We start from the raw sequence: 130161 nt of genomic DNA, 5'->3' as shown, positions 1-130161 counted from the left end.
TGAAAAAGCTCTTGTCAAAGTCACCAGTGATCTTCACATTGCTAAATCTAGTGGTCAGTTTTCAATCCCCATCTTACTTGACCTGTCGGCAGCATTTGACAGAACTCATCACTCCCTTGCTTCACTTGGTTCTAAGACACCATGCTCTCCTGGTTCTCATACCTCACTGTTCCTTCTTTTTGTGCATGTGGTATGGAAAGCACATTTACTAAACCTGGGGACAGTTAAACAAGGAAGGGCTTATAACAGAAGAAGCATCTCTTCTCTCCTGGGCAGGGCTGCTTTGGATCTCTAGAAATGTTATAGAAAACAAATTAGTCTAGGTGGGGCTGCTTTGGCTCACTGAGAAATCAGAGAAAAGGGGACCTTGGAGACAAGTTCAGAGGCTTAGCCTTTGCTCCCCTGGTTGCAAGTCTTGTGGGGTCCCTTAGAGTTTAGAAGATGCACACCAGAGAGGGAAGAAGGAGAAGGCAAAGGCAAAGGCTTACTCCTGGGAGGGGGCGTGCGCCTGACTGTTCCTTCTTTATCTTCACTGCTGGATCCATACCCTCTTTCAAGTCACTAAATGTTAGTGTGTTCAGGGCCCTGTCCTTGGATCTCTTCTTTTCTCTATCTGTATGTCCTAGTGCTTTCATTCAGTCTCATACCTTTAAATACCACCCATGTTCTTATGACTCCCAAATTTATATCTCTATCCTTGATCACTCTTCTGACGTTCAGACTCACATATCTCACTGCCTCACTAACCTCTGCACTGGAATGTCCAACTCAAATGTAACTAGACCGAAACTAACTGATTCTTCCCAACAAATCTGTTTGTTTTTTTTATTTTTTTTTTTTTTTTATCCTCACCCGAGGATATTTTTCCATTTCTTGTACAGATAGAGTGGGAGGGAGAGAGAGGAAGGGAGAGAGAGAAACATCGACGTGAAGGGACACATCGAGTGGCTGCCACCCGCATGACCAACCAGGGCCGGGGACAAACTGCAACCGAAGTACGTGCCCTTAGCGGGAACCGAACCCGGGTCTCTCCGGACCGCAGGCCGACGCTCTAACCGCTGAGCCAAACCGGCCAGGGCTGTTTGTTTTTTTTAATCCTCACCTGAGGATATTGTTCCATTGATTTTTAGATAGAGTGGGAGGAAGGAAGGGGGGGAGAGAGAGAGAGAGAGAGAGAGAGAACATCAATGTGAAAGAGACACATAGATTGGTTGCTTCCCGCACAACCCCTGACAGGGGCCAGGGATTGAACCCGCAACCAAGGTACATGCCCTTGACCGGTAATCGAACTCACAACTCTTCAGTCCATGGGCCAACACTGCCCTCTGAGCCAAACTGGCTAGGGAAAATCTGTTTTTAATTTTGTTAAATAGTAATTATTTTGTTCAGTTGCTCAACCAAAATCCTGATTCTCCATCCCACAGGCTCTCTTCAATGCCATCATCCCAGATCACCATGCAGAAGCCTTTTCTCCTCCTCACCTTGTCCCATTGGGCTCTATGGATCAACTTGTGGAAGGTCTCCTGGGTGGCCTGTCTCACTGGGATGCTGAGCACTTTCTGTTCATTGCTGAGCATGGCTACCTGTATGAGCACAACTTTGCCTTCTTCCCTGGTTTCCCCCTGGCCCTGTTGGTGGGGGCTGAATTGCTAAGACCCCTGCGGGGGTTGCTGAGCCTACGGAGTTGCCTGTTAATCTCAGTAGCATTGCTCAATTCCTTGTTCTCTATCCTAGCTGCAGTCGCACTTCACGACCTGGGCTGTCTGGTTTTGCACTGCCCGCGCCAGGCCTTTTACGGAGCACTGCTTTTCTGCCTCAGCCCTGCCAATGTCTTCCTGGCTGCTGGTTACTCAGAAGCTCTGTTTGCCCTCCTGACATTCACCGCCATGGGACAGCTGGAAAGGGGCCGAAGCTGGACTAGTGGACTCCTCTTTGCCCTTGCCACTGGTGTACGCTCCAATGGGCTGGTCAGCATTGGTTTTCTTATGTATTCTCAGTGCCAAGGCTTTTTCTCTTCTCTCATGGTGCTGAATCCTCTGAGCCAGATCTTGAAGCTGATGGGCTCTGTGTTCCTGTCTGTGCTCACACTTGGCCTTCCCTTTGCCCTCTTTCAGTATTATGCCTATACCCAGTTCTGTCTGCCAGGCTCAGCCCACTCCATCCCTAAGCCCTTGCTCCAGTTAGCTGTGGACAAGGGCTACCGGATTGCAGAGGGAAACAAGCCACCTTGGTGCTCCTGGGAACTTCCTCTAATATACAACTATGTCCAGGATATCTACTGGAATGTTGGCTTTTTGAGATACTATGAACTTAAGCAGGTACCCAATTTTCTTCTGGCTGCGCCAGTGGCTATACTGGTTGCCTGGGCAACTTGGACGTATGTGACCACCCACCCTTGGCTCTGCCTTACACTTGGGATGCGAAGGAACAAGAACAATGAGACCCTAGAGAAGCCTGATCCCGGATTCCTCAGTCCTCGGGTGTTTGTGTACCTGGTTCACGCTGCGGCGCTGCTGCTGTTTGGCACTTTGTGCATGCACGTTCAGGTGAGGTGGATTCCTGGCTGGGAAAGGATGTGAATACAGGCAAAACCCCTGGGCCAGGAATGGGAAGATGGCAACTTCTCCCATCTGGGTGACCTGTGCCTAATTGATTTATTCAACAACTGTGTGGGGGTTTTTTTTTGTGCTAGTCCCTGGGTCAAACCACTGAAGGTGGAACTTGAGTAAGATAAGATTGCTGCCTTAGTGGATCATGGTAGAAATAGGAGACAGACGTTGAACAGATAAAATTATAGCATAGTGTGACGGGAGAGGATTTGCTGTTTTGAGACAAAGTATTGTGGAAGCACAGAGGAAAACAGTAGCTGACTGAAGAAGGGCATCATATTTATATCAGATCATAAAGAATAAGAAGAAATTCTATTAAGAAGCAAAGTAAGGCCCTGGCCGGTTTGGCTCAGCGGTTAGAGCGTCGACCTGCGGTCCTAAGAGACCCGGGTTCGGTTCCCGCTAAGGGCGCGTACCTCGGTTGCAGTTTGTCCCTGGCCCTGGTCGGTCGTGTGGGTGGAAGCCACTCGATGTGTTGCTTTCACATCGATGTTTCTCTCTCTCTCTCTGTTCCTCTCTCTCCCTCCCACTCTACCTGAACAAAAAAATGGGAAAATGTCCTCGGGTGAGGATTAAAAAAAAAAAGAAGAAGCAAAGTAAGAATATTCTGGGCAAATGAAGGGTGTGTGCAAAGACGTGAGCGTTGTGAAAGAACCTGATTGGACTGAGATATAGAAATAGGCACAGAGAAGACCTCTGGGACCTTACCCTAATACACAGTTATACCCAGAATGTCAATTTGATAGTTGATTTTCTAACATACTCTGAGCGGGTGCTCAGTTTTCAGAGGAGACATCTTGTGCAATGTTTGGGGTGGTGGTGGGGATAGAAAGTGGGGAAAGGTTTGATTATTCGATTTTTTATTGTTGTTCCTGGCTGTGGCTCCAGTTTCAACTTAACCCCAAGGAAGACTTTTTCCTCCATGCTGGCCACTCCTTAGCCATTTCTGCCTCTTGGAGACACATTGGCTGTTTGTAAAGTTCTCTGGCTGTGTGAATAAGAGGCACATGAGAAACAGAAAGCAGCATTCTGTGTTTGTAGCTGAATTAACTAGTAGAGGGAATGCCAGCAAAGCTTAGTGTTTCCAGGTAGATGAGGGAGGCCATTTGGCTCTGAACTCTCCTAGAAGAAAGAATGTTGAACCATAGTATCCTCTGTCCCCTTTCCCTCTGCTTTGCCATCCCTATGGGATTAGAGAACCACCTTACGTTCCCAAAGACCCTCATCACAGCCTAGAGTTTAGAGTCTAGGCCCTGGGGTAAAATTGGATGCCACAGAGGTTTTTTTTATTGATTGACCCATTATTTTGGTAATTAGTCTGTAGCTATGTTTATTTGTAACATTGAGGTCATCTGAGTGGTATCACACACAGCTCTGTAAGGCAGATCCTAAGCTCTGCCAAAGTTTGTGTCCATTGCAATACATTTTTAGTCATGGGGTTATAGTTCACCCAGCAGTAGGGATGCCCCAGGCTGGTACAATTTGAGGCAGTGACATTATAACAAATGTGTGGGCTTCCTACTCTTATGATTTTCAGGTTCTCACCAGGTTTTTGGGCTCCTCCACTCCTATTGTGTACTGGTTTCCAGCTCACTTGCTTCAGGATCAGGAGCCACTGCTGAGATCCCTAGAGACTGTGCCTTGGAAGCCTCCTTCAGGAAACTCCCCACCAGGACAAAAGATCCCCAGAAATTCTATCATGGGACTGTTGTACAACTGGAAAACCTGTTCTCTAGTCACACGATGCGTTCTAGGCTACTTCCTGACATACTGGCTCCTGGGACTACTCCTACATTGCAACTTCCTGCCTTGGACATGACCTGCAGTCTCGAGACAGACTTGAAACCAACTTAACCAGGGATCTGAAAGTACAAATACATAAATACGCTACCTGCACTGCCTTGGAATCCTTACTAGACCCTCTCTCTCTGTTTGAAGGTTGGGTAGGAATGGGAGCAATATGAGCCATTAGAGAACCCCTAATGGTCCTGGCTATGAAAAACTTTAGAGTAGTTAACTATTTTCACAGTAAGTGAAAAAATCTTATTCCAAGTCTAAAGTATACCTGGATCTGTCTCTTCAACCAAGCACAGTAGAGATAGTCTTAAACTTACCTCTGACCTACATATAAATTTAAATATAAATTTTATCAGCCCTGGCCTGGTAGCTCAGTTGGTAGGAGTGTCATCTCGATCACCAAGGTTGCTGGTTTGATCCCTAGTCAGTGTACATGCAGGAATCAACCAATGAGTGCATAGATAGGTGGAACAACAAATCTCTCTCTCTCTTTCCCTCCTCTCCCTTCTCTCCCCCTCCCTTCCTCTCTCTAAAAATCAATAAATAAAAATCAATAATAAATGTAAATGTCATCAAAGGCTCTAGCTAACAGGCTGGTAATAGTCCACATGCGATGGCGGAGGCTTGAACAGTGCAATGGCAGTAGGAAGTAAAGTGGGACCTTCTTTTCTAAATGGGACATTGTTTCTGATGATTTGTTCATTTAGTTATATGAAGAGTCTTAAAGATATGCACATTAAACAACTTTGGGTTATATGAGCAATTGATTACCCTTTTAAAAGGAATACAAATTACAATCCTGGCTGGTGTGGCTCAGTTGATTGAATGTCATCCCATGCACCAAGAGGTTGCTGGTTGGATTCCTGGTCAGAGCACATGGCCCAGATTGCCATCTCAATCTCCAGTTGAGGTCGTGCAGGAGGCAGCTGATTGATGGTTCTCTCTCATCAGTGTTTCTCTACCTCTCCCTCTCTCTCTAAAATACATAAAAACATTTAAAAATAATATACAAATTATGTATGTGTGTGTGGGGGGGGGTCATAGTAAGAACAGCATTGGAAAGACTAAAAAGAAAAGGAGAAAACAAGAGCATTGCACAAGGAAGCAGGAGACCTGGATTCTAGTCCTCTCAGTAAAACCCACTTAACAGCCCTGGCCGGTTTGGCTCAGCGGTTGGAGCGTCGGCCTGTGGACCAGAGAGTCCCGGGTTTGGTTCCCACTAGGAGCACGTACGAAAACAACAACAACAAAAAACCCACTTAGCAGCTGTGTGACCTTGGGAGCGTTTTCAGAGCCTTAGTACCTGTCCTGAAACTAGGAGAAATGATATTATCCATAAGGTGAGTTGGGGGTGGTGAACCATATAATCTCTTGTAGGTTCCTTTCTCTAATATCTTAAGAGCTGCCTTAAAGAATGGAATCATCCCAGTCTAAACATTTATGTAGAGGCTCAAATGTGATTTTAGGAGAAAATATTCAGTTCTGCTTTCAGCACTTGAAAGAAACTTTCACGCCCTGGCCAGTTTGGCTCAGTGGTTAGAGCATTGGCCTGTGGTCCAGAGAGACTCGGGTTCGGTTCCCGCTAAGGGCACGTACCTCGGTTGCAGTTTGTCCCCAGCCCTGGTTGGTCATGCAGGAGGCAGCCACTCGATGTGCCCCTTTCACATCGATGTTTCTCTCTCTCTCTGTGTTCCTCTCTCTCTCCCACTCTACCTGAACCAAAACAAAATGGAAAAATGTCCTCCGGTGAGGATTAAAAAAAAAAAAAGAAAGAAACTTTCACCCTCCTTGGGTGCAACTCTGAGTAACTTAATTGACCTTTTCTCTGAATGAGGAGAAGCAGTGGCACCTGGCAAATAGGCTCCTTGTCCTGCATAGGTAAACCTGTGCCAGGCAACTAAGTGGTCAAAGTGGTGACTGGTTTGTCTGCCATGCCAAATGCCTGTGCTTACCTGACTGGTAGACCTGGGTCAGAGGAGCCAACATGGCAGCATGAATTGATAAATTGTATGTAAGTCCAAGGTTGAATGAAATGGTACCTGACTGGCCCCATTTGCTTATGAGCCTATCACTTTAATGGTTGTAAGATCATTGACCCCTGCAAAGCTATTTTTGCTCATTCTTTGAGCCAAGTAAGAAGCACTGCATCATCACCATTTGAGCAAAACATTACAAGCAGAAACTTCTAAATGAATGGTTAATCGTAAGTAGCTCTAGAGAGCCCTGAGAATTGGAATTTTGACACGCTCCCTCTGACCATGACAGAAAGCTAAACTTGCCAGCTGAAGGGAAGCTCCTGGCTGAGACCCAGCACCCTCTGTTGGAGCTTCTAGTCAGCCTGGCCAATAAACATTTCCCATCCATTACCCCAGCTTTAGCACAGCTGAGAGAATTTGGTCCAGAGTCAAATGCTTCTGAAAATGTACACACAGATTGGGGCAGCCCTCTGCCTTCTGCCAAGACACTCGAGTGCCCTTCTTGGCAAAAGATCGTCGCTACCCTAGTGTTCTTCCAGTTGGCAGAAATTGTTCCCTCCCTCCTCATCAACAGCTGCAAATCCAGGGACTTCCACCCTGTGTGCAGAAAGAGCCGAGGTCCTGTTTCAGCTCTTCATTACAGAGGTAGGAGCACTAGACTCTGCTCTCATGCATTCTCCACCTTGTCTCTTCTTGGGAGATAATCAGGACTGATTGGTACCCTACTGGAAGAGGTGACTCAAACTCCACAGGGTAGGGAGTGATTTATTTCACTGCTCTGGCAGTCTTAGCTTAGCCTTTAAACTAGATCTCATCACCCCCAGAAACAAGTGATTTCAAGGACCAGAGACCCTATAAATGGGAATCCTACCTTCTCAACTAAATCACTCTAGTATTCAGCAAAGACCATTATGGTTACAGTTGATCATACAGGAGATAACTGAGGACCCCAGGTAGGCGGACACACCTGGTGTGACCTGGAGACAACACAGTTTTCTCTTTGACCTTGGAGGGATGGAGTTGCTCTTCTCTAAGGATCTAAGGAATGGGCTGATTTTATGGCCAGCAGCTGTCCTTTTACCATCCTATTAACAGTCTTTAATAGTCTGGGAGAGGGACATGAAGGGCTCAAGGCAGGAAGCTTCCTGTTTACCCTGTGGTCTAACAATACTGCAGCTGGGTTGGGCGTCTACAATTTCAGAGAAAAGTAATTTCCTTCTGAGACCCAGCTAAAACTGAAACCAGAACTTCATGTACCTATAAGTCGATGCGTTTTTGTTCCTTAATGAAGGTGGGAGGAGAGGGAATGTTTGACATGTCTTCACCAGTCCTCCTGGGGGGGGAAAAATCACTCCCTTTCTGAAATAGATCTTCTCACCTTCATCTAAAAATGTAATGTGTGCAGGCTCAAGGGATTTGATAATCGATCAATTCTTTCAGCAATTGTTTATTTATTCCAATTTTAGGGGAATAAAGATGACTTGCTATGGCTCCTGTCCTCAAATAACTGTCTCATAGAATTGCTAGCAGATACACAGAAACATTAATCAAGATAGAAACTGATCAATTCTGGGGAATGGAGTGATACTTAAACATCTTGCTCTATATCTCTCTACTTTAACTTTTTCTGATGAGGTTGAATTAAAGCTTTACTCACATGCTTAGGAAAAGGTAACTGAGGTACAGAGTAAGTATTCTGTAAATTCACACAAGGTGGAGATGCCTTCCAGCTGGGAATACCTGAAGAAGCTTCATAGAGAAATGGCCTTTGAGCTGGACTTTGAAGGACAGGTAGGATTTTAAAGTTAAGGATAGAGAATGAGCCCTAGCCTGTTTGGCTCAGCAGTTAGAGTGTTGGCCTGTGGACCAAAGAGTCCCGGGTTCGATCCCAGCCAAGGGCATGTACCTCGGTTGCGGTTCATCCCTGGCCCTGGTTGGGGTCGTGAGGGTGGCAGCCACTCGATGTGTCTCTCACATTGATGTTTCTCTCTCTCTCTCTCTCTCTCTCTCTCTCTCTCTCTCATTGATGTTTCTCTCTCTCTCTCTCTCTCTCCTCTCTCTCTCTCTCTCTCTCTCTCTCTCTCTCTCTCTTTCTCCCCTTCCCACTCTGTCTGAAGATAAATGTAAAAATATCCTCGGGTGAGGATTTAAAAAAAAAGAAAAGTAGAGGATGAGTAAGAAAGTAGGAAGTAGAACAGGACAGGGAGAGCTTAGTTTGAGTGGAACCGAGGTATTGTCATTGTTGAGATCTAGGCCTTGAAATCAGCCCCAACCCCAACTCTACTGTGTACTAGTTGTATACACATAAGCCAGGTACTGAGTCTCTACGACTTAGTTTATTCATCTGTAAAATGTGGGTAACACTTTAGCTCATAGATGTGAATAATTACATCTGTCTCATAGGCTTGTAGTTGGAATTAAATTTAAAGTGTTTAGAACAGTACTAACAAGGGAGTAACTGCATTTGGACATGAGTTTACAATGCAATCAGCACATTCATAGGCCAGGAAATGTGGAACTGGAGACAAGGAGAGGGCTCAGGGAGCCATCCAACCAGACATGATAATTATAGTGGCCACGAGATTAGATTTGATTATCAAAAGGAAAACTGTAGAGAGAGAAAGAGGGTCTATAAGACCCTGGACAAGTGACTCAACTTCTCTAAACCTGTTTTCTCATCTCTGTAATAGGGGTGACAGCACCTATCACGCAGAATAGTTATAATGATTAAATGAGACACTGGATAAAGCACTAGCATGGTGCCAGACAAGTAGAACTTCATGAAAAAAATAAGAAAGAATATTATCATTATCATTATCATTATCATTATCTTCATCATTAAAGGACTAGAAACAAATAGTTTTGCAGGAATGGAGAGTTTCAAGAAAGAAATGGTTACCAGGATCATATGCTGTTAAGGCTAAGGAAAGGATGAGGAAAGTAGACTAACTGCTGTAACAAACAACTCCCAAAATTCAGTGTCTTAAAAATAAGTTTTTCTCTCTATGTTTTTTTAAAATCTTCACCAGAGGATATGTTTTTACTGATTTTAGACAGAGAAGAAGGGAGAGAGAGAATCATCGATGTGAGAAAAGTATTGATCAGCTGCCTCCCACATGTGCCCCAACTGGGGGTTAAACTTACAACCTAGGTATGTGCCCTGACGGGAAATCAAAACTGCAGTCTTTTGGTGTATGGGACGATGGTCCAACCAACTCAGCCACCTGGCCAGGGCAAAAGTTTCTTTCTTGTTTACACTGTAGTATAATGCAGGTTTGGGGAGGGAGGCCTGTTCTACCCAGTCACTTGGGACCCAGTCTTCTTCCATTCTGTGGCTTTGCCGAGAGAGAGAGAGAGAGAGAGAGAGAGAGAGAGAGAGAGAGATTTTAAGGAATTGGCTCATGATTGTGGAGGCTGGCAAGTCTAAAATCTGCAGGGTAGGCCAGGAGCTGGAGTCCCATAAAAGAGTTAATGTTGCATTTTGAGTCCCAAAGCAATCTGCTGGTAGAATTCCCTCTTTCTCAGGGGAAGTCTGTCTTTTTCCTATTAAGGCCTTCAATTGATTGAATGAGGCCCATCCATTTAATGGAAGATAATCTACTTCACTCAAAGTCTACTGATTTGACTGTCAATCTCACCTAAAAAAAATACCTTCACGCCCTTGCCAGTTTGTCTCAGTGGTTAGAGCGTTGGCCTACGGACCAAAGAGACACGGATTTGCTTCTGGCCAAGGGCGCGTACCTTGGTTGAGGTTTGTCCCTGGCCCTGGTCAGGGTTGTGCAGGAGGCAGTGACCAGTCCATGTGTCTCTCCCACATCGATGTTTTTTTCTCTCTCTCTCTCCCTCCATTCCTTCCACTCTATCTGAAGATAAATAAAAAGAATATCCTTGGGTGAGGATTAGAAAAAAAAAAACCTTCACAGGCCCTGGCTGGGTAGTTCAGTTGGTTGGAACATCGCATCTATATGCCGGGGTTTCAGGTTCGATCCCCTGTCAGGGCACAGACAAGAATCAACCAGTGAATATATAAGTAAGTGGAACAACAAATCGATGTTTCTCTCTAAAAATCAATAATTTTAAAAAATGCATTCATAGCCCTGGCCAATTTGGCTCAAGTTAGAGCATCAGACCATGGACCAGAGAGTCACGGGTTCAATTCTGGTCAAGGGCACACACCTCAGTTGTGGTTTGTCCTCAGCCCTGGTCAGGTCGTGCGGGAGGCAACCAATTGATGTGTCCCTCTCACATTGATCTTTCTCTCTCTCTCTCTCTCTCCTTTCCTCACACTCTGTCTGAAGATAAATGGAAAAATATTCTCGCTGTCTGGCCGGTGTGGCTTAGTGGTCGAGCGTTGACCCATGCACCAAGAAGTCGCCAGTTCAATTCCCAGTCAGGGCCCAGGCCCAGGTTGTGGACCTGATCGCCAGTGGGGGGCATGCTGGAGGCGGTCAATTGATGTTCTCTCTCTCTCTCTCTCTCTCTCTCTCTCTCTCTCTCTCTCTCTCTCTCTCCCTCTCTTCTAAAATCAATAAAGAAGCCCTGGTCAGTTCGGCTTAGCAGTTAGAGCGTCGGCCTGCAGTCCAGAGAGACCGGGTTTGGTTTCTGCTAAGGGTGCGTACCTAGGTTGCAGTTTGTCCCTGGCCCTGCTTTGGTCATGCGGGAGGCAGCCACTTGATGTGTCCCTTTCATGTCGATGTTTCTCTCTCTGTGTCTCTTCCTCTCTCTCCCTCCCACTCTATCTGAACAAAAAATGGAAAAATGTCCTCGGGTGAGGATCAAAACAAACAAACAAACAAACAAATAAATAAAAAATCAATAAAGAAAAAAATTTTTAAAAAAGAAAAAGAAAAATATTCTCAGGTGCGGATTTTAAAAATGCCTTCATAGACGCATCTAGAATAATATTTGACCAAATATCTGCATACTGTGGCCTAGCCAAGTTGACCCACAAAATTAACAAAACAGATTTCTGCTCTATTTGTTTCTAGTCAGATCCATGTGAGACTAACCACACTCAAGTTCTTTCCTATATAGAATTATCAACCTGATATACTTATTTGCTTCTTCACCCCTTGCTTCACTTTCAATGTAATGGTGGCTACTTTAAAGCTGTGTTAAAAAATAAGTGGGAAGGCCACACTCTTCACCTGATATTTGCCTTAGGTGATCATATCTTTCAATTCCTGTGGTTCAAGACATTTTTCTTTGTTTTAGATTTTTAGAGAGAAACAAAGAGAGAGTGGGAGAAACACTGATGTGAGATCAAGACATCAATCGGCTGCCTCCTGCGCACCCCCACAAAGGATTGAGCCTGCAACAAAGGCATGTGTCCTGACCAGGAATCAAACTAGCAACATTTCAGTGCATGGAATGATGCCCAGCCATCTGAGCCACACCAACTGCACCAGAACTTTTTTCAATCTTGTACTATTTGTACACATCCAGAGTCAGTCAGCTTTTCCCACCCTGAAAGGTCCATAACCTCTAGACTTTCTCTATATAGTTGTTCATATGGAAAACAATACAATTAATAAACTATATAATAAAACAAAAATAAACTCTGGTTTCTTGTATTTACAACTGTAAACCTACTTTTGCCACACCCTGTATTTCCCTTCCATGTCTGCTTGAAAACCAGTTAATTCTCACCTAAGTCCACTTTTTCCTTCGGAACCTGTGCCAGTTATTAAGTTATTGTCTTTCAGCTCCAAACCCACCCTCCTACTTTCTGCTATGAGATACTGGAGGTGGGATTCTGCAAATCACGTTTCTGCTTTGTCAACTGGCTCTATGTTTGGCTCTGCCAATAATGGCCACCAGAGGGAGATAATGAGGCCAGAGGAGGAAGAAAGAACTGTTTGCTTCCTGTTCCTGTGAAGTCACCCCAGCAATTCTCCTTCACCCTGGCAGCAGCAGTTCCTTCCTGTCGCAGGAGCTGAATCCACTTTGCGGTTTTTTTCCAACAACTGCAGAACCAACTTTATAGTGTCCCACTCAGCGACACCAGCACCAACTGGGTAGCACCCCTTTCCTCAGAAGTGTTGGTCCCTCTTCCAAGTTCAGAGATACCAGCACCACCCTTGGAGGTCCAAGTTTCAGCTCTGTAGCACCCCTCTTCTAAATGTCTAAGTTTTAGTAATTCCAGACTCTTCCCTTTGCTCTCCTAGCCCTAGGAATTATAGATGCTTCCTGCAATTGCTGCCTCTGTGATAATCTGTTTCCTTTTTACCCTTTCAGTTATCTAGTTAACAACTCTATACCTAGTTAACCATTCTAACCATTCTTTTTTTTTAATCCTCACCTGAAGATATGTTTCCATTTATCTTCAGACAGAGTGGGAGGAAGGGAGGGAGGGAGGGAGGAAGAGAGAGAGAAACATCGATGTGAGAGAGACACATCCACTGGCTGCCTCCCACACAAACCCAACCAGGACCGGGACAAACTGCAATGGAAGCACGTGCCCCTGGCCAGAACTGAACCGTGACTCTTGGTTCACGGGCTGATGCTGCAACCGCTGAGCCAAACAGGCCAGGGCACTAACCATTAAATTAAATTCTGTTTGTCCAATCAGTGGTGTGGTTGCTGTCTCATTAGCTGGACCCTGACTGCTATGGAAATTGGTACTAGTAGTGGTCCCAGGAAATAGACTTCAAAAGATAGGATTAGGGAACGGGTTTGGTTGTCTCATTGAGTTTGAATGTACTAAGCTCCTTGCCAATGAGAAATGTGATGCTACTAATCCATGGCATGCTGTGGCATCATGATTAATCAAATTATCACCTGAGGAGATGAAGTGCCAACTAAAACAAGTGCCTTGGGGGCCTAAATGGTTGTTGCACTTGACTGTTGTGGCAGTGATGATGACTACAGTGACTTGGTATGGGAGGAATCCTTCTGAATGCATGAGTCCTTGCAGAAAATGACACATTTGGGTCTTTAAACTCCCCTTTCGCCCTGGCCGGTTTGGCTCAGTGGTTGGAGCATTGGCCTATGGACCAGAGAGTCCCGGGTTCAGTTCCCGCTAGGAGCACGTACCTAAAATAAATAAATAAACAAACAAACAAACAAACAAACAAACAAACTCCCCCTTCAAAGTCATAGTAAGAGAATCAGCCCTGGCCAGTTTGGCTCAGTGGTTAGAGCTTCGGCCTGCGATCCCGAGAGACCCGGGTTCGGTTCCTGCTAGGGGCATGTACCTTGGTTGCAGTTTGTCCCCGTCCCTGGTTGGGTCGTGCGGGAGGCAGCCACTCGATGTGTCCCTTTCACATTGATGTTTCTCTCTCTCTCTCCCTCCCAGTCTGAACGAAAAATGGAAAAATGTCCTCGGGTGAGGATTTAAAAAAAGAGAGAGAGAGAATCATAGAGCTTCAGTGATAGCCATAAAACATCTCTTATTTGCTACAAATAAAACAAACAAAAAATGTATGCATGGTGCAGAGTTACATCAGTTTAATTTAGTCTTACTAAGTCTTCTGTGATTGAGAAGGAGTGGGGCCCTGAAACTTGGAATGGGGATAGCTGGTTTGAATTTCTTCTAGGTTCTCAAAGTCTCCTCCATTCTGCTAGCTGCTAGCAGATGGGAAGGAGAGCAAAGATCATCACCTGGGAGTTTTATGAGCCAGCCTGTCACTTCCACTCATATTCTATTAGCCAGAATTCAGTCACTTGGCCACACCTATCTACAAGAGAGGCTGGGAACTATGGGCATTTGTGAGAATGAGTAGTTTATGCCACACAAAACAGGTCACTAGGGACATATATGATAGAAGTTTTAGGAGAGTGATGTAGACAGGCCAAATTGTAAGAAGTTAAGAAATGAATAGGTGACCAGTAAGTGATAGCTACTCTTTAATGTGATTCTAATGAGAGAGAATAAAATAAGCCTGAAGCTAGAGTAAGGAGGTAGCCAAATACGGAAAGCTGTTTCTGTTGTTGGTTTTTTAGTTTAGTTTTGCTTTTTAATTGGTAGAGGAGAAGTGAGTATGTTTGCTGTCTCAATGAACGGGAGGAGAGATAAGACATAAGTGGAGGGTTGGCCACAGGCAGGGATATCCACATATTTAAGATAAAAAAAAAGGATAGATTAATTAGGAAATATGAGGTAGAGCCCAGCCATTGTGGCTCAGTGGATTGAGCGCTGTCCCATGGACAGAGAGGTCCTGGTCCGATTCCTGGTCAGGGCACGTGCCCGGGTTTCAGGCTTGATCCCCAGTAGGGAGTGTGCAGGAGGCAGCCAAATGATGTTTCACATTGATGTTTCTATCTCTCTCTCCCTTCCTCTCTCTCTACAAAATCAATAACAAACATATTTTTAAAATATTTTTTTAAAATAAGAAAATATGGCCCAGCCAGTGGGGCTCAGTAGTTGAGCATCAACCCATGCACCAGGAGATCACCAGTTCGATTCCTGGTCAGGGCACATGCCCAGGTTGTGAGCCAAATCCCCAGTGGGGAGCATGCAGGAGGCGTCCAATTGATGTTCTCTCTCATTCATGTTTCTATCTCTCTCTCCCTCTCCCTTCCTCTCTCTCCAAAATCAATAAAGAAAAAAAAATTAAAGAAAATATGAGGTAAGCCCTGGCCAGTTTGGTTCAGCAGTTAGCGCATCGGCCCGTGGACCAGAGAGGCCCAGGTTTGGTTCCCACTAAGGGCATGTACCTTGGTTGCAGTTTGTCTCCATTCCCGGTTGAGGTTGTGTGGGTTGCAACCACTCAATGTGTCTCTCTCACATTGATGTTTCTCTCTCTCTCTCTTCCCCGCTTCTCTCCTTCCTGCTCTATCTCAAGATAAATGCAAAAAAATAAAAAATAAAAATGTCCTCGGGTGAGGATAAAAAGAAAATATGAGGTAAAGAGGAGGGAAGCTGAAAATCAAATTGGTTTCTATGAAGTGACAAGGAGCAAGAAAAGTTTTAGGGTTTAAAGAGGACCCAGTTGAGGTGGGACAGCAGGAATGTGTACTGGAACTAGTATGTCCAGTTTTGTGACTTTGTTCCATAGCCAAGGAGTGAGAGGGGAGGAAGCCCACAACTTGATTCACTCCAAGGTGAGGCTCATCAAATCCAGAATTGTTGACACCAAGGGTATGGCTGGGTCACCTTGGATATGTGTACCAATTAGTGATCCTTGAGGCCACTATTGTTGCCTTTCTACCCTTTCCCATCTTGAATTTTTTAAAAAATGTTTTTCTTTATTGATTTTAGAGCGAGGGAGCGAGGGAGCGAGGGAGCGAGGGAAAGAAACATCAATGAAAGAGAACATCAATCAGCCACCTCCTTCATGCCCTCTACTGGGAATAGAGCCTACAACCTTCTGCATGTGCCCTGACTGGGAATCAAACCAGGGATCTCTTGGTGCATGGGTCCATACTCAACTACTGAGCCACAGGGGCTGGGCCCCATCATGTATTTTGACTTCCTTTCTTACTCTCTCCTAGCCTAATCTCTAGCTCTCTCTTTTCCTTACGTTTTCCAACAAGCCCAGTGTGGTGGGCAGACCATAAGGTGACCCCCAGTGATTCCTCCCTGCTGATATTCACATACCTTTGTGTAATCCTCTCCTCTTGAGTTAAAGTGGGACCTGTGACTTTCTTCTAACCTACAGAATATGGCAAAAGTGATGGGATGTTGTTCCCGTTACATATACAGTTGACCCCTGAACAATGTGGGGGTTGGAGGTGCCAACCCCTGTGCAGCTGAAAAATCCATGTTTAACTTTTGACTCCTCAAAAACTTAGTTGTCCCTCTGTATCCACAGGGGATCAGTTCCAGGACCCAGGCAGATACCAAAATTTGCAGATGCTCAAGTCCTCTATACAAAAAGGAGCCCAGCCAGTGTGACTCAGTGGAGTGAGCATCCCCCCAGTGCAGTGAGCATCCTCCCATGGATTGAGAGGTCTTGGTTCAATTCCCAGTCAGGGCACATGCCCGGGTTATGGGTGGGCTTGATCCCTGGCAGGGCACGTGCAGGAGGCAGCTAGCTGATAAATGTATCTCTCTCACATCGATGTTTCTATCTCTCTCTCCTTTCCTCTCTCTCTAAAAAAACAGTTAAAACATATATACATATATAAAGACACATACTCAAGAGGTGACACTTATTAAAAGTAATATTAAAAAAGAAAGAAAGAAAGAAAATGGCGTACATCAATGCATATAGTCAGTCTTCCCCATCGTGGACTCCCAACTGTGGATGAAAAAAAATGCAGGTACTTACTGAAAAAATTATGTGTATAAATTGACCCGTGCAGTTCAAACCCATGGTGTTCAAGGGTTAACTGTATAATAAATTACATCATCTAAAACTTTGTCTTATCAGTCTAGTGCTAGAGACTCTCCTTGTGGGCTTGATGAAGTAAGCAGCCATGTGGGAGAAGCCTACATGGCAAAGAACTGTGGTAACCTCCAGGAACTGCAGATGGCTGAGGGACACCTCCAACTGACAGCCAGCAAAAATCACAGGCCCTCAGTCATGCATTCGCAAGGAAATAAGTTCTGCCAACAACTTGAATGGGCTTGCAAGCCGATTCTTCCCCAGTTGTGTCTCCAGGGAAGAATGCAGCCTCGCTGACACTTTACCTTGATTGTAGCCTTCTGAGACTAAGCAAAGGACTCGTGTGTGTTGTTGTAAACCGCTAAATTTGTGGTAATTAGTTACACACCAATAGAAAATGAATGTGTCCAGAATTCTGAAAGACATTAGGGCCCTGTGGCATGAACCCTACATGAGGTGACTCCTAGAAAACCCTGGGTCTCGGTCCACATTACCGAGCTGGGTGAGGAAGGCCAGAGCATATGCCATATACAACTACTGGGCACTTTGAACTTCAAGACAGGAATTAACAGGCCCCTGGCTTTCAAAGAAGATTTTGTCCCCACTCTCGCCCCTGCTTGCCCCGCCAAAGGCCTTCCCAGTCAGTCCTCAGAGATAGGTGAAGCCTGGCCCTGGAATTCGATTGCAGAAGTAGATCACGAAGTCCACCACTCGAATCTTGGTGCTTGGCGCGGTGCCCGGATAGGGGACGTCCAACAAACAGTTTGCTTGAAATGGAACAGAAAGCCCTCGAGCGCGCGTCTGCTGCCCTCTCGTTGTGCAGAAGGGACCGGGGCGGCTGGGTTGCAGGGACTGGCGGCGCCTGCATCGGGGCAGGAACTGGCTGCGGGCCTTAGCGCCATCCCGGGCCCAGGCGGAGGGGGCGCTGCGGCGGGAGGCCGCGCCGGCGGGGGCGGGGCCGGGCGGGGCCGCCCCCAGCAAGTGAGCGAGCGCTGCGCGCCGCCGCCGCTGCCGCTGCCTCCTCCGCTGCTCGGCCCGGTCCCGGTGCGGCGCGGCCGGCCCGCGGGGCGCGGAGGCGAGGCCCGCGGCCGGCCGCATGAAGGACTGCGAATACCAGCAGATCAGCCCCGGGGCCGCCCCGCCGCCCGCCTCCCCAGGGGCGCGCCGCCCGGGCCCCGCCGCGCCCCCTGGTCCGGGCCCCGGGCCCCCGCTGCCCGCCGCTGCACCACGCTGGAGCGGCAGCGGCAGCGGCAGCGGCAGCGGGAGCATCGGCCACCGCCCACGGCGCAAGTGGGAGGTGTTCCCGGGTCGCAACCGCTTCTACTGCGGCGGCCGCCTCATGCTGGCCGGCCACGGCGGCGTCTTTGCGCTCACGCTGCTGCTCATCCTCACCACCACCGTTCTCTTCTTCGTCTTCGAGTGAGTCGGCGGCGCCTCCATCCCTACCCCCTCCGGCACCTCATCCCCGCTGGTCTCCTCCGTCCCCTGCCGCACACCCGACCTTCCGCAGCCCTTGATGGGCACTCCAGCTCCTCTGGTACCCGCTGGGCACCCGTCCTCTTCCACCTCCCCGGCACTCCCCCTCTTCCCAGCACCTGCCAGGCACCCTCCACTCCCTGCCTCTCTGGGCCCGCATCCTCCCTGTGCCTCTTAGAGTCTGCCTTCAGTCCTCTCCATCTCCTTGCATGCATTCTCTCTCATCCTTTCTCCCTCGTCCTCATCCTCCCTCCCAAGCCACCCCATCCTCTGTGGCCCCTCCCTAGCACCCCCATCCTTCCCTGGCACCCTGCCTTTGCCAGCCTCTGCCAGGAATACTGCCCTCCCATGTCTCTTGACCCCCATCCTCTCTGCCATATCAGAATTGCCCCCCAGCCTTCCCTGGCTGCTTGGACAGATCTGCTCTCTCCTCACCTATCCTCAGGACTGGCTCTGGCCCACCCCCATTTTTTTCTGATCCCTTGAGGCATCTTTTCTTTATACCTCTTCCAGATAACTTCTGAGTTTCTTCCATGGCCTTTGGCTATATACTTTCCATCACAGATTTTCTAGTCATCTTGTTCATTACCTTCAGGGTCCTTTGAGGGTCCCCTCGGTCATCACTACTCTCAGACCCTTCCTCTCCCCTTGCTTCTCTCCCATTGCTTGGGTCCTCAGGCAATCTTCCCTCAAACATCTTTGGGCCTCTCAGGCCTACCTTTCCCTCTCCAGCACTTTCCTTCACTTCTTCAGAGCTTCTTTTCCTTCCTCAGTCTCCTGTCCCCCATCAGATACCTCCCAAGCCCCTCCCCCCCACTTTTAACTTCCTGGCTTTCTTGCCCCTCTCAACATTTGGAGTATCCTTCTGACCTGTACATGGCAAGAACAGCTTATAATGCCTCTCTATTTTTCAGGAGAGTCCAGAGTACTTTTGTGTGTCAGGTCACTTTTGCCCCCATGAGTTTTAACCTCTTCTTATCCCCAGGATTGGCCCACATGGTACCTCCATTTTATGGGTGAGGAGTGGACATCTGTCAGTTAGTTAACTGGGGTCACATATTTGTATCAGAAGTTTTCCACCCTACCCTTGGTTTCTAGCTTCAGCCACCTGCTACATGATTCCTTGCACACACACATACACACACACACACACCCCCCATGCTATCTGAGCTCCACTTTCCCCTCCTAGATCTCCCCATCTTTTGTGGTCTTACTTACTTATACAGTGTGGTTAAGAACACATCTCTGGAGCCAAGAGACCTGGTTTAAATCCCAGGTCCACCACACATTAACTGTGAGACTTTGGTGCAGTCACTTCACCTCTCAGAGCCTCAGTTTCCTCATCTATAAAATGGGGCTTATAACAGTACCTGCCCCCGCCCTGGCCGGTTTGGCTCAGCGGTTAGAGCGTCGGTTCCCGCTAAGGGCGCGTACCTCAGTTGCAGTTTGACCCCGGCCCTGGTCGGTCGTGCGGGTGGCAGCCACTTGATGTGTTCCTTTCACGTCCATGTTTCTCTCTCTCTCTCTGTTCCTCTCTCTCCCTCCCACTCTACCTGAACAACAACAACAAAAAAAACAGTACCTGCCCCCTAAGGTTGTTGTGAGGATGGCATAAAGTCATGCATGTAGCTTTTATCCTATAATAAGAACTTAATGATGGCTGCTGCTGTTACTGTTGTCTTGGCTAAAAAACCCTTCCCCGAGGCCTGTGGCCATGACAAATGAGGCTACCACAAAGATACTGCCCCCCCAGGTAACCTTTCCAGCTGCCAGATCATGTATCTGCAATCTTGGGTTTCCCCTTGAAGCAAGATGAGGACTTCCTACCACTTAGCTTCCCCCTTTCACCCTTCCCTTCTGAGTCAGGGTGGATACAAAGTTCTGGGATAGTTTAGCAAGCAGAAGCTCTGGGAAGCTCCCATTGTCCCCCACTCCCATGCCCCTGGGCTAAGTTTCAGATCCATGTTGCCAGGCTTGTCCAAGGGGGTGTTTTGAACATTTCTTTTCCAGTATCCTGCCTGGATCTTCCCACTGGGCTGCAGCAAGGCAGGAGGGCAGGAGGGAGCAGTGCTTGCTGTGGGTTGGCCCTGTGACCTACAGTGTGGGATTTGGTCAGTTCAGAAGTTGGACCTTCTCTGGGCTGAGTATCTTCACTGGTGACAGACTTGTCACCAGAGAGGGAGGAAGTGAGGGCTTCTGGGTTCAGGGAAAGCTTGTGAAACATCTCATCTTTATCTGTACTCCTCCTCACTTGGGGTGGTGGAGTTGGCAGGGGAGTTTGGGTTTGGGCCAAGAGCTCACCTTGGTGTGCACTGGGGTGAAAACTCAGTAGGGAGCTGGTGTGATGAGAATGCTGTTGGTGAGGGTGTGGAGGAGAGGTGCTCATTCTCACCTTTGGCTCTGGAGAAAGGCAGAGGTGCTCTCTAGGTCCTTCCTACCGAAAATGGTTTTGCTTCGTTGTGCGGTTTGGTAGATTAATTGCACAGGCCTCCAAGCAGGGCTCCCAGCTTCTGCTCTGCAACCGCCCCCCCCCCCCCAATAGTGTACCTTTAATTGTAAGTCAGACCTGAGTCCTCCCTGGCTCTCTGGATTAGGTCCAGAGCCCTGATAACAGATTTCCTCCCTGTGTCCATCTCCTCCTGCTACCCTTGTGCATTTCTCTCCAGGCACATCAGCCTCCTTGCACACTCCTACACCAGGTCCCTGCACCTTTAGGTAGCCTCCTGGCTCACTCCCTTACTCTCTTTTGTCCTTCCCTGACCATCCCTATAATATAGTAAACCAGTCCCTGCCCCACAGTCCCTCTGCCCTGACTTACTGTTCTTGTCTGACATACCATATGTATACTTTTTAATTGTTTCGTGCCTTTCTCCATGAGAGCAGGACTTTATTCTCCTCACTATTGTATCCTTAGTGCCTAGAACAGGGCCTGGTGTGTAGTGGGAGCTCAATACAATAAATATTTGTTGAATGGCCCTGGCTGGTTTGGCTAAGTGGTTAGAGTGTCAGCCCGTGGATCAAAGAGTTGTGGGTTCAATTCTGGTCAAGGGCACACACCTCAGTTGCAGTTTGATCCCCGGCCCTGGTCGGGGTCATGCAGGAGGCAACCAGTCAATATATCTCTCTCATGTTGATGCTTCTCTCTCTCTCTCTTTCTCTCTCTACCTCCCTCCCGCCGTCCCTCCCACTCTATCTGAACATCAATGGAAAAATATCCTCTGGTGAGGATTAAAAAAATATATATATATGTGTGTGTGTGTATATATATTTTTTGTTGTTGTTTAGTTGTTGTTGAATGAATGGATGGACAGAGCATTTGCTGGGAGCCTGGAGACCTCAGTCCTGTTACTGGCTGGGTGACCTTGGATCTGGCTGTGGGTTTCAGAGTCCCCCTTTGTAAAATCAGGGGGCTGGGACTTGGTGTTTCTGAGGTCTCTACAAGTTTCCGACTTCAAGTCTTCTCTGTCTCCCAAGAAGTCTGGTTGGACATGGACTGATTGAGTTGTTATGTGAGTGACATGAAGGGTTCAGCTCTTTTTGAGGTTCGGACCTAGGGAGCACTGAGATGTTTGGAGCAGAATGGGTCCCACTTTGAGCCCTTGGCTTTGGCAGTTTTTGCTCCTCAAGGGATGGGCCACTCTGGAGGCCAGAGCCTCCGATAATGGAGGCTCCAGAAATAGCATGTAGGTGCCCACAGTTTTGCTTCCTACTAGTATGCCAGCTCCTGGAATCTTGGCTGATTCGGGCCTCCCAGAGGCCAGTCATCTCCCAAATAGCAGCTCCTCACCCCATGAAGTGCCGCCATGGCTCTGGGAGGGAAGGCAGCAGAGGACAGTGGTTAACAATATGGGGGGGCCTCCAAATCAAACTTGTACACAGGGTGTTCTCCAAGCCAGCTGGGGTCAGGGGTCTGACAGAACTGACTTGGGACATCACCCTTTGGGTAACAATGTCAGTGGCTAGACCATGCTCTTCTCCCAACCCCCTTCACCTAGCTAATCCTACTCATTCTTTTTTCTTTTTCTTTTTAATATGTTTTTATTGATTTGAGAGTGAGAGAGAGAAGAAGGGAGAGGGTGAGAAAAAGAGAAAGTAAAACATCCATTGGCTGCCTCCCATACCCCCCTACTGGGAATTGAGCCCAAGACCTGGGCATGTGCCTTGACCCATAATCGAACTGGTAACCTCTTGGTGCATGGGACAATGCTCAACCAACTGAGCCACACCAGCCAGGGCGAATCCTACTCATTCTCCAGGTTTTAGCTTAGGCATCTCCTTTAGCCAGCCTGTTTTCCTGATGTTCTGCTGCCTTCCTTTTCCCCATTATAGCAAGCAAGGCCCTGTGTGGCAATTCTCTGTTTACATGTCTGTTCCCCTCACTAGACCATAAGCCTCATTGAGGGAGCAGGAGACTCTTGTCTTATTCACTGCCAGTATTCCTGCTTCTTATTAAAGATGTTGCCTAGCACATAGAGGGCTTCAGTAAATGTTTGTGGAGTGCATGACTGACTGACTGAATGAGTGAGTGAACATTGTCATGGATGGTTCATCTCAAGTGTCATTCCAATGAATTGGTAGTAGCTGCATGAAGCTCTGCGTTTAGAAGGATTCTGAGGCTGCAGCTAAGTATAGGGGTTAAGAGTACTGGGATCTACTAATCACATCTGTCATGGCTCAGGGCAAAAGTGCAAGAATTAGTTGGTGGTGTCAGGCATGTATGGAGCAGTGGCTGCTGCCTCTGGGAGAGGCTCTATTCAAGAATGTGGTATTTGCTGGGATGGCAACACCTGCCTAGTGCTATAGCCCTGTGCCCCAGGGACTCCTTGGGGTAGCTGCTTATATTTCTGTCTCTCTCTCTAGCTGTCCCTTCCTGGCCCGCCAACTGACCCTTGCCATCCCCATCATCGCTGCCATCCTCTTCTTCTTCGTCATGAGCTGCCTGCTACAGACGAGTTTCACCGACCCTGGGATCCTGCCCCGGGCCACCATCTGTGAAGCAGCTGCCCTGGAGAAACAGATTGGTGAGGCTCCTACTTCAACTGAAGCTGTGTCCCCCAAGTCCACATTCCCTGATTTGAGAGGAGGCTTGGTTTTTCTTCCCACACTATGCTAGGAACTGGGGGTCCAGTAGTAAGCAAGGCGGGCAGGAGCTGACAATAGAATGGAGGAGACAGATGATAAATAAGTGAGCAGATAAACAAGAAATGCTAGCAAGTGAATGCTGCGATGGCAGCCAGCAGAATACTGAGTGCTTCCTGGGTGCCAGGCACTGCTTTCACCTCTTTATATGCATGGTCTTATTGAATCACCCAGTAAGTCTATGAGGTAAGTACTGTTGTTATTTTCTTTTTACTGATTAATTCGAGTCTCAGAGAGGCTACATACATGGTCCAAGATCACACAGTAAGTGGAAGAGCTGGGAGAGACCCCAGGCAATCTGACCAGAGCTCCTGCTCTTAAATATTTATACACACTTACTCATTTACTCATCAAACATTTATTGAGTCCCTACTATGTGCCAGGTACTTTTCTAGATGCTGGCAGTATAGCAGTGAACAAATCTGACAATAATCTCTGCCCTCTTTGAGGTGACATTCCAGTGGAAAGAATAAAACAGCAATGAAAGATCTAGAATGTGAGACAGAGAAGAGGAAACTAGGGAGGTGGGAGGGGTGCAGGGGGAGAGTGTTTGATTTTATTTATTTTAGAGAGGAAGGGAGAGAGAGATAGAAACATCGATGTGAGAGAGAAACATCCATCAGCTGCCTCCTGCACGCCCCTTACTAGGGATCGAGCCTACCACCCAGGCATGTGCCCTGACCGGGAATAGAATTGGAACCTCTCAGTCCATGGGATGACGCTCAATCCACTGAGCCACACTGGCCAGGCAAGAGTGTTTGATTTTTATTTATTTATTTATTTATTTTTAAATATTTTGTATTGATTTTTAGAGGAGGGGGGAGAGAGAAAGAGAAACATCGATGTGAGAGTGAAACATTGATCAGCTGCCTCCTGCACACCCCTGCCAGGGATCGAGCCTGCAACCAGGGCATGTGCTGGAATCGAACCAGCAACCTTTTTGTGCACAGGACAATGCCCAACCAACAGCAGTTCCAGCCAAGGCAGGACAGTCCTTTTCCTACCAGTCTCAACGTAGTTTCTACTCTAAATCCTTGGTTACAAGATTTTTCTTCAGCTAGTCTTCAGTTGGTTATTTAGGTTGATTGCTCTATATTCGGTTGTAATTCCAGTTTGGTCCTGGGAGGTGAATGAATGTAACATCCACCTAGTCCACCACCATCCTGACTGTCCCGAAGTTTAGCCGTTTTAAAATTAAGACTGTTGCCTTCCAGTGTTCACTAACCCTAAACTAATCACAACCTTTTCCCAATCCTTACCAGTTTCCCACTTTGAAAGACTCATCTTAAACTTAAACTGAGTCCTTACCCCAAATTCCTGAAAATAACTTACCCAAATATTTCTTTTCAATTATTACCAAGATTCTGTCAAGCTGATATTCTTCCTTACTATAGGTTTAAATACTCAGCTTTGTTTGATCGATGGTTGTTTGCAGCGATTCTTATGGGGAATCAAAAATTGATAGTCATATCTTTTTGAAATATAAATGGAAATATTTGTTTATTTATTTATTTATTATAGGTAAAATGATATAATTTCTGAGATATGTTCCAAAATTAATTTTTTAAAAACCAGAGAAACTAGATTGGGGTAGTAAAATTGGTCATAAAGTTTTGAAGATGGGAGTTCATTATAATACTCTGTCTGCTTTTGTATGTTTTAAATTCTCTATGATAATAAAAAAGTTATTTTTCTATTTCTAGTCCTTAAGAGGAATGTTCATTAATATCACATTAAAGTTACACTATTTGGCCATAACTACTAGACTCATATCCAGAGAGCATCTAGCCAAACTTTACCTAAGTTATACTGAATTTTACTCCTGATGGAAGGCAGGGAAAAGCAGACTGGTTGTAGATTTGAGAGAAATAATTATTTGTAATGCTCTCCTACAACACTCTAATGCATAACTAATAGATGTAATAAACTTAAAATTGACATTTAAATCTTGGTTAAAAGGGGATAGAGTACATTTTTTTGTGCTTTATTTATTCAGAGAGTGAAACTGTGCTATAGTCTGCTAAATTCTTAGTTGTGCTTAGAATGTGCTCCCTCCTATGTTCTATTCTGGAAAAATGAAGCTGCTTATTCTTTCTTAGAATCTTAGACCCTGAAATGGGCAGTTGTTACGATTACACATACACACAGAGTGATGTCCAATTTAAGGTTTTGAATAGCTACTTGTATAAGTTGACTTTTCTTTGCATTTGTATCAAGGAGGGTCTAGCTCAGGTGGATGTCCTGGGAACCAGTGAGGCTCTTGCTTAAGTCTATGGGTTGAAAGTGGCATTTTGTTGTTGTAGCTTATATCGTATGTTGTTTTAAAGTAGTGTCCAAACTGGGAAGGTAAGGGTTTGGGCTGCATGATATTCCTTAGGTCATATCTTTTCTGGTTCCAGTTGCCCATCAGGGTACAGTTTGAATAGGCATTCTCATTAGTGGTGCATCTCCATCCATGCTGGAAAAACTTGGACATAATCATTCCAAACTGTCCACACTTGAGCCATGACCACCTGCATTAATGAGGCTGCCATAGTATGGGTTTTTAAGAAAACAGGTGAGGAACTCTCTCTGGAGAAAATCCGAGCAGTAGAGACAACAGGCAGCAGCCATTTCGGATGAGATGAAGGCTTATAAAATCCTCTGTGACAGGAAAATGCACAACACAGCCGGTTTTAACCTCTCCTTGGCTTCCTTCACTCAGAACTCCAAGAGTGTTTGACTTTAAGTGGGGTGATCAGGCCCTGGCCAGTTTGTTTCAGCAGTTAGAGCGTGGGCCCGCAGACCAAAGAGTCGCAGGTTTGATTCCAGTCAAGGGCATGTACGTTGGTTGCGATTCGTCCCTGGCCCTGGTTGAGGTCATGCGGGAGGCATGCGGGAGGCAGCCACTCGATGTGTCCCTTTCATGTCGATGTTTCTCTCTCTCTCTTCCTCTCTCTCCCTCCCACTCTATCTGAACAAAAATGGAAAAAAATGTTCTCGGTGAGGATAAAAATAAATAAATAGGGTGATCAGAGAAGGCTTTTTGAATGAGGTGACAAAGAAGCAAAAACCTGCAGAGATGAAGGGTTGAGTTGTGGGGATCTGGGGGAAGAGCATAGTAGGTATGGGGAGTGGGCTAATTTAAAAATATGTTTTTAGCCCTGGCCGGTTTGGCTCAGCAATTGGAGTGTTGGCCTGTGGACCAGAGAGTCCTGGGTTTGGTTCCTGCTAGGGGCACAAAGCAAAAAAATAAAAATAAAATAAAATAAAAATATGTTTTTAGCCCTGGCTGATTTGGCTCAATGGTTAGAGCATTGGCCTGTGGACCAAAGAGTCCTAGGTTTGATTCCGGTCAAGGGCACATACCTCGGTTGTGGTTTGTCCACCAGCTGATGTGTCTCTCTCACATTGATGTTTCCCTCTCTTCCCCCATCTCCGTCTCCTTCCTACTCTATATGAAAAAAATCAATGGAAAAAATATCCTTGGGAGGATTTTAAAAAAAAAAGAAAGAAAATTAAATATATATGTGTGTGTGTGTTTATATTGCCCTGGCTGGTTTGGTTCAGTGGTTAGAGCGTCGGCCTGTGGACTGAAGGGTTGCAGGTTCAATCCCCAGCCCCAGTCGAGGTCGTGTGGGAGTCAGCCAATCGATGTGTCTCTCTCACATTGATGTTTCTTTCTCTCTCTTCCATTCTATCTAAAGAATAAATAGAAAAAATATCCTCGGGTGAGGATTAACAAAAAAAAGTTTTTGTTGATCTGAGAGAGAGAGAGAAAGGTAAAGGGGGAGAGAGAGAGAGAAAGAAAAACATTATATATTCTGACTGGGAATTGAACCGGGGCCTCTTGGTGCATGAGATGACACTCAATTAACTGAGCCACACCAGCCTGGCAGGGAGTGGGCTAATTTAGATTAGGTAGTCAGGGAAGGCCTCTAGGAGGAGGAGCCACTTGAGATGAGCCCTGAATGATGCAATAGAGTCAGTAATATGTGGTCTGGAAACAAAAACCAAAGCCTGGAGTTGCAAACAAACTGGCGTGTTTGAGGAATGGCAGGAAGGCCAGTATAGCAGAAAGGACCTGTGCTCACAGGCACTCCAGATGTCCCTTGATTCCTCACAGTGTGGGTCCCCCTGGATATGTGGACAGCAGGGGCCAGGGTCTTAATCTCAGCTTGCTCCACCCCTGCTCCTTCCTGCTGAGAGGTGACATCAGTATTTGTACACCTCCCAGGTTTCCGGTTCGTGGTTGGCTCCTTCCCCTTACAGGGTGGCTTTTAGACAAGCTTTTAAACACCCAGTTAGCCCTAAAGAGACCTCATGGGCTGTAAATGTCAGAGCCCTGCTGTACCCACCACAGGAAGTCATTCCACTAATCTCTGCAGCAGCTCAGGAGGGTGGTAGGAAGAGAGAGGATGTTCTCTTGCTTTTTATCTGTTCCTTGTCTCATCCTCTGCCCAGGCCCGTCTTCAGCCACGTCCTTGGCTGCTGTCTTCCTCTGCCTGTATCCAGCTTCCTTCCTTCTTGCACCCCTGGGCTACTTGGCCTGGTTCCTTCTCTGTCAGAACCCCAGGGTCTGACTGGGTCAGTCTGTCTGACTGCGGGTAGGCCCAGCTGAAGCCTCATTTCTCCTTCCTCCTGGTGGGAGCTAATCGGGAGGCAGGATTATTGTCCAGCGCAGCCTGGGCTCAGAGGCCTGGCTGCCTGGAATCCTCTGCCTCCTGTGAGCTGTCTGGGTAATACTGACAGCAGTAATCCCCCGTGTTTGGGGAGAGCTTGACTGTGTACTAAGGGCTTCCCATCCATTATGCCCATAAATCCTCACAACAGCCAGCTGTGCCGATGCAGAAACTGAGGCAGGTGATCAGACTGGAGGGTGGAGGTGTGGAGATGGAGTGTGTGCCTTGACTCCCAAACCCCTTACTTTCTCTTCTGAGATGGTCACAGCTCCTTATCCATATGTCTCAGCTCAAGTGTTTTACACTCTGGGAAGTCTTTGCAACCCCAGTTGGGCCACACTTTCCATGACACATTCCCAAAGCACCTTCTACTGCCATCTTGGCCCTGGGCTGCATGGTGGTCATTATGGAATTGTTGGGCAGGCCCAGTAGCCTTTCCTAGATAGTGAGTGTCTTGTTCACCCTGTCAGCCACATGGACAGCTGAGTGACTTGGGCTCAGTGTATGAGCCTCCTTGCTGTCCCCAAGTGACTAGTGGAGAAACAGTAGGAACTTCTCCCAATTAGGCATTACGGGTTTGATCATTTATGTGTTGATTCTATATGCTGACTCCTAAGTGTGTGTGTGTGTGTGGGGGGGGTGTCAAAGGTAGGCCTGACTGGCCACCACAGGTGAGATCAGGCTTTGGAAGAGTATCAGGGACATCAGGAGTATCTTCTGTCTGGAGGATGTGGAGAGGCCGAATGGAAAGGTGCATTGAGCCAAACCGTAAAGTTTGGGTGGAGTTCAAGCACAGGAAAATGGGTGAGGGGTGCCCTCCAGACTGGAACAGAAGGAGGAGAGGACAGAGTGGGAGGAAGGGGGACAGGTGTGGGACCCTGAGCAGGCCATGATGGCTGGAACACCGGGAGAACTTCAGAGAATTAGGGAAATTCTCCTTGGAGGATGGAGTGGAGGCCGTCTTGTGGGGCCCACATGTCATGGTTGGAGACTCTTTTGAGAATAGTTGCCAAGTCTAGAAAGTGGCATCTTTGAGGGTTCTGAATTCTCAAACTTAAACAAGAGGCTTCCAGTCAGGATGAAACATTTTCTTGAAAAGGACTAAGGTCACTGATCTTTTTTGAGAAGGTTGGGGACTGGCTCTGAGGTGGTGATACTGTTCATATAAACGTGAACTGATGACTACGCCACGGTCCATGAAGGCTGCGGGCTTCTCATGTTGGCCTCATAGGCCAGCAGCCCTAGCCCAACAGGATCTGGCCCAGGACTCCCAGGTTGGATGACCAGGGCTTCTCAGTTTTCCCAGGACTTTCCCTGTTTTAGCACTAAAAGTTTCCTGTCTTGGGAAACCACTCATCTGCAGGCAAACCGGCCCTCGGTCACCCTTGTCTGAGATCCTGAGTTGTCATCTGGCAGGTTGTGCAACTGGATCACCCTGCAGGGCCACACAGAGTCCAGATGCACTGGGCAGTTGGGAGAGAGGTAGGAGGTTGGGACATTGGCCCGTAACCTCCTGTTGTGATAGGAGACAATAGAAACATCTACATTTGATTGACAGACACTCATCTAGACAGTCACAACTCACAGGACAGACACAAAGACCTCCTTTTTCTCTGCCAGCACATAGCAGGTCACAAACCCCAGCCTGTCACCAGGACATCTCCCCTCAGGTCCTTCCACAGCCCAGGACCAACTCTGCCCTGATTGGTTCTGCTGACCAGGCCTGGACACCTGACCTCTCCCTTCAGTCATGGTTATCTCTCCAAGACTCAAATTTGTCCCTGGCCCTTCATGGCTCAGAATTTGAGTGACTCTAGCACCTTTCTTTTTTTTTATCCTCACTTGAGGACATTTTTCCATTTTTGTTCAGATAAAGTGGGAAGGAGAGAGAAGAAGAGAGAGAGAAAAAAAACATCGACATGAAAGGGACACATTGAGTGGCTGCCTCCTGCACAACTCCAACTAGGCCCGGGGACAAACTGCAACCGAGGTACGTGCCCTTAGCGGGAACCGAACCCGGGTCTCTCTGGACCGCAGGCTGACGCTCTAACCACTGAGCCAAACTGGCCAGGGTGACTCTAGCACCTTTAGCCTCATTTCCTGAAGATTGGTCACTGGAGCACAACCTTTGTGACTTTTGCCCTTCCTGCACCTCATCCTCATTTCTTTAGTATTTTCTTTCAAATGGCTTGTTTTTAAATGTAGTTTACAAGGAAATTTATATCTCCCCTATAAGCAGAAAGTCAATTGTTCTGCGTAGAAGATAATCATAAAAAGAAAAATAATAATATGGGATTCTTGCAGTTGCCCACTGAAAGTAGCCACTTTGAGGCCTGTGGGGATCACAGGTATTAAGGTATTGAAAGTAGAAATTTTCCTTTGTTGGAATAAAAGGCTTGAAAGAGATTTTTTTTTATTTTTATTTTTTATTTTTGGTGGTATATGCCCCTAGCGGGAACCGAACCCAGGACTCTCTGGTCCGCAGGCCGACGCTCAACCGCTGAGCCAAACTGGCCAGGGCTTGAAAGAGAATTGAAAAGGGAATAACTTTGCCTTCTTTCCACCATCTCGGAGCCTGTGGAGGCCTGCAGGGCACGGACTTCTATCACAAATATGTCTGGAAGGCTGTGGCACAAAGTCATTTTTGCTGGCCATAAGCAGGGTCTCCAGAACCAGAGGGAGCACACAGCTCTTCTTAAAATTGAAGTTGCTTGTGCTCAAGATGAAACTGAACTCTGACGAGGCAAGAGATGTGCTTGTGTGTACAAAGCAAAGAACACACAGTGACTCCTGGTGGCAAAACCAGAGTAATCTGGGAAAAGGTAACTTGGGCTCATGGAAACAGCAGCGTGACTTGTGCTAAATTCCAAATCAACCTTTCTGCTAAGGCCACTGGACACAGAATTCATGTAATGCTGTACCCCTCAAGGATTTAAACTAATTGAAAAGTAAATAAATAAAATGGGTATTTATTTATTTATTTATTTATTTATTTATTTATTTATTTATTTTTAAATCCTCACCTGAGGATATGAGGTTATTTTTCCATCTATTTTCAGACAGAGTGGGAGGGAGGGATGGAGAGGGTGGGGGAGAGAGAGAGAAGGGGAGAGAAAGAGAGGGAGAGAGAAACATTGATTTGACCCCAATCAGGGCTGGGGACCGAACCACAACCCTGGTACATGCCCTTGACTGGAATTAAACCTGTGATTCTTCAGTCCTTGGGCTGATGCTCTAACTGCTGAGCTAAACCAGTCAGGGAAGATTTTTTTTAAAAGGGGGAATTCGCCCTGGCCAGTTTGGCTCAGCAGGTAGCGAGTCGGCCCACAGACCAACGAGTCGCGGGTTCGATTCTGGTCAAGGGCATGTACCTTGGTTGCAGTTCGTGCCCAGCCCTCGTGGGGTCGTGTGGTTGGCAACCAGTCGATGTGGCTCTATCACATTGATGTTTCTCTCTGTCTCTTTCTCTCCCTCCCTTCCACTCTATCTGATAATAAGTAGAAAAATATCCTTGGGTGAGGAATAAATAAATAAATAAATAAAAGGGGGAATTTCCCTGGCCGATTTGACTCAGCGGTTAGAGCATCAGCCCTTGGACTCAAGGGTTTCGGGTTTGATTCTCAGTCAAGGGCACTTACTTCGGTTGCAGGTTCAATCTCCGGCCCCGTTTGGGGTCGTGCAGAAGGCAACCAGTCGATGTATCTCTCTCATATTGATATTTCTCTCTCTCTCTCCTTCCTTCCATTTCACTCTCTCTAAAAATCAGTGGAAAAATGTTCTCTGGTGAGGATCAACAAGGAAGGAAGGAAGGAAGGGAGGGAGGGAGGGAGGGAGGGAGGAAGGAAGGAAGGAAGGAAGGAAGGAAGGAAGGAAGGAAGGAATGAATGAATTAACTTGCTCATCACATGATTCAAAGTTGCTTGGTGTCATGACTTGCCTGTCTGTAGAGGTGCACTTGCCTGCAGGATCAAAGCAAGCTCTAGCCCACCCTCCTCCCCATCTGCCACTCTCCAGTGCCCCAGACACACGCTGCTGTTAATGCCTCTGTGCCTTCACTCTGCCGTGCCCTCCTCCCCTGGCAAACTCGAGGAATCATTTTCTGATCCAGCTTAATTGATGCCTCATCTTTTGTTGCTTTTTTAAAAAATTATTGATATTTAGAGAGAGAGGAAGGGAGAGGGAGAGAAACATTGATGTGAGAGACACATTGATTGGCTGCCTTCCGCACAACCCCGATCAGGGCCGGAGATTGAACCTGCAATCCAGGTATGTGCCCTTGACTGGAATCGAGCCTGCGACCCTTCAATCCACAAGCCGATGCTCTAACCACTGAGCAGAACCAGCCAGGGCTTTTGTTGCTTTTCAAAAGGATGCTTTCTGCCCTCCCCCACATTTTCCCTTCTGTATTCTCACAATATTAAATCTAGTCACTAGTAATACCCTTAGTTGACTAGCCTATGGGTTAGATGTTTCCTATGTCATCTCTAATTTGCATCATCATCTTACAGGGTTGACACTATCACGCAGTGAGGAAACTGAGGCTTTGAGAGGGTTGAGCAACTTCCTCAAAGTCATAAGCTAACAGGTAGCTAGGGCAGGTTTCAAAATGAGATTAGACTGGCCCCAGAGTCACCACACCTGACTCACAGTGCTTCTTACACTGACTGTAATTATCCACTTGGGCTCACTCTACCCTCAGGCTGAGCTTTTCCTGTATTCCCAGGTTACCATTAAGCCTGTCTGTGGTAGGGGCTCCACACACCTCTGGAATGAACAGAAATGGTCAGATGGGGATTACAGTGACCCAAGGCTCTTAGCCTGAGCACTGTGACTGACTTTGAGCTGTCCCGGAAGTTGGGGAGACCGCAGCTCTACAGCTGTTTTCTCCACAGGTGGGGAAAACAGAAGGGCAGCAGGGCCCAGAAGGACGGTAGAGATTCCTCCCTTCCCTCACTAAAACCTTCTCAGAAGGTCATGACCAGTCCCAGGGGGCTTCCAGGCCAGCCACTGGGCTTCATTCACAGCCCCAGCCATTCAGGTTCTGACTACAGAACATCTGCCTGCACTTCTCAGTGGGTAGTGGTTGGGATATAGAGGCCCATAGCAGGTCCCTTGGTTAGGAGGAAGGTGTCTGGAGATTCATTTGTTTCTCAAGGCTATTCAGTGGGAAGGAGCTCTCCCACCATTACCACTTCCCCAAGGGGTTAGTGTCCCACCTGGAAGGCAGCAGGAAGTCCTCGCTAACAGGAGGATGCCTTTGTACTTCCTGGGGAAGAGCCAAAAGCAGAAAACCCTGGAGTGCATCTTAGATTCCCTTGGGGCAGGGATAGCATCTTTTTTTTTTATCAATCTCTTTCTTTATTTCTTCAACCCAATATTTTCTAGCCCTGGCCAGTTTGGGAACAGTCTCCAGTTCGATATCTGGTCAAGGACACGTGTCTTAGTTTCAGATTCTATTCCCGGCCCCTGTCAGGAACATGTGGGTGGCAACCAATCAATGTGTCTCTCACATTGATGTTTCTCTCTCTGTCTCTGTCTCTGTCTCTGTCTCTGTCTCTCTCCCCCACCTTCCTCCCTCTCACTGTATCTAAAAATCAATGGAAAAATATCTTTGAGTGAGAGTTTTTTCTGAACCAGTGACCAAAGAAAACATATTTGACTCATCTATATGTCCTTGCTCTGTCTTCCCTTACTGCCACCCCCAAGCCTTGTACAATAGGTTGGCATAGTAGAGGTTAATGTTTGCAAGAATGAACAAATTAATGCCTTAGAAGACAAGGATGCTAATTTCAGCCCCATCTTATACTATTGGAGTGAAGTCAGTTTCCCCATCTGTAAAATGGGGGCACATATCCCCTTACCTAGCCCAGTATTTTTTGTGCATCAGGTGAGACAGGGAATGTCAGTACCCTTCGAAAATTGTTTTTCTCCATTAAAACTTAAGAGGCTTGAGCCTTGTAGTAATAGCAAATGGACTTCTGGGCACTAACAAGCTACCACTGGTAGTGGCTGCTGGGAGGAGTGGGTGGCATCTGGGTGGCACCCTTGCTCCAGTGGGACACAGTCTCTCCTTTGCCTCTGGCTCTTGGCAGCCTAAGGAAGTTGGGTGTGCAGAGCTTTACTTTCTCTTTCTCTGAGTTCTAGAGAGGAGGAATCCTGGCCCTGAGGCCAGGACATACTGGTAGGAGTTTCCTCCCAGCCTTAGAGGAGAGGCTTGGGTTCTTCTCTGCCCTGGGGAGGCCTGTGGGAACCCTTCGAGGACTCCTGTACTTTTAGTCCTGAAGAGGGTCTTTGGCTGTCCTTCACTCACAGATGAATTGCGTTCTGAATTTTTTTTGTAAATCAGTTGTTTGGAATATAGTGTTACATAGAAAAAGCAATAATAATGCTAATACTTCTTTTATTTCTATTTTAAAATGTATTGTTTTCTTTTGCCCCCCCCCCCCACCTTTTTGCTTCTTATAATATTTTTTTAAATTGACTTTAGAGAGCCCGGCCAGTGTAGCTCAGGCGATTGAGCCTCGTCCCATGGACTGAAAGGTCCTGGTTCAATTCCGGGTCGGGGCACATGCCCAGGTTTCCGGCTCAATCCCCAGTAGGGGGCGTGCAGAAGGCAGCCAACTGATGTTTCTCTCACACCAGTGTTTCTATCTCTGTCTCTCTTCCCCTCTCACTGAAAAAAACAATTAAAAAAACATAAACTGTTTTTAGAGAGAGAGAAAACCATTGATTTGTTGTTTCACTTATTTATGCATTCATTGGTTGATTCTTTTTTTAAAATATGTTTTTATTGATTTTTTTTAGAGAGAGAAGAAGGGAGAGAGATAGAAACATTGGTTCATTTCCTGGTGGTCAGGGCACATGCCTGGGTTGCGGGCTCGATCCCCAGTGGGGAGCATGGAGGGGCAACTAATCGATGTATCTCCTTCATATTGATGTTTCTATCTCTCCCTTCTTCTCTCTCTAAAAAAAATCAATAAAACATATATTTTTAAAAATATTTGAGAAACATTGGTTGGCTGCCTCCCGCACTCCTCCTCCTGGGCATGGAGCCCACAACTCCATGCACTCCTCCTCCTGGGCATGTGCCCTGATGGGGAATCGAACTGGGAACTCTCAGTCCATGGGACAATGCTCAATCCACTGAGCCACATCAGCTGGGCTTTGGTGGATTTTTGTATATTCCCCGACTGGGGATCAAACCTACACACTTGGCTTATCAGGATGACATTTAACCAAGTGAGCTACCTGACCAAGGCCTATATAGATTTTATTAAACATTTCATAGTAAATCATAGACACTTTACCCATAAATATTTCAACATGTATCTTTAAAATCTAAGGACAACCTCCGACATAACCACAATTCCACGATCACATCTAGGAAAATTAATAGTTCCCAAATTTCTAATTTATAGTCCTTTCCCCCAGTTACCTTCCAAATGTCCTTTTTGCTGTGTTTTATTTTATTTTTCACAACAGGATCCAGTCTAGGATCATGCATTGTTTAAGTGTCTTTTAACTTAGAATCATCCCCTCCTCTTTTATTTATTTAAATTTTTTTTCTCTCTATTGATGTTAAAGAAATGAAGGGAGAGGGAGAGATAGAAACATTGATGAGAGAGAACATCGATTGGTGGCCCCCTGCATACACCCCACTGGGGATCAGGCCCACAACCTGGGCTTGTACTCTGACTGGGAATCGAACCAGTGACCTCTTGGTGCATGGGTGATCACTCAACCACTGAGCCACACCAACTGGGTTATTTTTAAATTTTTTAAATGTATTATTATTATTATTTATTTATTTATTTTTTGTCCTCATCCGAGGACATTTTTCCATATTTTGTTCAGATAGAGTGGGAGGGAGAGAGAGAGAGAGAAACATTGACATGAAAGGGACACATCAAGTGGTTGCCACCCACACGACCCAACCAGGGCCTGGGACAACCTGCAACCGAGGTACGTGCCCTTAGTGGGAACCAAACCCTGGTCTCTCTGGACCACAGACCGACGCTCTAACTGCTGAGCCAAACCGGCCAGGGCTATTTATTATTTTTAAATTAATTATTTATTTTTTATCCTCACTCGAGGACATTCTTTCCATTTTTTGTTCAGATAGAGTGGGAGGGAGAGCGAGGAAGAGAGAGAGAGAAACATCGACGTGAAAGGGACACATCAAGTGGTTGCCACCTGCACGACCCAACCAGGGCCGGGGACAAACTACAACTGAGGTACGTGCCCTTAGCCAAACCCAGGTCTCTCTGGACCGCAGGCCGACGCTCTAACCGCTGAGCCAACTGGCCCGGGCTTATTTTTTATTTTTTAAAATCGTCACCCACAGGCACGTGTTCTAACCATTGAGCAAAACTGGCCAGAGCACCCCTCTCTTTTTGTAAACGACTGACTTTTGTTGGTAATCAGGCTGGTGATCTTGTAGATGCCCCACCTTTTGGATCTGATTGTTTTCTCGTAGCATTGTTTACTTTGTCCCTCCTGAAATTGGAAATTGGATCTAGGCTTGAGCAAATGCAGATAAACCTCACCAAGCCTTTCTGGGGTCTCCTTCTCTGATATCCCTTCTCAGAGTTGTGTAAAGCCAGCCTTGTGTGAGCAGGTGTGTAAATACCTAACAGTCTCAGTAAGTGGTAGCAGTTCTTAATATTTGTCCCCACCCTAGGCTGGCATTTTACCCTAACGTCTGTTTCCTGGAAAGTTTCCCTGAGGCTTCTCTTGTCCCAGCCAGGCTTCCCCTGGGCTGGGGCTCCTGTCTCCAGGCTTGGACATAGCCCATCTTTCTCTCCTTCCAAACTCAGACAACACAGGCAGTTCCACGTACCGGCCACCCCCTCGGACCCGGGAGGTAATGATCAATGGGCAGATGGTGAAGTTGAAGTATTGCTTCACATGCAAGATGTTTCGGCCACCCCGGACGTCACACTGCAGTGTCTGCGACAACTGTGTGGGTAAGTGGGGGGCTTCAGGGAGGGATGTGGGGAGCCCTGAGAAAGATGGAGCCCTGGAGACAGGGGAATCACTCATGTGAGGCTGGGGCAGGGATGGCATGTCGGAAATATTCAGGGTTGGGCAGAAAGTCTGGTTCACTCAGATTTGCTCTGACCGAGGAGAAACCTGGGTATGGCCAGTGAGCTCTGAGTGTGACCATTGGTGTCTTGGCTTCAGCCCAGTATCAGTGGATTCCTTCCCCCTAGCTCTGAAGTGTGGCACAGACACAGAGAGGCCCTAAATTCTTCTTTCAGGCCTCAGCCTGGTCCTCAGTAGGCTCTAGGTCCCAGGAACCAGAGACTGGAGCAATAACATTCTAGATATGTTTGGGCCAGAAAGGAAATGATTTACCATCCAGTGCCCAGGACCAGCTATACTGAAAGACTTCGATCTGATTCCCAGGGCTTGGAAGGGACAATAATCTGGGAACAGAGGAGTTTAAGCTGCTGAAGTAGAGAGGATGTAGCCAGGATTGGAAGCTGAGCTGCTGACCCACACTGCAGTGGTTGCTGGGGAACCAGAGGTTATTTTGTCCCCTCTCCCTGCTCTCTAGAGGCTGGGCAGCCCTGGGAGGTGTCATAAGGGAAATGCTATGCAAGAGGACCCAGGTGAGCCGAGCTGCTGTGACTGTGCACAGTCCTCGGGCAGTGAGCTCATCAATCTGACTCAGCATTCCCTGAGTAAAAGAACAGTGGGGAACACCCCATGATGCAGGCAATGAAGTGGGTGAGTCAGTGGGCATCATTCATCCATGAGAATTCTGCTCCACCCACCGCCTTCGAAGGGTGCTGGCCTTGGTGTGAGGCCTGCAACAGGCTTGTGACCCATATTCCCACAGGGGACTTCCCTAACCAGTCTGGGTGTGACCCTACCCCTGGGGACATGGAGCTGGTATGAGATCAGCTCTCTGACCAGGCCTTTGATGCCAGTTCTCCACTGGTTACAAAGCGGTCTAGCTTCTCCCTGGGCCTCTAGTTCTAGACTAAGGGACAGAGGTCACTGGTTGTTGGCATGTGGCCAGAGTTGTAGGCCAGGCAACAAGTACTTTTTGTTGGTCTTCCTTGTATAAAGCACTACTAGACCATGGGGTTCAGCTCATTGTGAGGCCAACACAGGCCCCCTCATGGGAAACTGGCCAGTCTGCTAATTGTAAATAAGTAGATAAAAGCTTGGGCAGAGTGCTGCAGAAGATAAGTGCTAGGGCAACAGGACAGGTAACAGGGGACCCTTACCTTGTCTGGGTTCAGAGGATACTTTCTTAAGGAAGTAGCTTTGCAGCCAAAACATGAAGGAGGAATTACCCTTCACCAGGAAAGAGATGGGAAAAATGTGTGAGTAGTGGGAACCGGTTCTCAAACGACCAGAAGCAGGGAGTGTCTGAGGAACTGAGAGCTGCTGGTGCAGAAAGCAACGGGGTAGGAAAGCCCCAGCCGTGGTGTGAGAACTTCGAACACCCATGCTGGTTTGGTTGCAGGCCAGGGCTGCACTAACCGTCTCCCCCGGCCCTTTTCCAGAACGGTTTGACCATCACTGCCCCTGGGTGGGCAACTGTGTGGGGAAACGGAACTACCGCTTCTTCTATGCATTTATTCTCTCCCTCTCGTTCCTGACGGCCTTCATCTTCGCCTGTGTGGTCACCCACCTGACACTCCGTGAGTTGGTGGTGGCAGTGGGAGCGGGGCGAGCAGAGGGCGGGCTAGCAAGCTCAACCAGGCTGAGGAGCTGTGATCACCATCCCTCTGAGCTGCGTCCTCTCCTGTTTCTTCCTCCTCAGGCTCTCAGGGAAGCAACTTCCTCTCCACTCTGAAGGAGACACCAGCAAGATATCCTTTGCCTTTTGTTTGCTAGTGGATGCTCTGGTGGGAACTGAGGCCCCTTTACTGGGGTGGGTCCCCACACCTCAGTCTGTAAACAGAAGGCAGTGGTGTGCAGCCGATGTTTGCCCTCTAGAATCCAATATGCCAGCTGCTTCTGTTCATGCCCAGGCTTGAGCTGATTCTAAATGGCCAGTTGTGGGGATGGGTAGCTGAGGACTCTCCGGAGCCACAGTCCCTGTCTTCCCTTAAGACAGCAAGCTCCCTGGACTGCATAATGTCCACGGCTCTTGGTGCTTGGAACCCTCAGTTCCCTCTACTGTCCATCACCCTGGGCTCATTCTGCTCTTTAGGGGAGCTCCTGAACCCTTCTTGGGGCTCAGGAGGTGACCCTGCTGAGAAGTGGTGACTGGGCCATAGGAAGGCTGCAAACTATTTCCTTTCTGGGGAAGGCTAGGTGAAAAAGGCTGGGCGTGGCAAGATTCCAGGTACAGAGGAAGCTCCCAGCCCTGATCCTGGTTGTGGGTCCTTGACTGCCCTGCTCACTGTGCTGGAGTTGGTGATCTGCTTCTTCTCCATTTGGTCCATCCTGGGCCTCTCAGGGTTTCACACTTACCTCGTCGCCTCCAACCTGACAACTAACGAAGATGTGAGTAAGGCAGGAGCAACCCCTCATTCCTGAGCAGGACCCTCAGCAAGAGGCGGGGCTAAGGGAGCTGGAGTGGCAGCAGTGCAGCTGACTCTCAGACTGCTGGGGAAACATGGGTGAGGGTGATAGGCAGCCAGACAGCTCCTGCCACTGCTCATTAGTTAGCCCTGGGACACCCAGTGCAGGCCTCTGAGACCCCCGCATGCCTTAGTGCTTAGTGCCAGCTCCCAGGGCTCCTAAGATGCTTTCTCCCTGACCCCACAAAAGCAGCTTTAACAGTCATTACATTTGGCCAGCACATTATTGTTTCCAGAGTTCTTTCAGTTCCCATCATCTCTTTGGGTCCTTTTGCCAACTCTGAGGCAGAAGGAACAGGGATGCTTTTTCTTTATTTGATGGCTGAGTGACTTGCCCCAAGGTCATACAGCTGGGGAGGGATAGAGTCAGGATTTCTCCCAGAAGCCATGGCCATGGCTCACTGTCCCCTGCTGCACTTGTTGGCAGCAGACCTGTGACTGTTCTTAGGTGTCCTTGAGGTTCCCTGAGGCTTCCTTATTGAGGGGGCAGCCAGGACAGGACTTTGAGTTTCCATCAACCCTCCCTACCTGCTGCCTTACAGACCCCCACCAACAAGCATTGTTTGAGCACTTACTGTGTGCCCAGCCCTGGGCCGGGGATCTGACCTCCCCTTCCCATTCTCCCAAACAATAAAAAAACAGACAAGAACATCCATTCCAGGGCCACCATCTGCTACTACGGGGCCCACTGACCAACAGAAAATACATTTCTTCTCAGTTGAGGGAACAAAACTTAACACACATAATAGGGTACCATGTCCTGGATGATTGGTACAGAGCAGAAATGACGTCAGCCTGCATTTCCCAATGTGGTTTCCTGGTTGCTGGTTCTGTAGGATATTACTAGAGGCTTAACCAAAAAAAACTGATATGGCCAGATTAGTTCGGAAATCTCTGGGTTAAAGTTAGGCAGGTGTCCTTCACTGCTAAACTCCTCAGTGCCTTTGATAGCTGGCTTCACAGAGCTAGAAATGGACAAGATTTCGTCTGATGCTCCAACAGTGCTACCAAAGAGTTGGTATCAGAGAGTTCCCTATTTTTCAAATGAGGATTCAGAGAAGTGGTGATCTGTCCAGGGTCATTCAGTGAGTCAGTGGCAGGGCCAGGGTTCACAGTCAGGCAGCCTGAGCCCTTGTGCCCTTGTCCTGCCCTCCAACTTAGGTGACTGACAAGGGACGATGCACCCAAAGTTTCTTTGGAGGCTTCTCTGACTCTTCTCTGTCTTCTGTCATGTTCAAGGCCTCCTCCTCTCTGCTGGGTACCCCCCAAAATCCAGAAGTCTCCCACATTCTCTTGAATGGCCCAGTTTAAAGATGTATCCCCTCTAATAGTCTAGCTTGAACTGGTTTCAGAATTCGCCAGTTTCCCCCTGCCTCTAGACTTCCCTCCTAGAAAGCAAAGCAGCCCAGACGGTGTGGTTCAGTGGTTGAGTGTGGACCCATGCACCAAGAGGTCACTGGTTTGATTTCCAGTCAGGGCACATGACCAGGTTGTGGGCCTAATCCCCAGTGGGGAGCATGCAGGAGGAGGCCAATCGATGTTCTCTCTCATCAATGTTTCTATCTTTCTCTCCCTCTCCTTCCTCTCTCTCTAAACAATAAAGAAAAAAAAATTAAAAAGAAAAAAAGGAGACCTGGCCAGTTTGGCTCAGCAGTTAGAGTGTCGGCCTGCGGTCCAGAGAGTCCCGGGTTTGGTTCCTGCTAAGGGCACATACCACGTTTGCAGTTTGTCCCCGGCCCTGGTTGGGTTGTGTGGGTGGCAACCACTCGATGTGTCTCTCTCATGTCGATGTTTCTCTCTCTCCCTCCCACTCTATCTGAACAAAAAATAGAAAAATGTCCTTGGGTGAGGATAAAAAAAAAGGAACGCAAAGCAAAGGGTGGTACCTGACCTAGACATCCTTCCTGCTTGCAGATCAAAGGCTCGTGGTCCAGTAAGAGGGGCGGTGAGGCCTCTGTCAATCCCTACAGCCATAAAAGTGTTATCACCAACTGCTGTGCTGTGCTCTGCGGCCCCCTACCTCCCAGGTGAGACGGGGGTGACCCTATGAGTCCACACCTCTCAAAGGTTCTAGAACCAGCAGACCTCTTCCCACATTACATTCCTATGTCCACCATTCCCTGCTGAATGTATTCAGGGCATTTTTCACATAAAGGAGTTTTATGGAGAGTTGTAATTTTTAATCACATGTTCATTATAGAAAAAAAATAAGTACAAAAAATAAAAAAGAAGAGTATTAGATCTTACTCCCCAGTGATAACCACAATTAATGTTTTGGCCACCTTTGAGTGACGCTGCCCTTCTGGTGCTGCTGGCCAGACTGGGTGGGGCCCTCCATTCTCCCTCTTGGCAGAAGAAAGCCCTGGTGGTTCAGCCCTGCTAGAGAGCACCCCATCCTGACAGCAGAGGGCACCAGAGCACCAGACCCAGAGCTAAATTGCAGTGGACACTGTGGGAACAAGACTTCCCACACCGTCCCCCTTTCTTCCCACCACTCCTGCCCTGAGGGTTGGTGGGGTGAGGGACAGTAGGAATCCCACTATCTCCAAATGCCTTTTCATCCTTACTTTTCCCCTCACTCGCAGCCTGGCTTCTTGGCAGCCACACAGAAAGGAAGATGAGCTAGTTTCAATAAACTGAATTCTGTGGTCAAAAGCCAGGTGTTCAGAGTGCAGAGAGAGGGCCCTTCTGGAGGGAAGGAGTCTTGAGCCCCCAGCAGGAGGACAGCTCCCTTTTCTTCAGACTTTCTAGGGCTTGGACTTCCCTTGGCTGGGCGGTGGACTCTGTCATTTAGCCCCCAGTCTGGAGCCCTGGTGTCAGGCAGAGCTCTCACGTGTCTGCCTTATGTTTTGGAAGCCTGATTGACCGGAGAGGATTTGTGCAGTCTGACACCGTGTTGCCCTCGCCCATCAGAAGCGACGAGCCAACCTACGGAGCCAAGGCTGATGCCAGCATGGTAGGAGGCTACCCCTGAACCCGGCTCAGTACTTGTCACCTGCTGGCCTGTTCACCTTCACCTGCCACCCTCCACACCTGCCGGGACCCTCCCCATTCCATCCAAGGGAAGTGGAGCCGCCAAAGACTCGAGTCTTTTCGTATTTATTTCCCACCCTGCGTGGCTGTCCCCACACTGTTCCATGGCTGTACCCTCTGCTCCCTAAAGCTAGGTTCCCATGGCCTTGGGCCTGAGATTCCCCCCAAGCTGATCAAGTGGCAGGGGTGACAGAATAGAGAGGCCAGGGTCAGGTGCCTAGAGGACCACACCAAATCTCTGTGCCAAGGCAAGCCCTGTGTGAGTGAGGGTGCAGATTGAGTGTACCGCCTCCCAGTTAGGGAAGCTGCTGAGCCCTGCTGAGCCAGGGTCCTGAAGCGAAGTGGGACCTATGAGCAGTTGGCCCTGGACAGCGGGCTATGGGAGAGGATGCTTCCATGGGCTGCTTTGGTTTGCAATGTCCTTTATTCTTTTTGTGATGATCATTGTTTTTACTTTGGTTTTTATTTTTTGTATGGAGTTGGCCAATAGGATAAAGCTGGGTTCTAGGTAGAGAAAGCAGAGTTGGGGATTGGGGGAGGGCAGCCTGTCAGAGGAAGCCAAACCAGCCAGCCAGGCACCCAAGACCTCAGCTCCTGCATGATTCCCGGGCAGCACACTAGAAAGTGGGGGCCTTGCCCTTTCTCTGCCCATGGAGAGTTCTCTATGGGATCCCAGCCTGGCCCCCCACCTCCCTCCCAAGTCAAGTCTGGGATGGGTAGGTTATACTCATGCTGGCAATACTTGAAACGGGTTTATTAATGCTGGGTATTTTGCACAATTTTATAGACCTCTTTTCTACATAGCATTTTTTAAATGTAAGAATTTTTTAAAAGTCAGCCACATTGCTGTCTGTGTAGTGCCAGGTTAAGGATTATCAGAAGGCAAATTGATTTTAATAAGTTTATTATGAGACCTTCTGGCTGTGAGTGAGAGAGAGAGAGAGAGAGAGAGAGTGTGTGTGTGTGTGTGTGTGTGTGTGTGTACATGTATGTGCTTGCCCTGTACAAATGTGGTTGGCTCCCACTTCCCCACGTCCCCTGGGCTGCCCTCCTCTCCACCATCCCCCTCCAGTGTCAGCCAGCAACAGCAGGAGCAGCCTGAGCCAAGGGGACAGGGAATGTGTGCATTGGTTACAAGAGACTCCTGGGCTGCTGTGGCTCAGCCCCCATCCTCCTACCTTTCCCTCCTCCAGGGACTTCAGACAGCCAGTGGCTGGGGATTCAGCCACCCCCACCTCACCCCTACTACCTAGCCCCCAGTTCAGGCTTCCAACTGGGATCTGCCTAGACAGGCTAAGGCTGGGTGTGGTGGATGGGGTGATGGCTGTGAGGAGTGGCTGCCATCCTACAAGCCACACCTCCTCCTCCAAGCCCCAAGTGTGGGACCTGGTGCCAAGGGCTAGAGGATAGGGAGTCTCTGCCAACTGGAGGCCTCTATCCAGAGAAAAGGAAGAAAGGAGCAGGGTGGGCCAAAGCCAGTGAAGAATGGCCTAAATCTAAGCCAGAAACTCAGAGGGTGTCTCTCCTCTGCTGGGAGCTGTAGTTTCTTGTCAGCATAGGAAATTGTCCCTCTATCCCCCTCCTTGGCCCTTTAAGGGGGCTGAAGTCCTTGAAAAGTGACACAGGAAGTCTCCACCTTGCCCTTTCTTGCTCCAGAGGCTAGTAGGTCACAGGCAGCTGAGAAGTGGCAGCCACAGAGGGTCTCCTCTGGGAGAAACTGCTTCTCTCCGGCCTTGGTGCCCTGGGCCATGCTGCAGTGGCACTAGGAGGTGGGTAGGATGCTGGCTAGAGGAGGTTGACTCCCATCTGCCTTTTATTTAAGCCAATATTCTTTGTTCCTGCTTGTAATAAAACTTTTGTTTTTAAGAGTTGGTTTGCTTTGGTTTGGTTTTTGTTTGTTCTTCATTTACTGAGGCCCCAAAGGCAGCTGTCTGTTCTTTCAGTCAAACTTGGTCTGTCCTGGGGAGACAGACAGAAGACAGGCAGCCCATTGACCTGGCTAAAGTTCACCTCTGCTGGCTAGAGTCTGTCTGCTAGAGTTGAACAGAAAGGGCTGCAGCTAGGCTCCATAGGCATATAAGAAGAGGCTATCCTGTCCCCTTTGTCCCCTCTACCTTCCCCTGCCTCAGGGGCTTGGAAACCCCCCCAAAATTGCTTCTTCTTTGCGGTCTTTTTACTCTGACCCCGAGTGACTGCTCAGTTAAGAAAATGTATATGAGACAGTAGATTCCAGGTTGAGAGCTGGAGCCTTCCTAGCCCCCATCCCCATCTGGGCAGCAGAGCGCAGCCAGACACCTCATAACATTGGCCCACCTCTCCGGTATCTCCTCCAGGAGGACACCTGTCAGGATTTTGCCATCTCCTGCACAGCCTGAGGGGAGCTAACAGACCTCTTTGCAGAGGGTTAGCTGGTAAGACCATATCTCCCCTGTTAGCCAGTACTGCCCGCTCCCCTCACACGTCATCTCATCCTCATTGCATGCCTCGCCAACCCCATGGAGCCCATTCATCTGTCTGGTGTGTGGTGTGGTGTGGTGTGTGTGCTGGTGGTGGTAGGGTCCCCAGGGCTCCCCCCTGAGCAGAAGGATGGGGGTATGGGATTAGGGCAAAGAGCCCAGCCCCACTCCGGATGAGGAAGTAGCTTCACACATAGCAGCTCTCCAACTGACACAGGAGGTGAAGGGTGAGGATGAAGAAGGATGGCGTACCTGCTCTAAGGTGCCTGGCCCTGTTCTGGTGGTGTCCTGGTGTGCAGGGGCCTTTGATCACTAACATTGTGTCCTGGCTTTCTGTCTCTGCTGAGCTTTCTCTCACCTGCCTGTTTTCTCTCCTGCTTTGTTGCTTGCTGCCCGAACTTTGGCCCTTCTATGGGGAAGAGGCAGGTGCTGTGGCACCCCTGTAGGCCTCTTATTTCCTCCCAACCCTGCTAACCCTCTCTCTTCTCCTTCTTTGCTGTCTTGCCCGGGATCTCCAGTGTGTGCAGGGGCTTAAGGACCTCCTGAGGACTGCTGCTCTCTGCCTCTCCAGGAGTGGCCTGGGGGGAGCCAGGCACCCGGCACCTCCACCTGCCTAATCTGTGGCCCATCTGCCACCATCTGTGCCTACAGGGTCTACCCCCAAGCCTGCCCCACACGTGTGCTCTCTAGGGTGCCCCCAGAGACGGCAGGGGCTGGCCTCTTTCCCCTCATCCCCACTCCATGCTGGCCAGAATGTAGAAAAAGCCATAATGCAGCTGTCATCAGCACAATGATGTAATACTATGCTGAAACTTGCCCTCCCCTCTTCCACCTTACTTCTTCCCCAGATTTGTAAGGTGTCAAGACTCTTTAGGAATCCTGCCTTACAGCCTGCCCCCCAGAATCAGGCATAGCCATAGTCGAGCTAAGCAGGTTTCTTCAGGAGCTGTCTGGGGTGTTGATGACGCTGCTGAACAAGTTTGGTAACAGTTTTAAGCACAACTGGTTTGACACTGTTCCCACGGCCCCTTCCACCCCCAGCACTTGAGTAGGAAGGTTGCAAGGAGGATGCTTGTACCCTTTGCTCTAGGCATTGAGCTAGCTCTGACAGCCCCTTGTTCTTCAGAGGAACTAAAGGAAACCGGGCTGGGCATCAGAAATCCACTGAGCCCATGGCTGGGGCTGCTTGTCTGCTGTGGTGTACCCCTTTTTTTTTAACCAAAATAAAGATTTCCCTCTTCTTGCCATACCTTTGGCTGTCTGGTGCCACCCTTACTTTGGGGTCTGGGGGTAGGGTGCAGATGAGTGTGCAGAACTGCTGGCTTACAGCTGCCAGCTTTGTTCCAGCTGGTCAGTGCTATTTGGAGATTTTAAAATGGCACAGTGGGCCTGGCCGATGTGGCTCAGTAATTGAGCATCGGCCCATGCACTAGGAGGTCACCGGTTTGATTCCCAGTCAGGCCACATGCCCAGGTTGTGGGCCTGATCCCTGGTGGGGGCATGCAGGAGGTGGCCAGTCGGTGTTCCCTCTCATCGATGTTTCTATCTCTCTTTCTCTCTTCCTCTCTCTCTCTAATATCAATAAAGAAAAAAATTTGTTTAAATGGTACAGTGGGCCCTGGCCAGTTTGCTCAATGGTTAGAGCATCGTCCTGTGGACCAGAATCTCAGGTTTGATTCTGGTCAAGGGCATGTACCTCGGTTCAGTCCCCGGCCTGGGGTCATGTAGGAGCCAACCAATCAATGTGTCTATCTCACGTCACTCTTTGTCTCTTTCTCTCTCCCTCCCACTCTATCTGAAGATAAATGAGGAAAAAAGTATCTTCAGGTGGGAAATAAATAAATAAATAAATAAATAAAATGGCACAGTGGCCCTGGCTGGGTTGGTCAGTGTATCGTCCCAATACACCAAGGTTGCTGGTTCCATCCCCAGTTAGGGCACATACAAGAGTCAACCAATAAATATATGTATGGGTGGAACAACAAATTGATGTTTCTCGCTCTCTCTAAAATGAATCAATCAATACGTAAATTTAAAAAGGCACAGCAAAGCCAGAAGTGGCACAGGAAGAATGACCAGCATCCTCTGCCCTTCCAGAATTCCTGGTCTCGGTTCCAGAGACCTTCAAGTCTTAGCTGACCTCTGAACTCTGAACGGTCCCAACCTAGGCTGGGACAGAGGGTTTGACTCTAGTCTGGGACTGTCACACCCCTGAACTGAGCCTAGCCCAGGATAAAACTCTCGTGGAGCCCTCCCTCTTCCAGCTGCCTCCCCACATCAGGATATATACACAGTGTGCTAAGAGCTAAAAAATAAATAACAACAGCGGCCATTTAGCAGGGACTTGCCAAGTGCCAGGCCTGTTTTCCCACCTAAACCTATGAGGACATTGCTGTCAGCGTTTTTACAGATGAGGGAACTGAAGCTTGAGGAAGGCATGAGTAGCTCAGACTCTCCCAGGTTCAAATACAGAATTTGAATCTGTCCTTCTGCACTACCCAAGGAATACATACTGCTGCTTCAGGAAGAGGGTATTTCAGAAAAGGCAAAGCAAAGCCAGAAGAGAAACCCTAAAATTAGAGAATGTCATTTATAGTCAGCAGGGGGCTTAGAGATGATCTGTGGGGCCTCCTTGTACCAATGGGGAAACTGAGGCCCAAAGGGAAGAACCTGCTCAAGGCCTTATAATAGAGCTGTAATGCAGCCCTACACCCTGAACTCATTCCATTTTATTTCCAAAAATTCCACACCATGTCCTAGACTGGACTGGTCTAGGAAATACTATAAATAGCAGTGTCTTGAGGAAAAGTCTCAGGATAGCTGACTCACTTAAAAGTAATCTAATCCCCCCCAAAGGCAACTAGTTGAGTGAGCTCTTGGCTGGATAACTGAACTCTAGTTTATAACTAGTCAGAGGGAGAAGATGATCACCTGTTTAGTTTGATTATTCCAAAACTGGAAAATTTTCCTAGAAAGTTCTTCCTGAGATCTTAACCAGAGACCCTCCTGCTGCAATCAAGAGCCCTGTCCTCTGTTCTCAGTGGAGATAGACAACTAGCTGCTGCCTCCCTTCTCTGTTCCACAACCCTTCAAAGCCTATTTACCAGCTCAAAAGGGTTGGTTGTCTCTGGGACCAGAAGCCTTGCGCCTGCTGGTAGGATGGTTGCTATGCAGAAGGGTGGGAGGTAGGCAGGATGAGGAAAGCCCCTTTGGCTGCAGTGCCAGCTCCTGTCCTGCTGACTCAAGCGGCTGACTATGGAACTCTGTGCCCTGCTAGGGCCTGCTGCCTCCTGCCTGCCTGGGCTTCTGGACTTGGGAAATGGAGGCCTGGAGGCAAAGGGAGGTGCCTGAGACAGGAACTGAGTCAGGATCTCAGGTATGACAGGCCAGAGCGGAAAGGAGATGTCAGGCAGGCTGGCCCCCAGATTCAGCAGGGGAGGGGGAGGAGTGAAGGGGCTTCCTTTCTCTTGTCCAGAACTGTGCTGAGGGCAGGGAGCTTGAGTGTGAACCACCACCAGGTCTCCAGGCTTGAGGGATGGAAAGGAGAATGCTCCCCCTAGAGACAGAAATAGCTCTAGAATTGGCAGGCCCTGACTCCCAGGTTTATGCTGTTCTGGTATCTTCAGCTTTCCCCCATGACTTGGAAAGCCTGGGCTGGGTGACTAGACAAAGTAAAGTCCTTGAGGGCCCAGAGGAATGTCCAAGATGGAGGAGGAGGCAGTCAGTGTTAAGTGAGCACATTTGACCATTTATCCATCTTCTTTCCCAAAGAGGCACCTAGCTGGGCAGGCTCTGGTCTTTGGCTGAAGCCTAGTGTGGGGCCCTTCCTCATTTCATAGGCCCCAGCTCCATGTTCATGCTGTGAGTGTATATTTTTATAATAATAAAGTTGGTTAGATATTTTTTACATGATAATAATAGTTACCATCCACTCAACTAAGTGCTTTTCATCAACTCATTTAATCCTCACAATAAACCCCATTTTACACTTAGGAAAACTGAGGCTCACAGAGGTTAAGTCACTTGGCAAAGGCCACAACAGCTTGTAAGAATTGAACCTAGCTGATCTGATTCCAAAGATACTGGCTATTCTGTCTCTCAGAAAAATAATACATATTCACAATTGATAACTTGAGAATAGGAAAAAGGGGGGAAAATCACTCACAGTCTCACTACCTAAAGATACCCTCTGTAAGTTGCATTTTAGTGTATTTCCCTTCCATCATTTTCTGTCTGATTTGAGCAAAGCTTTCAGGGTATCAAGCCTAAAATTCCTTCTGTTTCTTTGGAACACCTATAGCATTAGCCCAGATATGTTTCTGTTTTTTCTTCTAAAAGGCATATCTCACTTTGGGGCCTCAGTTCTGGCCTAAGCCTCCCTCTCTTCAGAAAGGGAGTGTGGGTGTTCAGACACCAAGAAGAACTCAGGGAGGGACAGGCCTGTGAAATGGTCTTGGCTCCAGGATTAAGCGGCTGGATCCCAGTGAGGAGAGTCCCACCTCTGAACCCCATCTGAGCTGTAGCTAGAGGTGGGGCAGATAAGCAGGAAGCCACCTTCATGGGTGCAGTGCCAACAGTTTTAGATAAAACCTGTGGCTGACACAAGGACAGCACCCTAGCTAACAGGGACAAAGGGTTGGCAATAGAGAAACCCCCATCTCTGAGGCCAGAGGTCAGAGGTAGAGCCATGGTCAAAGGGAAGGGGCAGTAAAACTTCTGAGAGGCAGGCTGTGGGGAGGCAGTCCTTAGCTGGGACTACTGCCCCATAAAACAAACTGGTATGTGTCACCACCACCTCCTTTTTCTTAGCCCTGTCACACTCCCCAGTTGCTAGCGTCCCCCCTGGGGAACCAAACTGGGCTGAGCACCCAGGTGGCCTGCTTCCCAGACTCTGACAGAAGGTGAGCTGAGTCAGGCAGGAAAGTGGGACAGCCAGCAAGCTGGGCCCCCACCCTCTGTGAGCCCCACTGATACAGGATGGCTGGTGGCGTGGAGGGGGCAGGTGACCTGGCGTGAAGAGCCAGAGGGTAAGTCCTCAAACAAGTGGCAACAGGCCACCAACTTGAAAGGGAAAATTGTGCTGTGATGGGAAAGGTATCCAACAAACCTACTGGGTGACTAATTACAACGGCTGTGCTGGAGCGTCAGAGGCTGCTCATTAAACACTTCATTAAGTGGCACCCTGAAAGCTGCCACCTGTGCATTCTGGGAGTTCAGTGGGGACAGGACCCAGAGGGAGAATGAGGATGGGGGATGGAACCATTTCAAGAAGCGTGGATCTCACTTCTAAATACATCCTGGAGCTCACAAATCAGAGGCTTTGGTGGGAGAGACACCAAAGTAAGTAGGATGCAGGGGACTTAGTAGCTGTATGACCTTGAGCAAATCTCATCCCTCTCTGAGCCTTAGTATTCCTAGCTCTAAAGTGGGGTAGTAGTCACCATCCTGCCCACCTCACAGAGACATAGCAGGGATTAAATTAGATTATGGATACCAAGGTGCTTGGGAAACTGTAGAGCCCTGCCTAAACTGATCTCACCTGACCCAGGGTGGGAACCTATCTGGCAGGAATAGGAGCCCCATCCTCCAGCACCTGGCTTTATGGGGTCTGCCTAGGCTGATGCAGACAGGTGGCTGAGCAGTCCCTAGAAGGACACCATGAAGGAGAATCTGATTTGAAAAACTGGGTCAGCTACCTAATGTGGGCACCCATGTAATGGAAGCCCTGAACAAGAGGGGCAGCCTGGAGCCTGGAAAGTTTGCCTGTGCAGGTGGCGCCAACACCCAAATTTCTCCTGCTGACTGTCCTGATGACTCATCCCACATCCCAGCCCTTTTACCTTTAAGGAAGAGCTGGAAAGGGTGTGGGGAAAAGAGGAGAGGTAGGTCCAGGGCCTCAGTCCCGCCCTCTGCCCCTCCTCCTCCCCACCCTGCTCAGGGCCAGGCCATCCAGCCAAAAGGCAGGCAGGGATCAGGAGAGGCACAGAATTCGGCTTGGTCCCGAGGCAGCCATTTAGCCCGCCGCCTGTCTGTCTGTCCATCCCCAGATCCATGGAGAGAGCAAGTCTGATCCAGAAGGCCAAGTTGGCAGAACAGGCCGAACGCTATGAGGACATGGCAGCTTTCATGAAGAGTGCTGTGGAAAAGGGTGAGGAGCTATCCTGCGAAGAGCGAAACCTGCTGTCAGTGGCCTACAAGAATGTGGTGGGTGGCCAGAGGGCTGCCTGGAGGGTCCTGTCCAGTATCGAGCAGAAAAGCAATGAGGAGGGCTCGGAGGAGAAGGGCCCAGAGGTGCAAGAATACCGGGAGAAGGTGGACACTGAGCTCCGGGGCGTGTGCGACACCGTGCTGGGCCTGCTGGACACCCACCTCATCAAGGAGGCTGGTGACGCCGAAAGCCGGGTCTTCTACCTGAAAATGAAAGGCGACTATTACCGCTATCTGGCCGAGGTGGCCACTGGTGATGACAAGAAGCGCATCATCGACTCTGCCCGGTCAGCCTACCAGGAGGCCATGGACATCAGCAAGAAGGAGATGCCGCCCACCAACCCCATCCGCCTGGGCCTGGCCCTGAACTTTTCTGTCTTCCACTATGAGATCGCAAACAGCCCTGAGGAGGCCATATCACTGGCCAAGACCACCTTTGATGAGGCCATGGCTGACCTGCACACCCTCAGTGAGGACTCCTACAAAGACAGCACCCTCATCATGCAGCTGCTTCGAGACAACCTGACTCTGTGGACCGCCGACAATGCCGGGGAAGAGGGGGGTGAGGCACCTGAGGAGCCCCAGAGCTGAGCCTCGCTGCTACCCTCCCTGCCCTGCCCTGCCGCTCCAGTCCCCCACCCCCAGCAGAGAGGACTAGCATGGGGTGGGAGGCCCGACCCTTCTCCCTGAATGCTCTGCCCCAGCTCAGAGGCTCCATAGAGAGGGACCAGCAGAGCTGAAGCCACCTGGAGCCATTGGGTCCCACTCTTCCTGCAGCTGTCGGGTGCTCCTAACCACTGGTCATTCCATCCAGCCCTGCTCTCTGCACCCCTTCTCGAGACCCTCCCCGTGAACGGGATCACTTCTTCCCCCCTCTTGATTCCCTCCTGACCCTGCTGCCTCTGGATCTTAGGAATTGAGGAGTGTCCCACCCTTGTGGCTGAGAACTGGACCGCATGGCAGAGAGGCTGGAGAGTGAGAGTGTGTGTGTGTGTGTGTGTGTGTCTGTGTGTGCGCGTGTGTGTGACCCAGAACGAGAGGGAAAGCATGCCTGCTGGGTGTGACCATGTTTCCTCTCAATAAAGTTCCGTGACACTCCTCCTGTCTTTTCCAGTTATTGGCGGAGGGCTGGGGCTGGGATTGGTGTATGATTTACAGAAAGCCTGACTTTGTACCTCTAAATTTAGGGCCTGAACCTCCCATGGGGCTGGTTCAGTAGGCAAGACTCTGGGGCCGATGACTCCAGGTGAGAGGCCGGGGGTCAGGCTCTCTCCATCAGGCCTCAAACAAGCCGGTCTGATCCCGGAGAGGGTCAGGCGAGCGCAAAGACGGCTCTGAGGCTCCTCTGCTGAAGAGCTCAGATCTGAGGGGACAGGAAACCAGTACGGTTTCAGGTCTGAGGTCTGAGGACGGCGCCGCATGGATATGCTGAAGTGAGCAGCATACCGAGCACTTTCAAATCGGGGATAGTCCCACCAAGGCGCTCAGCTCTGAGAGGCGGGAAGTACGATCTGAGGCAGGGGTGTGACGCCGCCATTAAAAAAAGCCCAGCTCTGAGGAGAGAGGAACGCACCCCCGCCCCGCCCCGCCCCAGCATTCTCAGACGAGGACAAAATGAATCGGGCTGGCGGAGAGGAAGCGCAAGCCGGGTGGAAGGAGCCTCGGGGAGCAGAGGCCGGTCCAGAGCGTCGGACCCCATTACTTCCGCTCCCAGGGACAACATGCCTGACCCTGCGGCGGTCTCCTTCGGTCCCGCCTTAACAGCCCGGGCTGGGGGCGGGCCCAAAGCCGATTATCATCCAATCACGGGAGGGTGATTGCTCAAATACTGGCCAATGGGAGGGTGAGCGGCGGACGCACACTGCGCGTCTTCCTGACGCCCGCAGAGCGTTGCGGATTCGGAGACGCCCTAGCGAGACTGAGGCGCCCCTACCGCCCCCGAGCGCCAGGGGCGGTGCTTTCCGGGTTTCGCCCAGACAAGTTGCTAACCGCCGGGTGGAGAGCTAGGCACCTCAGAGCAGCGGGACGGGGCGGTGTGGAAAAAGCAGTCCCCTCCCTTTGAGTCATCTGCTTAACCCGCGGTTCGGGGCTGGCAGGGCCGTCTGGGAAAAGGCCACCAAGGCGTCCCCACCACACACCAGAGTCCAGGTAGCCCTGAATTGGTGGCCAAGAAACTTGGATTGTGGCTGTGTCTTGGCTGTGCGACTTTGGAAAAGGCCTTTATATCTCCCTGGGCCTCAGTTTCCCCTTCTTTATCAAAAGTGGCTTGAACTAATGGTTCTCTAATGAAAACTGAAGAATCTGGGTTCTGGAGTCAAGATGCCTGGGTTTGACTCCCAGCCTGCCTTGGCCAAGGCTCTTAACTTGCTTACTTTAAAAAATATATCTTTTTTTATTGATTTTTTTAGAGAGAGAGGAAGACAGAGAGATAGAAACATGGATTTGAGGGAGAAACATCAATCTGCTTTTTCCTGCATGCCCCTCACCAGGAATGGAGCCCGCAAACCGGGAATCAAACCAGTACCTCTCAGTCCACGGGACCTTGCTCAGTCCACTGAGCCACACCAGCCCGACCTAATTTATTTGCTTGCTTGTGGAGATTAAAAAATAGTACCTTCCTCTTAAAGGCTTGCTGTGAAATTTGAGAAAATAATGTAGCCTGGCTGGTTTGGCTCAGCAGTTAGAGCATCGACCCTGGGACCAAAGAGTTGTGGGTTTGATTCCAGTTAAAGGGCATGTACCCCGATTGCGATTCCTCCCCAGCCCTGGTCAGGGTGGTGCAGGAGGCAACCAATCAGTTTGTCTCTCTCACATCGGTGTTTCTCTTTCTCCCCCTCCCTCCCACTCTATCTGAAAATAAATGGAAAAATATCCTCATGAGGATTAAAAAGAAAATAAATGCACTTGAAGTAGTTCATAATACATGTTAGCTATTATCAATCCTTCCAGCATCAGTAGTCTAGGATTTATCCGGCATTTCTGTGCCAAAAGCAGAATGATCAGTCAGGCCCAGTCCTAAAGAGCAGCTTTACTGTCAAAGCTGACCTGCATGCTCACTGGGACACCCGAGAATGCTGGCCTGACATCAGATGGTCACTCCTCACTTGGCATGATTGGGGGAACTCAGCCCAGCCTCATCAGGTTCCCCAGAGTCTTAAGTTTGGCTACAGCCACGAAACTCAAAATTGAAGGGCTCTGATCAGAGTAGTAATTCTACAGGAGAAGTTAGCAGGACCACTGGGATACCTTCTGCAACCCGTTTTCTCCTTGTCTTTCCTGGAAGTGTGTTGGATTTCCAAACCAGACAGAAACTCTGGGCTAGTGTAAGTGACTCCCCTTCAGCTCTGAAAGTAACATAGTTTCTCTTACCAGACAGGTCTGGCAACTTTCTCTTAATGAGGTAGGTCCTGGGAAAGGAACTTCTTTCTTTTCTCTCAGCCTTCTACCTTGCCTACTCTCTCTGCATCACTCATGGTTGCCCTTTATGAGGAAAGAAATAAGCATGTTGATGTTGAAGGATTTCAAAAGCATCCGGTGTGGATGTTTCTTTCTTACATCGATGTTTCTCTTTCTCTCTCTCTCCCTCTCCGTTCCTCTCTCTACAAATAATAATAATTTATTTTTATTTTATTTTATTTTTATCCTCACCTGAGGACATTTTTCCATTTTTGTTTTAGATAGAGTAGGAGTGAGAAAGAGGAAGAGAGACAGAGAGAAACATCGACGTGAAAGCAACACATAGAGTGGCTGCCTCCCGCACGAACCAACCAGGGCTGGGGACAAACTGCAACTGAGGTATGTGCCCTTAGCGGGAACCGAACCCCGGTCTCTCTGGACCACGGCCCGACGCTCTAACCGCTGAGGCAAACTGGCCAGGGCTACAAATAATAATAATTTTTAAAAATCAATAAAAATCAGTCCCAGAAGGCAAAAAAAGTAAGAATGCCAACCAAGTTCCATGGAAATTTCATGGTGGCCATTCTCCCATTCCCATTGTCCTCTCCAATTGAGCACAGTTAAAACTTCCAAATTCCAAAGTCCATCTTCAGGTCGAAACTTAACTAACCAGTTTCCCTCCCCCTTTAACACATATATGTGCTATTTTACCAGCTCCTATCATTTGTATAGGCAGTTATGATTTCATATCTACTTGATTCTACCTCTGGGTTTGCAGCTATGTCCTGGGCTTATTTCTTGTATCCTCAGAGAGCTCTTAAAAAATAGTAACTTTGTCCCATTATTCATTCTTTCTTCCCAGTTGCTCCAGCAAGGTTTTGTGTACAGAAAGGTGCTTAGAACTTAGTTTTCAAATAATCCTTTCAAATGCCTGGAAATCTGGTTTAATGCCAGGTCCTCAGTTGTGGAACAAGAAATATAGCTGGTTCTGAGAGGAGGCAGGGCTATCTAGACAGAGACTAGCTCACAAGGATTCAAATAATCCCAGCCCTATCCTTTCTGCTCTTCCAGAGTATCCCCCAGGAAATGAGGTCCAGGGCTTGCAAAGATCTTCCTCTCTCAAGAATTTGACTGGTATGGGGAAAATTTACAACCTAAGATTATCTAGAGAAGATGCCTACTCTTTTTTTTCTTAAATCCTCACCCGAGGATATTTTTCCATTTATCTCTAGATAGAGTGTAAGGGAAGGAGACAGAGAGAGAGAAACATCTATGTGAGAGAGACACATCGACTGGTTGCCTCCCGCACGACCCTGACCAGGGCTGGGGACTAAACCGCAACCGAGGTACTCGCCCTTCACCAGAATCGAACCCATAACTCTGGTCCATGGGCCACCGATGCTCTAACCACTGAGCAAAATTAGCCATGGTGAGAAGATACTTACTCTTATTGGTTCTGTAGATCCACAGGAGTAGGTAATAGAGGGCAAGGCCTTCTCAGAACCAACCACTCTAGGGAGGCCAAGGCACTGGTGTTAGGCAGACCACTGTGGCTCCTTCTAGAAAGGCAAGATACTCCTATACACAGACACATCCAACATCCAAATGTCCAGTGCCTTTTGGGGAAAACCTGACTTCAGATGCTTGCACCAAGATTGTTCTAACAGTGCCCCACTCCAACTTCTTCCTAGAGAACAGAGTACTGTAATAACAGCAGCGGGGCCTGACCTTGTAGCTCAGTTGGTTAGAGCATCGCCCCATACCCCAAGGTTGCAGGTTTGATCCCAAAATGAGTCAACTAATGAATGCATGAATAAGTGGAACAACAAATCGATTCTCTCTCTCTCTCAAAAAATAAAAAATAAAAGCAGCAGACATGACTATTAGCATCTTTATTTTGCAGATGAAGAGAATGGGACTTGATTCAACTAAATAACCTAATAACCAAGCTTATACAACTACTTATGTGCCCAGGGAGTAGAATGGATCTGACTCCAAAGTCCATGATTTTTAAATAGCTATTTTCAAATTGTGTTCAGAGGGTTCCCCAGAAACTGCCACAGGGCAGGAGCCCAGTGGTCAGGGTCTCCCATTTCCACACATGGCCAAAACAGCCACACATATATCTGTATTTTACATTGGAGTTACATGAGTTAAAAATAAGTTTGAAAAGAACCACATTATGCTATGCTGCCCTGATCCTAAGAATCAAGAAAATCTTACTCCACTCTCAATCTAATGCCACCCTAGGGGCCAGCAGAAAGGAATTGTCTTAAATGAGAAAAAAAACTGTGTAGTGGACCAGCTTCCTGGCTCGTTCACCAAGTTAAGGTTTCCTTAATCTGGTTACATCCTTTGTTCCTTTTCAATTCTTCACCCTGTTCACAGGTTCTACACATCCCCCAATCCTTGCTGTGTGTGGGGTGAGGAAGGTAGGTTTCTAGAGGGTACATCCCTCTCCTCTCAGAACCCCCAGCCCCACCTACCCAGTGAGTCAGGGGCCAGGAATGTCTGTGGGGGCAGTAGACAGGTATGTCACCCTGGGGGTGCCAGAGGCTGATTCATCTCTCTTCTCCACCCAATCTTCTCCTTACTGTTCTCTGGGAAATTTAACTCTGTCTAGAGATAAAAGAGGGAGATTCCAGACTCTGAACTCATGGAGTCTTCAATCTGTGGCTAGGTATAGTACTTAATACATCAGATTATGGTATTCAAGAAATATACGTTGAAAGAGAAGGAAGGGAGGAAGGAAGACACATTTTCTCCCCTTTCTTCCTCCAGAATAGTTACCTGAAATTTCCTTGTCTGAGTGTAGAGGGGACTGATTTTTAACTCAATAGATTGTGCAACCACTCGTATGTTTTGAATTGGGACAAATCTTACCTGTGTCCCAATGTCCCTTCTGTGCAATTTGTATGATTCCATAGAGCAATTTGGAGGCTTTGGGACTAATATACATATAGGAAGAGGCCACCAGTCAGTGAAGGAAGCTGTATTTGCACAGTAAGCACACTTCTTGAGATTTTGTTTATTTGGGATGGCTTTGAAGGGGCCTCTCATCTGCCTTTTGTACAAATGTTTCAGAGTTTTGGATAGGGAAAGAAATTTCAAACTTTGCTATTTATTCCCCTCACAGCTCCTTAGTCTTAAGCCACCTGGACTCCTAAACTTCTGGGGCTGTCTGAGGTTGGCTACCTGGCCAGAAATGAAGGACACAATCAGTTGTAAATGAGACTTAAGACTTCTGTCCTCAGTAGGCCTGATGCCATTGAGATATATGCTAATGTGGGACTCTTCTTTCTAAAGGGGACAGGAAGTGGAGGTGGGCAGCCCAGACCAGGCTGGGTAAGTGCTCAATGGCCAGAGCAAGAGAGAAGAAAAAAGGGAAGGGACAGGGAGGGGACTACTCAGCATGTTAGAAAATTTCCTTCCAGATGTCTGGGGCAGTTGAGCCTCCCCACTGCTTTCAAAAACTGGGTGGGTCAAACAACAAGGGTTGGTGAGGGTGTGGAGAAAAAGGAACTCTAGTATACTGCTGGTGGGAATGCAGACTGGTGCAGCCACTATGGAAAACACTATGGTGTTACCTTAAAAAATTAAAAATTGAACTTCCATTTGACCCAGTGATCCCACTTCTAGGAATATACCCTAAGAAGCCTGAAACACCAATCAAAAAGAATATATGTACCCCCATGTTCATAGCAGCACTATTTACAATAGCTAAGATCTGGAAACAGCCCAAGTGTCCATCAGTAGATGAATGGATAAAAAAGCTGTGGACATATACACAATGGAGTACTATGCAGCTGTAAGAAAGAAAGATCTCTCATCCTTTGAGACAACATGGAGGGACCTGGAAAGTATTATCCTAAGCGAAACAAGCTAAACAGAGAAAGACAAATATCACATGATCTCACTTATTTGTGGAATATAATGAACATAACAGTCTGAGGAATTGGGTAGACCAGAGACGTGGAAGTAGGGCACAGACTGACAACCCTCAGAAGAGGAGGGGTTGGGGGGAGGGAAGAGATAAACCACAGAACTTATATGCATATAAGCATAATTGATGGACACGGACAACAAAGCCGGGTATATAGAGTGGGGGGTATGGGGAGGAGGGTGTCAATGGTGGAAAAAAAGGAGAAACATCTGTAACAAAAATAAATTAATAAAAAATTATATATAAAAAAAAAAATCCGGGTGGGTTCAGCTGGTGTGGCTCAGTGGATTGAGTGTCATCCCATGGGCTGAGAGGTCCCGGTTTGATTCCTGGTCAAGGCATATGATCCCCAGTAGGGAGGGAGGGCGTCCAGGAGGCAGCCAGTCGAGGTATCTCTCTGACACTGAGGTTTCTTTTCTTTTTTTCTTTTTTTTTTTTTTTTATCCTCACCCGAGGACATTTTTCCATTTTTTGTTCAGGTAGAGTGGGAGAGAGAGAGAGGAACAGAGAGAGAGAGAGAAACATCGACGTGAAAGGGACACATCGAGTGGCTGCCACCCGCACAACCGACCAGGGCCGGGGACAAACTGCAACCGAGGTACATGCCCTTAGCGGGAACCGAACCCGGGTCTCTCCGGACCGCAGGTCGACGCTCTAACCGCTGAACCAAACCGCCAGGGCGAGGTTTCTTTTCTTTAAAAAAAATTTTTTTTCTATATTTATATTTTTAGAGAGAGGGAGAGAGAAACATCGATCAGAGAGGACATTGATTGGTCACCTCCACATGCCCCCACTGGGGATCAGGCCCACAACCTGGGCATGTGCCCTGACCGGGAATTGAACCAGCGACCACTTGGTGCATGGGTCAACACTCAACTACTTAGCCACACCAGCTGGGCTCACATTGATGTTTCTCTCTCTCTAAAAAATATTTCAAAACAAAACAAAACTGGGTGGGCCTTGGTAGTTCTGGGATGGGTCTGAAGTCACTCCCCTTCTCCTCTCAGGAGCCTTGAGAAAGAACAGAGACTCTCCAAGATGGACCTTCCCACAGGCCCTAATGAGATCCTCAGCCAATGGGGTGAGTGTTTTGCTAATCCATAAACAGCTAAGAGCAGACTAGTTGTGCTTCAGCTCTTTGGACTTTAGGACATCACCCTCACTCCTAAACCTCTTTGGGTTGGTCTCTGATAAGTTCCAAATGCTATTTTCCAATTGTTGGAGCCCCAATTCAGAGCCAGGAAATGCATCTATCCTAATGTCAGGTTATTTAGCTGAGATGACCAAGATTCCTTCTAAAGTACTCAGACATGGCTTCCTCCCTCCAGCAGTTGTTCACAATTTGCCAAGTAAGATCTGGAGGAAAGGGGGGCATTTCAGGAAGAGTCTGTGAGATATAAAGTAGCATTTCTCTGGAAGGCATGTTGGCAATATGAACCTAGAATCTGGAAAACATCAGCCTTTTCATTTCTAGAACTTTATCATATGTTAAAAAGTCAAAGATTCAGACAAAGATTTGGGTACAAAGATGTTAATCACAGCACTATTTACAACAGCAAAAAACTGGTAATGACTTATAAGCTAACCATGGGAACTTGAGTAGGTAAACAATGTTATAGCCATACTACAGAATATTATCATGTAAACATTAAAAGGTCTTTATATTTTTAATTACATGAAATAGTGTCAACTATAAAAAGCAGGTTACAAAGCAATTATAGCATAGCTCACTTATATAAATGCTCTATCCCTCCGCATGTATAGAAAAAGAAAATATACAAAATATATTTAAATATAAAATTTATCAGATTGTTTTTATTTCTATGTTATGGGACTATGGGTCTAATTTTCTTTTTATTTTCCAAGTTTTTTACTTGTTATTTTTATCAGGAAATTAAAACAAAAAGAAATCTTAAGGACAGTTGCCATATCCCAGACCATACTGGAGGATGGTCTTTCTCCTCCCCTACACATTTCACATTGAACAGACCTCACCTGGAACCCAGACATCTCATCTTTCTGTACTGTGCTGTCCTCTCCCCAACATGACAGTCATTCTGCTATCAGTGGGAGGTAGAGAGAGCTACATTTATTGGAAAACATCCTTGCTGTCACACCTATGCCTGAAAATAAAGTTTTGAATTATTTTATCCTTCTCTCCATGACTGCAGAGAATATACTCAGGGTGCTTGGATATGAGCTCGTGAAGTTCTAAATGACACCTCTTTCCCACTGGTTTGCTGTGGTGATGGCGTAAGCATCAAAACCCATGACCACAGCTACTGGTACTGTTTTAAAAAACATAGCACTCATCCTCACTCCCTGATGAGGGATTTGTCCAGCAGCCTGGGCATCAGAATTACTGGGCTCCAGGCCCCATAAGTGACTCAGAGACAGCCCCAGGTTGTGTCTCCTGGCCTCAGTTTCCCTGGCTTGCTCTGTTGATACTCCCCACCTACTGTACAGGGTGTTAATAGGAGTGAGGTGCTTTGAACTCCGCAGATGAAAGAGGCTGGGGAAGCAGCACCCAATTATTATTCCCTGCAAGGCCAGGCGTGGGAGCGGAGGTTGGGTGCTTTCATACTGTTCCAGCCACAGGAGCCTCCTCATAGCCCATCACTCTGCTCTGGCTATCAAAACTGTAAAGCAAAGCTCAGTCATTCCCACCTCAATGCTACTTCAGAATAGCTTTTCTTAAAATGCCCAAACCACCAATGACCTATCGTCCCCCTAATGATTTATGACTTAGTAATGCTCTACAGGTGTCTCAATTCTTTCTTCTAATTGGCCTCAAATCCTGTGGGACATGGGCCACAACTTTTCACCATTAGTATTCACAAAGCTGCCCTGGCTGGTTTGGCTCAACAGTTAAGAGCATCAGCCCGCGGACTGGGGAGTTTTCGGTTCGGTTCCTCTAGGGGCACTTACCTCGCTTGCAGTTTGTCCCTGGCCCTGGTTGGGGTTGTGTGGGTGGCGACCAGTCAATGTGTCTCTCTCACATCGACTTTTCTCTCTCTCCTCTCTCTTCCTCTCACTCTATCTGAATATAAATGCAAAAAAATGTCCTTGGGTGAGGATTAAAAAAAAAAGGTCAGCAAAGTGGACTATGAGAACCAGGCTGACCAAAGCTCAAACTCATCTGTTTCCTTCATATAAAGTGGGGCTTAGTAATAGTTCCCATCTTGTTTGTATTTCTAGCAGTTGCTGTGTGAACCACATGAGGACCAAGTGTGTGAAGGCACTCTGTAAAATGTCAAGCCCGTCACATGTGTTAGTTAACAGGACCCAATATCTACAAATAAGACTTCTAGCACAACTGCCATTGGTCCCCCTTGTGACTCCAAGCTACAACTGCAAAAATAAGCCTGGGGTGCCATCTATTGGTCGAAAATGTGAATTGCACACAACCAGTTGCAACAAGAGCAAAAGACAGAAAAGCAAACACCAGTATTTTGCCACGCCCCTCAAGTCATATTACATACTTAATATCGCCCTTTAAACAATGCATTTTGTATAAATAACTTCACTTTTAAAGTAAACTTTTAATCACTACTACAAATAGAAACTAAATTAGCATTTGCCAAAAATAGAATAAAACTGTGAAATAAATACAATGAAAATAAAACATTAAGATCTAATTAGCCCTGGCCGGCTAGGCCCAGCTGGTGTGGCTCAGTGGTTAAGCGTCATCGATGTTTCTATCTCCCTCTCCCTCTCTCTTCCTCTTGCTCCAAGATCAAATAAAGAAAAATTAAGATCTAGCTACACAGTATCCCCTGTGAGAGGTCAAGCTTAAGGATTACTGTTAAAATGGAAGATTAACCTAAATGCACCACTGGAGAATAAGTGTTAATCCTCTAGTACTGTGCTTTGGGGGAAATACTGCTCTGTAAGAAGAAATCGAACTCTTCTGAGGGAAGGCGACATTCACTTGTTCTACCCCCAGCTCCCTGGATGGTTGATGAAAGTTTGAAAGTCACAACATATAGGAGAAAACAAATTCTTGTATTGTAGCACATTCCATCATAGCCTGAGTGGGGCCAGAGCTGAATTCCTGGTGGCAGTGCTCAGAGCTCATGAGTACTGAGGGTATAGTAGGTGCTTTGGTTGCGCCACATCTGGCTTTTGGCTAGAAGTCCTTTGCAGGGCTGGGTGTCCCTTCATCAGCCTTCCAGGTCTGGCAGGGAGGCCTGTTTTTGGATCTATAGCCTGTTGGGCTGTCCGCTGTGGCTTACTGGGAGCTACAGCTTTCCCCAGTGCTGGATTAAGTGTCTTATTCTCCAGAGCCCAGCTTGTTGTTACAGCTTCATGGTTTCTTGCTCCACTGACTGGTCTGAGGGTGCCAGGTACTTCTCCTGGATGCCCAGGGTGCTGAGGGAGGGTACGTCAAGGATGATAGCATGGGCAAGGATAGAAAACTGGTCTGGGCAGGATCTGACCTCTACTGATGCCAGCCTTCCAACCATGTCTGGCAGAGTTCTTCTATTCTTCTCCCTTCCTCGTAGCTATAGCTTCAGGCAACAGGGACCAATTGGGTTTGAGAAGCCTATCAAAGCAACCAGACTCAAATGCTCCTCTTCCTCACATTGCTGAGGATCAAAGGACTGGAGTGCTAACCCTTCCCCTCTGTGTTACGACACATCCCAGAGCTAGACCATGGGGATCTAAATCCTTATTTTGCTATCTCCTTTTCTCATCTGTAAAATAAGAGCTGTTATGAATATCAAATGAAACAATGACTAGAATGCCTAGCATAGCACCTGGCACACAGTAGGTGCTTAAGAAATGTCTGTGACTTCTCTTCTGCCAAGGGAGAGAACTCAAAGGAGTTCAAAGAAAACAATAAATTTCTGTTTGGGCCACAGGGTGTCACCTCTATGGACAGCAGTAAGGACACAAATCAGATTCACAAAAGCAAAGACACTGCTAATGAAACCCTGTGAGGCTGGCTGGCCTAAGGCCCAGGTCTGACTAAGAGACAGGGGTTGACCATGGCCAGGTTGGCCACCATGGCTGCTCTACTAGATGACTCCAGTGTCAGCAGCTGAGATTCTACAACCAGGGAGACCAAGGTTTGAACTGTTCTTCCAACACATGCTGCGTGAGGGGTCTTGGGCTCGTCCCTCTCAGAGCCCCAACTGCCTCATCTGTAATAGGGGATTGAATAAAGATTAAACGACGTACTGCAAATGGAGTATGTAGCCCACCAAATGATGTTCAGATTAGACCTTTCTTTACCATCTCATGGATCTATCCATCAAATCCATCTCACCCTACACAGGTTCTGAACCTCTGTCCCCTCCCCTTTACTTTCCTCAGGAGGTAATACCTTGTTCCTGTGCAAATCAGCCCTGAGGATCACTCAGGATCAGTGGGGTCCATCTTGTTTGATGTGGAATAATCTCAAACCTGTCATGTCTGGCCTGAAGCTCACATTCCTGAGCAGGGCACATGAAACCCCGAGTTCTCCTACCCATCTCTCTGGCCCTATCTCTGCTCTCCAGCCAGAAGTCCTATCCTGCCTACAAGTCATGCCATTCTACTTGCAACCCCTTAAATATGTCTATCTTGAATTCCTGTGCCTTTGTATACACTGTTCCCCTTGCCTTGAAGTTCCTTTCCCTCTTAATCAACCTGGCTAATCCTCACTTTGAAATGATGCTCAAATGTCACTACCACCATGAAGCTTTCTTTAACCACTCACTCCTCAGCAGAGCTGACTTTCCCTTCTTTGTACCAATCCCTAATTACCTTACACACAGAGTAAAGTTGAACTTTAAGGAGATTAGGGTGGGGGGTGTGGCTCAGTGGTTGAGCATCAATCCATGCACCAAGAGGCTGTAGGTTCAATTTCCAGTCAGGGCACATGCCAGGATGCAGGCCGATCCCCAGCGGGAGTCATGCAGGGGCAGTTGATGGATATTCTCTCTCATTGATGTTTCTCTCTCTCCCTCTCCCTTCCTCTTTCTCAACAATCAATAAAAATATTAAAATAAAATAAAATCAGCACAAATGCATATGGTTAAAAATAACCTTATCCCGGCCGGTTTTGTTCAGTGGTTAGAGCGTTGGCCCATGGACCAAAGGGTTGCGGGTTTGATCCCCAGCCCCCCATCAGGGTCGTGTGGGGAGACAACCAATCGATGTGCCTCTCTCACATCGATGTGCCTCTCTCACATTGATGTGCCTCTCTCACATCGATGTGTCTCTCTCACATCGATGTGTCTCTCTCACATCGATGTGTCCCTCTCTCCCTCCCTTTCTACCTCCCTCCCTTCCACTCTCTCTGAAATCAATGGAAAAAAATATGCTCAGATGAGGATAAAAAAAAAGTTCCTCTTTTTTTGCTGAGCACATGTAGATGAATTTGCCAATATTAACTGTATGTGTGAGGCAGCTCTTCAGTCCCTTCTTCAGGCACTGCACACTCTACTGCCATCATCTGTAATTTGTCTATTTCCCTGTGAGCTTTGTTTCCCATGTATGCAAGGCCTGACACAGATCAAAGTGTTGGCAAGAACTATTTTCCTCCCTACCCAAGGACTCCGGAGCACACCCCCCGCCCCTGCCTTGTCTCCAGCACCCTGTGTAGATGCCAAATCTCTGAAACCAGCCTACAAAGCCTGGTCTTCCCTGTCCTACCTCACATGTGGCCTCTGTGACCTGAGAGACACCTACACATAACCCTCATTGGTCCAGTTCGGAAGGTCTAGCTACCTCCCAAACAGCTCTGTCCCAGGGTCCTCTCGAAGACAGCACATCTGCCAGCTACCATCCCTTCCATCCACATGAGAAACCTTCCTTTCCTTACCTCAGTGACTAGCGCAACCACCCATACCACTGTCTAAGCAAGAAACTAGGAGTCTAAATTCTGTACCATCTCTATCTATCTGTCTGTCCTATAACCATTTATCACCTTAGTATTTTTCCAATCTACACAATTCTATTCTCACCACTGTTTCATCTTTTCTCTTCTAGAGTCTGTAAAAACTCTCCTGCCCCCCCATTCATATCCCTTAAATGCATTTTCCACACCTGGAGGAGCTTTTCAAAAATGTACAACTGTTCATGTCACACCCTGCTTAACAATACTATGCTAATTCCTACTGCTCACCCACAGGCAAGCCCTTACCTCTCTCCGAAGTGACCAATGCCTTTTCATTCCTGGGCCTCTGTATTTGTTGCTACTTCTGATCAATATTCTCCCTTGTCCTCAGGTACAACCAACCCTGAAGTCTTCTAAAGGACCAGCCTTTGAACATGAAAAACAGTCGCAAGGGAGCCCAACTGGTCAACATGAAATTAGTCACCTACAAGGACAGATGTAGTCATTCCTGAGTCCTATGTCTCCCCCAGCTTGCTGTGGCTGAGAAGCTAGATAGCAAGGATACGAGGAGAAGTGGAAGTCAGCTCCCATTGCAGCAGACATCATGGCCTCTAGGCTTCGCTGCTCTTGGACCCCGAAGCAGTAGCCATTGGCTTTATCCACAGCCTGCAGGACCCGCTGGATACTCTCCTTGTCCTGGGCAGGGAGGAGAGAAACAGCTCTGTGAGTGAAACAGAGGTGTGTGGAATTAAAATTGCACCAAACTGCTTGTAGTCCCCAAACAACCTCCAGAATCCTGTCTCATGAAGCCTCTGTATATGCAGCTTCCTTGGCCTGGAGTAGTTCTACATGTTCCCAGAGGCCCAGCTATATCTCATCTTTCCTGACCACCAACCCACCTAAATTAGAACAGGTAGCTCCTCTATGCACAACCACAGTTCCCCGGGCTTACCCATATTGTAACTCTGATCCTGCCATCTTCATAACTACTAGTAAGTTATTAACTCATCTGCCTCCCCTACTAGACTGCACCCCTTGAGGTCAGGGACTCATTTGTTGAGGTATTCCCAGTGCCTGGCACAGAACTTAGCTAACAGTAGACACCCAATAAATATGCATGCAACCTATCTACTCATCCACATAAAAGTAATAAGAACAATTCATATATCACATGATAGAAAGGAAAGATCAAAATAATGCATTACAGTTCTCACCACAATGCCTAGCATAGAAAGCAGGTAGTTGTTATGATTAATATCACAGGTTTCACCTCATTTTAGAGAAGAGTGGCATTAAAAGGGAAGAGACAACTTTGTTCAAGTCCAACCACTGCAGAAAGGAATCAAACATGCACCAATGTCTCCCAGGTTATCTTTGTAGGGTGAAGGTGAGAGGCACAGGGTTGGGTATAACTTTGCAAAGTCAACAAGCAGTTGCTCATCTTGAAGGAACCTGAAAGACTTGTTCCTGACCATGGTCAAGTATCTTGTTAGTGGCTTTCAGGGAACAAGTGTAGAAAGGACCCAGCAACACAGAATAGATAGGGCCAAAATTTGGCCCACCCTCTTTTAAAAAAAAAAAAAATTTTTTTCTTTATTAATTTTAGAGAGAGAGAGGAAGGGAGAAGAGATAGAAACATCGATGAGCGAGAACATCGACTGGACACCTTCTGCATGTCCCCCACTGGGGACTGAGCCCACAACCTGGGCATGTGCCCTGACCAGGAATCAAACCGGCAACCTCTTGGTGAATGGGTCAGTGCTCAATCACTGAGCCATACCAGCCAGGCTGTTCTACCCTCTTTACTGGAATCCTGCCCACTAGAGCCCCTGGTACCAAATCAAGGGGATCAAATGATAGTTGGACCTAGCTACAACAAAGACCACCATTTGAACCCTCACAGCCTCCTGTAGCCTTGGCTTGATGAGGTCGCAGGCACTGTCAGAGCCTATAGCCAAGGGAAGAGGCCTCTTAGTCCCCGAGTCCCTGGTACCTGGATATTGAGAGGAATGAAGGAGACCAGGCTATAGTCTTCAATGAGCTGCACCAGTTTCTCATTGAGCTGACGGTAGTGGCGGAAGAAAGGGTCCGAAGCCAGGTGGTCAAGCAAGTAGGAGAGGTCCAGGACCTCTGTGTAGTAGTCCAGGTTGAAAGCTAAGGAGAGAAACCATTGTTCAGGAGCAGCTGGCATCAGGCTAAAACCCCAAGGACAGGGACCATGTTTTTTCTTTCTTCCTCTGCCTTCATTCTCTCATACATTTATTCATTCAACAATGGCACTGAAGTTTCTACGAAGAAAATAGTTGGTTTCACCTGCTGGCTCTGTCATTTACTAACTATATGGACAAGTACCCACCTCATGAGGCTGCTGTGAGGATTAAATGCTATAAACCCCAGTGCCTAGTACAAAGAAGTGCTTGGTCAACAGTAGTAAATGATGATATCGAACATGTACCAAGTACAGTGCTTGGTGCCTCCCTCATGAAACTCAGAGTCAGGTAGTACCCCCAGGACCCAGCACACACTACACAGACTTTAGCAGAGTAGCATCTGGGTAAATCTCTTTTCCTTTCTGGGCCAATTCCTTCTTAATGTAAATGAGGAGACCAGACTAGATGACTCGGGTCTCTGATTCAGTTCTACAAATACAAACTTCCCACTAAGAGAAGAAAGTAGGTCTGCACTGTTCATTTCAGCCTGGAAAACTCAAATGGTTGGGCTACTCAGCAGGTCTGTCCCAAAGTGAGCCAAGGGAGCAGGCTGTTAGAGATTAATCAATTCACTCATTGGCTCTGCCTCCGACCTTTTAATCAGCTCTAATTAGAAACTGACAGCCCTGTGCCTACAATGAAGAATGTTCTAAGTATTCCAACAAATGGATTGCTTGACAGGTAGGTTTCTCAATGAGAATTAAAAACTGGAGCCCTGGCAGGTTTGGCTCAGCAGTTGGAGTGTCGGCCTGTGGACCAGAGAGTCCTGGGTTTGGTTCCCGCTAGGGGCACGTACCCCCCCCCCCAAAAAAAAAAGAAAGAAAAAAGGAGCCAGGACTCGGCTGGTGTGGCCCAGTGGTTGAGCGCCGACCCATGCACCAAGAGGTTGCCGGTTCGATTCCCGGTCAGGACACATGCTCAGGTTGTGGGCCAAATCCCCAGTGGGGGGCATGCAAGAGGTGGCCAATCAACATTCTCTCTCATCTATGTTTCTCTCTCTCTCTCTCTCTCTTCCTCCCTCTCTATCTGAAGATAAATGCAAAAATGTCCCCGGGTGAGGATAAAAAAATAAAAGTAAATAAAAGAGAATTAAATAGTACAGGTTCCTTTATGCCTACTGGTCCCTCTACTAGAATAGTTCTCCCTTGGCTGGCTCTTCACCATTCAGGTCTCAGCTCAGATGGCACTACTCTCTCCCCACTTACTGTCCCATCGTTTAGTTTTAATTCCTTCATAATACATATTACCATCTATAGTTCCTTTGTCCCCCAAAACCAGAACAGTATATGGCACAAAACAAATGAGCAGGGGTCAGGACCTGACTGTGGCTATAATCACCAGGTCATGCATGGTCCCTGGAGGCAGTTTCCTTCAGCTGAGATCTCTGATTCACTCAGTGCAGCCACTACCCTACACCTTGCCTGCCCAAAATAGGAGCACTTACCTAGCTTCCCATAGTGCTCAATGAGGTCCATCTTGGAGAGGAGGTTGACGTGGGGCAGTTCTACATGCAGCATGGTGGCGAGGGAGGTACACAGTACTGAAATGAACTTGGCAGGGTCTGTGCAGTAGTGAGAATCCACTAGGTGGACAGCAGTCAGCTGGGAGGGGAGGAAGAGACAGGTTGAGAGTGGTCTGGGGAGCTGGAGAACATCAGAGCCTATGTCTCCCCCATCAGATTGGGAATGCCTGAGGACACAGTGCAAACCTTCCCCATTAGCCTTTTTTTTTTCTTTCCGCATTATCAGGATATTTATTTCAGCTATATTTTTCTTTTTAGTGATTACACTCTTCAATCTCAAATTCTACCAGCGAATCAATAGTTCATGATTACATACTACCTATCTAATGAGAATATATAAGCATTTCTAAATAAGGGAATTACAACAGTATAAATAAAACATGGCATTTTCTTATTATTTATTTCTGGTCACAAATAGTGAGCCATTTATAACAAGTCAATCCCATTTTTATGGTACAATAGCTAATCAACCTGACTTAAGTCTGTTCCTCACTGTGCTTAAATCAGTGATACATGTTATACTAAGTTTTACAGAAACATGAATTTCCCATTAGTCTTTTTCTTCTGTTTCATTCTAATAGCCACACTCATTTCCTTCTCCCAGGAGATATTGGCATTTTTCTTACAAGATGCCTTGCTCTGAGCCTCTCAGTGGGCAACTGGTTCAATTCCCACTACCTCTGACTCCATTTTTTTCACTTACTTTTCTCCCCATCTCACACAATCGCCATGCCATTTTCTACATAACTCCTTCGATACTTCCAATAATTACAAATTGTGTACGAACACATCCATTTTACAGATGAGAAAACAGATTCAGAGATAAACTGACTTACCCAGGACCACACAGCGAGTCAGTGGCAAAGCCAGAATTCGAAATCATACCTGTTACACTCCAAAGAAACTCCGCCCCTGCCTCGCTGTGTGACAAGTGGGTGTGACATACCATCCCTGTCTTAGTTCCTTCATCTGCAAAATGGGCCTGCAGACCCAAGACGCACCCTAAGGTCCCACTGGGCCATCTGGGAGAAGATGCTGCGTAGGGCGCCATGGTGCGTGCAGAGCTCCACTTGGCCTGGGCAATCGAAGAGGAAGTAATGGCCGCGGAGGGGGTCAAGCTTGGCACGCAGCCAGTCCAGATTGGCCTCCAGGTACTCCATGCAGTATAGCAGGCCGCCGTTGGGCCCCAGTCGCAGCGCGTCCATAACGTCGCCCAAACCCACCAGCTCGCTCACGTCCACGGCACACTCGTACGGCAGCCCCTCGTTGGCCGGGTCCAGGTTCACTACTGCCACGCGCCGGCCCATAGCACGCAGGAACTCGCTCATGCCCAGACAGTACGTGGTCTTTCCCGAGCCCGGCGGCCCGATCACCGCCTGCCCAAAGGCGGTGGTCGGAGCGGCCCTCGCCATGGGTTGCACTGGGCCCGTGCACAGCAGGTAAGCTCGGCGGGGAAACAAGGCAGGCGACCGCTCGGGAGACGAGCGGAGGGCGACGGAATTCCCGACGTGCACTTTGCGGGTGGGAGGCGCGGTGGCGATGCCCCGAGTTACCTAAGGAGGAACTGCAGGCAGCCCAGTAATGCAAGGAGAGCGAACGGCCGGGTATTGACCGGACCGGCACCAACTTCCGGAAGACTTGGGAAACGGCGGAAGTCCCGCCTTCATGGTGACGACAGAGCTCAGCGCCGGGGATGTGCTTTTACTCCCAGCCCGATGGGTCCGGTTATGGGGCGCACGTGGGGGCAAGAAACCTTTTCCAGGATTTACCCAATCTACCTCTAGGCCCAAATTAGAAGAGAGGGGGAAATCCGGTCATAAAGTTCTTTATTCTACCATTCCGTGGCAGACCCGGCCACCTCCCGGGAAGTCTCCGCTGTCTTTTGTCCAAGCCAGTCAGGGGTAGAGGCAGTGGGCCCACCCCAGGACCACTGTGGCCTTCTGAGCACCACAAACCCTCTTCTCTTCCAGGTCTCTTTCCTACTCTTTCCGGCCTTCAAGGTGACCCCACCCAAGGAAGCTTCTGCTGATAATCTCAGTCAATTAAGCTTTTCAAGGTACTGGGGGGTGCGCAACAGCGGCAAGCCCAAACAGGGACCAGGATTAGGAGACCAATGAAGAGAGGTAATTAAGCCCTGGCGGTTAGTGTTAGCCCTCAGGCCAGAGTCATGGGTTTGATTCCCAGTCAAGGGCATGTGCCTCAGTTGGAGGTTCAATCCTCTCAGCCCTGGTAAGGGTTGTGCTGGAGGCAACCAATAGATGTGTCTCTCTCACGTGGATGTTTCTCTCTCTCTCTCTCCTTCCTTCCCTCCCACTCTATCTGAAAAATCTATGGAAAAACATCCTCAGGTGAGGATTAAAAAAATAAAAGAAAGAAAACTATTAGCCTGGCCTGTGTGGTTCAGTGGTTAAGCATCGACCCATGCACCAAGAGGTTGCCAGTTCAATTAGGTCAGGGCACATGCCCAGGTTGTGGGCCCGATCCCCAATGGTGGGCATGCAGGAGGCAGCCAACTGATGTTCTCTCTCATTGATGTTTCTATCCCTCTCCCCCTCTCTCTAAAATCAGTACAGAAGCCCTGATCGGTTTGGCTCAGCGGTTGGAGCATCAGCCTGCGGACCGGAGGGTCCTGGGTTCGGTTCCCACTAGGGGCACATACCCCCCAAAAAAACAAAAAAAATAATCAGTAAAGAAAAAAAAAAGAGAGGCAATTAAGCCTTTATATCAAAGGGGAGGATAGGGAGCCTTTTGGGAAAAAGCCCCTGAGGTAGAGAGCCAGAAGGCAAGTTTAAAACAAAGCACCCTGAAGGAGCCTCACAGATTGCTGCTCCCAGACTTCTTCCTGCTTCGGTGGGAGATAAGGCCAGGACAGAGGTTTGCTACTGCAGTTAGGAGTGATCCTGACTAAGGAAGCCCCTGAACCTGTCACTCAGGCTCTGAGAAGCTTCCAAGGCAGAGCTGGAACCCCTCACAAAGGTCATGTCTGTCCGAAACTTCATGCTGGTGGGTGGCTGGCGTCTGAGCAGCAACTCCCCTTGGTCCTGGGGTAGTGGCTCATCATAGATGGTGGAGATGAGCCCCAAACCAGTTCCACGACGCCTCTTCACTTGCCCAAATGGCTGTAGCTTCTCTCCATGGTACCTGTTTAAAAAGGGGTCTCAGTGAGAGGGCTGCTCTTTCTTAAACCCCATTTAAAGGGGTTGGGAAAGGACAGAAGTAAGCTACTGCATGTCTGGTTTGTCCCAAAGACAGAGCCTTTAAATCTGGATCTTTGCTCTCCAGCTACCTTATCTGTTCATTGACTGACAGTGCCAGCAACCAGAGGCCTCAATGCTTTCATTTTATTTTACTTATGTTTTATCGATTTTTTTAGCAAGAAAGGAAGGGAGAGAGATAGAAACATCGATCGGCTGTCTCCCACACGACCCTTACTGGGTATCGAGCCCTGACAGGGAATCTAACTGGGACCTTTGAGTTCGTGGGATGATGCTCAATCCACTGAGCCACACCGGCCAGGCACAATGCTTTCATTTTAAATAGTACACCGTTTAGAACAACTGTCACCAGTCTGTGACTTAGTCACTCCCTAATGGCAGTCATCAAGTCCAAACTTCTTAGACTAGGGGGAATGATCCCCCATCCCAGGAGATCCAGACCTATTTTTTCCTTCTAACTCTATTTTGAAATTTACCCTCTAGAAGTCTCCAGCACCCACCCCAAAACCAGAGGGAAGGAGGAACCATGGTACAGCTGAAAAGCTAGCTTGGGCCCCCAAGGGAAGTCCCTCAGCCATACTCACCCCAAACCATGCTTGCATCTGGGGTGCTGGCCATCATTATCCAGGGCTTCAGGCATCCCTGAGCACTGGCTGCCCAGGCCCTGGCCCTCAGCCCAGCCCTGCTGCTCCATCACCTTCCGTCCAATGCCCTGCAGAGGGAAAAGAAAAGACTCAAGATGGGGCTCTTGTGGAGGGCAGGGGAAGGAGGAAGAAAAAGAATGGAGGTAGAGAAGGAAAAGAGAAGTCAATAGATTAGGCATAGTACTCACCTTGGTGTGGCGCTCAAAGGTGCCCACCTGGCGTTCAATCACAGAGCCATCCTCCTGGCCATTGCGGAGTCTCCGTTCCAGACGCATTTGGACAGAGTCCCGGGCATCCTTGTCTCCACCATCTGAGGAAGCAGAGCCCAGTTTGCAGAAGGGTCTCTCTCAACAGCATGGGGGAAAAACAGGTGTCTAGGACCTCCTCACAATATTTACATATTCATCTTTATGGTGTTTTATTGTCTTATTATTCTCTCTTTCATTAGACTGGCAGCTTGCCAAAAATAGGAACCATGGTTCTCCCATCTTACAAATGAGGAAATTATGGTGCAGAAGAGTCATAGAGCCAACAAAGAATTAGATCTCAGGTCTTCCCCTATTCTCTCCACCCAGGTCATTTTTGACTCCAAAATCTAAATTCTTAACCAGAGTGTGAGCTCCTGACCTTTACTCTACCAAGGTCTGCCCACCAGAAGCAGAGCTCCCTGAGGGCTGTCCCTGTGTGTCCTTGCTCCACAAAAACGAAAAAGGTTCTGCCTACAACCTGCACTTAATGCACTCAACTAGAGATGTCTTAAGAGAGGAACCCTCTCCATGAGCTATCCCAAGGGAGCTGGTGTACTGTCTCGGACTCTGCTAAGCATGTCTGGTAAAGTGTCACTGCAAAACCAGGGCACCAGTTCCACCTCCCAGTACCACAACCTTTGGCCCAGTACCAGTACCTCTATCGTAGTACACACTCATGTCCACATCCCAATCATCGGCCGTCTGTTCATCGAAGTCTGCAGGTATAAAAGCATCAAGCAGAGTGAGCTAAGGACTCTCAGTTCTGTTGAGAGTTAAATCTAGACTTAGACATATATTCTATAATTTGGGTTTTTTTGTTGTTGTTGCTGTTAATCCTCATCTGAGGATATTTTTCCACTGATTTTTAGATAAAGTGGAAGGAAGGGGGGAGAGAGAGAGACATCAATATGAGACACATCAATTGGCTGCCTCCCGAATGACCCTGACCAGGGCCGGGGATCGAATCTGCAACCAAGATACATGCCCTTGACCAGGAATCGAACCTGTAACCCTGTGGTCCATGGGCTGACTCTAACTGCTGAGTCAAACTGGCCAGGGCTAGAACCTGCGGCTTTGGATAGTAGTTTTAAATCTCACCTCTGGGAGGGTCATTCAGAATTTGCAGGAGGGCATTTTCTCTGTACTGATTCTCTCACCCCTAAAAAGGATGACTGGTTTCTCTCAAATCCAGTTAAGATAAGCCACTTTCCTAGCCCTTTATTTGGGCCCGCTGCCAGGGATTCCACTCTCTGGAACATAAAGCCCAGAGCAAATGCAGCAGGGATCATTCCTGCCCTTATCTGGTGCCAGCATTACCTCCTTCTTCCTCCTGCCAGAACTGGGCATCAGTGTAGAACACCAGGCCAGGGCCGCCTTTCTCCCACTTGAGCTCAATCTCCTCCTCAAAGAGCCTCTCAGTGGTACGTTCCTGCCCGGTCACATCTTCATGCAGCGCTTCATGTCGCTCCCACTCCTCACCCCGGTCATCGTCCTGGGAGAAGGGGAGAGGTGACCTGCTTGTTTAGCTTCCTGACCTTATGCCCACACGGAGGGCAGCTCAGGGCACAGGAGGCCCATGAGATGGGTCCTCAGCATCATTCCTCCAAATTTTTCCAAGATAAAACACATATTAAGTCCTTGAGGCCTTGAACATCTCTCTATCCTGTTTTTCAACGTGGCTCTTTTCCCTGACAAAACTGATACACTCTTATTTTTGTGTTTTTGGTCATATTGCTCCCCTTGCCTGAAATATCTGCTCTTCTCTCTCACCACCTTCTATTCACGTGGTTAAATCCTCCTCATCCCTCAAGTTCTACAGCCTATATAGAGCTGCCCACACTGCGGCTCAAAGCACTCTCACTGGTCTCTGAATTTCTCAGTTTTAATCAGTACACACTGTTTAGGCCTGTACATGTGATATCACAAAGAAAGAAGGGACACGATTCATACCTATCTATTGTCTACCATGTGTCTGGCCCTTCACATAACCTAGACCTTTAATCACCCCAACAACCCTGTGAGGTAAGTACCATTATCCCCATTCTACAGATGAGGAAATGGGTTCAAAGTAAAGGGATTTGCCCAAGACAGTACACCAAGAGAGTAGCACAACCAGCATTCACATTCAGCTCACCATACCATATAGCCTTTACAGATGCTGGTTTCAGGGAGATTTAAGGTCCTTTGAGGGCAGGAAATAGCCTTAGACTACCTTTGGAATCCTGTGCTAGCCCCTGTGTTTACAACTGCTTGACTGGACTTGTGGAATGATAGGATGCTCATGGTTTTTTGTTTTTTTTTATCCTCACCCGAGGACATTCCCCCATTTTTTGTTCAGATAGAGTGGGGAGAGAGAGAGAGAGAGAAACATCAACGTGAAAGGGACACATCGAGTGGCTACCACCCGCACGACCCAACCAGGGCCGGGGACAAATCGCAACCGAGGTACATGCCCCTAGCGGGAACCGAACCCGGGTCTCTCTGGACCACAGGTCGACGCTCCACTGCTGAGCCAAATTGGCCAGGGCTGGATGCTCACGGTTTGAAATCTTGGGGGCCCCTATCCGGGTTAAACTTCAAGAGTCTTCAGGAATCACTGCTGCAGAACAGTGCTGGAGAAAAGTCCAGACAGTACCACATGAGGATGTGGTCCAGATGTGTTAGCAACTGTGTGCTTGAAGCTTTGAAAACATAGGTGAATTGATTTTTACTCAGAGTTAAAAAAAAAAAAAGTTTCCCACCAAATAACACCTCTCCTGATTTTATGGATGAATAACCAAGTTTGGAAAGAGGTAGAAGAAATGTGTATTTCATTAATAAAATTAGAGTGGAAGCTAGTGTTCAATCCACAGACACAAGTTCAGAAAACAGAGGTGATTTCTCAGCCACATAATGCAAGCACACAGAAGTTAGACAAGCAGCAAAGGGGACTGGGTTCACATGCCAGCTCTGCCTCTACTTGCTTAGATGATCTTATCTTTTGGTAGTAACTTTTCATCTATGAAAAGGACCCTCCTTACATTCCTTCCGAGGGAATGAAAAGAAGACCCCTTTGAGAATCTTCTGATAAAAATCGTCCCCTCTCCCCAAAGAAACCCATATTCACACATACAAATGCAGTTATTACATTTAATGCTGGGGAGTTCTAATTCTTTGGAATCTTCCCAAGGGCTCCAGGTTCAGAATTCTTATAATATATAATTGAAGAGTGGTATTTTTCTTTCTTTCTTTTTTTTTTCTTTTTTGTTAATCCTAACTAAGGATATTTTTACATTTATCTTCAGACAGAGTAGGAGAGAGAGAAACATCGATGTGAGAGAGACACATCAATTGGTTGCTACCCGCACGACCCCAACCAGGGCCGGGAACAAACTGCAACCGAGGTACATGCCCTTGGCTGGAATCAAACCCGGGACTCTTTGGTCCGCAGGCCAACACTCTAACCACTGAGCAAACTGGCCAGGGCAAGAGTGGTATTCTTTTTTTTTTTTAATCCTCACCCAAGGACATTTTTTCATTTTTTGTTCAGATAGAGTAGGAGGGAGGGAGAGAGAGAAACATCGACGTGAAAGGGACACATCGAGTGGTTGCCACCCGCACAACCCAACCAGGGCCGGGGAAACTGCAACCGAGGTACGTGCCCTTAGCGGGAACTGAACCTGGGTCTCTCTGGACCATAGGTCGACGCTCTAACCACTGAGCCAAACCGGCCAGGGCAAGAGTGGTATTCTTAATGCCTTGGCCTCTCTAAGCTGCAAGCAAGGATAGGGTGGTTCGCTGTACTCACGTCATCTGAGTGTGACTCTTCTTCCTCCTCCTTTCCCCCTTCTTCCTCAGGCTCTCCACAGAGGCTGGCTGGTATGTCTGTCAGGTAGGTTCCCTGGGGTATTTCCTCACCCTCAGCTGTGTACACAAGCTCTTCCTGCTCCACAGTCTCTGAGTCCTCATATTTGAATGGCACATTGCCATAGCGCCGGGAGGAGCCTGTCTTGGGGAACTGGAGCTGCAGCTGGGTGATAATCCGAGGGGGCAGGCGGCAGGCCCGGATCAACTCCAGAAAGACCTGCAGGGGCGTTCCCACATTTCCACTGGGCATCAGCACTGGTGGATTCAGCTCTGGCAATTGCTTTAGGTCAGCAAGAGTAAAGGATTCACCCTTGGCCTTCCGACTCTGCAGTTCCTTCCGGGTCTTGAAGGGAAAGGAGCCCAAACCTTGGGAAGCAGGGAGAAGAATGGCTCTTGAAACCTAGAAGGCTCCAGCAACACTTGAGCCAGAAATCAGCCAAGGTTCAAATCCTTTACCAATGCTGTTCCTCCCTTTCAAACTTTCCCAGAATCCCTTCCTCCATTCCCTGACTAGAACCAACTAGTAATTTCATGCCATTTCTCATCAATTCTTTTGAGCACACAAGTTTCTTCCATATCTGATCCCTGTTGATCTTTTGATTCTCAACTGCCACCACCCTGCATATTCTCAATAGCCCCTGCATATTCTCGTGTCATGTGTCCCAACCACATCAAACAATTTAACATTTAAGCCCTGAAAGTTTCATGAGCTTTCACATCTCTGTCGTTGCAAATACCATTTACTTTGAACATCATTCTTTCCCACAAACTTTGTTATTTTTCAAGAATCAGATGAAAAGCCTGATCCCTATAGGAAATCAGTTTCTCCCTCCTCTTATCTTTTCACTACACTTGGTGATAATCAGCATAGGCTCTGGAGCAAAATACCTGGGTTTGCATTGTAACTCTGCCACTTACTAGCTCTGTAACCTTGGGCAATCAACATAACTTATGCATCCCTCAGTTTCCTCACTTGTAAAATGGGAAACAATAGGTTCTAGCTTATAGGATTGTTGTGAGGAGTCAATAAGAAAATAAAAGGCTTAGAACAGTGCCTAGAAAGTACACAGGAAGTGCTCAGTAAACATTAAAAATCAGAATGGCATCTCAGTGACAATTACCTTTTTACAAGTCTGTCTTCCTCTCTGGACTCTACACATGAATGTGTCCAATTGTTCTCTGCCTACCAGCTAGAGTAACACTAGGTCTAGCAATAGAAGCTACATTTGTTGAATAAATGGATTAAAGGGCTCTGCACTATTTCCTGTTCCCCATCAAAGTGATTTCCCATTAAAATGGGATATGTCCTGAGAAAAGAAACTAACTTCATTTGCATCTTGCCAAGAGAAAACTGGATGGGGAGTAAGGAAGAGAGCAGATCAAGACAGTAAGAGGATTAGAAACCTGATTTACTTTTTATCCTCCTGTGTCAGTGCAAAATCAACCCCTTAGATGGAGAAAAGGGTGTCGAAGAGGGCATAATAAATTGGAAAATGTTAGATCATCCACATAGGCCTCTTGCCATTTTTGCTTTTTTCCGATTAAACTAACTCAAGTTGAGCCGGAAGCCTGTCCAGAAATGACCTAACCTTCTAAAGAGTTGTAACCAAAGACGTGACTTATCCTCATCACCCGTCAAGAAATGTGCTTGCGTTCCAAGTCCAGTCTATTATTTTCCCAACCGTACCTGATGCCTCAGTAGGTAGCCGAAGTCTGCGGATGCAACAACGACTGGGCAACCAAGTCCCCTGAGAATCCAGCCACCGACGGCCCGAATACATGCGAAGAAGCCTCTTGGCTTCAGCCGCCCCACGTACGGAGATGACGCAGCAGCAGGTGCGGGTCTGGGCGAGGACAGAGTCCCGAGTGGAGAAAGTGTGGCCATCAGTGACTGAAATCTGGGTAAGACTCTGGCCTATAGGAGTTAGGGTAGAATCGGGAGTAGCCTGGGAAGGGGCCCGCTCAGGACGATGCCGGTAATGGAAACAAAGGAAGCCACAGCCGCTCTGTTCCCGGAACTGGCTGAAGTAGCTCCGTAGCTGGGCCGAGCGCAGCTCCGAGGGGATGCCACTCACTATTAAGTAAACCGTCGCATCTTCTTCTGCTTCGCCGGGCGCCGCCATCTTGGATCGTCACATGATCCTTTGGAAGCAATTATCGCGAGAACACTGGGAGTGATTCCCGACGGTTTGTGTCACAATACTGAGTAATCCGTGATTAGTTCGCCGGGGGTGTGGATATGTAACTGGAAACTGGGGAGATCCCGGAGAGGTTCTTTGGATCTATTTTCTACAGAGTAGCAGATAATCATGGGAAAACGCCTGAGAAGTGGGGTTACGGAACTCTTTCACAAACTCTTATGAGGATCAAATTAGAAGCCTGAGGGAGGCTTAGTTTTCAAGATTTTTAGTTGTTGGGGATCTCCCCAACCTAATCTCAGTTCGTTCTTATTTCAGAGACTTTTAGTTCATTCATTTATTCTTCCGAAACATATTGATGGACTTTCACAAATCAGTAAGAAAAGATAATCCAGTTGAAAAGTGGGACACAGTCACTTCACAGAAGAGAAACACTTCCAATTAATACTGAAACATGGTCAATCTCATTATTAATCAAGGAAAGGCAATAAGACCCACTTCATATCCACCAGATTGGCAAAAAAAAAAAAAAATTAAATCCTTAAGTGTCCCCGAGGATGTGGAGCAAGCGAACATACCATACACCCGTTGGTGGAAGTGTGAACTGGTACAGCCACTTTGGAAAATAATTTGGCATTGCCCAGTAAAAGTGAATCTACACATATCTTTTGTTGTTGTTGTTGTTAATCCTCACCTGAAGATATTTTTCCATTGATTTTTAGAGAGAGTGGAAGGGAGAGAGAAAAAGAGGGAGAAGCATGGATGTTAGAGAAACATGGATTGGCTACCTGCAGAAGGACCCCAGGGCCAGGAATCAAACCTGTGACCCAGGTAAGTGCCCTTGACCGGGAATCAAACCATTGACCCTTTGGTCTGCAGGGACGCTCCAACCTGCTGAGCAAAACTGGCCAGGGCTCTTTTTTTAAAATTTATCTTTATTGTTGAAAGTATTACAGATGTCCTCCCTTTTTCCTCCCATTGACACCCTCCTCTTCGCTCCAGTCCCCCACCCTGCCTTCAGTACACTGTTGTCTGTGTCTATTGGTTATGCATATATGTTATTTGGTTTATCTCTTCCCGCCCTCCCACCCCACTTCCCTCTGAGATTTGTCAGTCTGTTCCCTACTTCCATGACTCTGGATCTAGCTTGTCCTCAGTTTATTTTGTTCATTGTATTCCACAAATAAGTGAGATCATGAGATACTTATCTTTCTCTGACTGGCTTATTTCACTTAGCATAATGCTCTCCAGGTCCCTCCATGTCATCTCACAGGATAAGAGATTGCTCTTTCTTACAGCTGCACAGTGTTCCATTGTGTAAATGTACTACAGCATTTTAAAACACTCATGTACTGTTGGACGCTGGGGCTGTTTCCAGATCTTAGCTATTGTAAATAGCGCTGCTATGAACATAGGGGTGCATATATTCTTTCTGATTGGTGTTTCAGGCTTCTTAGGATATATTCCTACAAGTGGGATCACTGGGTCAAATGGCAGTTCCATTTTAAATTTGTTGAGGAAACAGCAGTTCCACTTATAGGTATATACTTTAAAGAAATCCTTGCTTATGTTTATCAGGAGATGTATTGACGTCGTTGCACTTTACCAACCCTGTGATCCTGGAAAACGGGGAGGGTTATGAGACCCCTCCCACCCTTCTGTGTTCTAGAACATAGGTTACTGCAAAGAAACACCCTTCTATGACAGATAAAACTTAAGGGCGCCCCCTTGTTTACCTGTGACAATACACAGGCTCCAAATTCCAATTCTCGCCTCATAAATGCTCAGATTAACTGCTTGTCCCCACTGATCAATCACAACAAAAGGCTTGTTTACTAAACTTTGGTTAAGCTTCTCTCTTTCCCCCAGGTCCCTGAACTTTGTGCCCCCCCTCAGCTTGAGCCAACACACAGCTCCTGCAGAGAATAGGCTGGCTTCAGGGTAAAATGGTCGCTTCATGCCACTCCTGGTCATCCCACATTCTCACACCCAATTCTTTCTAGCCTTGTTTACTCCTCCCTATGAAAGAAGAACACTTTTGCCTAACCCCTGAAACACGTGTAGATCTAATGATAAGCGTGTTCTCCCATTGCAAAAGCTTACCTCTTACTATTGCAATAGTTACTTTCCTCCCTTGCAGTAATCATTTCAAATAAAGTCTTTCCTTACTAAGTCCAGATTTGTTTTTATTTGACAGTATACATGAATATTCATAACTGCATTGTTTGTAAGAGCAAAAAAAATTGGCATTTAGCACTAATAATCTCAGGAATAAATGTTGAGCGAAGCCTGGCTGGTTTGCTCAGTGGTTAGAGCATCAGCCCGTGGACCAATGACTCGTGGGTTCAATTCCGGTCAAGGGCACATACCTTGGTTGCAGTTCATCCTAGCCCTGCTCGGGGTTGTGCAGGAGGCAACCAATCGATGTGTCCCTCTCATGTTGATGTTTCTGTTTCTCTCCCTCTCTATCTGAAGATAAATAGAAAAATATCCTCAGGTGAGGATTTGAGAAAAAAAGTTGAGTGAAAGTAAGCAAGTCAGAAAACACAATTATTCTATTTATATAAAGTTCAAAAATACAAACTAAAAATGGCTTTTTAGGGATACATAAATAAGTGTGCTTTAGGATCATAAAGAAACATCCTAAAATTCAGGGTACTCATTACTTTTGGGGACTTCAAAGTTGATTGTAATTATGACCTATGGAACAATGATGAAGATTCATTGTAATGTTATTCTTTATATATATTTTATAAATAATTTGTTTAATTTTAATAAAAACATCTTAAAAGGGAAAATAATTCATATTTCAAAAACATAGCCCTGGCCGGTTTGGCTCAGCGGTTAGAGCGTCGGCCTGCGGTCCAGAGAGACCCGGGTTCGGTTCCCGCTAAGGGCACGTACCTCGGTTGCAGTTTGTCCCCGGCCCTGGTCGGTCGTGCGGGTGGCAGCCACTCGATGTGTCCCTTCACATCGATGTTTCTCTCTTTCTCTGTTCCTCTCTCTCCCTCCCACTCTACCTGAACAAAAAATGGAAAAATGTCCTCGGGTGAGGATAAAAAAAAACATAAAGCAAGTTGTTACTTTGTGGTGATAACAAGTTTACACCTATTTGAGAAAAAATAAAACAGTTCTAACGAACGTCTGGGTAATTGTGAATGGGGACAATGTTATACCTGGATTCTAAAATTCTCTGGTGGAAGTCCATTTGGAAAACTGGCAAGATCTACCCAAGTTGATCACACTTTCTATGACTTGGAATTTCGAGTTCTTATTATATAGCAACAGGTCTGCAAACATCTGTGCACCAAAAGACATATACAAGAATAATCCTAGCCATAGTATTTGATGAACCAAATGTTCATCATAGTATATGGGTAAATGAATTGTAGTATAATGGGATACTGTACAGTGAGCATGAGTGGATTACTGCTACATAACAGAAGAATGAATCTCAGACATAATATTGAGTGAAAGAAGACAAACATGAAAGAGTACATGCTATATGATTCCATTTATATAAAGTTTAAAACATACAATCTCATTTATGAAATCAGGGATAGGGATACCCTTTGGGGGAGGGGGAGGGTAGTGATGGGATGGTTTCTGGGATATTGCTAATGCTCTTCTATTTCTTGAGCTGATTGGTGGTTACAGAGATGTATTCATTTTGTGATCATTCATCAAGCTATACATGTATGACTTGTGTACTTTTTAGTTAAAAAAAGTTTAGTTAAAACTATATCTTTGAAAATTGAAAAATAAATGCTTTACAGCAAACAATGTGGACCAAAATAAAGATGGGATGCTTTGGAAAAGCTGTTAAATGACCTGAGAAGTTATGCATTTATGATTTCACACAATTGCCATTTGTGGACTAAATTTTCAGGACCTCTCATGATGCTAGGTATGTAGTAGATTCTCAGTAAATCATCATTGATGGAATGAATATTCCTGGCACTATCATGGGGATATGCCACTAGGTGTTAGCTGGGGACTCTCTCCAGAAAATATGGGACTACTTCTGTGAGAGAACACACAGGCCAGATTTCTCATCAAAACTTAAACCAGAAGGTAACCAAGACTACATTTGCACACTCATTCTGCCTTATAGTGGGGTGGGGAGGGGAAGGAGTCTAGGTGCTGGTATTTATTTTCCAGCTGATCATCCCTGACCTTTAAAGACACAAGATAGCGTAGTGTTTCAGAGCATAGGCCCTAAATCCAGACCATCTGAGTTCAAATCCTGACCCTAATACTTATTAACTGTGCAACCTTGAGCAAGTTACTTAACATCTCTGTGCCTTGGTTTCTTTATCTATAAAATGAGATAATGATAGTACTTCCAGCACAGTTGTTGTGAGAATTAAATAATATAATCCATGTAATATGTTTAGAACACAGCTTTCAATAAATGTTTAGTAGCTACCCAGAATGACCTACCAGGAATGGGTGGTGCCCTTTGTTAATCTTGATTACCCTGAGAGTTTAGCCCTGTCACCTCTACCAGTTTCACTGCTGCCTTGTTCTGTGACATGGTGTCTGTCCACCAACTTTGCTGCCCTGGGCCCCAGCTGCCCCAGACCATTTGCCATTAGCTAAGCACCTTTGCTCTCTGACACATCTGTGCCTTTGCACCTGTCATCCCCTCTGTGTGGAATGCCCTTCCCTTGGTTCCCTTGCTTGTCAAACCCCTATTCATTCTCTTTAGCTCAAAGCAGTCTCATTTGGCTGAAGCGTTTTTTCCCACCTCCAGGTAGATTTAATCACTTCCTCTTCTGAGCTCCTGCTGCCTATTGTATTCCCTGTATTACAGTTCAGATCATTCTGTGTTACGATTACTACTTATGTGTCTCTCTTTGCCATAGACAGGAAGTTCGATGAAATCAGGTACTGCGTCTTATTTGTACTGTGTCACTTGGCGTCTAGCACAGGATCTGGTACAAGTGGATGACAAGAGAGATGTTGAGTGGTGGAATGAATGGATGGATGGCTTTTTGCAGGCATCATCCAGTTCTAGGATATGTGACTGCCCCAAGGCCAGGGTGTGTCAGTGCAGGGCACAGCTCACGTCAGTGGCTGACTGCTTAATAAGCAGTCAATGATTTGGCTAATAAAGGTAGTGATAATAATGATAATAAAATAGTACCTGAGACTGACCCTGCTTCCTAGTGAGTCATCCCTGGGCCTGAGGACAGAGGTCATGGCTGAAAGGTAGATGGTCAGTGAACAGTGGCTGACATGGCTCCAGACAGCCTGACCCTGGCCATGACTCACCCAGGCTGTACCGGTGACAGGAGCCTGGTCTCCAGAGTCCCACAGGCCTGCATTCAAATCCCAGCACAGTAATCTTCCCAGATCTTGAGTAAGTTTTGTGTTGTTATTTATTTATTTATTTATTTATTTATTTATTTATTTATTTATTTATTTATATCCCCACCCGAGGACATTTTTCCATTTTTTTGTTCAGATAGAGTGGGAAGGGGAGAGAGAGAGAGAGAGAGAGAGAGAGAGAGAGAGAGAGAGAGAGAAACATCGAAGTGAAAGGGACACATGGAGTGGCTGCCTCCCGCACAACCCAACCAGGGCCGGGACAAATGCAACCGAGGTATGTGCCCTTAGCAGGGACCAAACCCAGGTCTCTCTGGACCACAGGCCAACGCTCTAACCGCTGAGCCAAACCAGCCAGGGCTGTGTTGTTGTTTTTCTTTATTTATTTTTTTTTATTTTAGAGAGAAAGAAAGGGAAAGGAAGAGAGAGAAACATCGATGAGAGATAACATTGATTGGCCACCTCCTGCATGCCCCCATTGGGGATTTGGCCTACAACCTGGGCATGTGCCCTGACCGGGAATCGAACTGGCGACCTCTTGGTGCATGGGTCGATGCTCAACCACTGAGCCACACCAGCTGGACGGCTTGAGTAAGTTTTAAACCCTGTCTGAGCCCTGGCCGGTTTGGCTCAGCGGTTAGAGCGTCAGCCTGCAGTACGGAGAGACCCGGGTTCGGTTCCCGCTAAGGGCACGTACTTCGGTTGCAGTTTGTCCCCGGCCCTGGTTGGTCGTGCGGGTGGCAGCCACTCGATGTGTCCCTTCGCGTCGATGTTTCTCTCTCTCTCTCCCTTCCTCTCTCTCCCTCCCACTCTATCTGTACAAAAAATGGAAAAATATCCTCGGGTGAGGATAAAACAAAACAAAACAAAACAAAACAAAAACCCTGTCTGAGCCCAGCCGGTGTGGCTCAGTGGTTGAGCATCGACCCATGCATCAAGAGGTCTTCAGTTTTCCCTGTCCAGTTTGACTCAGCGGTTAGAGCATCGGCCTGCGGTCCAGAGAGACCCGGGCTTGGTTCCTGCTAAGGGCACGTGCCTAGGTTGCAGTTGGTCCCTGGCCCTGGTTGGGTTGTGCGGGAGGCAGCCACTCCATGTGTCCCTTTCACTTCGATGTTTCTCTTTCTCTCTCTCTCTCTCTCTCTCTCTCCCTCCCTCCCTCCCTCCCTCCCTCCTACTCTCTCTGAACAAAAAAAGGAAAAATGTCCTCAGGTGAGGATAAAAAAAAAAAAAGAGGTGTCCAGTTTGATTCTCAGTCAGGGAACATACCCAGGTTGTAGGCCCGACCCCCAGTGGGGGGCATGCAGGAGAGAGCCATTGGATGTTCTCTCTCATCAATGTTTCTTCTTTTTTTTTTATCCTCACCTGAGGTCTTCAGATAGAGCTGGAGACAGAGAGGGAGGAAGAGAGGGAGAGAAACATCAGTGTGAGAGAAACATCAACTGGTTGTCACCCACACGACCCCAACCTGGGCCGAGGACAAACTGCAACCTAGGTATATGCCCTTAGCAGGGACCAAACCCGGGTCTCTCTGGTCTGCAGGCTGACGCTCCAACTGCTGAGCCAAACTGGCCAGGGCTCTCATCAATGTTTCTGTTTCTATCTCTCTCTCTTCCTCTCACTTTTTCTCTCTCTCTAAAATCAATAAAGAAAAATAAATAAATAAACCCTGGCTGAGCCTGTTTCCTTCTCTACCTTCTCTGGTTAATGAGACAGAGGTCCCACTCCTAAGATGCTGATAATGGAGAAACAGTCCCCCACCTTTGGAAAGCCTGCGGTTTCACAGAGAAAGCCTTGCTTTCATTATTACATTGTACTACAATTCTCCTTTAGTTTTGCTATATTTGCCTTGTGTTTCTCTGAAGATGGCTTGGGTAGGGCATAGGAAGTGATTCAAGAGGTACAGAAGTGTAGCTCCCAAACCATGTGGAGGGGTAGGGAAGAAATTTGAAAAGATCCAAGGTAGGGTTAATGAGGAAGCTACTTGGATGATGGAAACATAAGTTGAGGGGAAAAGACTGGGGTGGGTAGTGGAGAGGAGTGCCTTCTAATTAATGGCTGTTCAGGGCTGGAGTGAGGAAGGGTAAGAAGCAGGAAGACTCAGCCTGAAGGTTCAAAGAGGTGCAAAACTCATGGAATCAGTTAGTGAAGGGACATAAAAGATAGAATGCCCAGAAATCCCTAAATCTGCTGGATCTGGCTGCTATGGGGAGACAAGGCATCTGCTCTGGAAAGAATTGCCTCCTGCAACTGCAAGGTGAGAGGGGGCAGTGTGTGCCAAAGTGCTGGGCAGGGCAGGGTGGGAGAGGTGCCTGAGGGCCTGAAGTCTAGGCCTCGGGTGTTTGGTAGTGGATGAGAAGTTGGGGGAGAAGCAGGACTTATTCTGAGCTCTAAAGGATGCTTCCATTTGGTTTTGATTAGGTCCTGGCTGGAAGGAACTGTTGAGCAGGGCATGGCCTGGTTAAGAGGAGGGTGGATATTGGGGTCACCATGAGGAAAGGGGGTAAGTAGTTGAAGCCCCAAATGCCAGGCAGAGCAGTTTGGCCTGGATTTTCAGGCTCTGGGTAGACCTGGTAGATGTGCAAATGCAGGTCTGCCTGCTTTGAGGGGTCACTTTTCCTTTTACTGTGACACACAAAAGTTGGAGAATACACCCTATTGTGAGGGTGTCTGTGTTGTGTATCCCACCCTTGGGTGTAGGAGTGTATGTGTGATCGTCTGGCCTGGGTGCCTGTTTTTGCAGTGTGAATGTGTTTGGGTCTGTTATATGTCACTGAGTAAGTGTTACTGTATTCCATGCTCTGTGTGGGTGGATGGAGTGTCTTTTATGGGTCTGTGTAGGTGTGTCTGAGTTGTCCATCTTAGTGTATGTGTGTGTGTGTGTGTGTGTGTGAGAGAGAGAGAGAGAGAGAGAGAGAGAGAGAGAGAGAAAGAGTGCGCGTGCTATAGGTCTGAGTTGTGTGTGTCCTTGTTGTGGGGTCTGAACTGTGTGTTTCTGTCTCATTCTGGGTTTCTGAGTGGGTGATAAGGTAAGGGACAGGGGTGCCTTGCTGCTGCCCATAATGGGTATAGGGCCAATTCAGCTGTGGTTCCTGTCCTGGGGGCCTTAGGGAGAGGCCTGAATGACGACTCCACTCCTAGACTGTCATCCCTGAGTGAATGACCTCTCATTGAGCAATAGTTAACTTGGCCCCGTGAGAAAAATTCAAACTGTGTTGGTGAAGGGGGTGGGAACTGGTCAAGACAGGCCTTATTGCTGGAGAAAGGAGGAGGCCTGAAAGGGAGTCCTATAGGCATGTGTGTTGTTATCATTCCCTCCTGTCCACCCTGTAGGTCAGTCACCCTGTCCTGGGTGCTATTCAAAATATTTAACAAACAGTGAGGAACAGAGGTTGACCAGTCGGGACAGACACAAGACCATGCCCTGAATGGAGCAGTCCTAGAGGCCAAGTCTGTGCCAATTATTGCCTCTAGTTGCTGAACAATGGGAATGGATTCCAGGAGAAGGACTGGAATACACGGGCAGTGCAAAGGAGCTTGGGGAGCTTGGTCAGTGACTGTGAACCAACTGGAAGTGTTTCAGATGTTAGCAACTAATGTAGCAGCTAAACCTCTGCTTGCCTTGACTTTGAGCAGCTGCCAGGCCAGCCCTGGTTGTTCTTGCCCCTCCCACTGGAGGTGTTCTTGCCCTCTTCTGTTGGCTGCAGGCATGGGGGAAGTGAATGATGCCCAACTGCAGACATTCCAGTGACTTTGTCTGTTTCAGTTTGGGAATGGGCTGCTTTATTTTCTTTGTTGGCTATGATCTGACTCTCACTTAGGTGAGAGGGAGACTGTAGGGGGCAGGAGCTGAGGATCGGGTCAGTGAGGGATTTGGGGACAAAGAGAAACCCCTTCCCCACAAAGATAAAGGCAGGGAGGTGATGGGGTCTTGAACTGATCCTGTCCTCTGGATTCAGACCCATGCAAAATAAATATCATCCCCAGAAATGCAATCATCCACTCTGAAAATTAATATCCTGGGTCTCTGAGGCCTGGCTCCTGCATCCCTTATTGTTCCTTCTTCTTGGACTCCCTCTGATGGGGGATAGGGGCTGGGGGCTAAGGTGAGATGGTCCCTTTCACATGCACAAACTACAGTGTCAGGCTCCATGGGTGTAAAACTTTTATTACAAAAACCAATAACTTAAGTCAGTTCTGTACAAAGTCAGTAGGATACCTGGTCCAATGAGCAGTCTAAATTTCCACCCCCATCCCAGGAGAGAACAGGAGTCTTGGCCCAGAGAATTTGGGGACTACAAAGGGCCAGCCAGACAGCTGGAGCACTGTGTCCAAACCAAGGAAAGCCAAGACGGGTCTGGCTGAGTGAGGATCTATTCAGTCCATCTGGCTGGGCCAGGGCCAGCTTGCTCCTGGGAGCCGAATGCTGTGTGCACAGGCTTGCCTCCTCTGGGAGCATTGGGTCACCCTTGGGGACAGTCTGGCCAAATCAGTATTGCCAGCTTCTGCTCAAGCTACAGCTGATCTCTGCTTGGGCCGGAGCAGGTCGGCTCAGCAAAAGCATGTCCTCGAGGAGGCTAGTGATGTCAACATCTCCAATGATAGGGCGAAAGAAAAGGTCCCCAAGAAGGCTGGGCGGAATGGACTTGAGGGTGGAGGCTGTGAGGAGAACACGAGCCAAACGGCCTTGGGCTGCTGGGCACCAGGGCTCCAGGACCTCACACAGTGCTTGATGAGCTTCCTGCTGCAGATGCCAGATGTGGGAGGAGGCGTGGAGGCCTGGCATGTCTGTAGGCAGAGGGTAAAGAGGGCTGGTGAACACTCTATTCCCAGCCACCACAGGGGGACTGGCCCCAGACCTGAGGTTACTGCTCAGCTTTTGAGGCCCCGTTACTACCTCCTCTATTTACTTATCATTTTATTCATCCATCCATTTATGGAAAGGTAGTATAGAGTAATGGTGAAGAGCCAGGCTGCCTAAATTTGAATCCCAGGCTGTCACTTATTAGCTGTATGTCATCTCTGTGCCTTGGTTTCCTCATTTGTAAAATAGGTATCATAATAGTACTTAACTCTTTGGCCTGTTATGAGCTGGTATATGTAAAACTATGGTATAAACTGGTACATGTAAAACCTAACATATGGTGCCCAACCGGTGTGGTTTAGTGGATTGAGCATCATCCCATGGACTGAGAGGTCCTGCTTCGATTCCCAGTCAAAGCACATGCCCAGGTTGCAGGCTCAATTCCCAGTAGGGGGCTTGTAGGAGGCAGCAGATCGATGTTTCTCTCTCACATGGATGATTCTATCTCTCTCTCTCTCTAAAAAAATCAATAAAAACATTTAAAAAACAACATATGGTAAGTGTAATATGAGTATTTCCCTACTATTATTATAATTAATTACTATAATTTACATATTTGTTGAGGGCCTCTTAGTGAGGAATTCTCAACTAGATGCTCTCCAGATTACAAAGAACACCATCTCTATCTGTTGCTCTCCTGGGTGAATTTTGTGAAGGCTCCTGCCTCTCCTTCCCCACACCCACTCATTTTCATTCCTCTACTCTATGCGATCTTTCTGAACCCCCGGAGTTTTACCTGTGATTGAGGCACAGCTGTGTCTGCCCACCCTCCCCTCTTCCACTCCTACCCTTCTTGCGGGTCAGGGCAAGTTTCTTGGGCAGAGTGGCAAGGGCCAGTCTCTAGTGTGAACAGACCTGAGTTTTGCCCCTACCTGGCTGTGACCTTCAGCAAGTCACTTAGCCTCTCTGAGCCTCTTTCGTGAGATGGCTGGTTTAAATAAGGAGGACCCAGAGATAATGAATGTCAAACCCTTAGAAGGTGCCTTCCTTGGCTGGGCCCTGCCCCCTTCCAGCCTTGGCCCTCATCCTGGAGTGTCTGGGAGCTCACCAGGGTTGAAGAGGATGGTCCCTTTCAGGTAAGCATACTCTTTGGGGCTCAGCTCCAGGCTCCAGAAGGACTCCAGGCAGCACTGAAGCCACTGCACCGCAGCCAGTGAGGGCTGGGGCCGATCCGGCTGCTGGCCGCTTCTTGCACTGCTGCTGGGCTCCTCCAGCAAGATCTTCTTGAGTATGCTGGGAACCGGGGCCTCCACCACTTCGAAGGTCACAGTGTCTTGGGCCAACCCAATCAGGAAGAGGGAGCCCCAGCAACCCCGCAACAGCTGCTGCTGATCCTGGAAGGGCAGCTGGCAGAAGGACGGCAGGTTCCTGAGGAAGACCACTGTCTTGGCCAGAACATCCACGGCCTCCCTGCAGGTGCGATGGGGAGCACACAGCCGGACAGGCCGGTGCTGACTGCAGAGGCAGTGCCTATGGGCTGGGGGCACAGAAGGTCTGGCCCTGAGGCTGGGGCTCAAAAGTGCATACAGAATGGCTGGGCGCCCTGCAGCACGCTGGCATGGACAGGTCCCCGGCTTGCTGGAGCTCATGGCTGAGAATCTGCTCCTCCTTCCTCCCAGCTCTCCCACCCTCTGCTTTGGCCTGCAGGTGCTATTTATATCCCCAGTGGGGAGGAGGGGAAAATGGTTCAACAACCTTGACTCCAGAAGTCATGTTCATTGAACAAAAAAAAAAAGAAACACACTGACCCTGGCAGGTCTGGTGGGGAAGTGCTGGGGGAGGGGACTTAGGAGCTCCACGTGGCCCTGCTATCACTTTAGTCAATGAAGTGGCTGGTGCAGGGCATGGGGCCGCCTGTCGGCTGGCCCGGCTGCCCCTTATCGGATGACTCAAGTGGATAAACAGGGTCATTAACCCAAGCTGTACCAGGGCACCAAGGCCTCAGGTGCACAATCAGCAGGTGGCCATGGCAGGTGTCCCTACTGGTGCCTGCAGGACTCTTGCTAAGCTGGGAAGTCAGCCCCAGAGCTGGACAAGCCTTGAACCCAAGGCCCAACCTGGAAGTGCCTTATCACTGGCTTGTTTGCCTAACCTTGGGGCTCAGCTCCTGTTGTTGGTAAGGAACAGGCTGCAGGGAAGGGAGCCAGGACCTGGGGGGCTGGGAGGACTTTGCCCACTGTGCAGTTTAGGAGGCCCCTTCCTCTGACTCAGTTCTGGGTACCCTGCAGAAATAAGGTCCTCGAGAACTCTCTTTCCTCAGTCTGGATTCCTAGAGCTCCTGAGAGGCCATATTTGCTGAGAAACCCTTGCAGAATGACAATAAAATATCACTGCTGTTTATTGAACACCTACTATATGCCAGAAACTTTCCACTGTGATATTCAGAGCTTCCCTATAAGTAAGATTTTTTACTTTTTGAGACTCAAAGAGGTGAAGTAAATTGCCCAAGGTCATGCCACTAAGAAGAGAGAGAGCCCATATCTGTCTGACTTCAAAGCACTTGCTTGTTCTTCTGTACCCATTGGCCCAATTGTGCAGCTAGTGCTGTGTGGCCTGAGTTTCCCAGAGTTGGTGGCTATCTGGGCCCCCACCTTGGTACTGCTTTGTCTGCAGATGTTGCCCACTTATAATGTAGGCAAAAGCGTTGCTCTACCACTAGCCACAGGGCAACTCTGTCCCTGGCAACTATTTCAAATGGTGGGGCATGGGGTGCGAGAGTGGTAGGAAGGTCCTCAGCCATGTCATGTCTGTGGACATTGCCAAGCCCAGCCTGGGTAACCATCACCATCCCTGGCATCTGCTCCTGGCTCCCAGTTGTGTGACCTTGGGCTGATCCCCAAATCTCTGTGGGCCTCAGGAGCTTCACCTGGAATAGTAATGTCTGCCTGCAGGGCTGCTGTGAGGTCAAAGTGAGGTCCTGGATGTCATATTCTGAGCAGTTTGTGGCATATGTTAAGATTTTGCTCCCCCATATCCTCAGCAGACAAATAATCTTTTTTATTTTTTTCTTTATTGTTTAGTGAGAGAGGAAGGGAGAGGGAGAGAGAGATAGAAACATCGATGAGAGCCCTGGCCAGTTTGGCTCAGCGGTTAGAGTGTCGGCCTGCGGTCCGGAGAGACCCGGGTTCGGTTCCCGCTAAGGGCACGTACTTTGGTTGCAGTTTGTCCCCGGCCCTGGTTGGTCGTGCGGGTGGCAGCCACTCGATGTGTCCCTTCACTTCGATGTTTCTCTCTCTCTCTCCCTTCCTCTCTCTCTCTCCCACTCTATCTGTACAAAAAAAAAAAAAAAAGGAAAAATATCCTCGAGTGAGGATAAAAAAAAAAAAAAAAAGAAACATCGATGAGAGAGAACATTGATTGGCTGCCTCCTGCATGCCCCCACATTGGGGATTTGGCCCACAACCTGGGCATGTGCCCTGACCAGGAATTGAACCGGCGACCTCTTGGTGCACGGGTCCACGCTCAACCACTGAGCCACATCGGCTGGGCTGATTGTTAATAATCTTAATCCTTACATTTATAAAGTTGCTGTCATGTCCTTTTTTTGTCACTGAATCCTCACAGCATTCCCTCAAAGGAGACTGGAGTCAGACTGCCTAAGTCTAAATCCTGCTCCATTACTTAGCCGAGTGATCTTGGGCAAATCATTTTAGATCTGTGCTTCAGTTTCCTCACCCTTAAAAGCGTTACAAGAAAGGCAATATCCCTATAGTAGATATTGGTTTTATGGGGCCTGAAGCGTATACAATTTGGAGGGCCTTCTTTAATAATAGAAAAGCAGGCATAAAAGTGGATATTTGTTATTATTATTATTTTTTAGAAAGAGAGGAATGGAAGGAGGGAGGAAGAGTTGGGGAGCACAGCGATCAGTTCCTACTGAACATGTTCTGGGGATCGAACCTAAGTATGGGCCCTGACTGGGAATCAAACCCTTGACCTTCTTGTGCATGGGATGACACTCCAGTCAACTAGGCCATGCCACCAGGGCAAAAGTGGATATTTAAAATAAGAAAACAGCTCTGGTCAGTTTTTCTCAGTGGTTAGAGCGTTGGCTCATGGACCAAAGAGTTGCAGGTTCAATTCCTGGTCAAGGGCATGTACCTGAGTTGTGGGTTCAATCCCTGGCCCCAGTCGGGGTCGTGCAGGAGGCAGCCAATCGATGTGAGTCTCATATCGATGTTTTACTCTCTCTCCCTTCCTCCCTTCCACCCTGTATAAAAATCAGTGGGAAAATATCCTTAGGTAAAAATTTTTTAAAAGAAGGGAAAACAGCCCTGGCCAGTTTGGTTCAGCGGTTAGAGCATCAGCCTGCGGTCCCGAGAGACCCAGGTTCGGTTCCCGCTAAGGCGCGTACCTTGGTTGCAGTTTGTCCCCGGCCCTGGTTGGTCGTGTGGGTGGCAGCCACTCGATGTGTCCCTTTCACGTCGATGTTTCTCCCTCTCTCTCTCTGTTCCTCTCTCTCCCTCCCACTCTACCTGAACAAAAAATGGAAAAATGTCCTCAGGTGAGGATAAAAAAAAAAGAAAAAAAAAAAGAAGGGAAAACAAGTCCCTACCAATTAAAAACTATGACTGAAAACACAAACACCACAAACCCAGAAAAATAACAAAATGCTTTTACTAATCAGTTACTTGACAATATTTGCTTATGTGTTTTAGCTGTACACTTTTTGCTCACCTCTTCATGTGTCAATGCTATTTCTTTTGAAACTATCAAAAACACAGAAAGGTTGCAAGTACAGTACAGGGAACTATTAAACCTTGAACCATTTGAGAGTAAATTGCTAACCTGATGCCTCAGAACTCTCAAATACTTTAGTAATTCCTACGAAGACATTCTCCTATATAACCACAATATAATAATCAAAATCAGAAAATGAACATCAAATCTCAGACCCCATTTCAGTTTCACCAAATGGCTCTCATGAAATAAGTTACAGTGAAAGCGCTCAGTCCAGAGTCTCACGTTGCATTTCTTTGTCATGTCTCCTAGTCTGTCAGTCAGGAAACTTTCCTACAGTCTTTCTTTCCTTTCAGGACCTTGAAGCTTTGAAAGAGTTGTAATTTGGTAGCAAGGCTCTCAACTTGGGTTTGTTTGAGGCTTCTTTATGATTAGATTCAAGTTACGTATCTTTAGTAGGACTGTCACAGAAGTGATTCTGTGTTCTTGATACATCCTATCAGGGAACGCACGTTTCCATTAGTCTCACTTTAGTTACTGATTAAGGGATATCTGTAAAACGACTCTACTATAGTTACACTTTCCTCTTCGTAATGAATCAGTATTTTGTGAGGAGGCATTTAGGTATAGCTATTCCTCCTCATACTTTGAATGTATGTATATATGTATGTATGTATATATTTACATGTGAACCCATGGTTTCCTATTTTATTCAGTGGCCTTCAATCTGTTATTATCATTATTTATTTTGATGCCAGATTGTCACAGATTTGGCCAATGGGAGCCCCATTCAAGCTGGAGTCTATATCCTTTTAACATTCCCCATCATTCTCTGAACACTCTTTATTTTCTGGCATAACAAAATGTCATTTTTCCAGCCCTGAAATCAACCAATATTCCTAGAAGCTCTGATTCAATCTTTTTTTGTTTGTTTTATTTTTTATTCTTATCCGAGGACATTTTTACATTCATCTTCAGATAGAGCAGGAGGGAGAGAGGGAGGAAGAGAGAGAGAGAAACATCAATGTGAGACAGACACATGGAGTGGTCACCACCCACACGACCCCAACGGGGGGGGGGGGGTGGGGACAAACTGCAACCGAGGTACGTGCCCTTAGTGGGAACCGAAAACTGGGAACTCTCTGGTCCGCGGGCCGACGCTCTAACCGCTGAGCCAAACCGGTCAGGACCAGTGGTTGATTCTTGTATGTATCCTGACCAGGGATTGAACACACAGCCTTGGTGTATCAGGATGATGCTCTAACCAACTGAGCTACCAGGCCAGGGTCAAAAATTTCTTAATTGTATATTTCCATTTTAGTAAGTTATTACAGAGGAAGAGCACAAGGCACTTTGAAAGCAAAAATAATGGAGATGGAGACTTAATCTGTGTATCAGGGTCAGTAAAGTAATTTAAAAAGTGTCATTTGGCCCTGGCTGGTTTGCTCAGTGGTTACAGCATTGGCCCATGGACCAAAGAGTAGTGGGTTCAATTTCGGTCAAGAGCACATAGTTTGGTTTCAGTTTGATCCCCAGCCCTGGTCAATCAATGTGTCTTTCGCCTCTCTCTCTCTCTCTTCCTCTTCCTCTTCCCTCCCACTCTATCTGAAGATAAAAGGAAAAATATCCTCGGGTGAGGATTAAAAAAAAAAAAGAAGAAGTGTCATTTGGGTTGAAACCTGATGGATGAAAATGAGTTGACTGGCAAAAGTCTAAGAAATAGAACAGCACATTTGAGAAACTGAAAGCACACAGTGAGGAGGGAGCCTGGTGAGTGAAGGGGGGGAGTGTGAGACAAGATGAGACTGGAGAGGTGGCGTAGCACCCTGATGGTGTTACTCCTTGGAAGTCGTGGTTAGTAGTTTGGAATTTATCCCGAATGCAATGACAATCCATGAAGGGCTAATTTTAAGCAAGAGTAACAAGAGCTGGCTCATCCTTTAAAAAGATTACTCTGGCCCTGGCCGGTTTGGCTCAGCGGTTAGAGCATCGACCTGCGGTCCAGAGAGACCCGGGTTCGGTTCCCACTAAGGGCATGTACCTCGGTTGCAGTTTGTCCCCGGCCCTGGTTGGTCGTGTGGGTGGCAGCCGCTCGATGTGTCCCTTTCACGTCGATGTTTCTCTCTCTCCCTCTCTTCCTCTCTCTCCCTCCCACTCTATCTGAACAGGAAAAAAAAAAGATTACTCTGGCTGCTGGGAGGAGGGTGGATTATAAAGGGATAAGACCCTGGCCAGTTTGGTTCAGCAGTTAGAGCATCGGCCCATGGACCAGAGAGTACCGGGTTCGGTTCCCACAAAGGGCACGTATCTCGGTTGCAGTTTGTCCCCAGACCCGGTTGTGATCATGTGGGTGGCAACCACTCGATGTGTCTCTCTCACATCGATGTTTCTCTCTGTCTCTTCCTCCCTCTCTCCCTTTCAGTCTATCTGAAGATAAGTGCAAAAATGTCCTTGGGTGAGGATAAACAACAACACCTTCATATAAAGGGATAAGAAGGAGGTAAGACCAGTTAGGAAGCTGTAGGAGCAGTTATCCAAGCAGGAGATGATGCTGATTTATACAGCAAGGTGAGAGGGGGCAGAATCAGAATATATTTTAGAGCAGCGGTTCTCAACCTGTGGATCACAACCCCTTTGGGGGTCAAATGACCCTTTCACAGTGGTCGCCTAAGACCATCGGAAAACACATATTTCCAATGGCGATTCATAACAGTAGCAAAATTACAGTTATGAAGTAGCAACAAAAATAATTTTATGGTTGGGGGTCACCACAACATGAGGAACTGTATTAAAGGGCCACGGCATTAGGAAGGTTGAGAACCACTGTTTTAGAGGAAGAGCTGACAGGACTTACTAATGGATTATCTAGATAATGGATGAGCAGGAGTTTGGGCTTTGGCCAATGCATGCTTGAAGGGGCCACTTAACTCAATAGGAAGACTTTGGGATGAATTAATTTGTGAGTATAGATGTAAAGATGTTGGCCATGTTAGGTTTTTTTAGAAATTCAACATTTTAATTAATTAATTAATTATTTATTTATTTTTAAAAATCCTCACCCGAGGACATTTTTCCTTTTTTTTTTTTGTTCAGATAGAGTGGGAGGGAAAGAGAGGAAGAGAGAGACAAACATCGATGTGAAGGGGACACATCGAGTGGCTGCCACCCGCACGACCCAACCAGGGCCTGGGACAAATTGCAACCAAGGTCCATGCCCTTAGTGGGAACTGAACCCAGGTCTCTTGGGACCGCAGGCAGATGCTCTAACTGCTGAGCCAAACCAGCCAGGGCGGCCATGTTAGTTTTTTAAAAATAATAATTATTGAATAAAATAAAATATCATCAGTGTTCAAATTTAAACGGTCTCATAAAGTTATATTTTTATTGCAGCAAAATATACATAACATTAAATTCACTATTTTAACCATTTTTAAGTCATTTTTAAGCATACAGTTCAGTGGCATTAAGAACATTTACATTGTTGTTCAACTATCACCACCATCCATCACCAGAACTTATTTTTTCTTTCTTTATTTATGTTTTGGTTAATCCTCACCCAAAGATATTTTTCTATTGATTTTTAGATAGAGTGCAAGGGAGGGATGGTGGGAGGGAGGGAGAAAGAGAAAGAGAAACATCTTTGATGTGAGACACATGGATTGGTTGCCTCCTGCATGACCCCAGCTGGGGCTGGGGAACGAACCTATAACCTAGGGAGGTGCCTTTGACCAGGAATCGAACCCACAACCCTTTGGTATGCAGGCCAATGCTCTAACCACTGTGCAAAACCAGTCAGGGCATCAAAACTTCTTCAGTTTCTCAAAGTCATGTGAGATTTTTTTAAATCTTCACTTGAGGATATGTATTAATGATTTTAGAGACAGGGGAAGAGAGAGACGTTTGAGAGAAACATAGACTGGTTGCCTCTCATATGCACCCCCACTGGGGATTGAACCTGAAACCTATGTATGTGCCCTGAGTGGAAATCAAACCAGTAACCTTTAGGTGCACAGGACAATGCTCCAACTAACTGAGCCACAATGACCGGGGCCATGTGAGTTCTGAGATATCTGTTAATTATCCAAATGAAGTTATCCAGGAGGTAGTTAGATGAATCTGGAGCTCAGGAGAAGTCTAGGCCAGAGATATTGTGAGATCACCTACGGAGAAAGTATAGAGAAGAAAAGAGAAGAGAATAAAGGACAGAGCCTCCAACATTTACAAGTCTGGGTAGGACAGGACACAGAAAGAGAGTTAGTGAGTGGGAAGGAAACCAGGTAAGTGTGGTGACATAGAGCTCTATTAGTTTGTTAGGGCTGCCATAATAAAATACTACAGACTGAGGGACCTAAACAACAGAAATTTATTTCCTCACAGTTCTTGAGGCTAGAAGGCCAAGATCAAGGTGTTTGCTTTCTCCTGAAGCCACTCTCTTCTGCTTGCACACAGCTGCCTCATGTGGCCTTTTTCTGTGGTGGTCTCTTTCTCTTCTTGTAAGGACACTAGTCCTATTGGATGAGAGCCCTACCCTTATGAATTCATTAAACCTTAATTATCTCTTTAAAGGGCTCTAACCCCAGAAAGAGTCACATTATGGCTTTATTGTTTGAACTGGGGGAACAGAATTCTGTCCATAACAGAAGCCTAAGGAAAAAAGTGTTTCCATAAGGAAGAAGGAAAACTTACAAATACAGCTGAGAAGCAGAGAAAGATAGTAGTGGTACGTTGGCTTGGCGTGGATGGAGATCATTGTAACCTTGATCAGAGGCATTAGAGAAAATACTGATTAAACTGAGGAGAGATGGAAGTAAGGAAGGGAAGAAACAAATATAGTAATTTTTTCAAGTTTTGCAATTAGAACTGATAATTGGGTGGTAGGAGGAGAAAGTGGGTCACATAGTAATAAAAAAGTAAGTGACATTAAAGCATGTTTGTAAGTTGAAGGGAATGATCCAGAAAAAAAGAAATTTGTGCCCGGCCAGTGTGGCTCATTGGCTAAGCATCAACCATGCACCAAGAGGTCACCGGTTCCATTCCTGGTCAGGACACGTGCCCAGGTTATGGGCCCATCCCCAGTGGGGGGCATGCAAAAAAAGGTGGCCAATCGATGTTCTCGCTCATCGATGTTTCTGTCTCTCTCCTTTCCTCTCTCTAAATCAATAAAGAAAAACTATTTTAAAAACTAAATAAATAATATTTTTTAAAAAGGACATTAAAAAAAATTTTTTGTGAGACAGGAGATTAAAGAAAGGATAACAAGTGTAGAGTCCCTGAAATACTAAAATGATGAAATTCACCGTGAAGTGGAGAGGTTGCACTTAGATGGCTGGCTGGCACCTGTCCCCCACATTAACAGGAGTGAAAGTCAAATAGTCATTATTACATAATATACAGGTCCCTTTGTAAAATGAAAATGTGAAGTTTCTTGTTAAAAAATTATTAAGGGGGCGGGATCGGGAGGAGGGTGTCAATGGGGAAAAAGAAACATCTGTAACAAAAATAAATTAATAAAAAAAATTATTAAGAATTTCAGGACTGCAACAGAGCATTAAACCAAGCAGAAAGCCCTTTTAAGCCTGAGGCCAGTGCGACTGAACATTGTGTAGGCACATGAAGCCTGGTAGAGTTTGTAATGATGACAGAGGGAGGTTGGTCCTTTGGGAGGGTCCCTTCTTTCTGGGAGGAGTGGAGGAAATGACTTACACTTTCAGCTCTACCATTCTACAAACTGGGAAGACACTCTCAAGGCGGGTGAGTAAAGTTTGTCCCTTTTTAACTTCCAAAACCCCTTCTAGCTCAGGGATTTCTGGAAGGCTCCAAAGCATCTGGTGACCATAGCAACTCACTCCAAACTATGGGGCCCTTGGATCCGCCCTCCGCTTCCTGACGTGATCGCTGATTGGCTCAGCAAATAAGCCAATGGTTGGTGAAGCGGGATGTTTGCCATGCGCTCAATGGTCGCTAGCCAAGAGGAAGGCGGGAAGGGAAGGCGAGCCGGCGGGCCGGAGCAGCCAGACGCGTGCGTGTTTCCGGCTCCGCTGCGGAAGGCGGAGGACTGGAGTCGTTGGGTCGGACGCAGTTAGAAGGAGTTGGGTGAACGCGGCACGCGAGTGAGACCTCGGATCTCGGAGCGTGGCTAGAGGCCGGCGCGATGGGTGGAGAGCAGGAAGAGGAGCGGTTCGACGGCATGTTGCTGGCCATGGCGCAGCAGCATGAGGGCGGCGTGCAGGAGGTAACGGCCTGCGCGGCGTCGGCCGGGCCTGGTTTAGCGGTGCCCACCCATCCAGGCGGCCCTAGCCAGGCTCCCTCAGCCCTTCTCTGCCTTCAAGGGCCGAGACCCACGCTTGGGCCTCTTGGGTCAGGGATCCCCCACATTCTCACTGCACCCCAGCTTTGGGTCTGGCCTCCCCTCCTCACGTCTTGACCTCTTGGTATCAGTCCTGGGCCTCCGGCGCTGCTCATCTCCGATCTCCCTGAACCTGCCCCTGGCAACCCCCAGAGCTGTGGGATCCACCCCCTGCTCCCTTAGTCTCACACATTCTTTCGGCCCCGTTTCCTCTCTGGTGGCCGCTTGCAAAGAGCATCCCTTAGGAGGAACCATCCCAGAGATAGGGATTTGCAGCCACCAACTTGGATCGAGCCGAGGAATATGTGTGGGGTGGGGTTTGGGGAGAAGCAGGGGTGATGGTAGCACGTGGTTTTAAAGGCCTTGAATGGGGAATTAAAGGCCTGGATTCACAATCGATTTCCGCTACCTTTACATGAGACCTTTGCATGTAGTGTCTTGAAATGAAGTACACTGAGGACTAATCAGTAATCAGGTTTGTTCATTCAACAAATATTTGTTGAGTGATTGATGTGTGTCAGACCCTCACAGGACTGGGTTCTAGGGATTCAAACATGAGCAAAAACCTGTTCTTAGCCTGATGGAGCTTACAAAGAGCTTTTCAAAAGCATGATTATGGAGTAGTTGTGGGTTTTTTTGGACCAGAAACATGGAAAGTTCTAGGTAGAAAAGCCTATTAAGATCTATCCACAATTTTCGTTTTGTAAAGACAGCAGGGAAACTTGCTCAAGATCATCCAAGAGATTCCTGACCTAGATGGGACCATACTCCTTGGGCCTGTGTGCTTTCCACAGTTCATTGTTGATTTTCAATCTCACTGGGACAAGGTTTCATTGAGCTTTCCATTCCCATTCTTTCACCCAGGTGCCTGTGGTGACCAGGGACACCTAAGCCTTTTTAGGTGGAAAGAGAGTTACTAGTTTGCAAGTACGAAAAGGTTCTCTTTTCTCCGACCCCTAAGTTGTTAACACAAAACTGAATTTGGGAATGAGTTCATTTTTGAATGAATTTAAAGTGTCCAGAAGCAGGAATTAAAACCATTAAGATAAGTTGTAGCATCAGATTTGGAACCATTCATATGGGCAAATAAAAGGGCTTATATGTGGCCTGGCCAGTGTGCCTCAGTGGATTGAGCGTCCTTCAGTGGACTGAGGGCTATGGATTGGATTCCAGTTCAGGACACATGTCCCAGTTTTGGGCTCGATCCCCAGTAGGGGGCGTGCAGGATGTAGCCCATCAATGGTTCTCTCTTATATCTATGTTTCTCTCTCTCACTTTCTCTCTAAAAAAATCAATAAAAACATATTTAAAAAATAAATAAAATAAAAGGGCTTATATGTGCTAACCCTAGGTCACCACAAGATTTTTGATTTAGCAGAAGTTTTATGGAGCATGTACTCTGAGCCAGATTTGGTGCCAGGCATTGGAAATATAGAATAAGCCAGGTTTGTGGTGCCTATTTATGAGTTTACTCTCTGGCAGGAAGACTCTTGCTCTGGGCCAGATACTGGTAAGAACATCTCATTTGATCCTTACAAGGTATCTAGAAATGGGTCCTGCTGCTATTTCTGTTTTACAGAGTTAAGAAACTTCCCCAAGGTCACAGGCCTAATACGTACCAGTCTGATATTCAAAGCCATGCTCTTTTTTTTTTTTTCCTGGTACGTGCCCCTAGCGGGAACCGAACCCAGGTCTCTCTGGACCGCAGACTGACGCTCTAACCGCTGAGCCAAACTGGCTAGGGCTAACCTAGTTTGAAGTGGCTTCATTTGCTTTCTTCCTTCTGGCTCTGCCCTAATAACTAAGCCACTGCCACTCTAGTTGGACTTTTACTATCTGGAAAAGAAACCTGGGCCCCGGCTTTTCTTTTTAAAAAGACTTGTTTATTAATTCATTGAAAAATAACAATGAGTCCTGGCTGGTTTGGCTCATCAGTTAGAGTGTCGGCCTGCAGTCCAGAGAGACCCGGGTTCGGTTCCCGCTAAAGGCGCGTACCTCAGTTGCAGTTTATCCCCGGCCCCGGTTGGGTTGTGCAGATGGCAGCCACTCAGTGTGTCCCTTTCACATCGATGTTTCTCTCTCTCTCCCTCCCACTCTATCTGAACAAAAAAATGGGATAATGTCCTCAGGTGAAGATTAAAAAAAAAGAAAAATAACAATGAATTTACTGCATTCTAATGTAAATAACATATTCTTTGTGAAAAACAACTGTTTCTGAAACAATAAATTTAGTGAGAAGCATTATTTTACTTTTTTGGGGATAAATCTCTTTATTGTTTGGTTTAATAGAAGACAGATTCTGCTGGATTCTGCTACCTGCTTCTGCATTCAATCTGTTGCAATATCGCATGTCATGTAGCCTCTGGAAAAAACCACTGCATATACACCTGTAAGAGAAGGAGATGAAAAAGACAAATTAATGTTTCTGGGTCCTCAAATCTCTGGACCACATCTTTTTTTTTTGGTTAATCATCGCGGGAGGATATTTTTCCATTGGTTTTTTAGGTAGAGTGGGGGCAGGGAGTGAGAAACAGAAATACATCAATGTGAGACACATCGATTAGTTGCCTCCCACCCTACCCTGACGAACTTGGGCCTGGGACAAACCTGCAACCCAGGTATGTGCCCTTGATCGGATATCAAACCCTCAACCCTTTGGTCTGCAGGCTGACACTCTTTTTTTTTTTTTTAATCCTCAACTGAGGACATTTTTCGATATTTTGTTCAGATAGAGTGGGAGGGAGAGAGAGAAACATCGACGTGAAAGGGACACATCGAGTGGCTGCCACCCGCACGACCCAACCAGGGCCGGGGACAAACTGCAACCGAGATACGTGCCCTTAGCGGGAACCGAACCCCGGTCTCTCCGGACCGCAGGCCGATGCTCTAACCGCTGAGCCAAACCGGCCAGGGCCAGGCTGACACTCTTAACTGCTGAGCAAAACTGCCCAGGGCCTCACAACATCTTAAGGACTGAAGCTCTATAACACAACCTGTTTATTTCTTGCTTAAAACTTATACCCATCTTGCTTACTTGTCTAATTCTTGTTTGTCTGTCTCCTTGATTTCCCGCCCTTTTTTAATTATATATTTTTTCCTTGTTTATTTTTTTATTTTTATTGAAATTATTGGGGTGATACTGGTTAATAAAATTATATGGGTTTCTTCTTTTTTTTTTTACATTCCTCACCTGAGGATATTTTTCTCTTTATTATTAGATAAAGTGGGAGGGAGGGAGAGAGAGAGACAGAGAGAAATATCGATGTGATAGAGACACATTGACTGATTGCCTCCCGCATGACCCGATCAGAGCCAGGGATGAACCGCAACTGAGGTATGTGCCCTTGACCAGAACTGAACCCACAACTCGTCAGTCTGTGGGCCAGCACTTTTAACTGCTGAGCCGAGCTGGCCAGGGCAAATTACATAGATTTCAAGCATACAATTCTATGATACATCATCTGTATATTGTATTGTGTGTTCACCACCCAAAGTCAAGCTTTATTCTGGGGCCCAGGCTTTTTAAATCCTGTATGCAAGAGAAGTCCTCCCTATTCTTAGGCTGCTTCTAGGGCCACAAGCAATGTGAAATATGTGTACACATACACACGAGAAATTAGAAATCTGCCTTTTAGGCGATATAAGTAAGGTTAAGTTAGGCTTTCTGGCAGAGGTGACTAAGATTGGGCCTGTTTGAGAGGATGTCTCCTCAGTTGAGAGGCTCAGGGGTGAAACAGCCAAGCCCCAAGTTCCCTCCTAGACTAAGGAAGTTGACTTCTGTGCAGTTGTGGGCTTCCCAGTAGGGCATCTCCATAGCTCCCGTCTTCTGTCTTTCAGCTCGTGAACACTTTCTTCAGCTTCCTTCGACGCAAAACAGACTTTTTTGTTGGAGGAGAAGAGGGGATGGCAGAGAAGGTGAGTACTGGGGGCTGCTATTCCTTTTGTAGCTCTGTTTCTTCAGAAGAAAAGCTCACCTTTCCTTCCTTCAGCATAATAATAACTTTAGCAAAAGTAAAATGCCAAGGGTGAAGAGTTGGAGAAGAGCAAGCTGTCATTTATTAAAGCCCCTTTCCCTGCCAGCTGCTTAATCTCCCCTATTTCCCATGATCCTTTAGCTGTTCTAAAGGGTTAGGTGTTACTATCCTCACTTTATTTATTTATTTTTATCCTCACCCGAGGACATTTTTGCATTTATGTTCAGATAGAGTGGGAGGGAGAGAGGGAGGAAGAGAGAGAGAGAGAAACATCGATGTGAGAGAGATATATCGAGTGGTTGCCACCCACACAACCCCAACCAGGGCCAGGACAAACTGCAACCGAGGTACGTGCCCTTAGTGGGACCCGAACCAGGGTCTCTGGTCCGCGAGCCAATGCTCTAACCACTGAGCAAAACTGGCCAGGACACTATCCTCATTTTATCTTTTTTATTTTTATTTTTTGTGGTACGTGCCCCTAGCAGGAACCAAACCCAGGACTCTCTGGTCCACAGGCTGATGAGCTCAACTGCTGGGCCAAACTGGCCAGGTCTATCCTCATTTTAAAAGTGAGGAAATTGAAGTTGGCTCTGGGATGTTTTACACTTTATCCAAAGTCTTGAGCTGAGTTGTGAGAGAGCCAGGTTGGAACCAGAGTCTGTTGTAAAACTGCCTTCTGCCTCTGATACCATGCTTCCTGGTTCTTTTTCTACTATGTAGGTTTTATCTAATTACCTTGCTGGGAGATGAGAGTGGGCAAATGTGAAACTGAGTTTAGAAGACAGAAATGTAGGAAAACTCAAAACCAACCAGTCTTAGTCTTCCTAGTGGTTGTGACCCAAAGTTCAAGGATTTGGTAATAGTATTTTGTGGTACAGGTTCTAAGACCTTGAACTTCCTTCTGATTCCTTTTTTTTTTTAACAAGTGAAAGTTTATTTAGAAAGTCAGAATGGTAGAAGAAGTGAGCCAGCTAGGAAACAAATTACAGAAGTAAAAGAAGGGCCCTTGGATTCCAGCTGGTATGGCTCAGTGGTTGAGGTCGCAGGTTTGATTCCCAGTCAGGGCACATGCCCAGGTTGTGGCCAATCAATGTTTCTATCTCTCTCTCCCCCTCCCTTCCTCTCTCTCATATCAGTAAAGAAAAAAAAAAAAAGAAGGGCCTTTGGAGCTTAGGGAAAAGAAAGGCAGAGAGACCGCACCTGGGGGAAGGAGATCGGGAAAGGTGTGTGTGTGGTCTAGAGAGAGCCTACACTGTAATTGCATTAAAAAAAAAATATATATATATATATATATATGTTTTAATTAATTTATTATTTTTTTCGAGAGAGAGGGAGAGAGAGATAGAAACATTGATGTGAGAGATATATAAGTTGGCTGCCTTCTGGGGATTGAGCCCGAAACTTGGGCATGTGCCCTGACCCAGAATTGAACCCCAGGACCTCTGAGTCCATGGGATGATACTCAATCCACTGACATACACTGGCCGAGCTGTAATTACATTTTTGAAAATTGGTAAATCATGATGTCACCTCACTGAACTATGACTTTTATAACTATTCTTGTTTTCACTTAAACTTAAGAGTCATGGTAACAAGAAAGAGACATTTTGTAAAATGTTTTCTGTGGCTTCAGGCCCTTAAGAGCTAGCATGTGCTATAGTATACCTTGATGACCTGGGACTAGGTGTCCCAGGTTCTTAGCCTAGTTGTGTGGCTTGTTTGATTTCCCACCAATTCTCTGGTCTTGTTTATGTTCACATCTGTAAAATGAAAGAAGGTGGACTCTGATCTATAGGACCCCTTCTATCTCAAATATTCTTTTGTATTAGCACTGTACTTTCCTTTTTTTTTTTCTGTGGGCCATTACTACCTTATAATATCAGCAGTCATTCATTTGTTCAATGAATATTTATTAGATTTTTTTTCTTATCCTCACCCGAGGACATCCTTCCATTTTTTTGTCTAGACAGAGTGGGAGGGAGAAAGAGGAAGAGAGAGAGAGAGAGAAAAACATTGACGCTAAAGGGACACACTGAGTGGCCGCCTCCTGCACGACCCAACCAGGGCTGGGGACAAACTGCAACCGAGTTACGCACCCCCAGCGGAAACCGAACCTGGGCCTCTCTGGACCGCAGGTTGACACTCTAACCACTGAGCCAAACCGGCCAGGGCTATTAGATTTTTTTCAACAAATATTTACTGAACCCTTAACATTTTTCCTGTGTTAAATACTATACCCAACCCTTCAGGATTACAAAGGTGAATATAGACATGGTATTTGTTTTCATGGATCTCACAGTATAGCCCCCCTACCCCCGCAAAGGAGAGGAAAACAAAAAAGTGGGTGGGTGTTAGGGCAGACTTCATGAAGGAGTGACGCGTGGGGCATGAAGAATGAGTAAGAAGTAGTTGGGAGAAGGGATAGATGAATACTATTAAGAAGCCTCCGCCTGGCTGGTGTGGCTCAGTGGTTGAGCGTCAACCCATGCACCAGGAGGTTGCTGGTTTGACTCTTGGTCAGGGCACATGCCCAGGTTGTGGGCCTGATCCCCAGTGGGGGGCATGCAGGAGGCGGCCAATCGATGTTCTTTCTCTCTCATCCATGTTTCTGTCTCCTTCTCCCTCTCCATTCCTCTCTCTCTAAAAATCAATAAATTAAAAAAAAGAAAAAGAAGCCTCAGAATTATCGGGGTGATGATAGCTACCCTATTGGCTGTCTGCAGGTTTCCTCTTAGACCTTGTGCTCCTTGGCTCTTTGTTACCATCGAATCAGCTCTTTCCCAGGAGGTTGGTCAGACTCTTGGGCAGGCAGAAACCTGTCTAGCCTTCCCACATGATCTCCAGTTGTAACACAGTAACTCCTTTGTGTTGAGCACCTACTAGAGTGCAAGTCCACCAAGTACATCATCTCCAGGTACAGTGGTTAAAGAGCAAAGGCTCTGGAGTCAAGCAGACATGAGTTTGAATCCTGGTCTCTCCACTCCCTGCTTGACGACTGTGTGGCATTTGCTGAATCACTATCTCTCTGAGCTTCATTTTTCTTACCTGCAAGCAGGAATAATCTTCACCTCATAGGGCTGTTGTGAGGATAAAAGGACACACGAAAATACAAGTTCAGCCCTGGCCGGTTTGGCTCAGCAGTTAAAGCGTCGGCCTGCGGTCCAGAGAGACCCAGGTTCGGTTCCTGCTAAGGGTACGTACCTCCGTTGCAGTTTGTCCCTGGCCCTGGTTGGGTAGTGTGGGTGGCAACCACTCGATGTGTCCCTTTCACTTTGATGTTTCTCTTTCTCTCTCTCCCTCCCACTCTATCTGAACAAAGTATCAAGAAATGTCCTCCAGTGAGGATAAAAGAAAATACAAGTGTACAGTCTCTTTTCTGAACCTCCTGTTTTGGGGATCTAGAATTCTTTGGACTTGCGGAGGCAATACAGTGCATACACTGTACATTTCATAAAATACCCCCATTCAGGGGTCAGGAGCAGCATCCTGTAATCAAGCACATTAAAATTTATGTGGAGAAATGTATGTTAGTATTCATACCAAGTGGGATATATGAAGACTGTAAATACCTTTATGCCACAAACTTAGAAAGAGTACAGAAACACCTAGTTTTTGTAACTTTAGGGGCTAGGAATTATGGATAAGAGAGTGTGAATTTGAGTAAAGCCATAATGATCAAATCAGTATGGTACAGAGATAGGAAGAGAAATTGACCAGTGAAGCAGAAAAGAACCGAGAAAAAGTCTAGCATATATATGAGGATTTAATATGTGTCTAATACGGTAATTCAGCTCCGTAGGCAAAGGATGATTTAATAAGTTGTGCTGCTACAAGTGGCTATTTGTAGAAAACCAAAACTGTCCATCTGTTTAACTCCTATGTAATAAATTGCAAGATCAAGCAGTCTTGTAAGGAAAGCTAGGAAACTATACTCTTGTGTGGGGAAGTCTCGCAAGTAGAAACCTGGAAGCTATCAAAGAAAAGGTAGCTGCTTGCTTCTTCAAACTTGTATGGCAAAAGAGATGTTGACATACAAAGTCAACTGAAAAACAGTAGATTTGGGGAAATGCAATGCAGAGGACAGATAAAATTTAATAGGTGATTTAATATTCAGGAGTTCTTGTGAATTGACAAAAGGATAAACAAAAAATGGGCAATTCAAGAAGAGCAAATCTAAAGAGCACTTGAACAGATGCTCAAATTCACAGTCAAGGAAGTGTAAGTTAAAGAAACAGATGCCCTTTTGTCCCTATCAACACAAATTTTCTTTCTTTTTTTAAAACACGTTTTTATTGATTTTTTTATTTTTATTTTTTTAGAGAGGAAGGGAGAGGAGAGATAGAAACAATGTGAGAAACATCGATCGGCTGCCTCCTGCACTCCCCATACTGGGGACAGCCCGCAACCTGAGCTTGTGCCCTGACCGGGAATCGAACCAGGGCCCCTGAGTCCATGAGACAATGCTCAGTCCACTGAGCCACACCAGCTGGGCTCAACAAAAATTACAAGGATGTGGAAAAAGGTTGCTCTTTGGACATTGCTGGTAAAAGTGCATTGCTGTGGCTTTTTAAAAACTTTATTATAAAAGATTCTCAGCATCCCTAATTGTCAGAGAAATGCAAATCAGAACCACAAGATACCACCTCACACTCATTTGGATGACTTCTATGAAAAAAACAAACCCCAAAAACGAAAACTAGAAAGTAACAAGTGTTGGTGAGGATGTAGAATAACGGAACCCTATGCACTGTTAGGTGGGAATGTAAAATGGTGGGGCCACTGTGGGAAACAGTATGGCAGTTCCAAAGTTAAATTGGAACTACTCTATGATCCAGCAGTCTTACTTCTGGGTATATACCGAAAAGAATTGAAAGCAGGGTTTAAAAGAGAGTTTTGTGCACTTGTGTTCATAGCAGAACTATTCACAATAGCTACCAGCAACCCAAGCGTCCATTTATGGATGAATGGAAGCAACCCAAGCGTCCATTTATGGATGAATGGATAAACAAAACATTGTGTATATATATATAATGGAATATTATTCAGTCATTTATTTATTTATTTATGTAAATCCTCACCTGAGGACATTTTTGCATTTATCTTTAGATAGAGCGGGAGGGAGAGGGTTGAGGAAGAGAGAGACACATTGACTGGTTGCCACCCACAGGGGACGAAGGGCAACCGAGGTACGTGCCCTTAGTGGAAACCAAACCTGGGACTCTCTGGTTCGTGGGCTGATGTTCTAACCTCTGAGCCAAAGGGCATTTATGTATTTATTTATTTATTACAGATAGAGTGGGAGAGAGAGAGAAACATCAGTGTGAGAGAGATACATCGACTGGTTGCCACTCACACGACCCCAATCAGGGCTGGGGACAAACTGCAACCGAGGTTCGTACCCTTAGTGGGAACTGAACTTGGGACTCTCTAGTCCACAGGCCGACACTCTAATTGCTGAGTCAAACCAGCCAGGGTACTTTTATTTATTTTTTAAATGTGTTTTTTGTTTATTCTTTAGAGAGAGAGTAGAAGGGAGAGAGATAAAAACATCGATGTGAGAGAGAAACATTGCTCAGCTGCCTCCTGCACACTCCCTACTGAGGATCAAGCCCACAACCTGGGCATGTGCCCTGACCAGGAATTGAACTAGGACTTCTCAGTCCATGGGATGATGCTCAATCCACTGAGCCACACTGTCTTTTAAAGGAAGACAAGCACAGCCCTGGCCGGTTTGGCTCAGCGGTTAGAGCATCCACCTGCGGTCCGGAGAGACCCGGGTTCGGTTCCCGCTAAGGGCATGTACCTCGGTTGCAGTTTGTCCCCGGCCCTGGTTGGTCGTGCGGGTGGCAGCCACTCGATGTGTCCCTTCCACGTCGATGTTTCCCTCTCTCTCTCTTCCTCTCTCTCCCTCCCACTCTATCTGTACAAAAAAATGGAAAAATGTCCTCGTGTGAGGATAAAAAAAAAAAAAAAAAAAGGAAGACAAGCACATAAAAGAACACAAACTGTAAGATTCTGTTTATATGAAGTTCTGGAATAAGAGTGTGTCAGTTCCTTCAGAAGTGTTGAGGATCCCCCCACCCACCCAGGTTCAGGATCTCAGCCTTTGGATTAGGTTTAAATATCTCTGTGTGTTCCTTGGCTAGACTGGTGGGAACCACGCTACCAACTTAGGTCAGGAAAAGCCTGTGTTCAGGTATGCCCATTGAGCAATCTGGCACTTGTTTCTAGAGCTAGCCCAGCCTTACTTACCCCTTCCTCACTTTCCTGGGCTATGGTTCCCAAAGATGTATGTGTCCAGTGACAAAACTTGACTGCGACTGTGACAGCCTGCCAGTTGGTACCTCTGAGTAGGCTACACTCCCCATGGGGTCTCTGCTTGGGGCTGGGCCTGGGTAAAGCTGGTGGGAGGAGACTGGGAGGTGGAGTCAGAGTGGCCTTGACTCTGCCCTGTGGTTCAGCTCTGCCCTCATCTAACCTCCAGGAGCTAGGAAGGAATAGGACAGATAGGATGTAACATGATTCACTGGAGCTGGGAGAGGGGAGGACCCTGTACCCGCCTATCCTTGGTCACTGGTTAGCAAATGGCTTGAGTTCAAGGTCTCCCTGATTAGGGACTTAGCACCAAGGCCCTGTGGTGGAACAGCCTCTGCTGGCATAATTGTCTCCTGATTGCTTGTATTAATAGCAGAATAGCCTTCAGGTGGCTCATTTCTCTTGCACACACTATTTTGTTAACCCAGTAGGTTTGCGGGGCTTTTTGGTGCCCTTTTAACTTGGTAGAGTACGGAGCTACTACAGTATGGCATGTGGTCGGGGATTTGGGGGTGGTAGGAGGAATTGGCATCAAATGAATGAGAAGTCACAGGGCATTTGGCAGAACCTTCTGTCAGGAGCCCATGGGTAACTTCGGTGACCCTGAGTACCTTGTGGGCTTCTCAGCTTTTGCAGACCCCTTCCTCCATCTCGAGCTCAGAGATGGTTTGTTGAAAGATGATTTGTGGACTACTGATTGTGGGGTGGGTGCCCTGTGAGGCTTCCAGGTGTGTGGGTCAACATAGAGTTGGGTTTCCTAACTTTGGTGTGGTTTTAGGCCTGCTAAAGATGAAGAGGTGAAATTCAAGAGATATTTAGCTAGTTCTAGAGGAAGAGTAGGAGTTTGCCAGGTGAGCTGGGAGTAGAAACAGAGACATTCTAGGCAACGAACAGCCTGTGCAAGACTTATTTTATTATATATATATATATATATATATATATATATATTTTCCTTTATTAATTTTTAGAGAGAGAGGAAGGGGGAGAGAGAGAGAGCTAGAAACATCGATGAGAAAGAATATCAATTGGCCACCTCCTGCATGCCCCCCACTGGGGATTGGGCCCACAACCTGGGCATGTGCCCTGACCAGGAATTGAACCGATGACCTCTTGGTGCATGGGTCGACGCTCAACCACTGAACCACAATGGCCGGGCAAGACTACTTTTAGAATAAAATAGAAGTACAGAGAGAGATGACCCCCAGGGTCACACAGGTAGAAGGAATAGACCAGAAACTCAAATCTAGATGTGACTAGTGTACATGAGAATTAGCCAGGAAGTCTTATTAAAAATACAGGTTGCTGGGCCACACCCCCAGAATTTCTCATTTAGTTGTCTGGAGTAGGTCCTGAGATTTAACATTTCTAACAAATTCTGGTTGATACTGATGCTACAGGTTGAGGAAACCATACTTTTTTTTATGCCTTCCTTAAGTAAGCTAAGGATGATTGTTTAAAATGTAAAGTCTCGCCCTGGCCAGTTTGGCTTAGCAGTTGGAGCGTCAGCCTGCGGACCAGAGAGTCCTGGGTTTGGTTCCCGCTAGGGGCACACACCAAAAAAAAAAAAGAAAGAAAGAAAAAGGTAAAATCTTGTTTTTTATATTTATTATTGAAAGTATTACAGATGTCCCCCCTTTTTTTCCTCACTGACCACCTCCTACCCACTCCCACCCCCCTCCTGCTTTCCCCAAACTATTGTCTGTGTCCAGGGAACCATACTTTAAAAGCTACTAGTATAACAGTGAGGTACAGCCATCGCTTCCATTGTATTTTTATTGCAGAGAAGGTACTTCTCCTTGTCCCCAAAGCTGACATTGGGTTAGCCTCAGCCAGGTAGGCTATGATGTGGCACAGACTGTACCAGGCTCTAGATTAGTGTCTGTCATATTTGATACTCGTGACAGGTGAGGAAACAGGCTTTAAAAATTTCAAAGTTGTTCAGTATTGGGGTAACTCTTGGGCAGCAGGGAGGCCAGCTAGCAGGATGTGGGTTGGAAACATCCTACGAAGGAATAGTGGGAGAGAAAGGATTTGAAATTGATAGCTTGCAGGCTGAGGAGAGGAAGGGGCTCCTTTTCCCTCAACAAAGCTCTCTCTGATTTTCTGCTAATGTGGCAGTGCTGGGGGTGGTGCTGAGTTATGCACAGCCGGGGCTGCAGTCGTGCAGACAGGTGCACACAGGGAAGAGAGATCAGTCAAAGTGAGTAGATCTGTGGGCCTGAGCTTAAGAAAGGCTTCTTAGGAGGACTGAGTTTGGAGTTCTAATAGTTTCACTGTCTAGTGAAGGACTTTCAGAGCACTTATCTTTTGGTCTACATGACAGCTCTATAAGGTGGGATTCATCCTCACCAATGAGGATTTTGAAACTCTTATAGGTTAAGTATTTGTGTTATTTGCCCAAAATACAATAGCTACTACGTGACAAAGCCTGGATCAGAACTCAGGTTGTCCAACTTCTGTGTCCATACTCTTAGTCACTAGACTGTTGTTTAAAAAAAATTTTTTTTTCTTTATTGATTTGAGAGAGAGAGAGAAAGGGAGGGGGAGAGAGAGAGAGATAAAAACATTGATGAGAGAGAACATTGATTGGCTGCTTCCTGCATGACCCCCACTGAGGATTTGGCTCACAACCTGGACATGTGCCCTGACTGGGAATCATACTGGTGACCTCTTGGTGCATGGATTGACGCTCAACCACTGAGCCATGCTGGCTGGGCACTAGACTGTTTTTTTAAAGTAGCCACTGTCTATTGAGCCAGGTATTTGCAGATATTGTCATTACAGCTCTATCAGATATGTGTGTATTGTCCCTATTTTATAGATGAGGAAACAGGTTCTAAATGCAGTGCCTTGCTCAGGCATCCAGCAGGTAGAGATTAGACTGTGCCCTTGGGACACTGTCCCCTACCTTGATGGCATGTTGCCTTCACTTCCTTCCCCAGCTCATCACACAGACCTTTAACCACCACAACCAGCTGGCACAGAAGGCCCGGCGGGAGAAGAGAGCTCGGCAGGAGACTGAGCGGCGGGAGAAGGCGGAGCGGGCAGCTAGGCTGGCCAGGGAGACCAAGTCAGAGAGCTCTGGGCCCCAGATCAAGGAACTGACTGATGAGGAGGCAGAGAGGCTGCAGCTGGAGATTGACCAGGTAAGAATGGGCTTTCCTTTCCTGCCCCTGATCCATTGGCACTGGAAGAGGGGACCCTCTTGCTAACTGCTTTTCCCTTTGCCATAGAAAAAGGATGCAGAGAATCATGAGGCCCAGCTCAAGAATGGCAGCCTTGGCTCACCAAAGAAGCAGGTGAGATGGACTGGGGATACTTGGGACTACCCAGGGGTTGGGAACTTTCGGGGACTCTACAGCTTTGCCCTGTCTCCAGAATGCCCTTTCCTCCCCACCTTCCCTCAGCTTTGGAGTCCTCCCCGTACTTCAAGGTCTCACTCAGAGACATTTGATCAAAGGGTTTGTGTTAAAAATACCCAAAGCCCACTGGCCTTAAGCCTTGGCAAGAAAGCCTAGAAGCCAGAGAGGGCAGTGCATGTGCAGGTACCATTTGGGCGGGCTGGGGTCTGTGGGCCCAGCCTGGCCCTTTGTGGTGGATTACTCTGATGCATCTGGGGAATGAGCCTCTCAGAGCTCCTCTCACTGACTCAAGTCCAGATTCCCAAATAATTGTTGGGACATTGTTTTGGCTTTCCAAAGGTACTGATCTGAGACCAGGGGTCTTAACCCTACAGGCACAGAAAAAGAATGATGATCATTTGGCAGCCTGGTTTTATTTTAGAACAACCCTGATCATGGCCATTTTGTGACCTTTTGTTTTTCTGCTGGGCTTTCTTCCCAAGTCCTTTGGCTTGACATCCCCAGCTGGGTCCTATGGTTCTATCCCTGACTGTCGCTGTCCCCCAGCTGTGTCCTTTATCACATAGTTATAACAGTCTGAGCTCCTCTCAGACAGAGATCAGAACCAGGTTTATCTCTCCCTCCCAGTGGGCCATGGAGTAGGCAGGGACCAGGTCTATTTCATTTTGTGGCTGTATGTCCAGTGCCAGTCCTGGGCCTGGCTCACGGTGTTTCAGTCTGTCTGTTAAGTAAGTAATTGAGCACTCTGACTGTGAGCAGGAGGCTGAGGAGGAGGAGGACGAGGAGGACGAGAAGGACAAAGGAAAACTGAAGCCCAACATCGGCAATGGGGCAGATCTGTCCAATTATCGCTGGACCCAGACTCTGTCGGAACTGGATGTGAGTGACAAGGCCAGGGCAGAGGTGAGGGAGCCAGCCTGGGACCCCTCCTAACTGTCCCTGTCCCATGCAGCTGGCAGTGCCTTTCCGTGTGAACTTCCGGCTGAAGGGGAAGGATGTGGTGGTGGACATCCAGCGGAGGCACCTGCGGGTAGGGCTCAAGGGGCAGCCTGCGATCATTGATGGGGAGCTCTACAACGAGGTGAAGGTGGAGGAGAGCTCCTGGCTCATTGAGGACGGCAAGGTGGTGACAGTACATCTGGAGAAGGTGCGAGGGGCTCAGCCTCCTGGGTCTTGAAGAAAGAGGGGAGGGTTTCTGCTCATTCAGCTGGGGACCTGATGTACATATCTTATTTAATCCCACAAGACTTAAAGTAAGTTTGTCCCATTTTATTTATTTATTTATTTTTTTATCCTCACCCGAGGACATTTTTCCATTTTTTGTTCAGGTAGAGTGGGAGGGAGAGAGAGGAACAGAGAGAGAGAGAGAAACATCGATGTGAAAGGAACACATCGAGTGGCTGCCACCCGCACAACCAACCAGGGCCGGGGACAAACTGCAACCGAGGTACGCGCCCTTAGCGGGAACCGAACCCGGGTCTCTCAGGACCACAGGCCGACGCTCTAACCGCTGAGCCAAACCGGCCAGGGCAGTTTGTCCCATTTTTGAGTCAGGAAAAGGATAGTTCATAGATTTGCCCAGGCTCTTACATCTAAGAAAGGGTGGAGTCAGGATCAAAACAGTTTTTGTTAACCAAATCCTCGCCTTTCCATTTGGTACATGCATGCATTGAGTTTTACAAATACTTGAACACTTACTATGTGCCAGGGACTGTTCTATATGCTGAAGAGAGAACAATGAACAAAATGTAGAAAACTGCCCTCAGGAAGCCTGTGTTCTCACCTTCCTTCAAAAAGAGGAGTGGGACACAGACACCAGTAAATAAAGGTGGTCTCTGAAAAGTGCCAAGGGTCCGAGGAGAGCTGCTCATGGCACTAAGGCCTGGCCCAGCCTACCTGGCTGGCCATGGCTGCCTCTCAGTCACCCCACCATGCCCTTGCACTTGCTTTTCCTCTCAACTGGAATGTCCTTCTCTGCTTTTTTAGTCTAGTATACTGCCTGTCCCAGCTAGGTATCACTCTGTAACTTCTCTCCCTTCACCCTGGATGGTATCTCCCTCTGTGCTTTATTCTTTCCCTTATCATTCTGGTTTGTAACTGTATTCGGGTCAGTCACCCCAGCCACTGTGGAGGGCAGAGGTCTTGCTCCTCTGTACCTCAGGTTCCAGCACAGGCCTGCTTGGGTCCTAGGTGTAAGATGGGGGCAGGGGTTGGTTTCTGGGAGGGTTGGTGGGTGGTTCCTGGGGTACACAATGAGCTACCCCCTACCCCCCAGTGGTTCTCCTTTTCCTCAGATCAACAAGATGGAGTGGTGGAGCCGCTTGGTGTCCAGTGACCCTGAGATAAATACCAAGAAGATCAACCCTGAGAACTCCAAGGTGAGCCCTGGCTGGTTGGGAGAACTTCAGCTGGGAGATGAGAGGCCTGGGTGGCCCCAGAGCTTCACCTATCTCTGCTGTTGTCTGCCTGCAGCTGTCAGACCTGGACAGTGAGACACGCAGCATGGTGGAAAAGATGATGTATGACCAGAGACAGAAGTCCATGGGGCTGCCCACCTCAGACGAGCAAAAGAAACAGGAAATTCTGAAAAAGTGAGCAATTCAGAGATAGGGGTTTGGGGATGTTGGGTGTTGGGGGGCTCGGATCTGGGTGACAGCAGCAAATGGATCACTGAGCAGGACACAGGAGCTGCCCTGCCCCTTCCAGAATGAGCCAGCCAAGTTTATGGCTTTATAGCCTCATCTTGCCAACCCTAATCACTTGCTGAGGTAATCTTGAGGGCGAGGATAGGAAGGAAGGTAATAGGGGGTCATTGCCATCTACAGGAGAACAGTGCCAATATTGGCACCTCAGTTTTCAGCCTTGGGCTCAAATGGGCCTCAGAGACCCTGGGACCCACCATGCCTAGCCTGGCTCCAGGTGGCTCAGGGTTCTAAGGTTAGATCTTACCTGGGAGGCTGGGAGAAAGGGGCTAACTTTGGGGGACAGGGACATCCTATTTCACTGTCTTCCAATTTCCCTTCCCAGGTTCATGGATCAACATCCAGAGATGGATTTTTCTAAGGCCAAATTCAACTAGCCCGTTTGCCTCCCTAAACTCCTGGGGCTGAGCCTTCAGCCATCCACTTTCCTTTCCTACCCTTCCCTGGGACTTCAGGGCCTCACATCTGAGGCAGGCATGGGACTGAGCCAGGCACACAGGTTCCGGGGCACCATGGGAGAAGAAGGGCTGGGGCCTTGGGGGGGTCTTGTCTTCCCCAATTGGCATACTGTTACACATTAAAACTATTTACTCAATTCCACCTGTGTCCTCTCTTCCCTCCAGCCTTTACCTGGGGCACTGGCCTCTTATGGCTGCTGCAGGAAGCTGGGGGCTTGACTTCTTGCTGATTCTGCCATGTGACCTAGGGAAAGTCCTTGCCCCTCTCTGGGGCTCAGTTTCACATTACTGAAAAGGAGGATTACAATAAGATTTTTATGTGTATGACTCTGAGCAAAGGTGAGTTGTTGTTTTTTTGGCCATAGGGACCAGAACATATGTTTGGAGGCTTATGACTCAGCAGAGGTGAAGACCAGGGACTTGATTCCACTTTCATCTTTAAGACAACTTCCCATTGCAATGTGTCGGTCTGCTAGCCCTGGATCAAGTGTTTCTGAAACTACACACTTGTTTCCCACGGGCCAAAACCACAAAGGCTGTGGGGATGGCCCTGGGCTTGGGTCTGCTCTGTGTGGTACAGACACCTGGCCTGGAGGGCAGGGTAAAGTCCAGTGGGGGCCTATTGTTTGTGTCTCTGACCTGGACCTCTGAAGGTTTCAGGACTTCTCCGTCAGCTGCCAAGGCAGTGCCAGGGCTAGAGAGGTGCTAGCCTCTGCCCAAATCCAGTTGCTACAGCTGACCCTATCCCACTTTGGCCAGAGTGGAGGTCACTGAGTGCAGGGTGCCACAGAGGTTATGATTACAGCAGGAATGTCTAGGTTGACTTTCCCAGAGTGCTTTGCTCTGGCGAGGGTGACCCTTAAATTTCTGGAACATAGCATATCCTTTCAACATTTCAGAATAGCTTGTTCAAGACTTCAAGAGCCTGTGAAGTACCTAGCTTTGTCTGTTTCCCAAACTTGATCCCCACTCCCCACCCCCTTTTTTTTTTCTGGGAAAGCAAGTAGTGGTTCCCAAGGCTGTTTGGAAAATGTGCTCTAGGGTCAAGGCTAGGGTGACTGTTGAATCATTCTTACTATATTCCACGATATCCCTGGGCTCCAGTGCCCTGTGGTCATTTTTAATCTTGGAGAGGCCTTGATCTGGATGAGACAGCTTAAGGAAAGGGGCCAGTCTTATCACTGGTACTGGGCCCTGTGATCATAACCTCAAGGGATCATACTCTGTGTCCAATAGGAAATTGGGTAGACGGGTACAGTTTATCTACTTGTTACTTTCCCAAGGATGCCCGTGAGAACAATAAAAAGGACTATAGGTGCTGGAGGTGAGGTGGGGGCAGAGGAGGTGCTAGATACCGTTTAGTTTGTTCATCAGTCAACTGGGCTGGTGGACCTGCTCTGGCCTCACTGCCGAAAGAGACACTTCTGTGTGAGGAGCTGTGTAGGATCCTTCTGAACCCAGTTGGTCTCTGGGATTCTGCTTCTGCCCCAAGCAGGTCATTTTGCCGGCATGGGGGCAGAATCACTGAGGCCAGCTTCCAGGTTTAGAGCTACAGTTACTAGCTCTGTGACCCACTAAATTCCTTGACCCTGCTATGAAAGAAGGGTCCCACTCCAGTAGTTGGGAGGATCAAGGTAACAGTGAGCCACAATGCTCTGTTAGCACCAGGGAGAGGTGAAGGGAGCAGGAAGGGACTTGGGGACACTACAGGGATGGCCAGAAGCAGGCCAGCCTGCAGGCAGTGAACCTGGACAGCAGGGGTAATCCAGACAGGTCAGCCTAGAACCTCACAATTACAGAAACCATGTGAGACTTCTCAGGTACAAACTGCTGGGCTCCATTTCCTGGAACTAGATTCCTGAGAGGTGGGTGTTATCCCTCCCATTTTAGCCTTCTGATGTTGACCCCACAACACTAAGCCAGGCTAGATGCTCTAGTTTGCTTTCTGTTGCAGGCAGCAGTCAGGAAAATAGGACAGTATTACAGCCAAGATAACAAGGCACACATCTTTATTTCTTTTGTACTGACAGTTGTTATAATAGCATGTAAAACATCAATGAAGAAACAAACTGCTCAACAGACTATAACGTGGAGTAGGCACTGCCCACAGAATTCAACAGAGGCCCTCCTGCCCTCCACCCCAACCCAATCCATAAAAGATAAGCTGCTTTTAGCTGTCATCCTTTCCCCCTGTACGGGGAGGTGGAAGTCTATGATTGGTTAGGGTGGCAGGTTATAGGAGTAGGGCGGGGATTCAATCCCAGAAGGTAACTCCTCTAAATCTGCTTTCCATGGCCCAGGCTGCCTGAAGACCAGGGGCAGAAAGGGACAGGTCAGGCCAGCTGGGGATCCAGGGGAATGTGGGCACCATGGCCCAGTGAAATGCACATGGTCCAGGAACCAGTCAGCCAAGGTTGGAGGAGCCAGTGTGGGTATTGCCTCCCCCAAAGGAGGTCCTGGTCCCCCTCTTCATTCTGCAGTCTGTGCTTCTCTCAGAAGGGGTTACGGCCACTGGGCCCAGCAGAGGTTAGCAGTACACCTGGAGTAGGGGTGCCCCTGAGGAGTCTGTGTCGGTGCCCTGGAAGGATGAATCATGGCTGGCTGGGTATCCTGAGGGGAAAGAAAAGGAAACAGACTGAGAGGAGAGGGAAGAAGCTCACCCAAGCCCCAAGAGCAGGGAGAAGCCTCCTGAGAGGGAGCAGAGTGGGTCTTGAGCCTGGGCTTAGAGGCTGGGATCCCATACTTCCAGCTTGAGTGTTCTGGGCACCATCCCCCTGCTGGTTAAGGGGCAGCCCCCTGAATCTTTCCCAACTGAACCCTTTAGGCTAGCTTGCAGAATAGGGATGGCATCTGTGGCTTCTCAGGCTTCTTGTCCCTTTCTGATCCCATCTTCACCCACCCCAGGAGGAAGTTGGGAGAAGGGCATGTGGGGGCCCCTAGGGTAGTCCCCTCTCCTCGCCACACTCCTCATCAGGTCAGGACCAAACCTGGGGCTCCAAAAGGCCTCAGTTTCCTGGCGATGGCATCTGCGGTCGTCTCTTGGGAGATCTGCACTGTGAGTTCTAGAATGTGAACATGAATGGGTCAGCAGTCATCATCACATCTTTTTTTTTTTTTTTTATCCTCACCGGAGGATATTTTTCCATTTTTTGTTCAGATAGAGCGGGAGGGAGAGAGAGGAAGGGAGAGAGAGAGAGAGAGAGAGAGAGAGAGAAACATCGACGTGAAGGGACACATTGAGTGGCTGCCACCTGCATGACCAACCAGGGCCGGGGACAAACTGCAACCTAAGTACGTGCCCTTAGTGGGAACCGAACCCGGGTCTCTCCTGACCGCAGGCCGACGCTCTAACCACTGAGCCAAACTGGCCAGGGCCATTATCACATCTTTTCAACTCCAGTCCCCACTTCTGCCCCCAGCACAGTGAGGGGAGAGGCCACTCACCACTCACCACTGGGCTAGAGAAACCATGTTAAAAACAAAGACTTTGCCTGGCTGGTGTGGCTCAGTGGTTGAGCATAGACCCATGCACCAAGAGGTCACCAGTTCGATTCCCGGTGAGGGCACATGCCCAGGTTGTGGGCCTGGTCCCCAGTGGGAGGCAGGCAGCGGGCGGCCGGTTGATGTTCTCTCTCATTGATGTTTCTATCCCTCTCCCTTTCTCTCTCTCTAAACCTTTCTCAATAAAGAAAAAAATTAAACAAAACAAAACACAAAGGTTTTGTGTGTGTGTGTGTGTGTGTGTGCACGTGCTCATGAGTTCACACAGTGGTGGGTGGTGGGTGGTGGGTGTTTTGGTTAGGCCAGAACAGATCAGAGATCCAAATTCATATGAATTCCTGAGTCCTGTTAACCAGGCCAGGCCTGGAAGCCACTCTGGCAGGTGGTAGCAAGAGACAGAAGGAGTGTGTTAAGGGATTGGAGAGGAGTTGAGAAAAAAAAGGAAGAGCAGGGATTGGTTAAGGGTTGGGCCCACAGTGGCCAAAGACCCCAGCATTACCCTCCCTTGTCCAGAGCCTCCTCCATTCTGCCCTTCAGCCCTGTGGAGCCCCACCTACCATCCTGGCTGAGCCCAGAGCCCACCATGGTCTCATGGCCACTGTCAGGGGCAATGGCAGCAGGGGCAGCAGCCCGCGTTGAACGTCCCTCTGTGGTCTGAGGTCGGGTACGGCTCTTGCGGGTGCTGATGCGAATAATGCCGCGTACCAGGCGACCCTCAGCATCCTGCTCATCCAGGTGGTAGTCCTGTGTGATACTGCTGATAAGGTCCGAGATCTTACTGGTCTTCTCCAGGAACACAGTGTCTGACGTGCACTTGGCCAGCTCGTCAATCTGGTGTACGCTGAACAACTCTGTCAGCTTCTTGAAGATAAGCACATCGATCTCTCTGCTCGACATGGAGCCACTGCCTATCTCAGGCAGGTCCAGGTCCGACTCATGGAAGGAGTAGTACTCCTCAGAGCCTCGGTGGCTGCTGGCAAGGGTGCTGGGCAGGCTGTGCCGCATGGGTGGGGGCTCGGCCAGTGGCTCCTTGCAGCAGGAGTCCGCATCAGGGGCTGGGGCAGTGGTGCTGCGATAGGGATATACAGGGATGCCTTTGAGCTTGACGTCAGGGTAGCTGAAACTACTACCCATGGTTGACTTGAGCCGCTGCCCATCTCGGCGGCTGGGGGGTGCACAGTCGGGACTGGGGGGCACTCCATTGTGCTCCTTGGCCCAGTTGGCTTCTGCAGCCCCATCAGAGGAATCCCCAGTGGACAAGCAGGGACTGCAGCCACGCACACAGGCTCCGCAGCGCTGGAGGCAATCCCGGCAGCGGCGGAAGCAGAAGGCAGCCAGGCACCAGTCCCACACCCAGGGCCGCCAGAGCAGGCAGCAGGCTTGGGGCTCAGCAGCAGGTTCAGCGGAGCCAGAGATGAAGGTAAGGCTCTCAGGCCCATGGTGGCCAGGATCCTTGGGGTCTGGCCTACGAGTGCGGCGGCTCGGTTGGGGCTGTGATGACTCATCATAGGTCTCCAAACATAGCTCCGTTGGCTGCTCCCAGGGTCCCAAGCGTGGGGGCCCAGATGATGGGCGGGGATGTCCAGGGCGGGGCATGTTTCATTACATGGTTTGCTGCAGCAAGACACCTGTGGGGAGGCCAGGAAGGAGTTAGGATCAGAAGTTAGGGACAAGCTCCTGTGCCAGCCTGAGAAGCTTTCAATTTCTGGTTTCTGAGAGGCTTGTGATGTGAACCAGCCCAAGTGTGCCCACAGAACCTCATCTAGTGTTCCCTTCCTCCCCAAGGAGGAAGTTTTCTATGTGGTCTAACCTACATGTCCAAATCTCCTGGGACTTCATACCCAGTAGAATGACTACTATTGAAACAAACAAAACAAAACAAAACAGAAAGTGACAAGCATTGGAGAGAATTTGGAGAAGTTGGAACTCTCGTGCATTGCTGGTGGGAATGCAGAACGGTGCAGCTGCTGTGGAAAACAGTTGGGCGGTTTCTCAAAAAATTAAACATAGACTGCCCAATTTGGCTCAGCAGTTAGAGCGTTGGCCCTCAGACCAGAGAGTCTCCAGTTCGATTTCAGTCAAGGGCACGTACCTCGGTTGCAGTTCGTCCCCGGCCCTGGTCAGGGTCATGTGGGAGGCAGCCAGTGGATGTGTCTCTCTCACATTGATGTTTCTCTCTCTCTCTCTCCCTCTTCCTCCCACTCTATCTGAAAGTAAATGGAAAAATATACTCAGGTGAGGATTTAAAAAAAGAAGAAAAGATTAAAAGAAAAATTAAACATAGAATTACAATATGATCCAGCAATTCCACTTCTGAATATATAGAAAAGGACTGAAAACAGGGACTTAAACGTATTTGTACACAAATGTTCACAGCAGCATTGTTCACAATAAGCAAAAGGTGGAAAAAACCCAAAGGTCCCTTGATGGATAAATGAATAAAATGTGATGTACACACACAATGAAATACTGTTTAGCCCTGAAAAGGAATAAAATTTTGATACATGCTACAACACAGATTAGCCTTGAGACATTGTGCTAAGTGAAATAAGCCTGACATAAAAGAACAAATATTGTATGGTCCTACTCATATGAAATATCTAGAATAGTCAAATTCATAGAGACAGAAAGGAGAATGGTGGTTGCCAGTGACTGGGGGCATGGGGAATGGGGAGTTAGTGTTTAATGGGTAAAGTTTCAGTTTGGGAAGATGTAAAAGTTCTGGAAAGCCCGGCCGGTGTGGCTCAGTGGTTGAATGTTGACCCATGCACCAAGAAGTCACCAGTTTGATTTCTGGTCAGGGCACATGCCCAAGTTGTGGGCACAATCTCCGGGGTGGGGGGGGGGGGTGGGGAGGACAGGCATGCAGGAGGTGGCCAATAGATGTTCTCTCTCCCTCTCCCTTCCTCTCTCTCTAAAAATCAATTTAAAAAAAAATTAAAAAGAAAAAGTTCTGGAGATGGATGATGGTGATGGTTACACAACATTGTGACTGTTTCATGCCACAAGAATGTATGATTAAGATGATTTTTTAAAATATCAAAATGGTAAACTTTATGTTATGGATATTTTACCACATAAAAAGAAAATATCCTGGGATTTTGATATCGGGGGAATGGTCTCCCCCAGTTTCTTCCCACTGTTGATAAGCCCACCCAGCACAGAGTCTCTGAGGCTGCTCAACAAATGCCTTTCCATGTGACTTGCCTCAGAACCTGATCATTACCACCTTCTCTCTCTTACCCTCCTCCTTCAAATTAGAGGTAGGAATATAATAGTTACCCCATCAATATTTCAATCTGGCTCAGATTTGCTCTTCTAGCAACATTTAACACCAAGCAGTTTTGCTCCCTTTGATTAGACAAGGAAGCTGAGCCACAAAATACATCTGCTTTCCCTTTATGACTTGGTTTCTTTCTTTAAAAATTTTTTTCTTTATTGATTTTAGAGAGAGAGGAAGTGAGAGGGAGAGAGAGATAGAAATATCGATGAGAGAGAACATCGACTGGCCGCCTCCTGTATGCCCCCACTGGGGATCAGGCCCACAACTTGGGTATGTGTCCTGACTGGGAATCGAACCGGCAACCTCTTAGTGCATGGATCGATGCTCATCCACTGAGCCATACAGGCTGGACATAACTTGGTTTCTTGCAAGCTCAGAGCTAAGACTTTACTCATTACATAAATACTGAGCCTGGCCCTGTTTTAGGTAATATAGAACCAGAGATGAATGAACTATAGACCCTGTTCTTGTGATTTACACATGGTTTTGTAGGGAAAACAGATGCTTAAAGGCTCATTACATGGGACATGTAGTTTAGATGAGGCATTATGGGAGTAACTCTGCCAGAGGGAGTCGGGGAAACATTATATACTGATATATTTGGGAGGCTCTTTCATCATATGTAGGGGTTTACAGGACAGTAACTCTCCTTAGCCTGGATTTTCTAAAATATTGATTCCTTATCTTTTAAACCATGATTTAATGGCACTGGGATTCTAGACAGTAACTTTCCTTAGCCTGGATTTTCTAAAATATTGATTCTTTATCTTTTATTTTATTTATTTATTTTATCCTCATCCGAGGACATTTTTCCATTTTTTGTTCAGATAGAGTGGGAGGGAGGGAGAGAGAGAAATACCAATGTGAAAAGGACACATCAAATGGTTACCACCCGCATGACCCAACCAGGGCCGGGAACAAACTGCAACTGAGGTACGTACCCTTAGTGGGAACTGAACCCGGGTCTCTCTGGACCACAGGCCAATGCTCTAACCGCTGAGCCAAACTGGCCAGGGCTGATTCCTTATCTTTTTTTTTTTTTTTTTTTATCCTCACCCGAGGACATTTTTCCATTTTTTGTTCAGATAGAGCGGGAGGGAGAGAGAGGAAGAGAGAGAGAGAAACATCGATGTGAAGGGACACATCGAGTGGCTGCCACCCGCACAACCAACCAGGGCCGGGGACAAACTGCAACCGAGGTACGTGCCGTCAGCGGGAACCGAACCCGGGTCTCTCAGGACCGCAGGCCGACGCTCTAACCGCTGAGCCAAACCGGCCAGGGCTGATTCCTCATCTTTTAAACCCTGAAAACTGCCCTGGCCAATTTGGCTCAGTTTTTAGAGCGTTGGCCTGCGGACTGAAGGGTCTCAGGTTTGATTCCTTGTCAAGGGCATGTATTTGGGTTGCAGGTTTGATCCCCAGCTCTGGTAGGCGTTGTGCAGAAGACAATCAACCAATCGATGTGTCTCTCTCACATCGATGTTTCTCTCTCTCTCTTCCTCCCTCCCTTCCACTCTAACTAAAAATCAATGGAAAAATATCCTCAAGTGAGGATTAACAAACACCAATCCCCAAAAATCTGGAGAAACTTGGCAAATGCCACTTTAAATAAATGATCAAACTTAACATCACCAATAATGGGATATACTGATATCATGTGCCTCTTGATACTATGCACTAAGAAAGATACAGCATAATTTATGAAGTATTCCTGCCAAAAATATATAACCTGAATGTAATCATGAGGAAACACCAGACAAGCCCAAGTTGAGGGACGTGACAACTAAGTGCAATTGTGATCCTGGACAAGAAGAAAAATTGGAAATTGAATAATGTGGATAACTGGTGAAATTTAAAAGTTGACTATATATTATCCAATAGTATTGTATCAATGTTAAATTTTCTGAATTTGATTACTATAGTTATATAAGATAATGTTCTTGTTCTTAGGAAATATACACTGAAGCATTTTAGGGGTAAAGGACTGCATGATATCTGCAACATCTCAAAAGAGTCCCCCCAAAAAACAGAAGGTGTATGTGTGTAGAGAGAGTCAGGGAGGGAGGGATTTTTAGCCATGGGGAATGGGGATGAGGAGGATATAGGAGTTCTTTAACTATTCCTACAACTCTTCAACACACTTTGCTGTCCCCATTCAGCACTCCTTCTCCAAGGACCCTCCAGAACGCCAAGTCTCTCTCCCCACAGTCTTCTGCTGGGCTGTCAGCTGAGTTGGTCTTGAACCAATTGTTTGACCCTGAGGGACAGGGACCATATCTGATTCTTTTCTGCCTCAGTGTCTGAAACAGGTTTGGGTACAGTAAGTGCATCAGGGAACTGAAACATTGTGTGACCTCAGGGTACGAGGACCTTGGGTGGAAATAAAAAGGACTTAGACTCTAGGCTGACCAGAGTGGAGGTAGCAGTGTCTGGATGGGTGTGTGTGTGTGAAACCCTCTCCAAAGATATAGAAACTGAAATTGTGATAGTCCCTCACAGCCCAGAGAGGCAAGGCAAAAACCTCTGCCTTGGCTTGAGCAATGTGGGGGTGGGAATGGATTCATTCATTCACTCAATTAACAAATATTAACTGAGGGCCTGTGTGTCAGACACTGTTCTAAATTCTGTGGACATGGTGATAAAACAGACAAAATACTCTAACCTCAGGAGTTTGCATTCTAGTGAAAGTTACTTATTGATGGCTTACGTTGTTCTATGTGCTTTAAATATATTAAACTAATTAATTATCACAACCCTATTTGTGTTATTATTCTTATTCTTACTATACTGAGGCACAGAGAGGCTAAATAAGTTGTCCAAAGCCACACATTTATTTATACCCAACCAGCCTGGCCTAGACTCTTATCCACTACCACATCCCATCTATTAGTTGGAATAAAGGGGCAAAGTGGCCAACTGCCAACTCCATGGACAAGCCTGTGCCTGAGGAGGGCCCACAGAGGGAGCCCTGACTCTTTCAGGCTCAGACCTTGGATGAGAACAGTGAGTGCATCTACACTGTTCCAACCACAATGAGCTCTGAGGTACCTGGGGTTTGTAAGAACAAGGGATTACTTAGGGTCTGGGTCACTGTCTCCTCCTCCACCTCTAAGGCTTTAGGATTTGCCACTAATCATTAAATTCATCCAACAAATATTTACTGAGCACTTATCATGTGCCCAGCACTGTGCTAAATGCTGAGGAAACAGCAGTGAATGGATTAGAAACAGGCTCCAGCCCAAGAGGACTTTTGCTTTATTTAACACTCACAATTGCCCTGTATTATACCTCCAATTTACAGATGAAGAGTCTGAAGCCCAGAGAGCTGAAGTGATAGAGAGCGGGAAAGGGATAGAGCTGGATTTGTACTGTGGTCCGCCAGACTCCAGGGCCCATGTAATTTGCTCTGTGCCACACATGGGAGTGGGATGGAGGGAAGGGGAGCAAAACCTGAGGTAAGGACAATGGCTGGCCTCAGTTTTCCCTCCCTTCTAGGCCCTGAACTCTCCTGAAGACAAACTCAGCCCATTTCATCTAGGCTGTATCTTCCTCTCAGTGCTGCTGCCCCCACCTGCAAAATCCTAGGAACACTGGTCATTTGGTTTTGTGAGGAGAAGGGCACCTGCTTCTGTTGTCCTCTGGGGCGAGACTCTAGGTTTATTTCCTCAAGATTTTTTTTTTCTTTCTTTCTACTTATTTATTGATTTGAGAGAGAGAGACAGACAGACAGACATCGATTTGTTGTTGCACTTATTTATGCATTCATTTGTTGATTCTTGTATGTGCCCCGATGGGGCATCAAACCCACAACCTTGGTGTATTTGGACAACACTAACCAACTGAACAACCCAGCCAGGGCCAGCAGTTTCCTCATCTTTAACAAGAGGAGAGATGCGTATCTTCAAGCACCAGGTGAGGTTTAAATGAGATATTGATTGCATACAGGGGTTTTAGCACCTGGGAGAGACTGGGTATTGGGAGCCCCAAGGCACCGCAGAGATCTTCCTCAGGGTCAGAGGCTCCCAGACCCGCCCTCCCCACACTTCTTATTGATGCTTTTCTCCACCTCAGTCCCTGAGAACACACACAGGGGTCTGTCACCCTCCAGACTCCCTCCTTCCTCTTCCCAAGGTCCCCAGGACATGCCCGGCTGCACTGGCCTCTGCCCCACACCCGTGCCCGTTCGAGTCTTGCACACCGGGCCGGGAGGGACACCCCAATCCTGCTCAGGAAACAGCCGTCGGTTCTCGCGCCCGGCATCCGTGCACCTTCGGTCTCCTGCTCCAAAGGCTCAGCCCGAGACACCCGCATCCGCGGGAACCTAGTCCGGGGCATGGGCGAGCCAGACCCCGACACTGCCCCTCGGACTATCACAGCCCCTACCCCAGCAATGCCCTGGGGGCGAGCACCACCCTCTCCAGCTGCAGAGGCCGTCCTCCCGCGGCGGCCCCAGCCTCCCTCCCGCCCTGACAGCTCCTCAGGGTGTGCACGGCCCCCGCCCCAAGCCAGCGCAGCCCTAAGGGCGAATACGGCCCCCTCACCCCACTCAGCCGTCCCGGCCCAGGCGTCTGCTCAGGCCGCTCCCCGGCCCGGCCCGCGCACCCCGGAAGTGGGAGGGTGGTCCCCGAGGAACCGGCCCCGGGACCCTCCCCCGCCCGCGCGCAGCCTCGGAGGTCTCTACACACTGGTCCCGTCCCGGTTCGCGCCCCCTCAGGCCCGCGCAGGGCTTACCTGTCCCGCCAGGTGAGCGCCTCCGGCTCGGCCCCTCCCCCCGCCCCCTTCCCCCCTGCCGCTCACCTGGGGTGCAGGTAAGCGTCTTGCGCGAGCACTGCACGGGCCGCCGCTGGGGACACACTTCCTGCCTCCGCGAAGCGCCGCCGCCGCTCACCTGGGTCAAGGCCCCGCCCCTGGCGCTAGGCTGTCACCGAGGCCAGGCTTGGGCGCTCTGCCTGCGGACTCTGAGAGTTGTCCTACGCCTAGCTTGGGTAAGTGAGGCCTGGCGGGCAGAGGGGCAGACGCTGGGACCCAGTCTCCTCTTCTGTGGGCCGGTGGTCCTAGCACCTCCGAGCTCCAGGAGCGCTTGCCAGGCCTTAACGGCTCAGCTCAAAGGACATGTATCCTGGGAAGCCTTCCCTGACCCCCTAGGCATGTCTGATTTTCTGTTATATAAAACAGTTTTCTAAACTTCTTTATCATAATACTCAGATGTCTCCTATCTCCTCCTTTAGCCTTCGACTTTGAGGACAGGGTCTGAGTCTTGTTCTCAATGCTCCTGTAGTTTAGGACTTGGCATATACTAGGTGCTCAGCAGATATTCTTGACTGCATGAACCACTGGCCTCTGATTTCTTCCTTTTCCCTCAGGCAGAATTGGAGGCCTCAGGGATCTTTGCTTGCTGGTGAGTTCACCTTCTCTGTTCCAGGAAATCTGCAGAAGACAAGTACCTGTGCTCTGAGAGGAGGTGGCTGGGCTATGCAGTCCTGAAAGACACACCCAACATTAGCAGAAGTGGCCAAAATGGGCCATGATCACCCCATCCCATGGGCAACATCCATGGGTGGCAAGAAGTCAGGGCTGATTATCCTGGGTTCTTGTTCCCCTTAATAACTTAATAACAATAGCACCAATAAATAAGTGACTTTTAGGGAGCATCTCTAGGATCCATACTAAACCCCTTACTTAAATAGTATTATTATTATTATTATTATTTATTTATTTATTTTTTTTATTAATCCTCACTTGAGGATATTTTCCCATTGATTTTCAGATAGTGTGGAAGGGAGGGAGGGAGAGGGAGGGAGGGAGGGAGAGAGAGAGAGAGAGAGACATCAATGTGAGAGACACACATCAATTGTCTGTCTGCCTCCTGCACGACTCCAACTGGGGCCGGGGATCTAACCTGCAACACAGGTATGTGTCCTTGACACATTTAACCCGAGTCCCTTCTGTCTGTGGGCCGATGCTGCAACCACTGAGCCAAACTGGCCAGGGCTACATAGTAGTATTTAATCCTTCCACTAGTCTCTGAGGTGGGGCAGGTGTTATTCCTATTTTACTGATAAAGAGACTGAGGTTTAGGAATGGGAAATTATTTGCTCAGGCAGTTAGCACAAACTGTGTGACGTAGGGCAAGGCACTTTCCTTTTCTAAGCCTCATCTGTGGAGATAATAGTACCTCTTTCCAACTGG

At 47.6% G+C, this 130161-nt stretch overlaps 8 protein-coding genes and 1 pseudogene across 16 annotated transcripts in view; 4 read left to right on the top strand and 5 right to left on the bottom strand.

Moving 5' to 3' along the window:
* Positions 1 to 4758, top strand: part of PIGV (phosphatidylinositol glycan anchor biosynthesis class V) — a 12449-nt gene extending 7691 nt beyond the window's left edge. For all 6 annotated transcript variants that reach the window (XM_036257275.1, XM_036257277.1, XM_036257278.1 and 3 more), the window contains 2 exons: positions 1425 to 2546; positions 4147 to 4758. In XM_036257275.1, the coding sequence (XP_036113168.1) occupies positions 1425 to 2546; positions 4147 to 4428 (1404 nt within the window). In that variant the 3' untranslated portion in view covers positions 4429 to 4758. The remainder of the gene's footprint in view (positions 1 to 1424; positions 2547 to 4146) is intronic.
* Positions 4759 to 17749: 12991 nt separating this feature from the next.
* On the top strand, positions 17750 to 44345 carry ZDHHC18 (zinc finger DHHC-type palmitoyltransferase 18). The gene is made up of 8 exons (XM_036255698.1): positions 17750 to 18072; positions 22990 to 23150; positions 36746 to 36895; positions 38450 to 38587; positions 38710 to 38758; positions 39296 to 39398; positions 41390 to 41502; positions 42332 to 44345. Exons 1-8 carry the CDS (start codon positions 17750 to 17752, stop codon positions 42447 to 42449), a joined length of 1155 nt encoding a protein of 384 aa, XP_036111591.1. The 3' UTR covers positions 42450 to 44345.
* LOC118626276 lies at positions 25430 to 25881 on the bottom strand (annotated as a pseudogene).
* Positions 42379 to 52263, top strand: SFN (stratifin). The gene is made up of 2 exons (XM_036255699.1): positions 42379 to 42431; positions 51012 to 52263. The coding sequence occupies exon 2, from the start codon at positions 51016 to 51018 to the stop codon at positions 51760 to 51762; it is 747 nt and encodes a 248-aa protein (XP_036111592.1). The 5' UTR covers positions 42379 to 42431; positions 51012 to 51015; the 3' UTR covers positions 51763 to 52263.
* A 10237-nt stretch (positions 52264 to 62500) lies between these two features.
* GPN2 (GPN-loop GTPase 2) lies at positions 62501 to 70706 on the bottom strand. 3 transcript variants are annotated; one of them, XR_004958992.1, is made up of 6 exons: positions 70070 to 70706; positions 68991 to 69147; positions 67330 to 67490; positions 65902 to 66032; positions 65643 to 65762; positions 62952 to 63056 (listed from the first exon to the last, which is right to left on the bottom strand). XR_004958992.1 is itself a non-coding variant. In XM_036257087.1 (5 exons), the coding sequence occupies exons 1-5, from the start codon at positions 70478 to 70480 to the stop codon at positions 62809 to 62811; spliced, it is 933 nt and encodes a 310-aa protein (XP_036112980.1). In that variant the 5' UTR covers positions 70481 to 70706; the 3' UTR covers positions 62501 to 62808. The 3 variants fall into 3 exon arrangements, 1 of the variants encoding a protein (XP_036112980.1); XM_036257087.1 differs by lacking the exons at positions 62952 to 63056; positions 65643 to 65762 and adding an exon at positions 62501 to 62881; XR_004958991.1 differs by having other exon boundaries at positions 62956 to 63056; positions 65643 to 66032.
* A 1027-nt stretch (positions 70707 to 71733) lies between these two features.
* GPATCH3 (G-patch domain containing 3) lies at positions 71734 to 79163 on the bottom strand. Its single transcript, XM_036256128.1, has 7 exons — positions 78709 to 79163; positions 76963 to 77387; positions 74493 to 74667; positions 73832 to 73891; positions 73116 to 73237; positions 72868 to 72995; positions 71734 to 72209 (listed from the first exon to the last, which is right to left on the bottom strand). The coding sequence occupies exons 1-7, from the start codon at positions 79142 to 79144 to the stop codon at positions 71957 to 71959; spliced, it is 1599 nt and encodes a 532-aa protein (XP_036112021.1). The 5' UTR covers positions 79145 to 79163; the 3' UTR covers positions 71734 to 71956.
* A 9813-nt stretch (positions 79164 to 88976) lies between these two features.
* Positions 88977 to 90940, bottom strand: NR0B2 (nuclear receptor subfamily 0 group B member 2). Its single transcript, XM_036256820.1, has 2 exons — positions 90400 to 90940; positions 88977 to 89275 (listed from the first exon to the last, which is right to left on the bottom strand). Exons 1-2 carry the CDS (start codon positions 90938 to 90940, stop codon positions 88977 to 88979), a joined length of 840 nt encoding a protein of 279 aa, XP_036112713.1.
* Positions 90941 to 100061: 9121 nt separating this feature from the next.
* Positions 100062 to 117324, top strand: NUDC (nuclear distribution C, dynein complex regulator). 2 transcript variants are annotated; one of them, XM_036255970.1, is made up of 9 exons: positions 100062 to 100263; positions 104215 to 104292; positions 113609 to 113812; positions 113900 to 113965; positions 114788 to 114907; positions 114981 to 115175; positions 116323 to 116406; positions 116501 to 116619; positions 117056 to 117324. In XM_036255970.1, the coding sequence occupies exons 1-9, from the start codon at positions 100183 to 100185 to the stop codon at positions 117105 to 117107; spliced, it is 999 nt and encodes a 332-aa protein (XP_036111863.1). In that variant the 5' UTR covers positions 100062 to 100182; the 3' UTR covers positions 117108 to 117324. The 2 variants fall into 2 exon arrangements, with proteins under 2 accessions (XP_036111863.1, XP_036111864.1); XM_036255971.1 differs by lacking the exon at positions 100062 to 100263 and adding an exon at positions 102665 to 102766 and having other exon boundaries at positions 117056 to 117299.
* A 1960-nt stretch (positions 117325 to 119284) lies between these two features.
* On the bottom strand, positions 119285 to 128829 carry KDF1 (keratinocyte differentiation factor 1). Its single transcript, XM_036256989.1, has 4 exons — positions 128704 to 128829; positions 121247 to 122317; positions 120176 to 120250; positions 119285 to 119798 (listed from the first exon to the last, which is right to left on the bottom strand). The coding sequence occupies exons 2-4, from the start codon at positions 122283 to 122285 to the stop codon at positions 119716 to 119718; spliced, it is 1197 nt and encodes a 398-aa protein (XP_036112882.1). The 5' UTR covers positions 122286 to 122317; positions 128704 to 128829; the 3' UTR covers positions 119285 to 119715.
* Between the last annotated feature and the right edge of the window lie 1332 nt (positions 128830 to 130161).

The sequence above is a fragment of the Molossus molossus genome, unplaced genomic scaffold, assembly GCF_014108415.1.
Source record: "Molossus molossus isolate mMolMol1 unplaced genomic scaffold, mMolMol1.p scaffold_m16_p_12, whole genome shotgun sequence".
In the NCBI taxonomy this organism is placed as follows: domain Eukaryota; kingdom Metazoa; phylum Chordata; class Mammalia; order Chiroptera; family Molossidae; genus Molossus; species Molossus molossus.
This window is presented reverse-complemented; position numbering and strand designations above follow the sequence as displayed.

Bases quoted from the DNA above. Each gene is read 5' to 3' on its own strand.
- ZDHHC18 (XM_036255698.1), top strand. From the start codon at position 17,750: ATGAAGGACTGCGAATACCAGCAGATCAGCCCCGGGGCCGCCCCGCCG. The intron at 23,151-36,745 runs GTGAGGCTCCTA...TTCCAAACTCAG, and splicing joins TGCCCTGGAGAAACAGATTG to ACAACACAGGCAGTTCCACG. The intron at 36,896-38,449 runs GTAAGTGGGGGG...GCCCTTTTCCAG, and splicing joins TGTCTGCGACAACTGTGTGG to AACGGTTTGACCATCACTGC.
- SFN (XM_036255699.1), top strand. From the start codon at position 51,016: ATGGAGAGAGCAAGTCTGATCCAGAAGGCCAAGTTGGCAGAACAGGCC.
- GPN2 (XM_036257087.1), bottom strand. From the start codon at position 70,480: ATGGCGAGGGCCGCTCCGACCACCGCCTTTGGGCAGGCGGTGATCGGG. The intron at 69,148-70,069 runs GTGCGTCTTGGG...CTCCCCTCCCAG, and splicing joins TGGCCCAGTGGGACCTTAGG to CTGACTGCTGTCCACCTAGT. The intron at 62,882-65,901 runs GTATCCTTGCTA...ACCCTCCCTCAG, and splicing joins GCTGACTTCCACTTCTCCTC to CACCCTGGGCATCCAGGAGA.
- GPATCH3 (XM_036256128.1), bottom strand. From the start codon at position 79,144: ATGGCGGCGCCCGGCGAAGCAGAAGAAGATGCGACGGTTTACTTAATA. The intron at 77,388-78,708 runs GTACGGTTGGGA...CTGCTTCCCAAG, and splicing joins GCTACCTACTGAGGCATCAG to GTTTGGGCTCCTTTCCCTTC. The intron at 73,238-73,831 runs GTACTGGTACTG...CTGCTTCCTCAG, and splicing joins GAGTGTGTACTACGATAGAG to ATGGTGGAGACAAGGATGCC.
- NR0B2 (XM_036256820.1), bottom strand. From the start codon at position 90,940: ATGAGCTCCAGCAAGCCGGGGACCTGTCCATGCCAGCGTGCTGCAGGG. The intron at 89,276-90,399 runs GTGAGCTCCCAG...CTCTGCCTACAG, and splicing joins GACCATCCTCTTCAACCCTG to ACATGCCAGGCCTCCACGCC.
- NUDC (XM_036255970.1), top strand. From the start codon at position 100,183: ATGGGTGGAGAGCAGGAAGAGGAGCGGTTCGACGGCATGTTGCTGGCC. The intron at 104,293-113,608 runs GTGAGTACTGGG...TTCCTTCCCCAG, and splicing joins AAGAGGGGATGGCAGAGAAG to CTCATCACACAGACCTTTAA. The intron at 113,966-114,787 runs GTGAGATGGACT...GACTGTGAGCAG, and splicing joins TTGGCTCACCAAAGAAGCAG to GAGGCTGAGGAGGAGGAGGA.
- KDF1 (XM_036256989.1), bottom strand. From the start codon at position 122,285: ATGCCCCGCCCTGGACATCCCCGCCCATCATCTGGGCCCCCACGCTTG. The intron at 120,251-121,246 runs GTAGGTGGGGCT...TTCACATTCTAG, and splicing joins CTCTGGGCTCAGCCAGGATG to AACTCACAGTGCAGATCTCC. The intron at 119,799-120,175 runs GTTTGGTCCTGA...CTTTCCCCTCAG, and splicing joins GAGGCCTTTTGGAGCCCCAG to GATACCCAGCCAGCCATGAT.